Source organism: Suncus etruscus, chromosome 15 (genome assembly GCF_024139225.1).
Source record: "Suncus etruscus isolate mSunEtr1 chromosome 15, mSunEtr1.pri.cur, whole genome shotgun sequence".
Taxonomy (NCBI): domain Eukaryota; kingdom Metazoa; phylum Chordata; class Mammalia; order Eulipotyphla; family Soricidae; genus Suncus; species Suncus etruscus.
In genome coordinates, this window is record NC_064862.1 from 67052045 (window position 1) to 67196223 (window position 144179).

The 144179-nt window shown below is 42.3% G+C and overlaps 2 protein-coding genes, 1 non-coding gene and 1 pseudogene across 4 annotated transcripts; 1 reads left to right on the top strand and 3 right to left on the bottom strand.

Annotated features, from left to right (window-relative positions):
* Positions 1-9276: 9276 nt before the first annotated feature.
* Positions 9277-82988, top strand: VKORC1L1 (vitamin K epoxide reductase complex subunit 1 like 1). The gene is made up of 3 exons (XM_049789575.1): positions 9277-9493; positions 74941-75050; positions 81526-82988. The coding sequence occupies exons 1-3, from the start codon at positions 9300-9302 to the stop codon at positions 81750-81752; spliced, it is 531 nt and encodes a 176-aa protein (XP_049645532.1). The 5' UTR covers positions 9277-9299; the 3' UTR covers positions 81753-82988.
* A 5438-nt stretch (positions 82989-88426) lies between these two features.
* On the bottom strand, positions 88427-88536 carry LOC126031783 (U6 spliceosomal RNA). Its single transcript, XR_007503611.1, has one exon. It is a non-coding gene; the product is annotated as a U6 spliceosomal RNA (small nuclear RNA).
* A 9591-nt stretch (positions 88537-98127) lies between these two features.
* On the bottom strand, positions 98128-118621 carry GUSB (glucuronidase beta). Of its 2 annotated transcripts, XM_049789511.1 has the most exons (12): positions 118380-118621; positions 116549-116734; positions 116138-116319; positions 115870-116012; positions 114988-115175; positions 114322-114474; positions 113610-113788; positions 113381-113527; positions 110639-110723; positions 107762-107938; positions 100231-100366; positions 98128-98558 (listed from the first exon to the last, which is right to left on the bottom strand). In XM_049789511.1, the coding sequence occupies exons 1-12, from the start codon at positions 118587-118589 to the stop codon at positions 98395-98397; spliced, it is 1950 nt and encodes a 649-aa protein (XP_049645468.1). In that variant the 5' UTR covers positions 118590-118621; the 3' UTR covers positions 98128-98394. The 2 variants fall into 2 exon arrangements, with proteins under 2 accessions (XP_049645468.1, XP_049645469.1); XM_049789512.1 differs by lacking the exons at positions 115870-116012; positions 116138-116319; positions 118380-118621 and having other exon boundaries at positions 116549-116718.
* A 7652-nt stretch (positions 118622-126273) lies between these two features.
* On the bottom strand, positions 126274-126418 carry LOC126031533 (uncharacterized; annotated as a pseudogene).
* Between the last annotated feature and the right edge of the window lie 17761 nt (positions 126419-144179).

Here is a 144179-nt window from a genome sequence, read left to right on the forward strand (position 1 = left end):
TTCAATGGTGTTCTCCCCAATCTTCCACCCACTACCATAGCTTGCCTGCCCCCTTGCAGGCACAAACAAATTCCTTTCTTTTCTTTTTTTTTTTTGGGGGGGGGGTTCACACCTGGCAGTGCTCAGGGGTCACTCCTGGCTCTACGCTCAGAAATCACTCCTGGCAGGCTTGGGGGACCATAAGGGATGCCGGGATTTGAACCACTGACCTTCTGCATGAGAGGCAAATGCTTTACCTCCATGCTATCTCTCTGGCCCCACAAATTTATTTCTTATTGTTTGTTATAACACCAAAGCAAGTGGAATTACCAAAACTTAGCTTAAGAAGAGTCAATTTGAGATAATTGTTCTATCTCTCCAGGGTGTTACTAATGTCAGTGTCTATGGATTTCCTGGACTGTTGGCACTAGTTGAGTCTTTTGTGTTACTGTTTAGACTCACTAAGCTTATTAAATTATGAAGTAATTTTCCCCATCAGATTTCCTGTGATACTAGTGCACTGACACTACTACAAAAATTTGAAGTCCTGGATGTATAGATCTGAAACAAATTTGGTCTTTTTTGGGGGGAGAGGGGGTTCCACACCTGGCTTCGCTCTGGCTCTGCGCTCAGAAATCGCTCCTGGGGCCCGGAGAGATAGCACAGCAGCGTTTGCCTTGCAAGCAGCCGATCCAGGACCAAAGGTGGTTGGTTCGAATCCCGGTGTCCCATATGGTCCCCCGTGCCTGCCAGGAGCTATTTCTGAGCAGACAGCCAGGAGTAACCCCTGAGCAACGCCGGGTGTGACCCCCCCCCAAAAAAAAAGAAATTACTCCTGGCAGGCTTGGGGGACCATATGGGATGCCGGGAAGTGAACCCAGGTCAGTGACCATTATTTTCTTTTCTAAATTTTATTCTTATTTATTAATTTTAAAGTTAAAATAATTTCCCAATTATTTTTGTTATAGTTTATGTAATATGGTCACATATTCAATCTGGCCTGATACCTCTGTGGCAGTCTCAGAACAAAGTTAGGGGGCAAATTTTTCTTCCTGCATGAACTACAGCAGCCTAATATCATACCCTACACCCTCCAACAGAAACGGCCCAGCTCTGCAACTTAAGAGACCAATTTTGGGGTCAAAGAGATAGCACAGTGCTAGGGTGTTAGCCTTGCACATGCCCGACCCAGGTGCTTGCCTTTACAAAATTACTGTTGACACCAAAATGCGCAGGACTCTCCACCACTGTCCCTATGTTACCTCTGGTCTGAGCTTTATTTCCCCTTTTCCCTACTGTTGAAAGTTTTATGAATCAAAGCAAAGAGTTTGTCTTTTGAACATACTTTTGTCTGCTTGATTTTGGGGTTTAGGCAACTCAGGGTTTACTCCTGACTTGTGCTCAGGAATGACTTCTGGTGGGACTCTAAGTAGCAAGAGATTGAGCCTGGATTGACTTCCTGTCGGAAAGCACCTTAACCCCTGTACTAACTATCTGGTCCCTGAACACATTTTTTTTTTTTTTTTTTGGTTTTTGGGCCACACCCAGTAACGCTCAGGGGTTACTGCACTCAGAAGTTGCTCCTGGCTTGGGGGACCATATGGGACACCGGGGGATCGAACCGCGGTCCGTCCAAGGCTAGCGCAATCAAGGCAGGCACCTTACCTTTAGCGCCACCGCCCGGCCCCTGAACACATTTTTAAAAATAACAATTTTATCAAAATACAATTCACATCCAATAAAAATTTAGTTTTTTATTTAAAACATTTTTATAGGAGCCACATGCAATGATCCAATAGTGCTTAAGTGACAGTACTAAAGTCCATCTATGTCTCCCCTGTGGCACTGGGAGGGCATATTGTGTCATAGATTAAATTTAGGGCCTGTAAATATAGGCCGGTACTCTACTACATGAACTATCTTCCTGACCCCAAAAATTCACCCTTAAGTGGTTTTAATATATTCATAAAACTGTGCACTAATAATCACTATCTCATTAAAGAGTATTAGATAACTCCTAAAAAAATCTGTACTGTCTTGTATTTTCCCTCACCTGGTGCCAGATAACTGCTAATTTATTTTCCTCTCTAGGGATCTAACTAATCTGGATATTTTATTTTAAAGGAATTGTATAATATGTAGTCTTCAACTCTCTCTTCTTTTACTTAGCATATTTCTTTCTCCCTCCTTCTCTCTTCTTTCTTTCTTTCTTTCTTTCTTTCTTTCTTTCTTTCTTTCTTTCTTTCTTTCTTTCTTTCTTTCTTTCTTTCTTTCTTTCTTTCTTTCTTTCTTTCTTTCTTTCTTTCTGTCTTTCTTTCTTTCTTTCTTTTCTTTCTTTCTTTTTCTTTCTTTCTTTTTCTTTCTTTCTTTCTCTTTCTTTCTTTCTCTCTCCTTCCTTCCTTCCTTCTCTTCTTTTCTTTTCTTCTTTCTTTTCTTTCTTTCTTTTCTTCTCTTTCTTTCTTTTCTTTCTTTCTTTCTTTCTTTCTTCTTTCTTTCTTTCTATCTTTTTCTCTTTCTCTCTTTCTTTCTTTCTTTCTTTCTTTCTTTCTTTCTTTCTTTCTTTCTTTCTTTCTTTCTTTCTTTCTTTCTTTCTTTCTTTCTTTCTTTCTTTCTTTCTTTCTCTCTCCTTCCTTCCTTCCTTCCTTCTTTCTTTCTCTCTCTCTTCCTTCCTTCTTTCTTTATCTTTCTTTCTTTCTTTCTTTCTTTCTTTCTTTCTTTCTTTCTTTCTTTCTTTCTTTCTTTCTTTCTTTCTTTCTTTCTTTCTTTCTTTCTTTCTTTCTTTCTTTCTTTCTTTCTTTCTTTCTTTCTTTCTTTCTTTCTTTCTTCTTTCTTTCTCTCTCTTTCTTTCTTTTCTTCCTTCCTTCCTTCCTTCTTCCCTTCTTTCTTTCTTTTTCTTTCTTTCTCTCTCCTTCCTTCCTTCCTTCTTTCTCTCTCTCTTCCTTCCTTTCTTCCTTCCTTCCTTCCTTCCTTCCTTCCTTCCTTCCTTCCTTCCTTCCTTTCTTTCTTTCTTTCTTTCTTTCTTTCTTTCTTTCTTTCTTTCTTTCTTTCTTTCTTTCTTTCTTTCTTTCTTTCTTTCTCTCTTTCTTTCTTTTCTTCCTTCCTTCCTTCTTCCCTTCTTTCTTTCTTTTTCTTTCTTTCTCTTTCCTTCCTTCCTTCCTTCCTTCCTTCCTTCCTTCCTTCCTTCCTTCCTTCCTTCCTTCTTTCTTTCTTTCTCTCTCTTTCTTCCTTCCTTCCTTTCTTCCTTCCTTTCTTCCTTCCTTCCTTCCTTCCTTCCTTCCTTCCTTCCTTCCTTCCTTCCTTCCTTCCTTCCTTCCTTCCTTCCTTCCTTTCTTTCTTTCTTTCTTTCTTTCTTTCTTTCTCTACTCTTTCTTTCTCTACTCATCTCTTTCTTTTTTATTGTTTTTTTGTTTGTTTGTTTGTTTTTGGTTTTGGTTTTTGGGTCACACCTGGCGGTGCTCAGGGGTTACTCCTGGCTGTCTGCTCAGAAATAGCTCCTGGCAGGCACGGGGAACCATATGGGACACCGGCATTCGAACCAACCACCTTAGGTTCTGGATCGGCTGTTTGCAAGGCAAGCACCTCTGTGCTATCTCTCCGGGCCCATCTTCTCTTTCTTATTTCTTTCTTTCATTATTTCTTTTTCTTTCTTTTTACATCTAGCTGTACATAGGACTTACTCCTGCTTTTGTGCTCAGATCACTCCTGGTAGTGTGGGGGACCATATGTAGTGCCAAAATTGAATGCATATGCAAGGCAAACACCTTTTTACTTTAATACCTTTCTGAGTCATCAGCTTAAAAATTTTAAGTCAGGAGGGGCCAGAGCAATAGTACAGTGGGAAGAACATTTGCCTTGCATGCGACTGACCCAGGTTCTGTCCCTGGCATCCCATTTGGTAACCCATATCTGCCAGGAGTGGTTTCTGAGCTCAGAGCTAGGAGAAATCCCTGAGCATTGCTAGGAGTGGCCCCCAAATAAACAAAAATTTAAGTCTAACCATGTTGCATTACATATATTTATTTCCTTTTATGATTGAATATCAATATTTCATGATCTATATATGCTACCTTTCAGGTATACATTGATTATGGATATTTTTAGCTAATATGAACACATGTACAAGTGTTTGGTGGACACAGGTTTCCAGTTAGCTTGGATAGGAGTGGAGTTGCTGGGTCATATGGTAACTCAATGTTTAATATTTGGATGGAAAAATTACATGAACTATACTATTTTTCAAGTAGTGTATAAAGAATTATCTTTGTGAGCCAATTTTGAAATGAATATATATATGCATATATATTTGTATTTTGGGTCACACTTGGTAGTGTTTACTCTTATTCCTGGCTTTGCACTTAAGAATCTCTCCTGGAGGTGCTAAGAGGACCACACGTGGTTTCTAGCATTGAACTCAGCTCAGCCAAGTACAATCAAGGCAAGTGCTTATTTGTACTATCTCTCTGACCTCTGAAGGTTATTTTTTTGAATTATGCAAACCAGCTCTTTAGAGCTGTGTTCCATTGAACACAAAGGCTGAGTGAGGAGCCTGCCTGGAAACAGACACTATTTTTGATCACACCGGGCTGTGGGGGGTGCTCAGGGGTATTTCTGGCTATGCGTTTAGAAATCGCTCCTGACGTGGGGTACCATATGGAACACCGGGGATCGAAACATAGTAAGGCAAACGCCCTACCGCTGCACCTCCGCTCTGGCTCCACACTTCTTTTTTGTGGGGGGGGTGGGGGCATTAAACACCCAGAGGCGCTCAGGGCTTTGCACTCAGAAATTGCTCCTGGCAGGCTCAGGGGACATATGGGATGCCGGGATTCGAACCACCATCCGTCCAGAATCGTCTGTGTGCAAGGCAAATGCCCTACCACTGTGCTATCTCTCTGGTCCTGGAAGCAGACACTTGATGCAGTTACAAGGGTTCTTTTCTCGGCTCCCAACAAGGACAGCCTCATTCAGTTTTCTCAGAAGAACTTGAAAATGAAGGCTGTCGACCATTTCCTCCAGGGCCCCAGTACAATTGGGTCTGGCACATGGTAAATAGTTATAACATTTGTGAAATACATGAAAGCAATAACCTGGATTTTTTTCCCCAGCCTAAGTATGTCTTTCTGTTTATGGGAACAGAACTTTCTAGTTCATTGGGAGAACTTTTTTTTTTACACACACACACACATACACACACACACACACACACACACACACATATATATATATACATATATATATATTTATTTTAGACATCGTGGTTTACAGAGTTGATTATGGTACAGTTACTTCTGGCATTCAATATTTTAATACTAATCTCACTACCATCAGTCCCTCCACACTTGTCACCAGTTTTCCAGCCTCCCTGAAGCCTGCTTCTGGCAGGTATAAACAATTTACTTAATATTGCTTGGAATAACTCAATGATTATGAAACATTGAAAAAAAAACTTAGTTTAAATAAAATTTGTGAAAATTGTCATATTCTGAAATGGGGTCATTTTGTCATTGTCAGTTTATTGCTAGTTGAACATGCTGTTGGTTTTATTAGCTCATGTGGCTTCTATGATAATATTTCACAATCTAATTTGGTATATTGCTGTAATAAAGTCAATATGAAAATTATTGGGGTATCATGAGTCTACAGAAGCAGCTGAAGGATCCAGGAATATAAGGATCTGTGGAGCTGGGCCAATGGACTCATATGGTTATGTGTTAGTACATGGACTTGACTGCCAGGACTTCTGGAAGTATAGAAGTGGGTAGAGGGTGCGCAGGAGGCCCGCCTTGGCTCCCCCAAAAACCCCTGGAGATGTCAGCCACAAAACCAGCATACTGGGAGTTTTTGGTGGCTAGGAATCTCTGCAGAGATAATTAGAAAAGAGAAGATGGGCCATTGGTATGGCAGCAGTTGTCAATGGGCAGCGGCCAGGGCTTTTAGTAGGGCACCGTTTCTTGAGGTGCCTCAGACTGATCTGCTGTAAGGCTGATATGCCCATGAGTTTTTACTGCTATTTGTACCTCTTTTTCAATAACTAAATAAGTCTATAGTGCTGGTGGCTTGAGCAGGCCAGTTGATGGTGGCGGGATATGGGTGTGACTGCTGGTTTTTCTGGAAGACTAGAGTTTTAGTTCCAAAATCAGCATACCTGAAGTTTTTGTTGGTTTGTTTGGTGTTTCTGCGTGCATCTGTTTTGGGAGGGTGGCACACTCAGTGGCACTCAGGAGTTAGTTACTCCTGGCTCTATGCTCAGAAATCACTCCTGGCAGGCTTGGGGGACCATATGCTATGTGGGATGTAAGGCCAGTGTCTTCTTCACTGTGCTATTATTGTATTGCTTCAGCCTCCCAGTTTGCATGGTTTTTTTGTGTTTGTTTTGTTTTGATTTTTGGTTTTTGGGTCACACCTGGCGGCACTTAGGGGTTACTCCTGACTCTGCACTCAGAAGTCACTCCTGGCAGGCTCAGGGGATCATACTGGATGTCAGGATTCGAACTGGGGTCAAAGTGCAAAGCAAAAGCCTTACTGCAGTACTATCACTCTGGCCTCCAGTTTGCATGTTATGACCAACACCTTTTTACCCCGTCCCCAGCTCCTGCCTAATATAGGAACTAACCTGCCTTCTTCTGCTTCTCTGTTCTCCTTTCAGATTTGACATACAGCCATGATTATACAGCATTTGTTTTTGTTTGACTTACTTCATAGCATAGTGTCTTCAAATTTCATCCCTATTGTTGCATACATATGGTAAATTTTTTGAGGGAGGGGCACCCATAGCTATACTTAGGGCTTACTCTAGGCTCTATGCTTAGCAAACACTTCTTGTTATGCTTTGGGGACCATGTGTGGTAACAGGGATCAAACCAAGGTTTCACCATAACCTCTGCCTCCCCTTTTAATGCAGAAATTATACTTTCTTTTTATTTCTCTTCTCTCTCTCTCTCTCTCTCTCTCTCTCTCTCTCTCTCTCTCTCTCTCTCTCTCTCTCTCTCCCCCCCTCTGTCCTTCTCTCCCTCTCCCCCACCTCTGTTTGCAGGTCACAACTGTGCTACTCAGGGTTTATTCCTGGCTCTATGCTCAGGGGTCACTCCTGTCTTGTGTTCAGGGGACTAGATTCTGTATTGGATCTCAAAAACTGACCAACTGTTTATAAATCAAGCACCTTAATCCCTTATTTCTGTAGTATCTCTTCAGCCCCAAAAGCCATATTTTCTTTGTCCATTCATTAATTGAATATTAGTTTTAAAGTAATTTTTTTTTTACTTAAAAAATGAGGCTTTCGGGGCCCGAGAGATAGCACAGTGGCATTTGCCTTGCAAGCAGCCGATCCAGGTCCTAAGATGGTTAGTTCGAATCCCAGTGTCCCATATGGTCCCCCGTGCCTGCCAGGAGCTATTTCTGAGCAGATAGCCAGGAGTAACCCCTGAGCACCGCCGAGTGTGGCCCAGAAATCAAAACAAACAAAAAACAAACAAAAAATGAGGCTTTCTCCCTGCCCTAAAATTAGGATATAACCTCCTCCACAAAACAAAGTCTCTGATTTCATTTCTCCTTTTTATCTTTAGCTCCAAGGGAACCTAGCAAATTCTTATGGAGAGGTGCTAGTAGCAAAGAACTGATGGATCCAGCCAACAGCCAGAGAAGAGCTGAGGCCTGCCAACATCATGTGAGTGACCTTGTCAGACCAGAGGACTGACAGTCTTGATCCTTCCTGCAGTCTTATAAAAGATCTAAGGCCCAGCAAAATGGCTCCCAGGTTTTTGATCCACAGAAACTGGATAAAAATAAATTTTGATTTTTTTAAAAAAAGTGGATTTTTGTTGTTTAAGATGCTAAACTTGGGGTCCTTGCTATCCAAGCAGATTTAACTAGTACAAGGACATTGCTCATTCCTCAAAATCACCAGTGAAGTTCCTAGAAATCTCTTTGAAAGCTGCTATCAGTAAAATGCTGGTAATAGTCATTGAGTGTGTTTCTTTACTGAGACATAAATTCATGCTTTCCTATTAGTTTTGGCTGCCTGGGAGTTCAGAGCTACAATCATGGCTTGCCTTTAATATTTATGCCAACTGTACGGCATGCTTATCTGTGTTCTCTTCTTATCTTTCATCATGACACACCTTTTTCTTCATTCTGATTTTTTAGTTCATTCAAAACTATTTTTCTACCTATAGTACATACATTGTGTTAAGTCATGTCGAGTTGAGTTGACAAAGAAACAGTATTCGCGGTCAATTTTTCGGAAAAGTTAAGTTGGTCCTGAGGTGTCGCTAGATCAGGTAATTTAAACCGAATTGGATTGAAAAAAAAAAAAAAAAAGGAGACTGTCCCCAAAAATAGGAGGAAGGAAGGGACCAAGGGGTCACAATTTGTAAATTTTGGAATATTTTTGTTAAAGCCTGACATTTTTCTATAATTAATAAATCTTTAAGCACCATGATTACAAGCATGTTTGCAGTTGAGTTTCAGTCATAGAATACCCGCCCTTCACCAGTGCAACGCGGGCACCCTTGCCCTAAGGACCTCGAGCGCCCTCGCCCTCCTCCTCCTCCTCCTTCTCCTCCTCCTCCCCACCCTGCGCGCCTGGCAGCCCCGCCCCGGCCTGCCAGCCTCGCCTCGCCTCGCCTCGCCCTTAGGCCCCACCCCTGGAGCGCAGCCCCGCCTCGCCTGCCAGCCTCGCCCTTAGGCTCCGCCCCTTCTGCCAGCTTCGCCTCGCCTCGCTCTTAGGCCCCGCCCCCGGAGCGCGGCCCCGCCCCTGCCAGCTTCGCCTCGCCTCACCCGTAGGCCCCGCCCCGGAGCGCGGCCCCGCCCCTACCCGCTCCGCCTCGCCTCGCCCGTAGGCCCCGCCCCCTCACGTAGCCCGTCCCTGCCTGCCAGCCTCACCCGTAGGCCCCGCCCCTGCCTGCCAGCCTCGCCTCGCCCTTAGGCCCCGCCCCTGGAGCGCGGCCCTGCCCCTGCCTGCCAGCTTCGCCTCACCTAGCCCTTTAGGCCCCGGCCCCGGAGTGAGGCCCCGCCCCTGTCCTCCTCGGACCCCGCCCCTCGTCGTTGCGCGCCCCGCCCCTCCCGCCTGGCCCGCGCGCGCCGTCCCGCCCCGAGGCGCGGCGGGGTCGGGGCGGTTGGGCCGCGCGCCTGAGGGGCGGGGCGCGGGGGAGGCGCCGGGGCCAATGGGGCGCGGCGGCGGCGCTGGCGGCGGCGACGGAGGCGGCAGCGGCGGCGGCGGCGGCGGCGGCGGCGGCTGGGTCGGGCCCCGACGGGCGGCGGCGGCTGAGGTGGAGGCGGAGGGCGGCGGCGGCGGCGAAGGCGGCGGCGGCGGCGGGGGGAAGATGGCGGCGCCCGTGCTGCTGCGAGTGTCGGTGCCGCGGTGGGAGCGGGCGGCCCGGTACGCGGTGTGCGCCGCCGGGATCCTGCTGTCCATCTACGCCTACCACGTGGAGCGGGCGAAGGCGCGCGACCCCGAGCACCGGGCCCTGTGCGACCTGGGGCCCTGGGTCAAGTGCTCCGCCGCGCTCGCCTCCAGGTAGCGGCCGGCCGGGCGGGCGGCGGGGCGGGGCGGGCCGGGCCGGGAGCTCGGGCCTGAGCGGCCGGAGAGCGGGCCGCGCGCTCGGGGATCCCCAGGCAGGGCGGGCGCAGCGGGCGGCGAGGGCTGAGGTGGCAGCCGGCGGCCGGCGGAGGGGAGGCCGGAGCGCACTGGGCCGGGCCGGGCCGGGCCGGGCCGGGCTGCACTGCACTGGACGTGGCCGGCTGGACGCGGGCCGGGCGCTCGCCGGGTCCCCGGCCCCGCCGCCTTCCCGCTGCCGGGACAGGTGTTTCCGCGTCGGGCCTCTCTTTGTACTCCCGGGAGGGAACCCGCACTCGGGCCCCCCCCCCCCCCGCGAGGCCGCCCGCGGTGACACGCCTTTGGCTGCCGGACCCTCCTTGGGAAGGGAAGGAAGGGAAGGAAGGGAAGACCCCTCCAGACTTGGCGGACTTGGCTGGCTTCTGGGGTTCCCCCTCGTGTCTCCTCGCAGCCTTTGGGGCGACTGTCAAGCCCCGTTGGAGTCCAGCGAGAGGAATGTCATGGGTTTTAGATGCTAAAGGTGACTTGACACGTCGTTATTGCGCTCTGAGGGGCTACCAGAAACGATGGTTAACGTGATTTTTTATTCATTCATTTATTATTATTATTATTTTTTTAGCCACAGACGAATTGGATACAGGAGTCGCCCAACTGGAGAGTTTGGTAGATTTTTCTTTTTTTCTTTTCTTTTTTTTTTTTACTACTCATATCACCTTTTTAAAAAAATGTTGTCCTTGGTTTGGCTGTTTTAGCTTCTGCATTGTAGAATTCGTGAGCAAAAAAAATGACTTTGGAAGAGGGATTATACTTTAGTTTTGCGTTCTTTTTTTTTTTTTTAATGGGGAAGGTTCTTTGGAAAAAAGTAGCAAGTGTTTAGGAATTGATAGGTTTACAGTATGAAGAGAGAATTCTGTGGCTTTATGTTTTGAATGTAAGCACTTGCTTTTACTCTCCTGTTGATTTGTAAATTGCTAGGTAGATAGTAATATAGAGTTTACTAGTATTTTCCCCCCCCCCCCCCCCCCCCCCCCCGCTTTTTGGATTTTTTTGGCCACGCCCGGTGGTGCTCAGGGGTTACTCCTGGCTCTCTGCACTCTGAAATTGCTCAGGGGACCACGTGGGATGCTGTGGGTCGAACCCAGGTCGTGCAAGGCAAATGCCCTCTCGCCGTGCTGTAGGTCAGGCTCTGCTTACTCGTTTTGAGCTTTGTGTTGAACAAGTTAACATTGGAGTTTGTCTTGTTACTATTTAAAAGCATTAGACTGTCATCTTTTTTATTTATCCATTTTATTTGAATCATGTTTTCTATTTCACTTGTTCATAAATTAAAATCCTATAACTTTTTAGTGGGAAATACATGTTGTTCCCAGATTAAACCTAATGAGTTTAAAACGATAGATATATTTGTCTTTAATATTTGTCAGTGTGACAAAAAGGAGTGGATAGCTACTATTCTTGGAGAACTATAGAATATGTTTTATGCAAGCACTTTAATGTTATTTTCATTTCTATTTAAAAGGACTTATTTTTTTTTTGTGGGGGAGGGAATGTTGGGGCCACATCCAGTGATGCTCAGTGATTACTCCTGGCTCTGCATCATTCAAGAATTACTCCTGGGGGCCCGAGTGATAGCACAGTGGATAGGGCTTTTGCCTTGCATGCAGCAGGCCAGCATTTGATCCCTGGCATCCCATATGATCCCTGGATACTGCCAGGAGTAATCTCTGAGCACCACCTACTGTGACCTATAAATAAACACACAAACAAAAATCACTGCTGGTTGGTTCTGGGAACCCTATGGGATACCAGGGATTTAACCTGGGGACAGCAGCAAGCCAGGCAAGCACCTTACCCAGTGTACTAGCCCTTCAACCCCTACCAAAGACTTTTATACTTAAAAGTGCTTTGCACTCGAAGTTAAAGAATAAGTTATGAAAAAATTATCAGCAGTGCATTTTAACTTTTTTTTTTTGTTATACCCAGTGGCACTCGGGTCATTTTAACTATTTTAAAAAGAAGAAATAAAAATAGATATAGAATTTAGGCAGAATTATAAGCAGTTTTACATAGGAAACATTGTAATTTGTGATCAGTTTAACTGGGCCTTTTTAACCTTTGACTATGGAAAGCTTTTTAACCTTTGGATACAGAAAGTGCTTTAGGTTATTTAAACTATGATTCATTTCTTAAATTATCTTTAAAAGGGAGTGTTTTTGAACCAGGCGTGATTTTATAAATATTTCCTATTGTGTAGTTTTTTGCTGCTTTTCCTTTTTTTTTTTTTTTTTTTTTTAATTTTTTTGGTTTTTGGGCCACACTGTTGACGCTCAGGGGTTACTCCTGGCTATGCACTCAGAAATTGCTCCTAGTTTGGGGGATGAAGCTGCTGTCTGTCCTAGGTTAGCACCTGCAGGGCAGAGACGACTTACCCCCTAGTGCCACCGATCTGCCCCCTCAGGATTTACTCTTGACTCTACACTCAGGAATTAATTCTGGCACAACTGAGGGACCATATGGGGTCAAACCTGGGTTGGCCTAATGCAAGGCAAGCATCCTACGTGCTGTACTATCTCTCCAACCCCAACTTTATTTTCTTTTTTCTTTTTTTTTCATAGATGGCAAAGACAATTCTATTTTCACTCTATTCAGTCTAGACAGTGTTTTTGTTCTTGTTGCTGTTGTTGTCTTTGTTTTATTTTTGGGCCACTTGATGGTGCTCAGATGTTACTCCTGGTTCTGTATACAGGAATTACTCCTCGTAGTGCTCAGGGGACCATATAGGATACCAGGGATTGAACCCAGGTCATTGGCATGCAAGGCAAGCAACCTACCTGCTGTACTCAACCCTGATCCCTGCTTTCCTTCAAAAGACAGCATAACACTAGGTAGTATGTTGTATGTATACTAAAATATACACGACTGAAATAAAACTAGATGTCTTTATAGTTTTAAATGTTGATTTTAGTATGTTGTGACTGAATTCATGTTTAATGTGTAAGCCCTGAGCTTGCCAGTTCTGGCCCAACTTCAGCACCCCACCCCAAAGAATTATGTGCTCTAAAGGGCAAGTTTATTCTCTAGTGATATAATAAATTATTTTTCTATTTTTTTGGTTTTTGGACCACACCTGGTGGTGCCACACACAGGGCTTATTCTGCACTCACACCTGGCAGTACACAGGGTGTATAGTGTATAGCATGTTGGGGCTCAAATCTGTGTCAGCCTTGTAGTGCCTTGTACCTGCTGTACTATATTGCTCTGGCCCTTATACATGACAATTATTTTTTTTGACAATTATTTTTAAGACATATATTTAGTTTGGTTAGCCTGTTTATAAAATACTTGCAAATCTTAAAATTTTAATGGCAGTGTCGAAATTTGGAAACTAAAGTGGCCTGAGACTGATTTATGGATTAACATATTACTTCTTTTAAAAGTAGCTATAATAAAAGTATCAATGGCATTTGTCAAAGGAAAGGCTTTAAATAAAAGATTATTGACATCTTCTAGGTATTTTTATTTAACTATTGATAGCCAGGGATCAGTTTTAAAATCTGTTGGGGAGCAGGGGATATAAGTGGTAGTGGACTTGCTCTGCATGTGTTTTGAGGCCCTGAGAAAAAGAAAAAGTTTGTATAAGTTTGAGAGAGGTTTAAAGAAATAAGAAAAGTTACTATGAGAAGGATCCTGAAGACAGGTTTTTGCCAGAAATAGGCTTCAGTTCACATGAGTTTAGATTCCTTTTATTTTTTTATTTTTTATGGGATGCCAGGATTCGAACCACCGTCTTTCGTGTGTGTGTGTGTGTGTGTGTGTGTGTGTGTGTGTGTGTGTGTGTGTGTGAATTATTTGAATGTTTTGGAAGGGTGTATCTGGGTGTGTGTGTTGGGGAAAGTTCCTTAAGTGTTTTGGGAGGAAGTATCTAAGGAAATATATGCCACTAAATTGGGATACTGTAGTTGCCTTGTCAGTAGTTCTGCTAGATGTAGTTGCTAACAGTAACAGTAACTTATACTATTGTACACTGTCCCCTTTACAGCATTTAAAGAAGGGTTATTTTTCTCTAGTAAATATGGAATCAAAGCAAAACAAAGTAACACAAATCTTAGGTTTTGACAATGAAAGTAGTGGTTACAAATAAAGGAAGGGAGGAAATGGGTTAAGAGGTCAGTTTCTTTCTTTCTTTTCTCTTTCTCTCTTTCTCTCTCTCTCTCCTTTCTTTCTTTCTTTCTTTCTTTCTTTCTTTCTTTCTTTCTTTCTTTCTTTCTTTCTTTCTTTCTTTCTTTCTTTCTTTCTTTCTTTCTTTCTTTCTTCCTTCCTTCCTTCCTTCCTTCCTTCCTTCCTTCCTTCCTTCCTTCCTTCCTTCCTTCCTTCCTTCCTTCCTTCCTTCCTTCCTTCCTCTCTCTCTCTCCTTCCCTCCCTCCCTCCCTTCCTTCCTTCCTTCTCTCCTTCCTCCCTCCCTCCCTCCTTCCCTTCTTTACTTCCCTCCTTCCTTCCCTCCCTCCCTCCCTCCCTCCCTCCCTCCCTCCCTCCTTCCTTCCTTCCTTCCTTCCTTCCTTCCTTCCTTCCTTCCTTCCTTCCTTCCTTCCTTCCTTCCTTCCTTCCTTCCTTCCTTCCTTCCTTCCTTCCCCTCTCCCTCCCTTCCCTCCCTCCCTCCCTCCCTCCCTCTTTCCTGCTCAGGGATTAATTCTGCCAGGCGCAGGGCACCAAAATGGAGTGCCAGAGATCAGACAGAGTTGGCCTTACACAAGGCATTAGTGGCCTATCCGCTCTGACCCCTAGGGGCTCAGTTTGGTGGTGGAAAATGGTACAAGAATGTTGGTGGGGCCCGAGCGATAGCACGGCAGAAAGGCGTTTGCCTTGCGTGTAGACAACCTGGGACAGACCTGGGTTCAATTCCAGGTATCCCATATGGTCCCCTGAGCCTGCCAGGAGTGATTCCTAGTGCAGAGCCAGGAGTAACCCCTGAGTGCAGCTGCATGTGGCCCAAAAAGCAAAAAATAAAATAAAATAAAATGTTGGTGATGGGTGCAGTATGATTTGTATATTTTGGAAATAAGATACTAGTAAAACTTAAAGAGTTTTCACTATCAATGGTAAACCTATAAAAAGAATATACATAACTTTCATTCATGGGTATTTTATTTTAACCCGTTTTAGAAATTACAGAATCTTAGAATAAAAGATACTTAAATTGGATCAATTAGCTTCATTCCACCCCTACCCCGACCCCAATGCTGGATATTGAACCTAGGACCTTACATTTAAAAAGCTCTGCTATGGGGCCGGAGTGATAGCAGAGTGTCAGGGCGTTTGCCTTGCATGCAGCTGACCCAGGATGGACCTTGGTTCGATCCCAGGCGTCCCATATGGTCCCCCAAGCCAGGAGCAATTTCTGAGCCAGGAGCAGCCCCTGAGCATCACCAGGTGTGGCCCAAAGACCAAAAAAAAAAAAAAAACCAAACAACACGATAAAGCTCTGCTGGTGAGTTACATACCCTATTTTCCCTCAATCATTTAGCTCTTGATATGAATTCTTTTCCTTTTTCTTTTTTTTAATATAAATGAATGAAAACTCATATGTAAACCTGTACCAGCTTGCCACTCAGCTTAAGAAACCTCTGGTGTGCTGATCTTAGATTTAAAGAATTTTGGGGGTGGGGTGTTCCCAAGCTCTGCTATTTACTAGACTGGGCATTATTACGGTGGTTATCTTTGTGGATCCTCAGTTTCTTTTCATGTTAAAGATATTAAAAATCCATATTACCAGATGGATTAAAGCTGTAACATGCAATAAATTCATGAGCAATATGTAGAATAAAGTATGTGCCCAATTAGAACTTACTCATGAGTGGCATGAATATTTTCTGAGTTTCTGAAACCAGAGTGAAAGCATTGTGATAAGATGCTTGCCTTGCTAGAGGCTGATCCGGGTTCAATCCTGGATTCTCTTTCTGGCATCCCATATTGTTCCCCAAACCCATCAGGAGTGATTCCTGAGTGCACAGCCAGGAATAACCACTGAGTATCATGGGTGTGGCCCAACACTCCCCCACACAAAAAATAGGGGAAGTGTTTGCTTGGGTCTGGTTATTTACATATTTTTTTATATGAATAGCTTTACTGTACTCCTAATTCTATGGCTTATTCTAGTGAAGGCCATATTTAAAAATGGCCAAACGTTATAGCTATTTCCTGGAAGTTTTCCTTAAATCCCTTTAAAAACTTTTTTGTTTGTTTCTGTTTTCAGATCATTGTTGTTCAAGGGTTAGGGTTATGGGATGTTGGAGATCAAACCCAGATCAGCCATGTGCAAGGCAAATGTCCTGCCCACTGTGTACTGTCTCACTCCAGCCTCCTTTTAGAAGAAATTCTATGCAAAAATAGCATAAATGGTAATGAAATATTAATAAGGAAGACACTTCTCCAGATTTTAAATGATAAAAATAGTATTTGAAGTTCATTAAGTCCTCAGAAAGTTACCTTGTTTTGTAAAATGTTGAACTGGTATCTCTGTCTGTCTTAGAAAAAGTACCTTTACTCACCCTCATGTTGAAAATCATACACTTTCAGAATTAGAATCCAGGAATCTTTGCCTCTCTTTTATTCCATTGAAATGACTTGCACAAGATAACAGTGGCAAATTGGCCGTAGAAATCTAGCTTGCAAAGTATGTTTTGAGTTTCTGTCAATCTCATTTTTTTTTTTTTGTTTTGTTTTGTTTTTGGGTACACCCGGTGATGCTCAGGTTACTCCTGGCTATGTGCTCAGAAATCGCTCCTGGCTTGGGGGACCATATAGGATCAAACCGAGGTCTACCCTGGGTCAGCCATGTGCAAGGCAAACACCCTACTGCTGTGCTACTGCTCCGGCCCCCTGTCAGTCCCATTTTTCAGCTTTTGTTTTGGGCCCATAACTGGCAGGTCTATATTATGGCTCGATGACTGCTAAAGAGACCAAATTCTGCATGCAGATCATATGTTTCACCCCTTGAGTCTTCTTCACAGCTCTCAACTAAATTTTTTATTTTTTTTGAAGCCATACCTGGTGATGTTCAAGGCATATTCCTGGCTGTGCACTCAAGAATCTGAGTGGATCTGGGGACCATTTTGGTTGACAGGGATTAAACCTGGATTGGCTGAGGCAAGTGCCCTATCCTCTATCCAGGGGTCTCAAACTCGCGGCCCGCGGGCTGTTTGCGGCCCTCCGTACAACATTTTGTGGCCCTGCCATAGAGGAATCTTCTTTTGTTTTGTTTTGTTTTAGTTGTTTGGGTCACACCCCCCAATGTTCAAGGCTTACTACTGACTTTGCACTCAAGGATCACCCCGACTTTGCCTCCTGCGGCCCACATGTAAATTGAGTTTGAGATCCCTGCTACTGTTGCTCCAGGTTACTTCCTGGCTCTGCTCTCAGAAATCACTGCTGGCATGCTCAGGGGACCATATGGGACATCAGGGATTGAACCTAGGTCTGCCATGTGCAAGACAAACACCCTACCCACTGTGCTATCGTTTTGTCCCTCTCACCGTATTTTAAAATTCAGATTGAATAATTTTGTTTCATAAAATGAATTTAATTGAAAATAATGTTTAGATAAAATGGTTATAACAGTGTTAATTTGCATATTGACACTACTTTAAACTTCATTTATATCTAATATCTAATATATCTAATATCTGTAGAAGTATCTTGTTGAAGTATTTGATTTATTGTTTTATTTTTATTTTGAGGCTATTCCCGGTTCAGTGTATGGGAGTAGTAGGTATGTCTTGTGTATATAACTCTTTTTTTTTGGTTTTGGTTTTTGGGCCCCACCCGGCGGTGCTCAGGGTTTACTCCTGGCTATCTACTCAGAAATAGCTCCTGGCAGGCACGGGGGACCATTTGGGATGCCGGGATTCGAACCAACCACCTTTGGTCCTGGATCGGCTGCTTGCAAGGCAAACGCTGCTGTGCTATCTTTCTGGCCCCGTGTATATAACTCTTGATAGAACCATGGAGTACTAAAACCTGGGCCTCCCAAATACAAAGTATGTGCTGCATGGACTTTGTTCATTAAACCATCTTTCAGCTTGTGCTTGTGTATTAAATGTGAAAAGGGAGGAAAGATAAAGAGCATGTAGGCATCTGTAGGGGGAGGGAAAGAGGTCCTTTTAAATTTGTAATTTTTTCTGAAGTGGAGTGACCCTTTCTGAGAGATGTTGAGTCATAAGGCTTTTACAGCACATAAATTTGGCAAGTAAATTGAGTGTAGGGGTTTTAAAGGGATTCACTTCTTCATGATTCAGAATTCTCGGGAACAGTTTTAAGTAATGCAGAAAACAGTGACCATTTGAGTCGAATGCTAAGTGGTTATGTTTGAATGGAACATAAACCCACCTGGGATGGGAAAGGATAGTAATTTTGAGCTTGGCTAGAAAATACAAAACCAGGCATTGTTGGAAAAAAATATGTTCTGCTAAGCATACTTAAGACCTATATGAACCATAGGTTTCTCATCTACAGTGTTTGTACAAGATTTATTTGTACTAGAGTATACATTTTCAGAATTTATTCCCTGAATTCAAATTCTGTGGTGTAACAGAAATTTCCATGGCATTTGACTTTAACTTTTGTTTTTGGTGTTTTTCTTGTTTGTTTGGGTTTTGTTTTAGTTGTTTTTGGGCCACACCAGGTGACACTCAGGGGTTACTCCTGGCTATGCAGAAATCGCTCCTGACTCGGGTGAGCATACAGGACGCTGGGGAATCGAACTGTGGTAGTCCCAGGTCAGCCACGTGCAAGGCAAACGCCCTACTGCTGTGCCACTGCTCTGGCCCCTGACTTTAACTTTTTTTTTTTTTTTTTGTTTTTTTGGGCCACACCCAGCGTTGCTCAGGGTTTACTCCTGGCTGTCTGTTCAGAAATAGCTCCTGGCAGGCACGGGGGACCATATGGGACACCGGGATTCCAACCAACCACCTTTGGTCCTGGATCGGCTGCTTGCAAGGCAAACACCGCTGTGCTATCTCTCCGGGCCCTGACTTTAACTTTTGTTGGGTGATAAATTAGCAGTACTCAGGAGTTATGCCCAGTGTGCTGGGAGTCACTCCCTGCAATATTGGGCCAACATTGAAGGGACTGGAATGACACCTGCAAGGGATAAGTCCAGTATGTAAAAATTTTCAAGCCATCTCCCTGGCCCTTGGTTGTAACATTTTAAACTTTCAAACACTATAAATACAACATTTTGTATATACCCAAATGTGTATAATGATCATTTTTCCGTTGATTTTTTTATTTTGGGGGCTAAGGGGGGGAATTGGTTTTGGGCTATGCCTATGTTTCAATATGCAACATTTTCCCCTTTTTAGTATGCCTTTGCAAGAAGAAATGGTGGTATATTATATTGCTGGTGCATTTAGGGGTGAGAGTATCAGGCTCCATCATCTCTGTGTCCTGGTTGACCTGAGCTAATATTCTCAGCAAGACTTTTTTCTTGTGGGTTTTTGTATCAAGCAGAACCAAAACAGGTGAAGTTAAGGAAGAAGAGAAAACAGAAACGAGACTATATATATATATATATATATATATATATATATATATATATACACTCACATATTTATAAGGGAAAAATAAAAATAAAATAAATAAATAAATAAAATAAAAAATAAAAATAAGTTTAAAAAATATTAAGGGAACAAAGTGATGCAGAAGACTACCTTACATTTGGGGATAAACAGAATAAGAGGCACTGTTAAATAGGTCTTAAACTTATAAAGGAAATATAGGCTTCCCCATTGTCTTTTGAGATTTTCTTGTGGGGGGTGGAATCCAGAGTACATTTTCATCACACACCCTGGCCTTGTTGAGGTTGAGAAACGATTTGCGACAGAAAGGGCTCGGGTTAGAGTTCTTGCACTAGGTAACCTTTTGGAGCTGAGTTCGGTATCAAACAAGTCCACATTGGGAGGGGGGTGAGGAGGGCCACAGAGCATGAGTCAGCAGAGATGTTGGTTGTAGATTCTTGCTGGGGGACAAGATGTGGGGCTGGGTGGGTGTCCATTCGCTTGGGAGCTGGGTGATGGCTTATTGGGGCAGGAGGTTGGTCTTGATACCTAATGGGTTAAGAACTGAGGGTAAAAAGCATTAATAAGGTGGGATATCAGATTGGAAATGTGGGGTGAGGGGATAGCAGGATTTTCTGAAGGTGAGGAGGAGGGATAGTGTATAGGAGGGGCTGTATACATTATAGGCATGGGTTGTTTACAATTTAGATTTGGCTCTCATAGAGGAGTCCTCTCTCTGTACTCATACCTACATAAAAACATACAATACTGATCTGTTCTTAAGCTGTTGTAAGAGGTCTGACCCTAATAGGATGGGTCTGAGCTCTTAGGACTGGTTGAATAAAGATACATAATTAGCTTAGGTATAGCTTAAGAAAAAGAGAAAGAGCAAAAGATGAGAGGAGAACAGGAAAATAGGTAAATATAGTAAAAATAAGGCTAAAAAATTAATAAATCAAGATGATGATGAGGAAGAAGAGGTAGAAGAAAGGGGAGAAAGGAAATGTTAATTTGCCCAAACATGTTTGATGAGTAGTAGGTACTGTTATATAAGTCTGTGGTTCACAGTTGATTGTTTCAGTGGTCTGGATGGTCACAAGCTTTAGGTTTTAATAGAGGCTATAAACCAGAGAAAAAGGGTATATTGGAGTGTTTTATCTAGATATTTTCATAATGTAACTGAATATGTTATCTAGAGTGACTGAGCACCGAGGTATCAAATTAGGGTATCCACCCTTTGTATCCAAGAACCCCTATGAACAGAGAAGCTGAGAGGTTATTTTAAATCTAGTGATATTAAGACATTAAAACACATTGTTATGAAAAGCAGATGAGTGGATCATGAAGATGTGGTATTTATACACAATGGAATACTACATAGCAGTTAGAAATGATACAATTGGGGCCGGAGAGATAGCATGGAGGCCTGCCAGGAGCGATTTCTGAGCATAGAGCCAGGAGTAATGCCTGAGCGCTGCCAGGTGTGACCCAAAAACCAAAAAAAAAAAAAAAAAAAAAAAAAGAAATGTTACAATCATAGACTTTGCAGCAATGTGATGGGTCTACAAAATATTATGTTAAATGAAGTAAGTCAGAAGATGAAGGATAAACACAAAATGATAGCACTTTTCTGAGGTACTTAGAATATACACCATATGTACATGTAATACTCCAGGAACAAATACAACTGTCTTATAGGATAGAAACTCCAAGTGAGCGAGCAGGTATGTAATCAGCATTTTTACTGCAAAGGCCTATAATAATGTCTTAGGGCTCTTATACAGGGTTACAGGTGAAGAATATGATTGGAAGCCAGAGACTCCAGCGGAAGCTTTTCATAACAATTGGCTATGCCTATGTTCAAGTTGTATTCTTTGGTCTGTGCTCAGGGATCACACCCTGCATTGTTTTGCTGTGGCTCAAACCAGGGTTGACAAGTGCTATCAGGGGTCCTCAAACTTTATAATCAGGGGGCCAGTTCACTATCCTTCAGACTGTTGGAGGGCCAGATTATAGTAAAAACAAAAATTATGAACAAATTTCTATGCACACTGCATATATCTTATTTAGAAGTGAAGAAACAAAATGGGAATAAATACAATATGTGGCTCACGGGCTGTAGTTTGAGGACCATTGTTAGGTAAACATCTTGCTCCTGTGCTGTTTCTTCAGCCTCCAAATTTTACTTCTTTTGTATATTTATTTTGGGGTCCATACTCAGTAGTGCTTAGAGGACCAGACCACACAGTGTTGAGAAGCAAACTGGGGCCACCAGCATGCAGAGCATGTACTCAGGCATGTAGTAAAATTTAACTGCCCTTTATTTCTAAGTTACTTTAGGTGAAAATACGGCCAATTACATGTTTGTGGCCACATCCAGTGATGCTCAGGGACTTTTGACTTGGTGCTCCGGATTCACTCCTGGTGCTGCCCCAGGACTATGTATATGTGGTGCTAGGATTTGAATAGTGCCCTGGCCACAAGTGCCTTAACGTGTGTACTATCTCTCTGGTGCCTATTTTATTTTTGGAGACTGCTCAGCAGTGACCCCAGCTGTGCTTCAGGGATTGTTTTCAGTGCTGAGGGATCGAAGCAGTATTTTTTTTTAAACTCCTATACTATCTTGTGTCACCTAAAAAGTCAGTTTTGAAATATATATTGAATATAATCTACATCATATTAATATACTATATATTTGAAATATATATTGAATTTATATAGCATTACTGAAATTAGATCATAGAGCTTGAGAACATATGAATGGTTGCCAGGAGTTAGGAATTGGGAAAGCCTTGGTGGTGTGGTGAAAGGAATACAATGTGAAGGAGACTTGCGTACCAGCTCTCTGTCTCAGTTGTAGTTACACTAAGCTGCAAGTGTAAGTTTAACTAGAACTACAAACTCTCTCCCCCCCCCCCGCCCCCAATTCTCACTACAGTGTGTATATCACACTGGTGAAATCTGAATAAGTGCTGTGAATTGTACCTAGGTAAATCTTCCTCCTGCTTGTGATATGTGCTAGAGCTAATATAGGATGCTGCTGGGGAGATAAAGTGAAGTATGTTTGGGACCTTTCTTGCAATTTTCTGTGTGTGTGTGTGTGTGTGTGCAAATCACCGATATATATATATACACACACACACACACACACACACACACACACACACATATATACATATATACATGTATATATATGGTCTCCTGGCTCGGGTAACCATATGGGATGCTGGGGATCCTCGTCCATCCTGGGTCAGCCGCGTAAAAGGCAAATGCCCTACTGTTGTGCTACCACTCCAGCCTCTGTAATTTATAATTTAAAATTATCCAAAATATATTTGAGAAAAATGAGCAAACCCCCAAAATTTTGAAAGTACTATTTTTCAGTGACTTTTTCCTACTTGGGAGAAGCCCATGATGTTCTTTCTCAGAATAAAGGGGAGGTGGTGGCCAGAGCTGTAGCACAGTGGTAAGGCGTTTGCCTTGCACGTAGCCAACGCAGGATGGACCCTGGGTTGAATCCCTGCATCCCATATGGTCCCCCGAGTCAGGAGTAGTCGACTTCTTAGTGCAGAGGCAGGAGTAATCCCTGAGCACTGCCGGTGTGACCCTCCCCCCAAAAAGCCTGTGTACTTTCTTTTTGTTTTTGTTTTGTTTTGTTTTGTTTTGTTTTGTTTTGTTTTGTTTTTTTTGGGTCACCCAGCAGTGCTCAGGGTTACTCCTGGCTCTACGCTCAGACATCGCTCCTGCCAGGCTCTGGGAACATATGGGATGCTGGGATTCAATGCCATCCTTCTGTATGCAAGGCAAAATGCCCTACCTCCATGCTATCTCTCTGCCCCCCTGTGTACTTTCTTGAACACGTATTTCCTCATTTTCTCCTTGGACATTCTTTTTTTTTTTTTGGTTTTTGGGCCACACCCGGTGACACTCAGGGGTTACTCCTGGCTATGCGCTCAGAAGTCGCTCCTGGCTTGGGGGACCATATGGGACGCCGGGGGATCGAACCGCGGTCCGTCTCCTAGGCTAGCGCAGGTAAGGCAGGCACCTTACCTCGAGCGCCACCGCCCGGCCCCTCTCCTTGGACATTCTAACTTTTCTTCAATAAAGAACCAAAAAACTAACTAGCTTCAGTTTAAAAAAAATACTTATCTTTCAGCATAACAATCCTGAGTTTCTTGTTATATTTGTACTTATACTTGATTTTTCAAAATTGATTATAAAGATTATAATCTAAATTTTTTATTAACTTGTTAATTAAATTTAATTTTAGACACTGGTTTACAGAGTGGTTTATAATGCAGTTATTTTAGACGTCCAATATATATTTTGGGGGGGGCAGAGGTTTTTAGGCCACACCCAGTGGCATTCAGGGCTTGCTCCTAACTCTTCTCAGAAATTATTTCTGACAGGCCCTGGGGAACCACATAGGATGTTGGGGATCAAACTGGCGTCAGCTGCATTAAGGCAAATGCTCTCCCACTGTGCTATCATTTTGGCCCCACATTCAGGGTTTTTGGTTTTTGGGTCACAATTGACCGTGCTCAGGGGTTACTCCTGGTTTCTGTATTCAGAAATGGCTCCTGGTAGATTCAGGGGACCGTATAGTATGCCAGGGATCGAATCCGGGTCCATCCCAAGTCAGCTGCGTGCAAACACCCTACCGCTGTGCTATCACTCTGGCCCCTCACATTCATTATTATTAATATCAGTCACATCACCATGTAACATTCTCTTCACCTTTGTCATTTGTTTCCCAACCTCTGCAAAGTCTCCCCCTTGGCAGGTAGGAATATTTTACTTAATCTTGCTTGGTACAGCTAAATAGAGTTACCAAAAAAAAATTAAAAGCAAAATTGTGGGCCAGGAGTGATAACACAGCATTTATAAGGGGTTTGCCTTACATGCAGCCAACCTGGGACCAATCCGAGTTCAATCCCCGGCAACCCATATGGTCCCTCAAGCCTTCCATGAGTGATTTTTGAGTGCAGAGCCAGGAATAACCCCTGAACACCATCAGGTGTGGCCCAAAAACCAAAAGAAAAAGTAAAAAAGAGAATTGACTTATCTTACAGTGGAATCATACATAAGCTGTATGTTGTTAGTTGAGCATTATATTATTAAGCTTACGTGGCTTTTCTGAACATTTCACATCTAATTTGGTGTATTACTACTGGGAAATAAGTGTTAAAATTAAGGGGGTGTCGAGCAGCTCTTAAGTGGCTGTGTGGTCCACATCTTTGGAGATCTGTGGAGCTGGACTGATGAGTCAGCTCATATGGTGACAGCTTATAGGGATCCTCCTGACGGTCCCAGTGCAGACTAGCTGCCTACTAGTATGTCCATGAGTTTTTGCTGCTGATTGTGCCTCTTGGGAAAGTTAAATGAATAGATGGCATTGGCTGCATGCGCAGAAGGCATAGGGTAGTGGATGTGACTGCTGGACTGCTGGAAGTACAGAGGTGTGTGTCCTCGGGGATGGGGGTGGCGTGGGGACTGCCCGTCTTGACTGCAATACGTGTCCGGAGATGTCAGCCACAAGACTAGCATACGTGGAATAATACATGTAGCAGCACATGTATTACCTTATGCCTAATAACCTAATTTCATGATTAGCTGTACTTGAAGATTTGTTTTTTATTTTTCATTTTATTTGTTAATTAATAATTTCTTAAAATTATTATTTACTTATTTTGGTTTTGGGGCCACACCAAATGTGCTCATGGCTTACTCTACTCCTTGCATTGTATTGATGGGTCTCCTGGTGGTGCTTGAGGGACCACATATGTTGTAAGGGTGGTTATTTACTTTTACTTGTTTTCGTTGTTGTTATTTTTTTGGACAACCCCTGGCTGGTGGTGCTCAGGGAACCGACCATATGGGATACCAGGGATTGAACCTATGTTGGCCATGTGCAAGACAAGTCCCCTATTTGCTATACTATTCAGCCCCTTGTGGATCTTTGGGGGGCAGAAAGCCTGCTAGACTAGACAAACTCTAAAAGTCTAAAACACTACTTGGTGTTTTGTTGTTGTTGTTGTTTTTGGCCACACCCGGCGGTGCTCAGGGGTTACTCTTAGCTCTGTCCTGGCTCTGGGCTCAGAAATTCCTCTTGGCAGGCTCGGGACCATATGGGATGCGGGGAATCGAACCCAGGTCTGTCCTGGGTCGGCCGAGTGCAAGGCAAATACCCTACCACTGTGCTATCGCTCCAGCCCCACTTTGTTATTATTATTATTTTTTTTCTTTTTTGGTTTTTGGGTTACACCTGACTGCGCTCAGAAATCGCCCCTTGCAGGCATGGGGGACCATATGGGATGCCGGGATTTGAACCACTGTTCTTCTGCATGAAAGGCAAACGCCTTACCTCCATGCTGTCTCTCCGGCCCCTGTTATTTTTTTTTTTTTTTTTTTTTTTTTTGGTTTTTGGGCCACACCCGGTAACGCTCAGGGGTTACTCCTGGCTATGCGCTCAGAAGTCGCTCCTGGCTTGGGGGACCATATGGGACGCCGGGGGATCGAACCGCAGTCCATCTCCTAGGCTAGCGCAGGTAAGGCAGGCACCTTACCTCCAGCGCCACCGCCCGGCCCCCCCTGTTATTTTTTTAACTTAAAATTTTTTTCAGGAGCCAGAGCACTAGCGCAGAGGTAAGACATTTACCTTGCACGCAGTTGACCCAGGACGGACCTGGGTTCAATCCTCAGCGTCCTATATGGTCCCCCAAAGCCAAGAACGATTTCTGAGCACATAGCCAGGAGTAACCCCAGAGTGTCACTGGGTGTGGGCCAAAAGCCAAAAAATAATTTTCTTTTTCAGTTATAGGCCACATGGTAATGCTTGGGGAACTGTCAAAGGCTGAGAATAGAATTTAGGGCTCCTGCATTTTCTCCAAACCCTTTTAACTTATCTAGCCTTGAATTTTAATATTTTTCCATATTATTTGTGATTAACAAGTACTTACATCTTTAATATTATTAAAGTTTATCTTAGAAATATTCTACTTAGTGGCCAGAGTGAAATATTCCAGCAGGTAGGGCCCTTGCCTTCGATGCTGACAACCCAGATTCGATCTTTGGCGTTCCATGTTGTTCGAGCACAGCTAGGAGTAGAGTGTAGAGGCAGGGAGAATTCCTGAGCATTGTTGGATGTGGCTCAAAAACCAGCAACAACAAAAATGAATTTTACCTAGAATTTAGCACAGGTATAGGGTTGCAGTTTGATCATTTACATATTAAGTTAAAAATACCCAATAGCTGTTTTTCCCCCTTCCCTTCATTATTGCACAGAGTAGGGGTTTCATGCAGTAGGCTATGGTGCTTGCACATCTGGTTGTGGTGCTTACACACTTGGCATTAGCATGATCAGGGGGTTATGTACCTTAGTTGTATTTGTTCATGTGTTTCCCAGGTGGGGCCACACTCAAGAGTTATGTTACTACTTTCTCAAGTGGGGGGTACACTCCTGGTTAGAGTGTTCAGGTGTCTTTAGTTGTGGTGCTTGCCAGGGGCCACACATAGTCTAGTTATGGTGTGTGCACACACCTGACTGCACTAGAGATTACATACTTTGTGGTGCTGGGGAGGGGAGGTGTCCAGAAAGCAGAGTTGTGCTTGGCACATGTGGACAATGCTAGAGCCTTAGTGCTTATAACATAGAACCTTATAGTGCTTTAAGGTGTTTCTAGCTGCTGGATCCATTTCCAGTGATAATTTATGTATTTTATGAAATTATTACTGCAGTATCTTTAGTTATTTTCATAAGATAGAAACAAGGAAAAGAAGGGCCAGAGTGATGGCGCTAGTGGTAAGACATCTTGCACACCTTGCGTGCGCTAGCTTAGGATGGACCATGATTTGATCTCCCAGTGTCCCATTTGGTCCGTCAAGCCCGGGGCGATTTCTGAGCACATAGCCAGGAGTAACCCCTGCGTGTCACCAGATGGGATGTGACCAAAACCCCTTCCCCCAAAAAGGGGAAAATAAATGTTTTCTTCTTGTGATGAGAACTTTTAAGTTCTGCTCTTCTTAGTACATATCAACTTTCCCATATAGTTAACTATACTAACTATATATAATATATATTAACTATATATGTTACCATTCTTAGTTATAACTGGAAACCTGTAATTTTGACCATTTTCTTTCAGTTCTGCCCTCTGGTAACACATAGGTGATCTTTTTCTATGACTGTAGCTTTGTTTGTTTGTATATTTTTGTTTGGGGGCCACACAACACTCCCCAGTGATCCTCAGGGCTTAACTGCTCAAGGTTCTCAGATTTCCATGTGCAGGCATTTATGCTTTATCTTAAATTTTTTTAGTGTGTACCACTGGAGAGATTACAATGAGTACTGTGCTTGCCTTGCACAGGGATGATTTGACTTCTGTCCTGGCATTCCATATGATCCTCCCTTCCTACCAGGAGTGGTTCCTGGGTGTAGAACCAGGAGTAACCCCGAACACCACTAGGTATAGCCCAAAACAAACCAAAGAAACTCCAACAATTAAAAATGCATTTTACTTGATGTTGGTGGGCAACACGTGACTGTTCTCAGGGTTTACTTCTTAGTGGTACTTTGCGGGGGACCATATCTGGTACTGGAGATTGAACTGGGGTTGATGACATGCAAGGCAAGCACCTTACCTACTATAATGTTTGTCCCTCATATTTAAAATATTTTTCTCTTTGAGTTTGTTGCAGTTAAGTGGACTGGGGGAGAGGTGTGTGTCATACTCATTTCGTGCCCTGCTGCACACACACTTGGCCCCGGTGCTGGCCTATTTCTTGCCTTCCAGGGTGCTTATACCTATGCTTGCAGGGATCTTGCTCTTCAGTTGTGCTTGTGCACATCCTGGCTGTAGTACTTACTGTTGGTCACTGTGGTGCTTAAATGTTTTTTTATATTTTTATTATTTTAGTTTTTGCAAAACCCACATAGCTTATTTTTTTATTGTATTTGAAGCATTGTGAGTTACAGTACTGACAATAATAGGGTTTCTTTAACATTTTAATCCCAGGTGCTCTACTGGATTGTCCACTTTCCTCCACGATTATCTCTGGTTTCCCTCCCGTCTATTCCCTCCACACTCATCCTTTGCTCAGTTCTGTAGACCAGTTCTCAAGTTCTGTTGCCTATGGCCATTTATTACTCCCTTACTATATGTTTTATTTTTATTCCACATATGAGATAGTTCAATCTGTATTTTTTGCTCTCCTCACCAACTTTATTTATTTTTGGTTTTGAGGCCAAACCCGGCAGTGCTCAGGGGTTACTCCTGTCTCTGTACTCAGAAGTCGCACCTGGCAGGCTAGGGAACCATATGGGATGCTGGGGATTGAACTCCGGTCTGTCCCAGGTTTTGCAAGGCAAACGCCCTACTGTTCTGGCTCCACTTCACCAACTTTATTCTGCTTGATATCCTCTAGTTCAATCCTAATAGTAGTGAATTGCAATTTCACCTTTATGATAATTGAGTAGTATTCCATTGTGTATCATTACCACTGTTTCTTTATCTCCATCTTTTTTTTTAGACACTTGGGTTGTTACCAGTTTTTGGATATTGTAAACAGTATTACATTGAACATAGGGCAAATGTCTTTTTGAATTAAACATCTTTTTTAATTGCATTGCTCACACACGACTAGTGTCATTAGTCAGATTAGTCACACTAATGCCTGCAAATGAGAGCTGTGCTGAATCATTGACAGCATAGCTGAAATGGTAGAGTTGCCAGGATTGTGTTTAGTACATGAGGTACCCTTGCTGTGCAAGTATTGTGAGCCACTGAGCTTTGCCCTGGACTCTGATTTTGTAATTTATTTTTCATCCTTTACATACCACCCCCTTCCTTTTGTTCATAGCATTTTAGTTACAGTGTTGGCACATAAGCTTACTGGGACTCATACTCAGTTAAGATGCATAAGTTATGACTTGCTACGCATTGGGCAGCACACTTTTTGGGGTCATGGTTATACACTCAACAGTGCAGCCAGAAATCACTTATGACCCCAGGGATTGCAGACAACAGAGCTGCCAGGCCAAACTGGGCTGCTGAATTTGTGTTCTATGTATATAGAACACTGGGAATTTGAGCTCATGACTCTAAGTACTTTTGTGGGGATATTGGGGGTACTTTGAGCCATATCTGGCTCTGCTCAATGATTACTCTCAGCAGTGTTTGGGGACTCATCCTCTGCCGGAGATTAAACTGGGTCAGCAGCATGCAAGGCAAGTGCCTTTAACCCTTATACTAGCTCTCCAGCCCATGTAATATCTTCATAGAAACATAAAAAGTATCATTTGCAATTCTAATGTCTTTGTATCAGGTTTTTCTTGATACTATGCTATTAAACAGAATGGATTTGTTAAGACTATCTCAGATACCTAATTTAAATTTGTATTATTGAGTAACATTTAAATGCCATAAATTTGAGCTTTTACTATACTATTAAATAAAATATTGCCATAATCTTTTCATATTGTAGTTACATAAAATTCCATTTAGTGAAATATTTTACTAAATTTTCTTTTAAGACATTGGACTGATCTACAAAGATTCTTTTGTTATTAGAATCCATCATTTAGGAGAAATTAAAGAACTCATTGCTGTGTATGATTATTGAACTTTTAAAAAAAACATATATCTTAAGTCAAAGGGTGAAAGTTCATGACAAAAATAAGGGAATTAAAATACATTTCACCCTGTTTTAAGAGTTGACTTTATTTCCTCCTTCCACTGGGTTAATAGTCAAGATCACAGACTTTAGTACAGGAGTATGTGGGTGGAAATCTTGATTCTGAAATTTGATCTCTTTCCTCCATAAAGTGAGTATAGTAATTTCTAGCTCATTAATACTGTATGAATAATGTGTGTGTACTCTGGCATTAGTATATCATAGTCTTTATTTGGAGGGGGCTACATCCTGCAATGCTCAGGGCTTACTTCTGGTTCTGTACTCAGGAATCACTCCTAAATGGACTTGGGGGTTATATAGGTCCTGGGATCACACTCTAGTCAGTTGCTTGCAAGGCAAGCAGCCTATCTGTTGTACTGTTTCTCCAGCTCTACTTGTCTGTATTTGAAATGACAAAAGAATTACTCTGGGGGCCGGGCGGTGGCGCTAAAGGTAAGGTGCCTGCCTTGCCTGCGCTAGCCTTGGACGGACCACGGTTCGATCCCCCGGTGTCCCATATGGTCCCCCAAGCCAGGAGCAACTTCTGAGCACATAGCCAGGAGTAACCCCTGAGCGTTACTGGGTGTGGCCCAAAAACCAAAAAAAAAAAAAAAAAAAGAATTACCCTGTACATATTCTTGCAGTATTCTCAATGGTATTTGTTTTAAATTTCCACACAGTTCACATAGCATGGTTTCCTCTTTATTTTATATAAGTTTGATAACTTAGGCTTGTTATAGAGCCAATAACTTCTTCCTATAAAATTTTTTTGTCCTGCATATTTACTATTTCAGTGGATTTTAGAATTTACCTTACTTAGTTTCTAAAAAATATTTTTTTTTTTAGATTGCTTTGGATTTATAGCTAAATTGGGGAAGGAATCAACTTTCATTTGAATCTTCCCAGCATGGAACAAATATATTGTAGTTTTTTATTCTAAATCTGTTAATCCAATACCATTTTAACCTACATAATGATAGTGGTTTGATTTGTATATGGTTTGGTTTTTGTGCTGCTAAAAATGGAGAATATTAGAATTTTCTCTAGTCTATAGCCACTCTTTTCAAGTCTATAGTTCCTGAGGGACAGATTGGTAGTAAATATTTGCACTGGCATATAAAACTAAAATAGCATACATTTTATTTTATTTGTCCCAGAGATTGAATTGAGAGATTCCTGTAACTAGGCATCAGTTTACCATTGAGCCACATTCACATCCTCCAGTGCTCTTGGGCTACTACTCCTGGTGCTGTGCTCAAGGGGACCATATGTAGTACTGAGAATCGAAGTGGAATCAACTAAGTGCAAGGAAGGCAAACTCTTACCCTTGTCCTATCTAGCCTCTGAATTTTAATTCTTTTTTCGGGGGGGGGGGAGGGGACATGACAGAATCATGATACTGTGCTCAGAGGTTCCTCATGACATTGCTCAGGGGACTGAACAATAAATATGATGCTGGGGATTGAACCAGGTTTTACCACATGCAAGGCACACAGCCTACCTACCCACTTTGCTACCTTACTTGGTGACTCCAGTCCCTGCATGTTATATTTTCTTTTGGGGGAAACAAATACATTTTTTTCCTGTTTCTGAGCCACACCCAGCAGTGCTCATGGGTTACTCCTGGTTCTGCACTCAGAAATCACTCCTGGCAGGCTCAAGGGAATCCAACCGAGGTTGGCCACACCCCCTACCCACTGTGCTGTTGCTCTAGCTCCCGTGAAGCAAATATTTTTTGTTGAAAGAAAGTTACTTAAATGGGGGGCGGGGGGGAAGAGCCATACATGTATGTTCAAGAGAGAAGATAGATTTCTTCAGAGTGGAAGAAATAGCCTTTCATTCACAACTAAAAAAAAAAAAAGAAAAGAAAACCTGAGAAGAAACCAAGTGGTATGAGGAAAATAAAGAACATGTCATGAATCATTAAGTGAAGAGAATGTCTCATGAGTAATAAGTCAGTGCATAGTTAAGAAAGGATATATGGGTTATGCGTAATACTCAGCAAGCCAGTTTTTACCCCACCTCTTTCTGGTTCACATGAGACAAGCAAAACCCAAGAGAAAACCAATGAATCTGACAATGGTTAAAAGCTTTTGTGTAATCTTTACAAGTGAGGAATGGCTTCTTTCTCTCTTTTTTCTCTTGACTTAGAAAGGAAAAGAAGATTTGAAAGCATTGAGTAGGTCTGTGTGCTGTTGGACAGAATCACCAGCAAAAATGTCAAAACATAAATGTAGACTCATTTTTCCGCTTCTCTATGTGACTGAAGTGGTGTTATGAGAAACCTTCAGGAGAGTTCTCAATTGCCAGACCCAGGTCCTAGCCTACTATTTAGGCAGAAAAGGCCTGAGGCAGATGGCCAAGTGCAAATTAGCAATAAGCCAGAGCAAAGGGTTCTCTCCTTAATTTAGAGCCCCAGGAGCTGACAAATATTTTAGAACAGTGAAAGATCTAGCCATGTCTGAGAAGTTGGGGAGAGTGAGGAGGAGACCATACCTGGAAGCACTCAGTGGTTCCTCCTGGCTCTGTACTCAGAAAATACTCCTAACAGGTTCAAGGAACCACCTGGGATGCTAGGGTTTGAATAATTTCTAATCATTTAATTTCTAAATCTAAACATTTCTAATTCCTCATCCTTTTTTCCTCTTTTTTCCCCTACTTCCCTAGGTCTTGTCTTGGATCTGACCCAGGGCCTCATATATAAAAAACGCCAGTGCTTTAGTGCTTTACTCAGAGACATCAGTTTCTTTTTTTTTTTTTTTTTTGTTTTTGGGCCACACTCAGTAACGCTCAGGGGTTACTCCTGGCTATGTGCTCAGAAGTTGCTCCTGGCTTGGGGGACCATATGGGACACCGGGGGATCGAACCGCGGTCCGTCCAAGGCTAGTGCAGGCAAGGCAGGCACCTTACCTTTAGCGCCACCGCCCGGCCCCGACATCAGTTTCTTAAGGGCTCCTCTCAGCCCTCTTCTTCCCTGCTCCCTTGCCATCTAAATTCAGTTTTATAGAAAAGAATACCCAGTTCTGATGACTTTGACCATTTGTTGTTTCCTTACTATGTTTCTTTATTTAATTCCACATACAGGCGAGTTCTTTTTAAAACAAATTGGAGGTGTCTGGGGGCCTGAGCAGTAGTACAGTAGATAGGGTGCTTGTCTTGCATGTGGCTGACCCAGGTTCAATCTTCAATCTCCAGCATTTTATATAGTCCTCTGGTTATTTATTTATGGCCATACTTTTTTTTTTTGTTTTGTTTTGTTTTTGGGTTGCACCCGGCAGTGCTCAGGGGCCACTCCTGGCTCTACGCTCAGAAACCGTTCCAGGCAGGCTGGGGGTGGGGGGAACGGACCATATGGGATGCCGGGAGTCACACCACCTTCCTTCTGCATGCAAGGCAAACCCCCTACCTCCATGCTATCTCTCCGGCTCATTTGGGCCATACTTAATGGCGCCCAAGGCCTCCTGGTTCTGCCCTTAGGGATCATTTCTGGCAGGCTGGGGGAACCATATGGGATGCCCTGATTGGCCTCATGTAAAACAAATGCCCTTCCTGCCGTACTGTAGCTCCCTCCCTTCAAAGGAATACAGCCTGGTCCACAGGCTGCCTCAAAGTAGGAAACTCCACATACCAAGCGGGGAGATAAGGCGACATGTGCTTGAATACTGTGTACCCAGGCAGTGTGTGTGAGCCTGTTCTTCTTGATGTGCCAGTCTCTGGTGTGAGATGATTTTTAATTGTTGTTTTGATTTTACCTCCTTGTTGATTAATGATATGGAACATTTTCCCATGTGCCTTTTGGTTTTCTGTATTTCTTCTTTGATGAAGTTTCTGTTTATCTCTTCCACTCCCCCCTTTTTTGTTTTTCTTTTATTTGGGCCACACCCAGTGGTGCTCAGGGGTTATTCCTGGCTCTGCATTCAGGGTCCGATCCTGGCTCTGCTCAAACTCAAGTTGTCTGCAAGGCAAATGCCTTACCCGGTGTGCTATCACTTCAGCCCCCTTCCCAGTTTTAATGAGGTTGGGTGTCTTGTTCAGCTCTACCAGTGCCTTATATAAGATCTTAGATATTGATCTCTTATCAGGTGGGTTTCTCCTAATCCATGGGCAGTCTTTATAACCTAGTCACCATTTCCTTTGAAATGCCATAGAGTTCTGTCTGTCTGTTTACCTCTAAGTACCTTACAGTTTCAGGCCTGATATCTAATTCATTTTGATTAGACTTTTCTGCATAGCCTTAAAAAGAGGTGTGAACTGGGCCAGCGAGATAGCATGGAGGTAAGGCCTTTGCCTTGCACGTAGAAGGATGGAGGTTCAAATCCTGGCATCCCATATGGTCCCCTGAACCTGCCAGGAGTGGCCCCCGAGCACTACCGGGTGTGACCCAAAAAACAAAAATAAATAGATAAAAAAGAAGTCTGAATTAATTTTGCATGTAGTTGACTAGTTTTCCCATTTATTAGTTTTCCAACATCACTTGTTGAAGAGGCTTTCATTGCTCCCCTTTTTGTTCCTTTATCGGAGATTAACTGATCAGATAACTGAGGATCTGTCTCTGGACATTCCGTTTTATTCCACTGAATTAAGGGTGTATTTTCATTTCAATACCATGCTGTCTTATTAATTACCACTTTGAAGTAGTGTTTGAAGTTGGGGAAAGTGATGCCTCTCAATCTTTTTCCCCCTCAAGGATTGCTTTTACTTATTTGTGGAGGTTTATTGTTTCTTAGAGAATTTCAGGTGTGGGGCCAGAGAGATAGCATGGAGGTAAGGCTTTTGCCTTTCATGCAGAAGGACAGTGGTTCGAGTCCCGGCTTCCCATATGGTCCCCTGTGCCTGCCAGGGGCGATTTCTGAGTGTGGGGCCAGGAGTAAACCCTGAGCAATGCCGGGTATGACCCAAAAACAAAACAAAACAAAGAATTTCAGGTGTGTTTGATCTAGTTCTAGGAAAAACCTTCATGGAACTGCATTGAATTATTTGGGGTGTTTTGCTATTTTAATGATGTTAATCCTCCCATTCTATGAGCAGGACATGTGTTTCTATTGTCTGTATTCTCCCTTATGCCTTGCAGTGTTTTATAGTTTTCTTTGTATAGGTCTTTCACCTCTTAAATTGATTCTGAGGTACTTGATTTTCTGAGACAGAGTTGTGAATGGAATTGTTTCTTTTTAAATATCTCTTTCATTATTTGTATATAGAAAAACCACAGACTTTTGTATTCTGTTTGTAATACAAAATTTTGTATTAATTTTGTAGTCTGTCACTATTACACAAATCTATTTCTAGAAGCTTTTTGTAGTCTTTAGGATTTTCTAAATATAGGATCATATAATCTGGTATTTAATTAAATACATAGTGAAAAGGTGTTAGTGTGTCTTATGGAGCTCAATGTTTTGGCAGGAAGATAACTTAGTACCATAGTGCATTTAGAACATTTCATTTCATTCCCCAATAAAAATGGAGACTCACCAAGTCTCCCTCTTATTCAGTAACTTATTTTCATCTTATGCTCATCAAATTTTGGCTCCTTGGGCCCGGAGAGATAGCATAGCTGCGTTTGCCTTGCAAGCAGCCGATCCAGGACCAAAGGTGGTTGGTTCGAATCCCGGTGTCCCATATGGTCCCCCGTGCCTGCCAGGAGCTATTTCTGAGCAGACAGCCAGAAGTAACCCCTGAGCACCGCCGGGTGTGACCCAAAAACCAAAAACAAAACAAAATAAAACAAAAAAAAATTTTTGGCTCCTTTTAAAATCTACCTGTTTATCCAGACACAGTCTGGTTCTGTGTCAAAGGCATTTTAACTGCACTTCAGATTTCTATTTTTCCACTGATATGGTGAAAATAATTTTTCATTCTGAAAGTATTTTTTTTTTTTTTTTTTTTTTTGGTTTTTGGGCCACACCCAGTAATGCTCAGGGGTTACTCCTGGCTATGTGCTCAGAAGTTGCTCCTGGCTTGGGGGACCATATGGGACACCGGGGATCGAACCGTGGTCCGTCCAAAGTTAGCGCAGGCAAGGCAGGCACCTTACCTTTAGCGCCACCGCCCGGCCCCCTGAAAGTATTTTATTGTTGCTTGAGATTAGTCCAGAGCTTTTTGCTTAATATAACTGCTTTCCATAAATTTTTATTTATTTAGTTTTTTGGACCACACTCGCCGGTGCTCAGGAGTTACTTCTGGCTCTGTGCTCAGAAGTTGCTCCTGGCATGCTTGGTACCATATGGGATGCCAGGGATCGAACCCGGGTCCGTCTCAGGTCTGCCGTGTGCAAGGCAAACAAATGCCTTGCTGTGCTATCACTCTGGCCCCTTTCTATAAATTTAAGGTCATTGTCTCCATTAGCGTTGTTGATTGGATATGGGAACAGAAAAGTGAATTGAGATGGTTTTGAAGACAATCTCTAGGATGAAGATATGTGACTTTTTTTTTTTTTTTTTTTTTGAAAATACTGAACTGAGGGGCCAGAGCGATAACACAGTGGTAGGGCATTTGCTTTGCAAGTAGCTGCCCAGGTTTGATCCCGGTGTCCTATATGGTCCCTGGAGCCAGGAGTGATTTCTGAGTGCATAGCCAGGAGTAACCCCTGAGCAGCACCAAGTGTGGCTCAAGTCCACCCCTCCCCCACAAAAAAGAAAATACTGATCTACTGTGCTATTACTCTGGCCCAAATTTTTGTTTTACTTTCTTTTGTTTGTTTGTTTTTGGGCCACATCTGGTGACATATGGTTACTCCTGGCTATATGCTCAGAAATCACTCCTGGCTCAGGGGACCATATGGGTTGCCGGGAATTGAGCCCAGGTTCATCCTGGGTCAGCCACTTGCAAGGCAAACACTATACCACTGCACAACCACTTCAGCCCCATGTGTTGTTTTTTTTTTTAAGTAGCGTTCCTGGATGAAGACTTAAAACAGAGACTTTAGATAGAAAATGATGAGATACTTTAGGTAGAAAATTGATTTATGTGATCTTAAATTTTAAAAACAGTTCTTTTTTTTTTGGTTTTTGGGCCACACCCGGCGGTGCTCAGGGGTTACTCCTGGCTGTCTGCTCAGAAATAGCTCCTGGCAGGCACAGGGGACCATATGGGACACCGGGATTCGAACCAACCACCTTTGGTCCTGGATCGGCTGCTTGCAAGGCAAACGCCACTGTGCTATCTCTCCGGGCCCTTAAAAACAGTTCTATATATTTTTTTTTATTACGTTCCATTTACTGGTTAAAAGAAAAATATGTAAATTCAATTCTAACTTTAAACATGTGGGTTATTTTGTTATGAAAAAAGTTTAATTCGAGGCCGGAGAGATAGTATGGAGGTAACAGCAGCATAAAGGATGGGAGGGAGATGGAAGTGAACTTACATTACACAGTAATATCTACTATAGAATAACAATAAATTAGGGGGCCGGAGAGATAGCATGGAGGTAAGGCGTTTGCCTTTCATGCAGGAGGTCATCGGTTCGAATCCCGGCGCCCCATATGGTCCCCCCGTGCCTGCCAGGAGCAATTTCTGAGCCTGGAGCCAGGAATAACCCCTGAGCACTGCCAGGTGTGACCCAAAAACCAAAAAAAAAAAAAAAAAAAAAAAAAAAGAATAACAATAAATTAAAGTTATTTAAAAATAGAGCAGAAAAAAGGGGGGGCTGGAGCGGTGGCACAAGAGATAAGGCATTTGCCTTGCACATGCTAACCTGGACGAACCATGGTTCGATCGTCTGGTATCCCATATTGTCCCACAAGCCAGGAGCGATTTCTGAGTGCATAGTCAGGGGTAACCCCTGAGTATCACCGGGGGTGGCCCAAAAAGGAAAAACAAAAGGAATCAGGAAAGAGAAAAAAATTATAGTTGGGACAAATAGAAAGTATAGAAAGTAGCAACAAAGTAATTTTGTGTGTGTGTGTGTGTGTGTGTGTGTGTGTGTGTGTGTGTGTGTGTGGTTTTTGGGTCACACCCGGCAATGCTCAGGGGTTATTCCTGGCTCCAGGCTCAGAAATTGCTCCTGGCAGGCACGGGGGACCATATGGGACGCCGGGATTCGAACCGATGACCTCCTGCATGAAAGGCAAACGCCTGACCTCCTGCATGAAAAGCAAACGCCTTACCTCCATGCTATCTCTCCGGCCCCGCAACAAAGTAATTTAAACACAGTACTAGTTTGTCATTACATTAAATAGGAATGATCTTTTATTACTCTGTGTTTTAGACCAGCGTTTTTCAACCACTGTGCCACGGCACAATAGGGTGCCGTGAGATATTGTCTTGTGTGCCGTGGAAAAAATTCCAATTTCATCCATAACATGCGGCTTCAGCTCACAAATAGACCAATCATTAGATTTCATAATAAAATCATTATAGGGGCCGGCGAGGTGGTGCTAGAGGTAAGGTGCCTGCCTTGCAAGCGCTAGCCAAGGAATGGACCGCGATTCGATCCCCCGGCATCCCATATGGTCCCCCCAAGCCAGGGGCGATTTCTCAGCGCGTAGCCAGGAGTAATCCCTGAGCATCAAACGGGTATGGCCCCCCCAAAAAAACCCAAAAAAATCATTATAAAATAATTTATTTGTGTTTATTTGATTCCTATTCAAGAAATTGCTTTATATATAGTCAGTATAGACACAGAGTTAAATTATTTTTAACATTTTCTAATGGTGGTGTGCCTCGTGATTTTTTTTTTTTTTATGAAAAAAGTGTGCCTTTGCACAAAAAAGTTGAAAAACACTTTTAAACCACTCTAGAAGGTGCTCGGGCTACTTCCTGCTCATTTTTCAGGACTGTCTCCATCACTCAAATTTTAATGTCTTCTTTTGGTTTTGTTTTTGAACCACTGGCAGTAATGGTTCAGGGTTCACTCCCAGCAAATCTTGGGTAACCATATGGGGTGCCACATGGGACTGAACCTGGGTTCCTCAAATGGAAGACAAATGCCCTAATCACTCTACTGTTATTCTGGTCCCTTGGGAAAGAATTTTTTAAAAAGGGTATTCATTTATTAGTTTTGTCATCATTCCCATTTATTAGCCACTTCAACACTATTAGAGTTTGGTATCACAGAATTTTTGGTAATAGAAACTATGACGCAAAAAATTTTTTTGGTGGGGCCAGCGACGTGGCGCTAGAGGTAAGGTGCCTGCCTTGCAAGCACTAGCCAAGGAAAGATCGCGACCGCGGTTCAATCCCCAGGCGTCCCAAAATGTCCCCCCAAGCCAGGGGTGATTTCTGAGCGCTTAGCCAGGAGTAATCCCTGAGCATCAAATGGGTGTGGCCCGAAAAAAAAAAAAAATTTTTTTTTTTGGTAAATATAAAAAGAATAAAAATGTTTTTATTTACAAAGATTGCCATGTTGGAATAGTCTGTTATTCCTTGAGCTATTTCTTTTTGTTTGTTTTTGTTTTGAGGTCACACCTGGCAGCGCTCAGACATTATTCCTGGCTCTGCACTTAGAAATTACTCCTAGTAAGCTCAAGAACCAGATGGGATGCTGGGGATTGAATCTGCTCAGCTGTATGCAAGGCAAATGCCCTACCTGTTGTGCTATCCTCCAACCCACTGGGAACTGTTGTTTTAGAACTGGATCAAAGAAAATTATTTTGTTGTTACAATTCCACAACTATACAATCTGCTAAAGCTAGGAAGCTTATAAAACAAGCATTCATGGGTAAAAAAAAAAAAAAAAAAACCTCTTAATCTGCTTTTTAAATTTTTTATTTTATTTCTTGGGGGGGCACATCTAATGATGGTTTGACTCAGTTCCTGTGTTCACTTCCAGCTGTGCTGCGAACACAGCTTCCTAGTGCAAATAATATACCGTGTCCCTCTCTGCTCCTCTTCTCTCCCCTCCCAACCTTTCCTTTCCACTCCCATCTCTTTCTCTTTGCCCCCCCATGTCCCTCTTAGCCTCTCCCCTCCTCTTTCCTCCTCTTCTTTTCCTTCCTCTCCCCTTCTCTCTTCCCTTTTCCTCTTTTCCTTCTGAAGCTTTTCCTTCCTCTCCTCGCTTCTCCCCTCCCTTCCACTCCCATCCCCTCTTCTTCCATCTTTTCCTTTTCTTTTATCTCTCTTCCTTTCCCATCTCTCCCTCCTCTCCTCTCACCTCTTCTTTCCTCCTCTCCTTTCTTTTTTCCTCCCCCTCTTATCCCCTCCCCTCCTCTCCCTTTCCTCTCCCCTCTTTCTACTCCCTTCCCTCCCCATTTCTCCTCTCCCCTCTCCTTTCTTCTCCTCTCCCCTGTTCCCTCTTCACTTTCTTCTCTCTCCTCCCTCCCTTCCCTTTTTAGGGCTACATCTTGTACTCCTGGTACTTTCTGCTCTGTACTTCGGGGGTCTTAACTCTTCCTCCTTCCCTCTCCATCTCTTTTCTTCCTCTTCCCTTTCTCCTTCCCACTCTTGCTCTCATTTTCTTTTCTTTCTCTCCTTTAGGATTTTGGGTCATACCTGTTGTGACTACTTTGCTACTTCCTGTTTTGTACTCAGGCATCACTTGATGAACCCAGATCTCCTGAATGCAAAGCATGTAATTAGTATGTTGCACTGAAGATCTCTCAGGCCTTAAAGAGATAATAACAAAAATTTTTTACAATATGCTTTTAATTTTTTCAGATATGAATATTGTTGATATCTAGGTATCTTTGCTTTTAAAGCTGATTTATTCTTTTCAATGATATTTCAGATCTGAAATAGACCAGAATTATTCTTAAATATTTGCCAAGTATGAATTTGCAAATATACCATGAATAATGGCACTGTATTGCTGCTTTTCCAAGAAACCATCAAGAACTAAGAATTATATAGTAGAATTGGATTACTTTCAAAATTACAGTTCTTATAGCTCATTCATTTCAGTGTACATATATTTCCATGTTTTGAACTGATAAATCACTGGAAATAATATTTCATTGTGAAAAATTGAACTGTACAGGGAGGTTTGCTTATTTTGGGGACCACATCTGTTGTACTGAGAGTTTACTCTGAGCTTACTATAAACTCAGGCCTTACAGTCACAACTATCAGGATATAATGCTAAGATTGCCTCCTGGGACATTGAACAGATTTAAGCAGAGTTGTGGGTGTACTTAACTGGTGGATGAGGATGGATTAGTATTGACATCTAGTGAGTTGTTGAGTGACAATTCTGTTGATGCAGAGTTTGCCATATATTAGGAAGTTTCTTCATGCCTGTTGCCAGTCTTCTAGTGTGAACTTCCCACTCTTTTTTTTTTTTTTTTTTGGTTTTTGGGCCACACCCGTTTGACGCTCAGGGGTTACTCCTGCCTATGAGCTCAGAAATCGCCCCTGGCTTGGGGAGACCATATGGGATGCCGGGGGATCGAACCTCGGTACGCTAGCGCTTGTAAGGCAGACACCTTACCTCTAGCGCCACCTTCCCGGCCCCGAACTTCCCACTCTTGCTTCTCATTTGTGTGATATTTTTTCCATTATAGTTTCTATCAATTTTAGTTTTGCTTATTCTCTCTGATTATATAAATGGGATCAAGCATTAGATACACTTCAAGGGAATTTTGCCCACAAATAAAACATTGCCCTGTAATTCTTCAGGAACAGCAAAACTTTTTTTGTTTTGTTTTTTTGGGCCACACCCGTTTGATGCTCAGGGGTTACTCCTGGCTAAGCGCTCAGAAATTGCCCCTGCCTTGGGGAGGCCATATGGGACGCCGGGGGATCGAACCACGGTCCTTTCTTGGCTAGCACTTGCAAGGCGCCACCTCTCCGGCCCCAGGAACAGCAAAACTTTTGCCATGTATTGTTAATCTCATAGAGTTTCAAGTAAAAGACTGGTGCTGGCAGAATTTTAGTACAGAGGGTAAGGGTTAGACCTCCTGCACTATGTAAGGTTCCTTGAGCCCTATCTAGAGTGATCTCTGAGCACAGAGCCATGAATAACCCTGAGAACTACCTGGTGTGGTCCCAAACAAATAATATTGATTTTAAGCAACATTCTTATAACAGACAAAGCAAATGAGTTATATATAACTTAAGTTTCTAATGGAAATAGTATAACATTTCAAATGGTTTTACATAGGAAAAATCATTCAACCTGATAGGCAAGATTGGTTTCAAATTAAAATTCGTAGACATGAGCGAGGTCTCACCCCACCCTGAAACCATGCACAGCCATAAGCCTGCAAGTCTAGGGATTCCATCCTTCTTTTTTTTTTTTTTGGTTTTTGGTTTTTGGGCCACATCCGGCGGTGCTCAGGGGTTACTCCTGGCTGTCTGCTCAGAAATAGCTCTTGGATGGGGCCGGGCGGTGGCGCTGGAGGTAAGGTGCCTGCCTTACCTGCGCTAGCCTAGGAGACGGACCGCGGTTCGATCCCCCGGCGTCCCATATGGTCCCCCAAGCCAGGAGTGACTTCTGAGCGCATAGCCAGGAGTAACCCCTGAGCGTTACCGGGTGTGGCCCAAAAACCAAAAAAAAAAAAAAAAAAAAAAGAAATAGCTCTTGGCAGGCACGGGGGACCATATGGGACACGGGACACCGGGATTCGAACCAACCACTTTTGGTCCTGGATCGGCTGCTTGCAAGGAAAACGCCGCTGTGCTATCTCTCCGGGCCCGGATTCCATCCTTCTATGTGATTGGATCCTGCCCTCAGGCCAGAGATTGTACCAAGGTAGTGCTTCCATGTCCTAGTTTGTGTTTAGAAGATAAAAAATCTTTCAGAGCATCAGAAATTCTCCAGGGGTCCTCAAACTTTTTAAACAGGGGGCCAGTTCACTGTCCCTCAGACCATTGGAGGGTCTGACTATAGTAAAAACAAAACTTATGAATGAATTCTTATTCACACTGCATATATCTTACTTTGCAATGAAGAAACAAAACAGATACAAATACAATATGTGGCCCGCGGGCCATAGTTTGAGGACCACTGTGACAAATGGAGCTAAGAGCACACTAGCAAGCCCTCTTAGCAGAATCCCACAAGGGAGAATGGTACAGACAAACTTGAAGAAAAAAAAATACAATTCAGTATTGATAAGAAAGTCAAAAAGGAAGAGAATGGGGCTGAGCATAGTGATAGGGTGTCTTACACACGGCTGACCCAGGACGGACCTGGGTTCGATCCCCAGCATCCAATATGTGCCCCCCCCCTCCAGCCAAGAGCAATTTCTGAGCACATAGCCAGGAGTAAGCCCTGAGTGTCACTGGATGTGCCCCCCCCCCAAAAAAAAAAAAGAAAAAGGAGAAATAAAAGAATGGAAGAAAAGCTAACATTTAATAAAAACAAGACAAATAACCCCTGAATTAGAGGAATCATAGAGATAATAGCTGAGAATTTCCACACTCTTGGGAAGAGGCAAGCTGTACAAATGCAAGTGGTCAAATAGAATACCAAATAAAATATATTCAATATACAGAACCAGACACATAGTATCAAAATGGCAAGAACCAAAGAGAGACCATTAGATTGGAGTGAGGTGGGGCCACAACCAGAGGAGCACAAGTTTTACTCCTGTTTCTGGAGTAGGGGTTACTCCTGGAATAATTACTCTCAAGTAAGCTCTGGAGACCATAAGGGACACTGGGATCGATCCTAGATCAGCTACCTGTACAAGGCAAATGCCTTACCTTCTGTACTATTGCTCTGGCCCCAAGAGACATATCTTAAAATATAGAGAAGAGAAATTTGAAATATAGAGAAATATCAGGATTACAACAAATGGCTCATAGGAAATGGTTCAGGTGAGAAAAGAGTGGATGGGGCCAGAGCCGTGGCACAAGTGGTCGGGCTTTTTGCCTTGCACGCACTAACCTAGGACGGACCCCGGTTCGATCCTCTGGCACCCCATATGGTCCCCAAGCCAGATGCGATTTCTGAGTGCGTAGCCAGGAGTAACCCCTGAGCATCACAGGGTGTGGCCCAAAAAGAAAAAAAAAGATTGAAAAAAAAAAGAGAAGAGTGGAACGACAATTTCAGATTATTGAATGGTAACAATAATTTCAACCTAGAGTCCATTATATCCTGTAAAGCTCTCATTTAGATGGGAGAGGATAAAAAACATTCTCAAACAAGAGCTGGTGACATATGTGATAACCAAACTAGCCCTTTATTTGCTGAAAGGTCACTTACATAAACCAAATAGCCAATTGTAGAATCAACAACTGTACACTGTAAATTGTAAAATGTCAGAACAGACCTTTACATCAATAATATTTCAGAATGGCAATGAATTAAACTCTCCCATCAAAAGGCGCAGCATGGCATGATGAATCAGAAAACTCATTTTTTGCTAATAGGAAACACATCTAAGTCACAGGATAGACATAGGCTCAGAACAAAGGATAAGAAAACAATTAATAAACCAATGGGAAACAAAAAGAAGCTGGTACGGCCATATTTATATCAAAACAAATTGCATTCATCTAAAGGAATTTGAGACAGATGGATACTTTATCAAAGGAAGAATAGACCAAGTACTAACATTAATTTACACACATCAAATGTTGGGTCAGCAAAGTTTGTACGGCTTTTGTTCACAAACCTAGAGAAATACATGGGTGGAAGTATAATTGTAGTGGGAGACTTTAGCATATCACTTCACTATTGGAGAGATGCATTGGGCAGAATATTGGTAAAGACACAAGAGCCCTAAATGAGGAACTATATTAGCTGGGAATAATGGATTTATATAGGGCTTCTCAACCTTAAAATGCTAAGTACACATTCTCTAGTGCACATGGTATATTCACCAGGGTAAATCACATTTTAGGACATAGGTCTAATACATAAATTCACAAACAAAAAGATAATACCAAGCATCTTATCAGACTACAATGCCACAGAGATAGAATTTAACCATAAAAAGATGTGGAAAAACTCCTTTGAAGGAGTGGTCCTCCTGAGGTGATATAGGCTGCTCCCCTTTAAACCATTGTATTCCTTCAGGCAGTTATCCTAAATACTACATATATATAACTTCTAGTTTCATCCACGTTGCAGCAAATTGCATGGTTGCTCTGTGTGTGTGTGTGTGTGTGTGTGTGTGTTTTCATCTGTCATTGGACACCTAGCTAGATTCCAAGTTCTAGCTATTGAATGCTGCAGTGAATAATGGTGCATACTTTTGAAAGTGGTTTTTTTTTTTTTTCCTATCCTGAATAGATAACCTAGAAATGAAATTGCTTGGTCATATGGCAGCTCATTTCTGAAGTTTACTGAAATCTTTCATCCTGTTTTCCATAAGGGAACCAGACAACATTTCCACTATCAGTGGATAAAAGTTCCTTTTTTTACCACATCCCTTCCAAAATAGTTTGTTCCTGTATTTTGATGTCATTCTTTTTTTTTTTTTTTTTTGGTTTTTGGGCCACACCCATTTGATGCTCAGGGGTTACTCCTGGCTATGCGCTCAGAAGTCGCTCCTGGCTTGGGGGGGCCATATGGGACGCCGGGGGATTGAACCGCGGTCCGTCCTACGCTAGCGCTTGCAAGGCAGACACCTTACCTCTAGCGCCACCTTCCCGGCCCCTTGATGTCATTCTTACTGGTGTAAGATGACCTCATTATCTTGATTTGGGTTTTTCCTAATGATAAGTAAACATTTTTTTATGTACCATTGGACATCTCTTGGTCTTCTTGGAGAAGTGTCACTTCATTTCTTTTCCCTGATTTATTTGTTTGTTTGTTTTTTGGGCCACACCCTGTGATTCTCAGGGGTTACTCCTGGCTATGCGCTCAGAAATCACTCCTGGCTTGGGGAACCATATGGGACACTGGGGGATCGAACTGAGGTCTGTCCTAAATTCGAGGGGATAAGGCAGATGTCCTACTGCTTGCGCCACTGTGCCGGCCCCCTTTTCCCCGTTTTTTTGATGGGGTATTTAGGTCCCACCCACCCTGCTAATCTTTATGAGTTACTTTGTACATCCTGGATATCAACCCTTTATCTGATCTGTTGAGGTTTTTTTCCCCACTGTCTTGTATTTGTAGCTTATATTTCTTTTGTGTTGGCACACATCCAACACATGGACACTACACATCCAACACATGGACACTACGGGCTTGGGATGAGCTGGCCGCTAAGCAAGACAATCAGTGGTGGCAAAAAATCACCTGGTGAGTTGGATATATGCCCTTGGCTGGCTGCATGTGATCCTTAGGCCATAGTGTGGGAACCCCTACCTTAGAGCCATAACTTATAGTGCTTTGAAGCCCATATAGTGATGGGGATCAAACTCAGGTCCTTGTGCATGCAAAGAATATACCCCTAACCTTGACTCATTTCCCTGTCCCCCCTCTTTTAATCATACTCTGTGGTTGGGGCTGCTTCCAGGCACTTGGGAACTAGTACTTGGGATCCCCTGCCACTGGTCTCCAGTACTGAGGAGAGACTATATGTGCCAGGATTGAAACTGGGCGCCCATAGGCACTCCAACTCTTTAGCCATATACCCAATATTAGATGACCATTAACTTCCATTATTGCATTTGGAAAGTTACCCATTGTCCACTTCCTTGTGAATCAGTAGAGTAAAGGAACGGATATCTGAGTTGTAGTTACTAAGAAGGTAATCAGTGGTTCATTTATGTAACGCTGAAGTCTCAAAAAGATGGACTTAGGGAGGAGAAAAGACTATGAACCAGGAGTTAAATGTTTCCTTGAAGGGGGCTGGAGAGATAGCACAGAGGTAGGGCATTTGCCTTGCACACGGACGGATGGTGGTTCGAATTCCAGCCTCCCATATGGTTCCCCGAGCCTGCCAGGAGCGATTTCTGAGACAGAGCCAGGAGTAACCCCTGAGCATTGCCAGATGTGACCCCCCTCCCCCAATTTTTTTTTTCCTTGAATGAAAGAAATGGTGTTATAATGTGACTGCTAAGTGTGACTGTGAGGTTAAAAGGCATTTGAGGCATGTGTAATTGTTTTGACACTTTCTGGGAAACCAGAGGGAAAGAGGATCAGTATCAAAGCCCTGAGAGCAAAAGTGAGAAGGAAGAATGTTTTCTGGCTCTGACAAATGAGGATTATGAGATCAAAATATCTCCCATTTGAATGGGCTACAAGGGAAATTGTGTGGTCAGGGAAGAGCTAAAGAAGGTAGAAAAGTCTTTTTTTTTTTTTTTTTTTTTTTTTTTTAAAGTTAGAGCTTATTGATTAGTAAGAAGGAATTTCAGGGTTGGAAAGAACACAGCGCTAGGGCATTTGCCTTGCATGTGGCCGACCTGGGTTCAATCCCCCGTACCCCAAATGGTCCCTCCCTTGAGCCTGCCAGGGGCAATTTCTGAGCGCAGAATCAGGAGTAACCCCTGAGCACCAAGTGTGGTCCCCAAACCAAAATAAATAAATAAATAAATAAATAAATAAATAAATAAATAAATAAAAATTCTTCAAAAAATAAAAGGAGGAATTTCAGAGCATATAACATATTTAGGGATAGGAGAGAGGAATGAGAAATACTATTTTACTTTCTGGAAAGTACAGAACTGTGAGATTTCATGACTAAAACATAGGTAGTCACATAGGTAATTGACCTGTTTTGACAATTTAAAGGAATGATATGAGGCATACAAAGATAACACTGATAATTTCTGAGCTAGAAATGGGCAATTGCATTAGAAACAAAATAGAAGGGAGTACAAGGGAATTTTGAGAAGTAAAATAGTTAGAAGGAAAAATTACCTGTATTGTACAATTTTTATTTTAAAAAATTTGTAATTTAGGGGCTGGAGAGATAGCATGGAGGTAAGGCGTTTGCCTTTCATGCAGAAGAACGGTGGTTCAAATCCCGGCATCCCATATGGTCTCCCGAGCCTGCCAGGAGCAATTTCTGAGCTTAGAGCCAGGAGTAACCCCTGAGTGCTGCCGGGTGTGACCCAAAAACCAAAAAAAAAATTGTAATTTATTTTATTTAAAGAGTATGTATCACATAATTGACATAATTGATCATAGCTTATTTGTTTCCAGATAAGTAGGAGCAAAATTATTTTTAAAAGACAAAAAAGAAGAGAAGAAAAAGAAGTAAAGCGACAAGCATATTTGTGTAAATTATTGTATTTCCAATGAGATCATCAAGCCATGGTTAGAAGGTTAAGTCAGTTCTTGTTGCTAGTTGACCTTTCTATGCATAATGTTTCTGAACATTAGGTGAAGTCAGCTACACATTGGTATCTAAAGTGGTATGTTCGTATGGGGATGACAGTATTAAACAAAAACAAGTTGTCAGGTAGCTGCATATATTGGCTGAATGGTCCAGGAATTTCAAAACTATTGCTGATATCGCAGTTTTTATGGGGTATTTTTTTGGCTACCAGGTTTTTCGAAAGTACTAGAAGGTTAGGGGAGACTAGCTGCACTTACTCCAAAAAAGTCCTGGTGATAGCAGCTCAACCCCCTGCATACTTGGAGTTTTAGTCAGATTGATATCTCTGCAAAGAGTAATAGAGGAGTGCATGATTATATGCAAAGTGGCATTTGTGGGAGATAGGTGTAGTAAGTGTAATTTTGGCATGGCCAGGACTTGGTTCATCCTCTCCTGAGATGTCCAGCTTTCTTTTAGCTTTGTGGTTGATGTACCCATGATTTTTCACAGGTTGACTTGGAGCTGCCTAGGTACACACATAGTGACTATGTTTGTCTGAGTGATTTTTGTTTTGTTTTGTTTTGTTTTGGTCACACCCAGCAGCACTTAGGGGTTCCTCCTGGCTCTATTGCTTCTGGCAGGCTTAGGATCCATGTGGGATACCGGAATTCGAACCACCATCCTTCGGAATGCAAGGCAAACACCCTATCTCCATTCTATCTCTCTGGCCCCTGTCTGAAAGATTTTTATCTAGTATGTGTGCAAGTAGTATAAGGATATGAAACTATGATCAGGCAAAAACAATGTATTGTTTATATAAATTATTGTTTTGTAGTTTTAAAACAAAATGATGTGCTGTTGGATTCTGCCTGCTAAGATTTTCTCGAAGACTGCACGATTTTGCAACGATGTTTATCAAAGAGATTGATCTAATTTTTTAGGGGGTGGGGTTAGTATCTCTCAGCTTTGGGTATAGATGTATTTAATTTTGTAGAAAGTCCTAGGAAGGATTCCTCTTCAATATTTTGGAAGGGATTAAGGATCAGAAAGAGGACGAGATCATTAATAAGACTTCTCTAAAGTTTTGATAAAGTGCACCCAGAAGCCCATCTGGTCAGGATTTTTTTGGAGGGATGGAAGATTGTCACGTGAATTTCCCTGCTTGTAATTGGCCTGTTCAGACTTATTTCCTCCTCATTCCATTTCAGGTTTGAGAGATTCCATATTTCTAGAAATGTTTCCATTTCTTCTTGTTTCTCCAGCTTAACAGAGTAGAGTTGATTGTAATGAGCTCTCATGGTGCCTTAGATTTCTGTGGGTTCAGTTATAATTTCTCTCCTTTTGTTTCTGATCTGATTTATCTGTGAGCCTTTTTTTCTCTTGTGAGTCTAGCCAGTGGTTTCTCTATCTTTTATACTTTCAAAGAAGCAGCTTCTGGTTGTACTGATTCTATGTATTGTTTTCTTGGTTTATGCGCTGGTTTATATTTCTACTTTTTTGTTTGTTTGTTTTTGGGCCACATTCGGTGATACTCAGGGGTTACACCTGGCTATGCGCTCAGACATCACTCCTGGCTTGGGGGACCATATGGGACACCGGGGGATCAAACTGCGATTTGATCTGTCTTAGGCTAGCATGGACAAGGCAAATATTTGCCTTATCGCTGCGCCACCGCTCCAGCCCCACAGTTTCTTTTCTTCTAGTAGTCTTTGGATTAATTTGTTGTTGGTTCTCCAGACACTTAAGGTGTGCATTGAGGTTGTTGATTTTATTTTCTTTGCTTATGTAAGTTTGTATTTATATTGAATTTCCCCTTAAATATTGCTTTTGCTGTGTTCCATAGATTTTGGTAACTCATTTCTTAATTTCCTTTAATCTCAAGGAATCTTTTAATTTCTTTCTTGATTTCCTCTTAGACCTACCTGTTATTTAGCAATATATTGTAAAGTCTCCAGATGTTAAGAATTTCTCCACAGCTTCTTTTTATGGTTAATTTCTACCTTCAGGTTTGTCTTCAAGTTCACCCCCTGTTGGATTCTGCTACAAAGGCTTGCTAGTATGTATGCTCTTCAGCTCTTTCAGTTTCATTTGCATGGATTCTCTGATCTCTGAAACAGTTCTCTTTGAGCTGGTTAAGTTTCACATTCAGCGATTGCTTCATTTTGCTGTCAAGTACTTGCTTAATTTTTATTGTCAGCACAGTGAGTATTTGATTTTAAGGCCTCCTTGACCAGGCTCAAGCATTTTGATGGATTTAGGGATTTGCTTGGGTTTCTTTTCCTATCTTCAAATGTAGCTGAGCTTCCTTTTCCCCCATTGTTCTTTGAGTTTTGTGGGTGTTAATGGTAGAGGTTTAGATTCCCAATTACTTGAGAACTAATCTGTTGTTACTTATACTAGATGGTTACTAATAATACATCTGCTATTCAGATTATTTTCCTTACCAGGCAGTGTTGGGTATTGCCAGGGAATTGTCAACTAGTTAATCTGTTAAGTTTTAAGATTTAAGGGTGTATGCTGTCTGAGAAATAGAAGTGCTGGGGGCTGAAGAGATACTACAGCAGGTAAGGCCCTTATCTTGCAAAGGCACAACATGGGTTCTTTCATTGGCATCTCATATGGTCCCAGGAGCACAGCTCAAAGTAATTTCTGTGTACAGAGCCAGGAGTAACCTCTGCGCATTGTTGAATGTGACCCCAAAATGGGGAAAGTAACCCTACAAACCTCATTTTTGGGGTTGCAGAACAATAGTACAGCAGACAGGGCACTTGGCTTGCATTTGATCAACCCAGGTTCAATCCCCAGCATCCATATGGTGTCCCAAGCATCTCCAGGAATAATTCCAGAGTGCAGAGCCAGGAGTAACCCCTTAGTATTGCTGGATGTGGCTCCAAAACAAATAAAAATTAAAAAAAGAAATAGGAGTGCCATATCCCACCTACCCCCAATATGTAGTGATATTTTCCTACAAATATGCTAATTGTGTTCATGTAGTTTTGGGTTTAGAGGATGAAGCATGAGCTAGCCAATCCCTGTCTGGCCTAAGGACTGGATTTACATCCAGGACAGAAGGATGGATTCCCAGGCTTGAAGGCATTTATTTGGCTGCTAAGGGTTTCAGGAGGGATGCAAATTTTTGTATGAGCATAAGTTTTTAGTTCTCTTCAGTAAACAGGTGTTTGTTTTCCAAGATGGCTGTACAATTTGTATACATACAATTTGTATGTATAATTTCAGTTGCTGTCCTTAGACATTCTTCCTCAGTGTATCTTCTGAGGTTGCTTCCAGTAGGACCATGTGGACCATGTGCTTCCAGTGAGATCATGCTGTGATTGAACCAGGAATTCCTGCTATGCAAAGCAAATGGTTAGCCCATTGTAGAATCTCTTATCTTTGATACTTTGAATTTTAATTTGCATTTCTTTATAATGATTGGTGATTTTCAGCATTTTGAAATTGGCTTTTTTTGGTAGATCCTGTATTATGTACACTCACCCACTTATTTTAGGGACTTTTGGTGTGTGTGTGTGTGGGGGGGACACCTAGCAGTGCTCAGAATTTTGTCCTGACTCTTTGCTCAGGGATTACTCTTGGCAGGAATTGGGTCACCAAATATGTGGTGTTTGGGATCAAATCTGGGTCAGCTGTATGCAAGGCAAGTGCTATATTTTCAGTCCATGGCCCTTTTTTTTTTTTTAAGCTTACTTCTATGAAAATAAATGACCACTCAATGAATGAATTGATGCATTTGCCATCTTTACTTATATTTGTCATAACCTCAAAAAGAATCTAAAAAGAGAATATAAAACTTTATAATGGAAGGCTGAAATGATAATTGTCTCAGTACATATTACTTCATGCTAGTACATGCATGATGTTCAGTTTGATCTCCAGCGTTGCATGGTCCCCTAAGCACCAATGGGAATAGGAAAACTTCAGGCTCTTCTAATTAGAATTTGTTGTCCTGAGAAGATTGAAAGATGGTCTGATTACAAGTAGAACATCTTCTGTGTTAGGGAGCATATTTGGTTCTTTCGGTTGTTCCTAACCTGGGTGAAGGAGCAAAAGTTAGGAAAGTTAACAGTTTTTGGTCAGAATGGCCGTTTAGAATCAGTTGCCATAGAACTTGTGGTTTCTGGGCTGATAGCTGCAGTTTGTGTGTCAAAGTTGCATTTGGGGGTGTCTTTCAGTTGGCACTCAAGAGATTCTCCACCTGAGGCCTGTGGATTCAGACTGTGGATGTGATGCTGCCAGGAACTATTTCTGAGCAGACAGCCAGGAGTAACCCCTGAGCACCGCTGGGTGTGGCCCAACCCCCAATATTTTCTTGGGGCTGGAGAGGTAGCATGGAGGTAGGGCATTTGCCTTGTATGCAGAAGGATGGAGGTTCGAATCCCGGCATCCCATATGGTCCTCGAGCCTACCAGGAGCAATTTCTGAGCGTAGAGCCAGGGTAACCCCTGAGTGCTGCCCGGTGTGACCCAAAAAACAAAATATATTTTTTTCTTAATTTTTTTAGAGTTTATGTTGGTGTTTGGAATTTGGGGGGGCTCAAGGAAAATCTTGCAATGCTTAGGAGGACCTAATGCCCCAACAGTGATTCTTGGTCATCTGAGCCATCAGTTTAATGCAACGATACTTCCAAAGATAGCCTGGTGGTTGGCTCTTGCAGTGCTGGGTGTTCCTGGGCTATCAGAGGTACTAGGGAATTGAACCTGGGTAGGGACGTGCTAGGCATGTGCTTTAATTGCAATATTATGCTATCTTCTGGTCTTGGTTTGTGAAGAAATGTATTTTTGTTTTTGTGCTGTACCTGGTGGTATTCTGAAACTACTTCTAGATCAGTACTTGGGTTTTTTTTTCCCAGGGTTACTGGGGATTAAACTAGGTCTCTGGTATGCACAGCTCTTGGTACTTGTATCATTGGGGATTGAACTTATTGCCTCATGTTTACAAAGCATTCTATTCCCAGGCCCTGTTTTTGAGAAATTTCTTTTGAGAAATTTATGATGCATCTGGGTTCTTTGATGATGTTCTTATCAGCTGTTTCAACTGCAATGAGATTTTAAATCTTGTAAATGTTTTTGTGTGGTTATGTTTGAGGAAGATTTTTTTTTAATCTGTTCCTTCTGGAACTTTAAGAGATTGTTAGACCTTTGGTACAGTCTAAAAACTTACTGTATTTATGTTTAAATGTTATTTTTCTTATTCTTTAATAAGGACAAAATATTTTCCATTAATTTCCTAGCTCGCTGAATCTAACCATTGCCATTTCTGTCTGCTGTTGATGTCACCTATTGAATTTTTAATTGCAGATATAGATACTATATTTCTATTATTCCCATTAGGTTTCTTTTTTTTTTTTTCTTTAATAGTTACTCTGCTGAAGACGCCTTTTTCCCAATATCTTTACCATGTTTATTATAGATAAAATTTTAAACCTTGTATCTGTGTTTTCCATTGAGTATTAGTCATATTTTCTTGGTGGTTTGTATTTTCATGTATTTTTGAAGTAAGTCAGGCTTGGTTCATTTTTTTTTTAATTTTTATTTTTAATTATGAGAACAAAGATGCAAAGAAAGAGGACAAGGTAAAGTTATAGTGGAAGGAAGACTTGGTTCATTTTAAATATTCTTGAGAATGTTCACTTTTGTTAATGGCATCCAATATGATTAGATTGAGTTCTTTCCTTTTGAGGGAAGTGGTTTCATGTCACTTTCTCCAAGTCTGTCATCCTATTAGTTTGCCTCCATGTGCTCAATTCAGTCTGCAGCTTGAATTGTGGCTTATTTTGTGGTTTGGATCTCCAGAACTGTGGTATTGTCTTTGTGTTTGTTCCATGCATTTGCTGCTAAGGGGTGAGTTTAGGGGTGAGTTTAGGACTTATAGCTCTTATACAGAACTGGGACCTCTTCTTCGTCTTTCTCCTTACTGAGATTTTCTTTCCAGTCTCAGACTCTCAGCTGCCCTTTATCCAGTTTCTGTTGCTAAAAAGGTTTCTCATGAGTTATACCCCCCCATGGCTGATTCATTCTCAGGGTAATATGAGAGAAAAGGGCAGTAAAACTACATAGTTTAAATCACAGAGGTCTCTTCTTATTTTCTTTTATATAGTAATGACTCTAGAGAATTTCTAATACCTGGACTGTTATTTCTAAGATGCATCAGATTTTTTAAGGACACATGGACTCTGGAAGCAAGATTGTAATGTAAAAGTTCTGAGGGAAATTGCTTTATTCACCCAAAGTATCAATGATGGCGAAAGACATTTATCTGTCTAATTATCTATTTTTGGTACAGTGATATACGATATTGCTAATGTTAGAATTTCATGCATGCAATGTTCCAATACCACACCCACCCCTAGAGTGCCTCCTCCTCTTTCTACCCCACCCACTGTAAGCCCAATTCTGGTTGGCAGACATATTTTATATTTTAGACTTAATATCTTAGAGATTTTGCATCTAGTACATATTTTCTCCAGGGAGCTGTTAGAAGAATGTTTTACCAAAATAAGTGAGTAACATGGGAAAAGGAAGATGCCAAATTTTAGAAATGCAAGATTCATCCTAGGTAAAAGATAAGAAGTCTTAGAATAAGTTGTGCAGCAAACCTCAGGAGCAGCCAGTTTGAAATCAGGTTATCCAGAGAGAAGCAGGGAGGTTGATGGCAAGATGTCTCCAGGAAAGATATCTCCAGGAAAATTACAATTTATGGATTTCCTAAGGGGTTATTTCCTTGTAAATACTATTCAAAGATTTTCAGAAAATGATGGTGTCTTAGAAAAGAAAAATTAAACAATTCGTGAACTGTTAGCATCAAGAAAGGTAGTTTGTACTTAGAAAGGAATTAATCATAGTTTTATCACAAACATCTCTAATATGTAGCATTCCAGGAAAAATTCTTTTTCTCTGAAATTTAGTCTTACAATATGGGCTAGTAACATACGCGAAAACATAACTTACCATGTCATATTTTTAAAGAATAGCAGTGGAGACACGATTTTAACTGGGATCTAGGGATTCTCACTTGTGATTATTTCAGATAGAAACTATCTCAGAGATAAAATTGGGATAGTTTATGCTTTGAGAGAGAGAAGTATTTAATTAAGTTGAAGCACATCAAGGAGCTAGCAGAGTTCTACTATTTAATCCATATCATTTTATATTTGTGTATACCTATTAAAGCTACTTTAAATTATAATTTGATTTGATACTGTTTTTTTTTTAAAAAGATATCAAATCGTGTTTTTTGCATGGGAAGATGAATTGTAAAGGGAACTTGATAGTACTTCTGAGGTGCTGCTGTTCCTTATTTCTTTTTGTTAATCTCCCCAAGAGACTTTCCTTATCTTGTTCCCTTTGTCATTTCTGTGAGAACCAGAAATGACACCAGCTTGATTGTGGCTGTCAGGGGCTCTGCACTGTAGTTGTTATTGTACACATTTTGGTTACTTTGCATTTTAGGGATTGCACACTTGATTGTGATGCTTACTTGCACACACTTGTTTGTGTTTTGTCCGAGATCACACACTTTGTTTGGCACTGGATGGTTCCAAACAGAAGTATTGGAATTGTACTCAAACAAGGGAATCAAACTCACTCTTCCGAGCCTTAGCTCATAATGTAAGCAGTCTACCAGGAAGCCAACCTCGCTCTATTTCTTGATATTGGTGCCACTGCAGAAGTATGTTCAAGTCATCTAAGTTCACTGAGTTTTATACACTTAGGTGTAGGTTTCTATGAGTAGATTATATTCAACTGTTTTATTTGGTGTCATTCTCATACAACTTTTTATTGTGTTGATATTACTCTTCTGTTTATTTTTTCTTTCCTTCTCTTCTGTTATTACAGTGGCCCACTTGGTTGCAGTATTTCCAAGTGTAGTGGAGGTATTTGTTGGAGATTGCACACTGTGGCAATGCTGGGGGTGCCTAGTGGCAGTGCTACCATATTTGTAGTCAGCGTGTGAAGCAATGCTTGGCATTACACTTGTGGCTTCATGCCTGGAAGGTGTTTGCTGTACCACTGAGTCACACTCCTAGGCCCTCATCTGTTAATCAATTGAGGCTTGATTCAGAAAATTGTGTTGGACTACATTAGTACTATGGCAGTGTTCTACACAATGATAACATGTTTTTAAAATGCTTTTTTTTTTTTTTTTTTTTTTTTGGTTTTTGGGCCACACCCAGTGACGCTCAGGGGTTACTCCTGGCTATGCGCTCAGAAGTCGCTCCTGGCTTGGGGGACCATATGGGACGCCGGGGGATCGAACCGTGGTCCGTCCAAGGCAAGGCAGGCACCTTACCTCTTGCGCCACCGCCCGGCCCCTTAAAATGCTTTTAACCACAAATTTTATTACCAAAAGTGGATATATTTGGGTTGGGAATTGGGGGAAGAGAAAAGTAAGAGAGTATTATATATATCCAGTAAGTAGATAAAAAACACCTTTGTAAAAATAAATGTGTAGACATATATACATATGTATAGAAACATAAAGTATTTACACTAAAATAAATCACTGGGACTGGAGCTATAGCACAGCGGTAGCTTGTTTGCCTTGCACATGCCAAGACAGGAAAGACCCCAGTTTGATTCCAGCATCTCATACTGTCTCCCGAGCCTGCCAGGAGTGATTTCTGAGTGCAGAGCAAGGAGTAACCCCTGAGCATTGCTGGGTGTGACCCAAAACCCAAAAATACAAAAACACTAAAATGAGTTGAAAATGCTTTTTAATAAGGATAGTGACTTAGAGAATGGCTATTGTTTATCCTATTTTTTAGCATTTGATTTTAAAACACTATGTATGATTTTATTTTATTAAAAAGAATTTACATGAAAATAAAATAAACCAGGGCCGGAGCAGTGGTGTGGAGAGCGGTAAGGCATCTGCCTTGCCAGTGCTAGCCTAGGATGGACTGCGGTTTGATCCCCCAGCATCCCATATGGTCCCCCAAGCCAGGAGCGATTTCTGAGTGCATTGCCAGGAGTAACCCCTGACTGTCACCAGGTGTGTCCCCCACCCCCCCCCCAAAAAGAGGAAAAAATAAAATAAAATAAACCTATTAAGCCTCTCAAATTTTATAATAGTAACCACAGTATTTATGGACATAGTAGTGACCTAAACCAAATAACTTTTATAATCCCACTTTTCTTAGTCTAATACATATGTTATCTTACTTTTATACTACAGGATCCATTCATTTCTTTTAGTGGCTGTGATTCTTGTAAGATAACTTGGGAAAAATTGACCTTTTGACTTAAAAAATTAAAATTAAATTCAACATATAGTGCCCACTTTGTTCTTGGAATGAAACCATTTTTTGGCACAGACTGTTTTTTTTTTTGTTTGTTTGTTTTTTTTAATCTCTCAAGTGGAGTTTAAAGGGCTCTGGATATCATCCAGTCACCACTGGGGTCCCAGCAATCTGTTGTCAGGAGCATTTTACACCCCCCTCCCTCTCTCTCTCTCTCTCTCCCTCCCTCCCTCCTTTCTTCCTTCCCTTTCTTGTGGTATCAGGAGCATTTTACTTTTTTCTCTTTCCCTCTCCTGTTAATGAAGGGCTGCCATGCATCCAGTTCTTGTCCAGAGGGATCAATTCCAACTATTGCTTTCATACTCTAACTGCCTCCACTCTATGTGACAGGCTTCCTACCATGGACTGGTCATCTTAATCCTCATTTCTACTGTCTCTGGATATCATCCCCACACTGTCTTTTATTTTCCTTATATCTCACAGATGAGTCAGATCCTTTTATGTTTATCCCTTTCCCTCTGGCTCATTTCACTCAGCACCATAATTTCCATGTCCATCTACATATAAGCATATTTCATAACCTCATTTTTCCTAATGGCTGCATAGTATTCCATTGTGTAGATGTACCTTGTTTTCTATAGTCACTCATCTATTGGACAACTGAATTGCTTCCAGACACTAGCTATTATTATAAATGGTGCTGTGATGAACATAGGAATACAGATGGCTTTTCTATATTGTTCCTAGGGTATATCCCAAGGGGATTATTGGTGGATCATAGGAAGCTCAATTTCCAGTTTTTTGAGGAATCTCTATATTTTCCAGAAAGGCTGGACTAGACAGCATTCCCACCAGTAGTGAATGAGAGTCCCTTTTCCCCTGCATCCACGTCAGCACTGGTTGCTCTTGTTCTTTGTGATGTGTGCCATTTCCTGTGGTATAAGATGACCTCATTGTTCTTTTGAAATGTATCTTCCTGATGATTAGTGATGTGAAGCATTTTTCTATGTGCCTTTTGGCCATCTGTATTTTTTTCTTTGAGGAAATGTCTGTTCATTTCTCCCCATTTTTAGATGGGGTTAGAAGCTTTTTTCTTGTTGAATTCTGCCAGTACCTCATATATCTTAGATATTAACCCTTTATCAGATGGGTATTGGGTGACTAGTTTCTCCCACTTAGTGGATAGCCTTTGTATCCTAGTCATTGTTTCCTTGGAAGTGCAGAAGCTTCTTGATTTAATGTACCATATTTTCCAGCATATAAGATGACTTTTTCAGCCAAGAAAAACTTCTTCAAAGTCAGGGGTCATCTTATAGCCGGTATACAGCATGCTGAAACTTATTCCAGTTTCAGGGACGAGTGATTCCACCCCACCCCCCCTTACTGCCGCATCCCATCCAGCTGCCAGGAATCATTACTCAGTCCTCTGCTTGTCTTGATTAATCTTTCTGGGCACACAGAGAAGCTGAGTTACTGAGCGCTGCATCCCATCCAGCCGCTGGGTATCATCGCTGGTATTGTAAGCTGGTATTGCAGCTTACAGGTGCTCAGTCCTCTGCTTGCCCTCATTCATCTCAGGGCATACAGAGGAGCTGAGTTACCTAGTGCTGCATCCCATCTAGCCACCGGGTGTCATCGCTGGTATGCAGCTTTCCGGTGCTCAGTCCTCTGTTTAGCCTTTCTGGGACACAGAGGAAGCACTCTGTCTCCCTCTAGCTGTCCTATTAATCACTGCACCCCAGCCAACTGCTCTTGGAGGATCCCCCTTTACCTGTTTTCAGTGTAGATCACAATTATAAAATCACAGTCACTCAATACAAATGACAAATGTAAAGTGATTGTTGGCACTCCAAAGTCTAGCTTTATTAAACATATACTGTTAACCTTTGAGGGTTCTACTCTTTTTCTCTTACATTTTTTAATTTCCATTTGGTGTGCATTAAAAGAGAGGAAGTCTTATACAGCAAATATAGTCCAAACCTTATATTTTAACAGGAAAAGTACTTAGATGCTTATATGGTCGTCTCATATGCTGGAAAATACGTAGTCCCTTTTGTTTATCATTGATTCTACTTGCTTGGACAGTGGTGATTCCTCCTTGAAGATGCCCTTAATCTCAATGTCATAGAGTGTTTTGCTTACGTTTTCCTCTATGTACCTTATGGTTTCAGGTCTGATATCAAGGTTTTTTAGTTCATTTTGATTTGACCTTTGTTTATGATATTAAAGAGAGGTCTGAGTTCACTTTTTTTTGCACATAGTTGACCAATTTTCCCAACACCACTTGTTGAAGAGGCTTTCCTTGCTCCACCTTGTTTTTTTTTTTGTCCTTTTATCAGTGATTAATTGATTGTATATTGGGGGCTGGAGGAAAAGTACAGCAGGTATGGAGGGCATTTGCCTTGCACCTAGCCGACCTGGGTTCGATCTCTGGCATCCCATATGGTCCCTCGAATCTGCCCAGAGTGATTTCTGAGCACAGAGCTGTCAGATGTGGCCCCAAAACAAACCAACAAACAGAAAATTGGGTGTCAGTCTCAGAATACTCAAGTCTATTCCGCTGATCTGAGGGTCTGTCTTTGTTCCAATACCATGCTGCTTTAATTATTGTTGCTTTATAGTACAATTTAAAGTTGGGGAAAGTGGTGCCTTCTGTCTTCTTTTTCCCAAGGATTGCATTAGCTGTTCATGGGCACTTATTATTACAAGAATTTCAGGATTGTTTGACCCACTTCTTTGAAAAATGTCAGAAATATTCTTAAGGATTTCTAGCTCGGTCTTACTGTCCATTGTTGCTTAACTTTATCTGTTAGATCAATATGAGTTTATGGGCTTTGTCTCTGAAAATAATTTAGAATAAAAAATGAAAATTTTTTTTTTTTTTTGCTTTTGGGTCACACCCGGCAGCGCTCAGGGTTTACTCCTGGCTCTACGCTCAGAAATCGCTCCTGGCAGGCTCGGGGGACCATATGGGATGCCGGGATCCGAATCACCGACCTTCTACATGAAGGGCAAACGCCTTACCTCCATGCTATCTCTCCGGCCCCCAAAAATGAATTCTTTTTCATCTATCACATTCCTCCTATGAATCAGGTAACCTTCACAACAAAATGATAGGAAGGGATCTTGTTCTAACTCTGTCACAATGACCCAGTCTCCTTTTGATTTGCCTCAATATTGGTTTTTACCTGAGCCTTTAATTCTCAAGCTAGGGAAGTATGTAAAAATTATAATAAAAGTTACAGATGGTTGATGCACAATGAAAAAGTATATATAGATCTCAAAGTTTGTATAACAAGATGTGTGAGCTGCTCGATGTCTGTAAATTGATAAATGAATAAATAAACCATAGTATGTCCAGCAAATAGATTATTATTCATCTTTTAGGAGGAAGGAAATCTTGTCACATGCAGCCACATGTATGAACCTGGAGGGCTAAGTGAAACAGGCCACTCATAGGAAACTAAGTAGTATATGATTATATTTAATTTGAGGTTAAATGTCTAAAGATCTCTATAGTCATTTTTATCAACTTGACAATGAAAAAGTAGTTAGTTACGAGGGGATGGGGAGGAATAGGGTTAGTTGTTAATGGTGTGGAATTTCAGTTTTGCAATGCAGGAAAGTTCTGAAGTTCTGTTTTATAACAGTGTGAACATATTTAACATTCCTGGGACAAGGAGATATAGTTCAAAGGGTTAGAGACTATTCTGCAATCTGGTGGCATGTGTTCAATTCTGGTAACCAACTACATGGTCTTCCAAGCACCACCCAAAAACAAAAACATATTTGACATTCCTGACTATGTGTGGAAATGGTTAAGATAGTAAATTTTTTGTTGTTGTTGGGGTCACTTCTGGGGTCTGTATGGGCTATCAGATTGAACCTGCATGCAGCTGTTTGCAAGCTAGCCCATAACCCTTAACCAGTGGTCCTCAAACTATGGCCCGTGGGCCACATATTGTATTTGTTCCCATTTTGTTTCTCCACTTCAAAATAAGATATATGCAGTATGCATAGGAATTTGTTCTTAGTTTTTGTTTTTCTTATAGTCTGGCCCTCCAACTGTCTGAGGGACAGTGAACTGGCCCCCTGTTTAAAAAGTTTGAGGACCACTTTGAGTCTCTGGCCATTTCATGTTTTATATCACAGTTTTTGAAAAGTTTAATTCACAGTGTAGCTTTGTTCAGATAGATCCCCCAAACAGAATACCAAAGGTTATAATACACAGATGCACAATTCCTTCTATTTAAATGACTGCGTAAAGTTTTTGCTACTGGTGTCAAACTGTAAATAAATTAAGAGATAGAACAAGAGATAAGATATATTGATGTTTACAGCTCAAATGGAGATGTATCTCCTTGCACAAAAATACATTTCTTAGGTGGGTATGTTCTCCAGAACATGCACTGGTATGTGAGTGTCGAAGGATTATTTATTATAAATCTAAATGGTATAGGCCTGTTATTTTTAAATTGTGGATCTCAGTCCATTTGGAAACATTGAATGGTTGGTTTCTGAATGTGCAATGTCCAAAAATTAAATCAGGATAAATTGTAACAATTCCAGGTGTTTTTTGCTAGTGCTTATTAGTGTTGGATTTCTCAGCCAAAAAGGGGTCCTATCTGAGCTGAGCCATGTTTTTCTGTTGCTTTGTTTTAAGATTTTTATGTAGTTACCTAAAAATACAAAGATTCATATTAGGTTTCAGACATACAATGTTTCAATGACCAACCCCTTCCTCAATGTCTGTTTCCCTCTACCAACACCTCCACCTCATCCTCATTTGCCTCCCACAAGTCTACTTCTACATTACAAGAAACACTTTATTTTTTTTTAATATAAAATTTTGCACTGTAGCATACAATACTGTTGCTGATAAGGTTGTATATAACATTTTCCCACCATTCAGTGCTATTTTTCAGTGCTACCTCTTCCTCCTGTTTGAACGCTTTCCACCCCTATTTATTTCCTATCCTCCAGTTCCCTCAGGTGGTGTGTTTACTGCTAAATACACTGCTGCTCTCTATTCTTTGTTTTCATTGTCTTTGGGCATTTATTTTTCCATCTTTAAGTTTCTTTATATCCCAAATATGAGAGGGATCATTCTGTGTCAGTCTCTCTTTCTCTAGCTAACTTTACTAATCATACTTGCCAGGTCCCTTCATTTAGCATTAATTTTTTTTATTGATTACCACATATTAACATGTACCATATTTTCCTTATCAAGAAAGTGGTTTTTATGGTGGGAGGATGGCCCACACCCAATGGTGTTCATAAATTTCCTTGTTCTGCACTCAGAAATCTCTCCTGGCAGGCTCAGGGGACAATATGGGAGACTGGGGATTGAATCTGGGTTGGTCCTGGGTTGGCCATATACAAGGCAAACACTCTACCAGCTGTGCTATTGCTCTAGCCTAAGAAAGAGTTTTTTTTTTGTTTTTTAAATCAAGAAGTAAAAGTACCGGGGCCTGGGGCCGGAGAGATAGCATGGAGGTAAGGCGTTTGCCTTTCATGCAGAAGGTCATTGGTTCAAATCCCGGTGTCCCATATGGTCCCCCGTGCCTGCCAGGAGCAATTTCTGAGCATGAAACCAGGAGTAACCCCTGAGCACTGCCGGGTGTGACCCAAAAACCACAAAAAAAAAAAAAAAAAAGTACCGGGGCCAGAGCAGTGGCACAAGCTGTAGTGCATTTGCCTTGCACACGCTAACCAAGGATGGACCGCGGTTCTATTCCCCAGCGTCCCATATGGTCCCCCCAAGCCAGGAGTGATTTCTGAGCTTAGAGCCATGAGTAACTCCTGAGTGTCACCAGGTGTGGCCCCAAAACCAAACCCAACCCCCCCCAAGAAAAAAGAAAAAAAAGGAAGTAACTATGTACCATAGTTTCTTTATCAAGTCATCTATTTTTGTACACTTGAGTCGTTTCCAGATTTTGCTATTGTGGATAGTACTGCAAGAAATATAGGGATGAAAATATCTTTCTCCATTTCATTTTTGGTCATTTTTGGGTCAAGTGAAATTGCTGGGGTCAACTGGGAGCTTAATTCCTGAGGCTTTTAGGAATGTCCATATTGTTTTCTAGAAAAGCTGAACCAGTTGATACTTCCACCAGCACTGAATGAGAATCCCTCTCCACATCCAAGCAAGCACTAGTTATTCTTGCACTTTTTTTGTATGTTTGTTTGTTTGTTATTTTGGGGTCATACCCTGTGGTGCTAAGGGGTCACTCCTGGCTCTGTGCTCAAAAATGGCTCCAGGCAGGCACAGGGGACCATATGGGGTGCTGAGATTCAAACCACCATTTGTCCTGGATTGGCTGCATTCAAGGCAAATGCCCTACCGCTGTGCTATCTCTCTGGCCTGATTCTTGTACTTTTTAATGTGTGCCAATTTCTTTTTCTTTTTCTTTTTTTTTGGGGGGGGGGTTGGGTCACACCTGGCAGCGCTTAGGGGTTACTCCTGGCTCTACGCTCAGAAATCACTTCTGGGGCTGGAGAGATGGCATTCCATTCATTAATTTCTGCTCTAAGTTTTCTAATTTCCTTCTTCCTGCCACTTTGAGCCTCCTTTTGCTGGTGATTTTCTGGTTTCTTAAAAGCTGTGTTATCAAGTCATCTACGTTGTCTTTTTGTTCCTGCCTGATGAATGCTGGCAGTTCTTCCTAACATTTTTACTGGATCATACTAGGTCATGTCCTCATTCTCATTTGTTTCCAGGAATTTTATTTTCTCTTTGATATTCTCTCAGACCTCTGATTTTTCTATAATGGGCTATTTAGTTCCCATATGTTTGAGTTGTTCCTCCATTTCTGTTTGTTACTAACTCCTATTTTTATTGCATCATCATCTGAGAAGATAGTATGATCCCCTTGACTTGTGGAGGTATATTTTGTGTCCCAATATCTGGTTTATCTTGGAGAATGTTCCATGTACAATGGAGAAGAATGTGTTTTTGGACTTTTGAGATTGCTGAAAATTTTCTAAGCACTCTTAATTCTCCCTACAGTCACCTCCTAATTTGCTCTTTTGCTAGAAACATCCATCTTAAAACCAATAATTTTTTTCCAACTCAGATCTCCTAACACCTGCTAAATCTAACACGTGATTACTTAAGTGTATAGGGGAGTTTCTTAAATGCTGTATGCATGAGGTGTTAAATACATCAAATTAGGAGCTGATATGAAAATTTAAAAGGTCATTAAGAGGTATCAACCAAGAAAAACAATGTAGGACTCCTCGGCTACATACCTAGAAACACATATGGTCTCCTGGGCACAGAGCTAGGAGTAAACCCTGTAAATTGACAGGTGTTCTTACACAAAGGAAACCAAACAAAACCATTTTCACTACTTCGTGTGTACGTTTGCAAAGTTAGTTTTATAAAAACATTTTAATGTTTATTTTTAAATGAATATATAATTTCCCAGTTTTAATTCCTGATATAGTAACTATTAAAGATCAAAACTCAGGGGCCGGGAAGGTGGCGCTAGAGGTAAGGTGTCTGTCTTGCAAGCGTACGGACCGAGGTTCGATCCCCCGGTGTCCCATATGGTCCCCCCCAGCCAGGGGCAATTTCTGAGCGCATAGCCAGGAGTAACCCCTGAGCGTCAAACGGGTGTGGCCCAAAAACCAAAAAATAAAAAATAAAAAGATCAAAACTCAGAGGCCAGAGCGATAGCACAGTAGGGCTTTTCCCTTGCACGTGGCAAACCCAAGATGGACCTGGGTTCAATTCCTGGCATCTCATATGGTTCCCCAAAGCCAGGAGCAATTTCTGAGCACATAGCCAGGAGTGACCCCTGAGTGTCATCAGGTGTGGCCCAAAAACAAAATAAAAATTCACATATGTTGTAGCTTTTGGGAGTTTTCAATAAAAGTATAAAGGTGTTCTGAATGGAAACAACGTGGAAAAAATCATAATTTCCAACCAATTTCTCCCTCAGAAATATACATATGTATGCATGTATGTATGCATGTGTGTATGTATATATGTAAAAGATGTTTTTGTTTTGTTTTGGCCACATTCAGAAGTGCTTAGGGATTACTCTGGCTCTGCTCAGAAATCGCTCCTGGCAGGCTCAGCAGGACCATATGAAATGCCAGGGATGGAGCCCAGATTGTTGCATGCAAAGCAAATAAATGCCCTACCCCCTGTGCTATTGCTCCAGTTCCTCCTTCAGAAAAAAATTTTAAAACAAGTTTTAATTTAAAAAGTTAGATAAGGTAAAGTTCCTCAAAGCCAGGAGCAATTTCTTTCTTTTTTTTTTGTTTTTTTGTTTTGGCTTTTGGGCCACACCCGGCGGTGTTCAGGGGTTACTCCTGGCTGTCTGCTCAGAAATAGCTCCTGGCAGGCACGGGGGACCATATGGGACACGGGATTCAAACCAACCACCTTTGGTCCTGGATCGGCTGCTTGCAAGGCAAACGCCGCTGTGCTATCTCTCCGGGCCCCGCCAGGAGCAATTTCTTTTTTTTATTTTGGTTTGGTTTGGTTTTTGGGCTACACCCAGTAATGCCCAGGGGTTGCTCCTGGCTTGGTGAACCATATGGGATGCTGGGGATCAAACTGAGTTCCTTCCTAGGTCAGCCACATGCAAGGCAATAGGCACCACCACTTCTGCCCCAACCCAGGAGCAATTTCTGAGCGCATAGCCAGAAGTAACCCCTGAGCTTCACCAGGTATGACCCCCCCCCAAAAAAAAAGATAAGATAAATAAAGGGAAAATCTTTCTAATCAGTTGATTTGTGTTATAATAAATTAAACTCTGAAAATTCCATGTTGGGCCAGATATTGTATATGTGGCCTTGGCATGAAGTAGATACAGGTTCAATCCCAACACTCCATATGGTACCCTGAGCCCGCCAAAAGTAACTTAACAGAGAGTGAGGAGTAAACCCTGAGCAATGGTTGATGCTTCAGGAGAATGACATTGATTTTATATCCTTCCTTCCCCCTATACAATATATATTAAAAAAACTTAATGTTTGTGTTAAGATAGCCAAACTGCTTTTTATTAAAACAATGTTCTCTTTTGAATGTGTATCTCTTTCTCTTTCTCCTTAATTTTTTTAAATTTCTTTAAAATTATTAACTTTACGTAAAAGATAACTGTGCTTTAATAATCAAAAATCAGACAATTTGTCTTTTGCATATAATTACTTCATTGATTTATTAATAAATAAAAGTGGGCCTGGAGTGATAGCACAGCAGGTAGGGCTTTTGCGTTGCATGCAGCCAACTCTGGACCGACCTGGTTTGGTCGCCGGCACCGCATATGGTCCCCTGAGCCTGCCAGAGAGATTCCTGAGTGCAGAGCCAGGAGTAAACTTCTGAGCATCACTGCTGAGTGTGGCCCCAAAACCAATAAACAAACAAACAAATGGAACATTTGTATTATCCAAAAACATATCTTTTTGCTCAATAGTTTACTTTCCCATATTGTACCACAGATTACTTGGAGGCATTTTTGTATAGAAATAGTATAGTAGTATTTTAAATATAGATGGGCTTAAGAGAAATTAATTAGAAATGAAAATAAATTGAGACGTAAAATAAGAACATGAGGGGCCAGAGCAATAGCACAGATAACACATGGGCACATTTGCATTGAATGTGGCTGACCTATGTTTGATCTCTGGCATTTCATATTGTCCTTGTGCCTGCCAGGAGTGATTCTTGAGCTCAGAGCCTTGAGTAACTCCTCAAAACTAGTAGGTATGGCCAAAAACAAAAACAAACAAAGAGGAACATTAGATTCATTCCATTTATTTTGTATAATGTTTAGAAGTGAGAGGCAAACTACCATCTTTTTTTTTTTTAAACTACAGTCTTTTAAAATCTAACATGAAAGGTTTTTTTTTTTGTTTGTTTTTTTTTTTTTTTTGTGGTTTTTGGGTCACACCCGGCAGTGCTCAGGAGTTATTCCTGGCTCCAGGCTCAGAAATTGCTCCTGGCAGGCACGGGGGACCATATGGGGCGCCGGGATTCGAACTGATGACCTCCTGCATGAAAGGCAAACGCCTTATCTCCATGCTATCTCTCCGGCCCATGAAAGGTTTTTTATCTATTTATTTTGGATTTGGGACCCTCTTGTCAGTGCTCAGGATTTGTACATGGGCCTTCTTCATGTAAAGTATTATATTTTCATTCATCTCTTTGCCCTTAGTATTGTGATACTGGAGATTTGAACCCTAATGCCTGTCATGCAAGACATACAATCTGTTATTGATCCATAAACTATTGTATTTTCTGGTATATAAGACAACTTTTTTTTTTTTTGTTTTTTTGTTTGTTTTTGGGCCACACCCGGCGGTGCTCAGGGGTTACTCCTGGCTGTCTGCTCAGAAATAGCTCCTGGCAGGCACTGGGGACCATATGGGACACAGGGATTTCAACTGCTGGATCGGCTGCTTGCAAGGCAAACGCCGTTGTGCTATCTCTCCGGGCCCGATAAGACAACTTTTTAATTCATGAAAAGCTTCTTAAAAGTTGGGGGTCGGGGCCGGGCGGTGGCGCTTGAGGTAAGGTGCCTGCCTTACCTGCGCTAGCCTAGGAGACGGACCGCGGTTCGATCCCCCGGCGTCCCATATGGTCCCCCAAGCCAGGAGCGACTTCTGAGCGCATAGCCAGGAGTAACCCCTGAGCGTCACCGGGTGTGGCCCAAAAACCAAAAAAAAAAAAAAAAAAAAAAAAAAAAAGTTGGGGGTCATGGGCCAGAGAGATAGCATGGAGATAGGGAGTTTGCCTTGCATGCAGAAGGATGGTGGTTCTAATCCCGACATCCCATATGGTCCCCCGTGCCTGCCAGGGCCAATTTCTGAGCGTAGAGCCAGGAGTAACCCCAGAGAGCTGCTGGGTGTGACCCCAAACCCTTCCCCCCAATAAAAACGAAAAACAAACAAGCAAAAGTTGGGGGTCATAGGGGCCGGAGAGATAGCATGGAGGTAGGACATAGCATGTAGAAGGCTGGTGGTTCAAAACCCAGCATCCCATAAAAAAAAAAGTTAATAAGGGTTGTCTTATATGCCATGCTGAAACTTACTCCAGCTTCAGGGACGAGTGATCCAGCCGCATTCCATCCAGCTGCCAGGTGTCATCACTCGGTCCTCTGCTTGTCCTGATTAATCTTTCAGGGCACACGGAGGAGCTGAGTTACCGAGCACTGCATCCCATCCAGCCACCAGGTGTCATCGCTGGTATGCAGCTTTCCGGTGGTCAGTCCTCTGTTCAGCTTTTCTGGGACACAGAGGAAGCGCTCTGTCTCCCTCTAGCTGTCCTATTAATCACTGCACCCCAGCCAACTGCTCTTGGAGGATCCCCCTTTACCTGTTCTCAGTGTAGATCACAATTAAAAAATCAGTCACTCACTACAAATGACAAATGTAAAGTGATTGTTGGCACTCCAAAGTCTAGCTTTATTAAACATATACTGTTAACCTTTGAGGGTTCTACTCTTTTTCTCTTACATTTTTTAATTTCCATTTGGTGTGCGTTAAAAGAGAGGAAGTCTTATATGGCAAATATAGCCCAAACCCTACATCTTAACAGGAAAAGTAGGGGGTCGTCTTATGTGCCCAGTCATCTTATATGCCAGAAAATGTGGTATTCATAATAAAAATTATTTTTAAAATGTAGTTTCTTGAGGCCAGAGAGATAGTATAGCGGTAGGGTATTTGCCTTACATGCAGCCAATCCAAGACAGACAGTGGTTCAAATCCAGGCATCCCATATGGTCCCTGTGACTGCCAGGATCGATTTCTGAGCACAGAGCCTGGAGTAACTCCTGAGCACCGCCAGGCATGACTCAAACCCACCACCACCAAAAAAAAAAAAAAAAGTAGTGTTCTTAGGGCTGGAAGGGTACCTCAGCAAGTTGCCTACAGCAGGTAGGGTGCTTGCCTTTTATGCAGCCATTTATTCTGGGTTCAAATCCTAATGTCCCAAGCCTGTCATAAGTTACCTTGAGTGCAGAGCCAAAAGTAACCCCTGAACATAACTAGATAGTGCCCCAAAATAAAAAAATAAGAAGAGAGAGAGAGTAGCTTTTTGGGGGTGTGTTTTTTTGGTTTTGCTTTGTTTTTTGTTGTTGTTGTTGTTTTGTTTGTTTGTTTTGGGGCCACACTCTGACACTCAGGGGTTACTCCTGGCTATGAACTCAGAAATTGCTCCCGGCTTGGGGGACCATATGGGATTCTGGGGATCAAACGTAGGTCCGTCCTGGGTCAGCCGCATGCAAGGCAAACCCCCTACCACTGTGCTGTCACTCCAGCCCCAAGAATAGCTTTTTTATTTGTCATTAGAAACTTGAAATATATTTTTAATTTATAAATCAAGAACTAGCCATTTAAGAATATTGTTTGGAAGCATGGATAAAATAAAAGGGATTGTCAGTTAATCTATCCAAGTAGCTGCTTCTCTGAATCAGAGATCAGAGCAGAGAGGAACAGAATTAGGGAATGTTGTTTATTCATTAGAGTATTAAGCATTATAAGATGATGTAGCTTTCTATAACATAGCATTCCCCTCTCCAAGGAAAATATCCAGGTGATCATATGTGATTAATTACTATAGAATATATAAAAATTTTGTTTTTGTGTAGTAATTTTTCAGTGTGTCCTGTTATTTTCATTGCTAGAGATGGTGATTTACAGTTAAGTTGCTATATCCCAGATAGAGCTAAGAACTCTTGTTTGTTTTTGAGCCACACATGTAACCAGGGATTACTCCTGCCTCTGAATTCAGAAATTACCCTTGGCAGGATCAGGGGATAATGGGATGCCAGGGATTGAAATTGGTTTGGCCTAGTGCAAGGCAAATGCCCTCTCCACTGTGCTCTCACTCTGGCCCCAGAACTTTTTTTAATTGAATTACCTTGACATACAAAGTTACAAAGTTGTTAATGATTGAGTTTCAGTCATAAAATAGGACTTTGTTTTTTAGGTAAAATAGTTGTATTTTGAAAATATGAGAGAAGAGAGACCCGTGATGGAAGAAAAATTACATACAGTTGGAATGCAGAATCTGCAGAATAGCAATTTGCATGTAGTTTCTTATCTGTAATCTTGCTTTCCTTGGACAGTTATTATTTACTACTTTTAAAATAGGCAATTAGTCAGTAATTATTTATTATCACAAATAATCATTACTCCCGTATTAAAATGCCACCCAAAATTAAGGTAGAAAAACAAAACAAAACAAAAAATAAACATCAAATGGCTTCCAGTTGTCATTGGAATAAAACACAATCTTTCTCATCAGTGGCCTACAGACAAGGCCATAGTAATGATAATAATTGGATGTGTCTCATGTTCTCTTGCTACTCTCATGGTTATTGTGTTAACGTTGGTGGCCTTGTTTGCACACTCACTTCTCATTCTAGCCTCTTAAGTGTTTTTGTTCTTAACATTTCTCATGAGATAGACTGCTTTTCTCATTGTTCAGGATTTGATTCATAATTTAATTTCTAAAACAAGCTTTCCCTGACTATAGCTCCTGCTGAGACATTGTCTCTGTTCAAGTGTGGCCTCAGACAAGAAACATGGGCATTACCTGAGAATGTTGTTATTTATTTTGTTTGAAAATGTGATCTTAAGCCTGACCTGATCTGTAAAAATAAAACCTGCATTTTACCAAGATGCCACACTTTTTATTTTTATTTTTTTTTGGCTACACACAGTGACACTCAGGGGTTACTCCTGGCTATGCGCTTAGAAATCGCTCCTGACTCGGGGGATCATTTGGGTCACCAGGGATCAAACCACGGTCTGTCCTAGGTCAGCTACATGGAAGGCAAACGCCATACCGCTGCGCCACCACTCCGGCCCCTATGCCACACTTCTGAATGCTCTTTTTGGGTTTGTTTTTTTGTTTTTGCATATAGTCACTTCTGGAGGTGTTCAGTGGGGTGGGGGGTTGCCTGTGCATGGGGGGAGTGGGAGACAGGACAGAATTGGATCATGCCTTGCTGGAAATTGAATCTAGACCTTTCTGCATGCAAAGCATGCATTACCAGCCCTTTGGGTGGTCTCTCTCACTCTGAATGTACTTTTAAACTCCTAGAAACTTAGCACGGTAGACTGCGGGTTCCTGTGAGCCCCCCGGAGGGGCCCGGCCAGCAGGGAAGTGGCTGGGAGGCTCTTGGACGTCCGCACCTTTATTTTGCTGGGTTAAAAGAACAACCACACCTGTAAAAAATCTGAGAGAGGTTAGTAATAATGACCTCAGGCGAATAACCGGTCAGAGGCAAAATTTATTGGTCCAGCATCTCTTATATAGAGGAGGAGAAATGGGCAGGTAAAAAAGACATGTCAATCATACTTTTTGGCGCGAAGGCTATGGAACAAAGGCAGTAAATCATTCCAGAGGGAAGGGAGAAGGATTGACATTTTTACAATCATTCCCAAGTCAGCAGCTTTCAAAGGATTGCCTTATGTTTCTAAAGTGGGGTCTGCAGCTCGCTTATCTGGAGCTAACAGCAGTCTGTGAAGGGGCAAGTTTTTGAAGCGTAGCCATTAACTCCGGAAAGAAGCTAAAGGGAGTAGCCTAAATCTGGAACTGGCATTGGGGTGTTTACTTTTCTCTTTGGCTTCAAAGAAAATCTCCTTCAGCTGTGAAATACCTTTCCTGTTAGCTCAAGGAGCACGGCCGAAACTGCAGCAGGCCGCATAAAGACAGAAGACAGAAAATTGATCTCTGACAGGACACTGTCTCCAACAGTAGACTCCCTCTTCAATTTACCTGTGTATCTGATTGATTTTTTCTTTAAATTTTCTTTATTTGGGGCCGGAGTGATAACACAGTGGCAGGGTGTTTGCCTTGCACAAAGCAGATCCAGGAAGGACAGTGGTTCGAATCCCGACATCCCATATATTCCCTTGTGCCTGCCAGGAATGATTTCTGAGCGCAGAGCCAGGAGTAACACTTGAGTGCCACCAGGTGTGACCCAAAAACAAAAAAAAAATTTTTCTTTATTTGAACATCATCATTTACAAAAGTTCCTCATAATAAATTGTTTCTGGCACTCGATGTTTCCACACCAATCCTAACACTTGTATAAGAACATTCCTTTCACCAGATTCCCACACTCTCCAAGCCTGTTATCTTGGGTAGGTATAAATAGTTCACTTAATGTTGCTTATTACAACCAGATCAAACTAGAATCATTGAATAAAAACTTCACTAAAAGAAAAAATTTGAAAATTGTCATCTCACAATGGATTCATTAGGTCATCTGAAGGTTTACTAAGCTGTTTGTTGCTAGTTGAGCATTATGTATTGTTTTGTTGAGTATAGGTGGCTTCTATGATAATTTCACATCAAATTTGCTGTGTTTCTACTGAGATGTCAATATTGAAAGATTTGGAAGTGCTGTGCAGTCTATGTGGTTGGTCAATTCAGGAATTTCAGGATTTGTGGAGCTGGGCGCACATGGCAGTTATAGGTTTAGCTGCCAGAGCTTCTAGAAATTTGGAAGCACGGTGTGTATGTGGGGGGGAGTGGGGTGTAGAACTGCCAGGGCTTCCAGAAGTTTCTAAGCAATGTGTGTGTGGGGTTGGGGGTGAGGCCTGCCAGATCACTGTGGGAATGGGTGGGTGTTGGGTGGGTGTGTGCTCGTGAATGCACAGGTTCTCAGTCTCCAAATAGCATACCTGGAATTTATATCTGTTAAATGTATCTGCAGAGATCAGTTTAAAAGTTGTGAGTTTGGGCCACTGGCATGGCAGAGGTCATAGAATGTGTGGCAGGCCAGATTTGCCTCGCCACACCCCCCTTCCTCCAGAGCTATGCAAGAGCAGTGTACCATGAGTTTTTGCTGCTTGGTTGGCCTTCCTAAGTGTAAAATGAGTCAAGGGAGCTGGCTGATAAACTGACACGGTGGTGGCTGTGGGTCATAGGTGTGACTGCTGGGATTTTCAGAAGTATGGAAGGTGTGAGTAGGGCAGAGTGTCTTCCCCAGGCCAATCCTGCTGAAGAGAAGTTAGTTACTTGTTTACCTGTTTATTCACTTACCTAAATGGACTCGGTTCTGCAAGATTTATTTTTTTCTTATTTAGTTCTGGACCGTAAAACCTGCCTCACTTTTGATCTAGGACATGTTCAATAAGCACCTGATGTGTGAAAAACATTATTTTGTTTGCCTTAAAATGTATACTTGTATAGTAAAAATACTGCTTGTAGAATTGGGATTATGTCCCAGCATCTTCATTTTAAAAGCTACTCATTTCTTCAACAATACTGTTGTCATGTTGATGCCAGGTATGCCACTGGTGGTTCACAGTTAGATGAGCCTTAAATTAAAATTATTGCTATGTTGGTTTAATGTATTAAGGTGGTGTGACTAAATGAATACAGTGGGTAGTGTGTTCTTGCCTTGCATGTAGATGACCTAGGTTTGATGCCTGACACCATATAGGGTCCTCTGAGCACTGCCTTGAGTACAGAATCAGGAATAAACTCTGTGCAGATGTCCATTATGGCCTTCCCCTTTTCTCTACCTCCTCCACCCCCAAAATCAGTTCTTGTTTTTATTTTTTCTGAACTATGCATGTTTTATTTTTATTTATTGACTTTAATTGTAGGGTTCAAATCATAATTGGGGTTTTCTTTTTGGATCTTGAAGGTGCTGAGTGAGTTTCTTTTTTTTTTTTTTTTTTTTTTGGTTTTTGGGCCACACCCAGTAACGCTCAGGGGTTACTCCTGGCTACGCGCTCAGAAGTTGCTCCTGGCTTGGGGGACCATATGGGACACCAGGGGATCGAACCGCGGTCCGTCCAAGGCTAGCGCAGGCAAGGCAGGCACCTTACCTTTAGCGCCACCGCCCGGCCCCAGTGAGTTTCTTAAATTCAGTATGTGTGGGGGCCGGAGAGATAGCATGGAGGTGTAAGGCGTTTGACTTGCATGCAGAAGGTCAACGGTTTGAATCCGGCATCCCATATGGTCCCCTGAGTGCTGCCGGGTGTGACCCAAAAAAAAACAACGAAAAACAAACAAAATTTAGTATGTGTACATCACATTTTATTAAATCATAATTTGTAAAAAGTGTTTTGTAAACATTAGATCATGTGTATTATTTTGTTTTGAGGGAGAGGGTTGGGTCACGTCTGCAATACTGAGAACCAGATGATTCTGTTATCAATAGTGTGCTAGCAAGCACCTTAATCCCTGGACTTCCTCCAGCTCTCAAATGCAAATTTTGAAGTTAAAAGCTGGTATGTTGTATCAGTTTTACTTTTTTGTTTTGTTCTTTGACCCACATAAGACAGTGCTAAGGGCACTATGTTGGGTGACCATCTGGTGCCAGGAATCCAACCTAAGGTTCCTGCATGCAAATTATGTGCTCAGCTCATTGAGCTTGCTCTCTGGCCCTCAGTTTTGTATTCTTGAGATATGTTTCCAAAAATGAACTATAGTTTGTGATACTGTATGCATAGGATACATGCATAGATACATAGGATATGCATATTAGAATGAGTCAAAGCTTTATAACAGTGGCTTACACCTGCAGTGATTTTGCCCTCAGGGACAATTTCTTAATGTCTGTTGGATCTCAACTTTGTGGGAGTTGCAAGGGGGAGCACTGATACTTGCATTTGCTGGGTTGAAGCCTTGCTGGACCCCTATAATGCTCTCAACAGTCCCCTGCCCCACCACAAATCATTCTTTAGACCAAATGTCAGTGGTGCTGCTGTTAAAGAGAAGCTGGCTAACATGAGAGCATTTTCCTCTACAAATACTGGTGCCATCAGAAAAAGCATTTATTTAAGTCTTAAACCTTTGGAAAATAAAAATTGATAAATTAGAGATTTGGATGGGTATATTGACATGACAAAGAAATCATTTTACAATTTTTAAAATAGGAAAACTCAAATATAGGTTTACTGATTTTCCTTATTTTACAGATGGGGTCGAGGATTTGGTCTTTTGGGTTCCATTTTTGGAAAGGATGGTGTATTAAACCAGCCAAACAGTGTCTTTGGACTTATATTTTATATACTACAGTTATTACTTGGTAAGTATTTATATAGCAATATCAAAAGATAGGTTTTCCTTATTTCATTCCACTTACTACTTTGTCTACATAGTGTCTTGAAACTTAATAAAAGTTTATGTTAATGATAGAACCACTAGTTCATAGTACATTTTTTTTTTTTTAGAACTGCTGCATTTGGGGAGAGGGAGGGGGATATCATGCCCATAAATGCTTAGGACTTATTCTTGGCTCTGCATTTAGAAATTATTCTGAGCAGTGCTTGGGGAACCATATGGGATGCTAGGGATCAAACCCTGGATGCCACATGTAAGTCAAATAAATGCCTACCTGTCATAGAACTTTTTTATGTTTGTGAAAGCTTGATTCACTGAGCTTTTGATGATGCTAACAGCTCTAGCAATAAAACAAGATGCACAGGAAAACCATTCTCATGGGAGGGGAGAAATTGTTACTCCAGTCTTCCCTGAAAATATTTTCCCTTATTTTGTGTACTCTGTAGCTATTTAAAAAATAGTATGTATGGACTGGAGAGATAGGTAGGGCATTTGTCTTGCATGCAGAAGGACGGTGGGTTGAATCCCGGCATCCCATATGGTCCCCCAAGTCTGCCAGCAGTGATTTCTGAATGTAGAGCCAGGAGTAACCCCTGAGTGCTGCCAGGTGTGACCCCAAAACAAAAAATAGTATGTATGCATCAAGAAAATTTTAATAATAGAATCCTATAACTTTCACATATCTGCCTACTGTTTCTATGGTTGGTTGTGTCACCTGATCTTATATTTCTTTTGTGTTTTCTGTTCTCTTAACTGTTTTATTATTGTTGACATTAGAGTTTCATTTGTTTGTTCCTTTGTTTTTTGGGGGCAGGACATCCAACATTGCTAGGAGAACCATTAGTACTTGGGTTCCTGCACATAAAGTATACCCTCTTAACCCTTTGAACTAACTGTCTGGCCCAATTGTTTTTTCTCCCCTGTCCTAAATAAAACTGTGTCCAACTTCGTCTTAAATTCATCTCATAAAATATCCTGATATGTTCAGAATGAGTTAAGAAACAGGTAGAGGCCAGAGAGCTAGTGCTCTTGCCTTGTCATGTGGCCTACCATGGTTCAGTCCCTGTCATTTCTTGGTCTCCTGAGCATGACTAGTAACCGCTGAGCATAAAGACAATAGCCTCTGATTACCACTGAGTGAGGCTCCCAAACCAAAGAAACAAACAAACAAAAAAAACCCATATAGGACCTGGGGTGTGCTTACTTTGCATAGATGAGTTGTGGCCCTGACTCAGCCCACAGAACCATACATTGGTTTTGGTTGTTTTTTGTTTTATTTACCAAAATTGCTTTTCCATTGCTTTGAGGTTATGGGGGTGGGGGTGGGGTTTGTGTCATTTACAGCAGTTCTCAGGGATTGCTCCTGGCTCTGCAGTCAGGATCATTCCTGGCGGGCTCAGGGGATGCTGTGGGATGCTGGGAATCGAACCTAGGTCGGCTGCATGTCGTCCTCTTAAGTGTTTTTTTATTGTTGACATTAGAGTTTCATTTGTTTTTAGGGGGTGACATCCAACATTGCTAGGAGAACCATTAGTGCTTGGGTTCCTGCATATAATAAAGCATATCCTCTGGGCCGGGCGGTGGCGCTCAAGGTAAGGTGCCTGCCTTACCTGCGCTAGCCTAGGAGACGGACCGCGGTTCGATCCCCCGGCGTCCCATATGGTCCCCCAAGCCAGGAGCGACTTCTGAGCGCATAGCCAGGAGTAACCCCTGAGCGTCACCGGGTGTGGCCCAAAAACCAAAAAAAAAAAAAAAAAAAAAAAAAGCATATCCTCTTAACCCTTTGATTTTTTTCTCCTGTTTTTTTTTTTTTTTGTTTTGTTTTTTGTTTTTCTGTTGTGCTGATGCTCTGGTACTTTTCTCTTTCTTGTCTTTTTTTTTGGGGGGGGGTGTTGGGTTTTGGGCCACACCCACCAGAGTTACTCCTGGCTCTGCCTTTAGAAGTTGCTCTCGGCAGGCATGGAGGACCATATGAGATGCCATGATTCAAACCACCATCAGTCCTGAATCAGCTATGTGCAAGGCAAATGTCCTACTGCTGTGCTATCTCTCCAGCCCCCTGCTCTGGACCTTTTCTGAAGTTTTATCATCTTCATTTTTAAACTTTTAAAAACATTTTTGTAATGTAATAGTTACATAATGATAGCCATCATTTTATTTTTATTTCCTTTAATCTTAGTTATGTGAATTTTGATTGAACAGAAGTTTTTATACTTTACGAATTAATACCTCCCCCTTTTAAAGTCTTTACATCTCCATTGTTATGTCAGCTTTTCTGGCCTTAAGAGCCTTGGGAAAGAAACTCCCAAGCAGTATTTGGGAGGTCTAGGGACCCCATCATCTAATTTTGGCCACCAGACTAAGTGGTTCAGTGCAACAATCAAAGAATACAGTGCTGCTTGGGCCCTCTGCTGCCAGGGAAACTTGGGCCACACCTGAAAGTGCTCAGGGGACCACATGGTTTCTGGAATTGAATCCAGGCCCTAACTGCTGCATTGTCTCTGTGTCCTGCCTGATGTTAACATTTTACAAGACAAATTGTAAAGCATCATTTTTCTCAAGTTTTAAGTTTGCCCAAGTTCATATCTCTGTATTTATTAAGAATATTGAAGATTACTTAATTTATGCTTTATTAAAAGCTTAAAACAGCAAAATATTGGAAGTACTTAGCAAAATGTCATAGTCGAATAAACTTAGGTTCATCCATACCAGAAAATGCTCTGTAGCCACCAAAGGAAAAGACAGGTCTACCTAGCTTAGTAAAGAAAGAAAAAAGAAAGCATGGTGTGGCATCACAATAATGGGATATGTGTGTATCTGTGTATGTCTTTACATATGTGTGTCTATACACACAAACACATAGAAAGGGGTCTGGTGACTGAACCATTAGTACTTGCGTAAGGATTTTTTTTTTTTTTTTTTTTTTTTTTTTGGTTTTTGGGCCACACCTGGCAGGCACGGGGGACCATATGGGACACCGGGATTCGAACCAACCACCTTAGATACTGGGTCGGCTGCTTGCAAGGCAAACACCGTTGTGCTATCTCTTTGGCCCAAGTTTTTTACTTTTTATTTTATTTTTTTAATGTGGATCTTTAACAAATTAAGTTGATTTTGGGGTTGTAGCCATTAGTAAAGTAGATTTATCGTGTATGTATGATACTCTGAGTTTGAACCCTCACAACACAAAATAAAATTAGAATAAAGATTTTGACTTTGTTAATTTATGGAAAGAAATGAGTCATTTTACTTTAAGATGATTTTTATTTCATTTTTGAACCATGCCTGGAAATGCTCATAGGCTACTCCTTATACAGTGCTTGGGGGGGGTCACTCCTGGAAGTTTTGGGGGTGCCTTATGCTGGTAGTTGACCCAGGCCTCCAGAAGATGCACTCTAGCCTTTGAGATATCTCTCAAGTCCTGTATACACTTTGAATGTGTAGCATGTACTTATTTATATTTTATGTATTCACATTCATTTTAAATATTAGTGTCTTTATAAAGATGCATTTGAACTCTTCAAAATTTTCTAGTATATTTTATTTTTACTACCTTCTAATGTTTGAAAATATAGCAGTTTGAATTTTTTTTCCCACAAAAGCAAATTTTGTTTTTGTCTTGGAGCCACACCCAGCAGCAGCACTCAGGGGTTACTCCTAGCTCTACACTCAGAAATCACTCCTGGCAGACTTGGGAGGTCCATATGGGATGCCGGGGATAAAACCCAGGTATGTCCTGGGTTAGCCACATGCAAGGCAAACACCCTATCCACTCTATTACTGCGGCCCCTACAAAAGTAAATTTTATTTAAAAAGCTTTACTCTGCCCAACTTTATTCCAGAAATCTTCTACAAGAACTACTACTTTAAAAAAAAAAAACTGAGGTGCAGGTCAGAGGGAAAATGTGGAGGGGATGAAGGGGGGGAGAAGAGAGGGAGAAGAGAGAGAGGTGGAAGAGGAGCAGGAAGGGCAGGAGGAAGAGAAGGAGAGGAAGAAGGGAAGGAGGGACAGGAGGAGGAAGAGAGAGGAAGAGAAGAACTACTTCTTATAGAAGGGTTTTTAAACTGTACAAGAGAATACAAATTTTACTACTCTTAATTTGTTATCTTAATTTTTATTTTGGGGTTTGGCAGAACTGAAAACTTAGTCCTGTCTCTGTGCCCAGAAGTCACTCCTGGTGAGACTCAGGTGGCCATATGGGAAGACTAGGGATAGTACTTACGTTAGCCTTAGACCTAGTTCTCCTTTTTTAGTGTAAACATATTCATTATTGTAAACTTATTTTTATTTTCCTTGGCCATCTTTCTATAACAATAGCCCATTTATGTTTGTGCCATTTATTTATTTATTTAGAGCTTTATTGCAGTTTAAATTCTGTTGAGATTTTTAAAAAAATTGTTATGGGGGGGCAATACCTTATGATGCTGGCTGGATCTGAGGAATACCTCTGAGGTGGGGGCAGGGTGAAACCGAAGCCTTGGTACGTGGTCTTCTCCTCAGGACACTTCCTCAGCCATTTCATGGAGGTTTTTATTCTAGGCTACCAGCTGTACTATATCAGGAACGGTATTTATTAGATAAAGAATACTTATTTAAGAGCTGGTATTGAACCAGGGAGATGACTCAAAAAGTCAGAGCACATTCTTGCTTGCATGTGGGAGCATGCCATGTTTCCCAAGCATCACACCACTGCCAGGTGTGGCCCAGAAAACCAAAACAAAAATGTCTTTATGGAACAATTGGTTGCTTTATACCTATTAGAATATTTAATAAATCTAATAGACTTAGGGGGAAATCTTTATCCCTTAAGGAAAGGAGTTAGAAATTGTAAATAACTTTCCAATATAATTTTGAAACTATTTTAGATAAGGTAACAGCATTAATGTTTTAAATTTTTTGGTGCTCGGTGTTAAATCAGCCAACTGTTTTTAGTGAAGGGCCCAATAGAAAATAACTTTGCTGGCTGTGGCAATTTCGACTCTGCTGTTCTGGTGTGACATTATATGAATATAATATATTATACATAATATATATTAATGTCTATAACATATATAGACATTATATGAATATGTAATGAGTATGTGAGTGTGGCTGGGGTCCATGAAATTTTTCATTTATAAACAGCATTTGGTTAGTCAGATTGCCAGCTTCTGGCACAAGTAATTTAAATGGCACTTTAGTCGTATTAAAGAGTTTTGTTAAAGCATCAGACACTAGTACTAACTGATCTGCTAAGCAAGTTGAGTCTGTGGTGAGGCAGCAGCCATAGGTGGCTACTTCTCATTCAATAGGCTGCAGTAATTTCACTCATTGACCACTTCAAATCCACCATCAAATGTTACTATTTTTTCTTTTTCCTGTGATCCTTATCCATTAGTTGCTGGGTAGAAGAAAATAAATGTGCATGTTCCCAATACTATCAGCATTGGAAATTACAAAGCAATACACATTGAAGATGCCAGATGGAATTTAAGAATTCCAGCTGGTTTTTTTTTTCTTCTTCTTTCTCTTGAAAGCTCTGGTTTGGCACCCACAAATGTCTCTTCCTACTGCATGAGACCAACTGATCAGTGTGGTTCCACTCATCATGGTAAACTTTTTCTGAAATATTTATTGCAGGTATTTTTATTTTTCTATGTGTTATATTAATCTCCCATTGCTAATTTTTGATCAGTTTGATTTGATACGAGAAACAAATTTTACTTCTGCAGACAGGCCAGGAAAAAGTCTCATCAAATATGTGCTGCCCTAGAAAAGGTGGGCTGTTAAGTTTTATAAACCAGCTTCACTACCTCAAGTGATTGCATTATTTTCTTTGTGTGCCTTAACAATTCCTTGAATTTTGACAAATTAGAAACATTGCGGTTCTAAAACTGGTTAACTATATACAATCAGCATAATTTTAACAAAACAGACCTATACTTTTATTCTTGTTCTGCTATTTTTTTGGGGGGAAGATTGATGGTGTGGGAGGATGGGGGCCACACTGAGGCTTATTCCTTCCTTCTTGGGTCTGTGATCATACGTCACTTCTGGCAGTAGTGCGGGAACCATATATAGTGACATGGATTGAACTAGGTTAGCCGCATGGAAGTAAAGTAATCCCTTAACTCCTCTGCAAATTCCCCCTGACCTGCAGTTTTGTTGGTTGTTTGGGGGCCACACCCAGTGGTGTTTAGGGATCACTCTTGAAAGGACTTAGGGACAATATGGAGTGCCTGGGATTGAACCCAGGTCGATTACGTGCAAGGCTAGCGTCTGACCTGCTGTACATTCCAACCCCTGACATGCAGGTTTTTTTAAATCAAATTTCAGTATTTTTCCATAAGATCAGTATTCCAAAGCTGCAACAAATCACAAAAAAATAGTTTGTTTTTTAACTCAAGCAATCTGTGCAGTGTCAAGATTTGATTGAGCCAGGTGTCTCCTTGTCTTGCAGGCATGACAGCAAGTGCAGTTGCAGCTTTAATCCTCATGACCTCCTCCATCGTGTCTGTGGTAGGCTCTTTGTACCTGGCCTACATTCTGTACTTTGTACTGAAGGAATTTTGCATCATCTGCGTCATCACATACGTGCTGAACTTCATACTTCTTATCATCAACTACAAACGACTAGTTTACTTGAATGAGGCCTGGAAACGGCAACTGCAGCCCAAGCAGGACTGACACCCCGAAGAACTCTTTAACTGACAGTCTCAAGTCCCCTTTTCCATTAAGTTTATTTTACAGCGTTTTTTAAATTCTTCACAACAGAGACTCTCCCTCAGAATCTCAAACTGACCTTTTTTAAAATCCTGTGAATTGGAAGGGGCTCTAGCTGTCGTCTGTGTCAATCTTCATTGGAAATCTGGATACGCCACGCCAATCAGAGACAACCTTTAACTTTACTTTGAGGATGTTTTTGAATAATAAAATGTAATCCTAGCCCCTGCCCTCAATTGTGAAGTAAGCAACCATTACTAGTAATTCTCTAATGTGTACAAATTAAATTTCAGGTATAACAAATGTGATCATGACATGAAAACATTTTAGAATAGATACTGTATTAAGTATTGCCATGTTTACAATATGTAATATGTTTTTAGCCAATGGATTTAAACATGTAGATTCGACTAGAATTCACTTATGTGATATTTGTAAATAAAGATAGAAATATTGGATCCATCCCCGTAGAACTTACTGTACAGCTTAGCTGAAGTGTAGCAATGAAGCCTTGTCAGCTTAAAGCTGACTGAAGAAATAGTAGAGATAGCAAGTCCACACAGAGCATCCTGTGAAAAGTACTAATAGCTGTGGGTCCAGTATTGCTAACAGAAAAGAGGGTGGTTCCCTTTCATCTCCATCCTCTCAAAGAAACTATAAATGGAGATTCAAGTCAAGTTTGCACATAGTCATAAAACTGGATCAATCATAATCTTACAGAATGAGGCAGGTGAATTAGACCTTTAATTCCAAGGCCTTAAGAACACTAAAGATGGGGAAGATATTTCTTGGGAGAAAGCTGGAAATATGATCTTTTTCAGTAAAGTCTCTTAAAACAACTCAGTTTTCATGCTGACACTTTTGCTTGATACTGGTGCCACTCAGCCACACAGTATTACAACCTTGAAATAACCAGTATAAGCCTAGTTGCTCCAGAGTAGGATTGCTCTTGGGTGGCTCTGTAATGTAATGGTTTCTCTGTTTCTTTCTGCAGTAACCAGTCTTATGTCTAGTGTTTCAGAGTCTTTGGATTTCTAAACTTCAGGGCTGACACACTGCTCAGTTTGCTTAACCAGGAAGAATACTATAGGTAGAAATCGTGAAGGTGAACTACAGTAATGTTGTCGCTACTCTTTGTAATAACTACGCAAATGCAGAATTTTAGAAAGGCATTTGAATAAATCCAGATGAAATTGTGAACGTGTGTCTTTACAGTTAACATCTTATATCAGAATGTTAAAAGTGCCTTCTGTCTTAAATATCAAACCAAATATTTTGTGTGTTGAACTTGGGCAGAAGTGTCCTTCTTTCCTTTCTTACTGCAAAGTTGAAAACTTGCATTCTGCAGAAAAGTTCCTTATGATCCTATTTTTCCCTTAGATTGAGAAGTAGTAATGTTTTGCTTCCAAGTCTATTAATCATTGTTAAAAACAGACCGGTACTTTTGAGTGCTTTATTTACCTTCTTTTTGAAGGAAAAGGACAGGCTCTACTCTGTAAACCATAATGTGTCAAGTCAGCAACTAACTGATCAGCAGTTTCCAACTGTCATTATTGATGCAACACTCTTCTGGCCCAAAGCAGGTATAAAATATGAATTGTAATCAATTTTGAACTAGTTTTAACAATTTTGTAAAGATAAGTTAATTCAGATTTCATCAAAGCTTATGTTGTCCCATGAATGTGAATATTTCGGTGCCTGTTTTATTATGTATTGTATTGTTCTTATTTCTGTAGTTAAAGAAGTCTAGAAAGCAGTGGGATAGATGTCTTGGTGTCTATGGAGAAACAGTGAGGCCATCTTGTTATGGTGCTTCTAGTTCTACTAAGCAGTTTGCTGCTTTTCTTAGAGTGGAAATGGCTTAACAGTTAAGACTTCTGTGTAACACTAGTTGTGCTAAATAAGTTCCTTGTGTCCCAAATTAAAATAGTTTTTCATCACATTTTGTGTAACTCAGCAGAGTATAGTTAAAGCTTGTCTTGATGTTGCTATCCTACAAATGTCTTCAACTTTTAATGTGAAAAAGAAATATAAAAGAAGCTTTGGGCTTTTCCATTGCTTTCTTATTTAAGCATTGGTGAAAATACAAGTTTCTGTTATTGAAAAAAAATTTTGCCACATTCCTATGACCCCAGCAGAATTATTAATATCTCTACCTTTCTTGCTGAGCAATGAACATATGCTGCCTGAAACAACAGCATTATTGTGCCAATAACTCAATAAATAGAGCCTTCCGTGGATATTATATGGCTTCCCTCTACATTCTTCACCATCTCAGAAGAGGGAGAAACACTATGATATAAAATGTCTGGATTGTGATTATGGAGTCGGGGCTTGAATAACACTCAGCAATTGCTTAGGGGTTATCCCTGACAATGAGCTTAAGGATCACACCAGGCTGTGCTTGGTGGACCATATGTGGTGCTGGGTCTTAACCCTGGGCCAGCTGTTTGCAATGCAAGCACCTTAACCCCTGTTCTATCTATTTGGCTCAGGATTATGATTATTTTAGTATGATGATCTAAGCATTACTAGCCACCAATGTTGAAAAGCAGATTAGGGAGAAATGAAAAAATTCTCTCCTCCCCTTGAGTGCCCCCATTTCCCAACATAATTCTATCCTTGTTTTTGAAATGTCTCTGGACTCATATTTGAAGAAATAAAAATAATAGGTCAGATGGTAAATTCTAGGGAATCTACATAGTTTAAAGGATTTAATTTTCATTGTTTTTATTATTTATTATTATTTTCATGCAGCTAGTTGGCAGTGAGGGTGAACTTTTGGTACACTAAATCAGGTTTAATTAGCTGTCTGCCAGAAATTACTTTTACTTGATATAGGTAGTCTCTATTTTAAATGCATTACATTTAAAGACTTGAAAATATTGACTTTTCATGTAGACAAAGATCTAAAGTTTGGTTCAAGAGATCTTTGAACATACTAAGTATGATACAGGACCAAGAATACAGTGAAATTAAAACTATTAAGTTGATAAGTTTGCTTATATTTCATCTATATTTGTTAGAACAGCAAAAGTGCAGTTATTTAATCAGTTTTTTATAATTAAGATTGGTACTAGTGTTTGCAGCCCCTGAATACTGACAGGACTTCTGTTGAAAATCAGTATTAGGTAACTGCCGACTTACTATCATTTTTGGCCAGCATTATCTATAATGTGCAACCTTCTTCCTCTTGTATTTGACCCCAAACTCAAGAATTGGTGGAACATTTCTATTCAGACATCGAGGCAGCACTTAAGTGGCTTTTAACTTGTGAGAATGACCCTTCAGTAGAATAGAAGGGACTCAGTGAGAGTCCTGGCTTTTTTGTTTGTTTTTTTGTTTTATTTTTTGTTTTGGGTCACACCCAGCAGTGCTCATGGGTTACTCCTGTGCTCAGAAATCGGGCTTGGGGGTGGGGGTGGGGACAATATGGGATGCTGGGGATTGAACCCGGCTGGGCTGAGTACAAGGCAAATACCCTACCCGCTGTGCTATCACTCAGGCCCCTACTCCAGGCATTTTTTTTTTGACAAATTGGCCCAGAATATGAAATGTTTTATTATAAAATTTTAAGCATGGCCTAAGTATTAGGTGTATGATCCTGTATAATATGTTCCATCAAAAATATTTATTACTAGTGCTTTAAGCTCCAGAGTAAATTCATTTCAAATGGAGTTTACTGGGCAGATTTTCCCTTTAATATAGATAGAAATATTCTTTATCAGAGATTTAGGACACAGTTTTGCTAACTGATAAAAAAATGTAAATATGTAAGAATGTTTATTTGTTGCACATAACTTTTTTGGTATAAAATAAATGTAGAAGTTACCCTGTGGAAGTTGTGCTTCTATCATTCTTATACTGCATTATACATTTGAAAAAAATAAACTAAAATTATTTAAAATGGTTTTCTCAAAAGCCAGTGATATTCAACCTTTTTATACATCTGAACCATCTCTGGTCCATAGCACAGGAGTTGAAGACCACTGTTATAAAATTTCCTCTGACCTCACTATACAGGTAAACTTCATTCTTTTTCACTTACATTATATATATGTATCTTCCAGAAGATACAAGCAGCGATCTTAGAGATTATTGTTCTTGGAATTGCTGTGGGTTTGTGTGGTTGACAGTTGATGAAAACATATTGCTGCTTAAGATTGTGTAAATAAGGGCCCGGAGAGATAGCACAGCGGCGTTTGCCTTGCAAGCAGCCGATCCAGGACCAAAGGTGGTTGGTTCGAATCCCGGTGTCCCATATGGTCCCCCGTGCCTGCCAGGAGCTATTTCTGAGCAGACAGCCAGGAGTAACCCCTGAGCACCGCCGGGTGTGGCCCAAAAACCAAAAAAAAAAAAAAATGTGGAATGCTGCTTAAAACAATCATTAAAGATAAAGTTATAATTTAAAATGCTTGTTTAGGGCCTGGAGAGATAGCACAGCCACGTTTGCCTTGCAAGCAGCCGATCCAGGACCAAAGGTGGTTGGTTGGAATCCCGGTGTCCCATATGGTCCCCCGTGCCTGCCAGGAGCTATTTCTGAGCAGACAGCCAGGAGTAACCCCTGAGCATAGCTGGGTGTGACCCAAAAACCAAAAAAAAAAAACCAAGATTGTGTAAGTAAATAGTATATAATCATAAGCTATTTTTCTGCTGCTTTAAGTAGAGTCACCTTAAATGTTCCAGTGACTTCTAAAAAGGTAACACCTACAGGAAGAATGATTTCATCTGAAATAGTTTGGCCATTTTTTTTTCTTAAAATGTAAGGAACCATGATTTTTAAAAGACTGATAATTGAGATTTAGTCATACATTTTTTTTTTTTTTTTGGTATTTGGTTTTTAGTTTTTGGTTCACACCTGACAGTGCTCAGGGGTAACTCTACACTGGCTCTACACTCAGAAATCGCTCCTGGCAGGCTCGGGGGACCATATGGGTTGTAGGGATTCGAACCACAGTCCTTCTGCATGTGAGGCAAATGCCCTACCTCCATGCTATCCATCTGACCCTAGTCATACAATATATTGACACCACTCCCACCACCAGTGTCAGCTCCCTCCACAAATGTTCCCATGCTCCCTCCGGTCCCCTCTTCCCCAGGCACATTTCAAGGTCCTGTGGTTATGATTTATATCTCATATTTTCATTATGACTGAATCTGTCTGTGCTTTGGATATAGACCTATACCACTCTTCCCACATCCCCAGTATAATAAATATCACTGACCCTTTCCCCCTATTACTTCCTTTTCTTGTCTTCTCTCCGTACCTCCAATTTACTTCCTCTGTTCTTCTCCTGTACTCTGGAGTTGAGGCTGATCTAGGCCTCTCCTCTTTACTACATTGTGTACTTCATCCACTTATTCTATTCTGTATATAATTGATACCCTGTTCTAGTTCCAACCAAGTTATGTAGCAAATTGCATTATTTCATTGTTCCTTGCAGCTGTATAGTATTCCATTATGTGCATACACCAGGCTTTCATAATCCATTCATCTGTCCCATTTTTTAGCTATTGTACAAAGTGCTACAATGAATAATGATGTGTGTGAATATCCTTCTGAATGAATGTTTTTCTGTCTCAGAATAGATTCCCAGTTGCCGGGTCCTATGGCAGCTCACTTCTAAGTTCACTGAGAACTCGCCATACTGTTTTCCAGAGGGATTGAAGGAGACAACATTCCCACCAGCAGTGGATGAAAAACACCTTTTCAGCACTTCCCAGTCAGCACAGATTTTTCCCATTATTTTTGATATGCCATGCTCATTGTTGTGGAATGATGTGTCATTGTTTAGATCTGGATTTTCCAATAAATGATGTTGAGCACCTTTTCATGTACCTATCCAACTATCTCCCTCTGAGTAAATAATGTCTGTTCATGTCTCCCCCCACCCTTTTTTTTTTATGAGGGGTTTTGAGTTTTTTGTTGATTTTTGTGAGCACTTATATATCCTATCATGATGTGTTTGAGAATATTTTTTCTTACTCAGCTGTATTTTGATTTTAGCTCATAAAACTGACTGAAACTCTTTAATTTGATAGTCCCACTTATTTTTCTTCCTTTTTTTATTTTTAAAATATATTTATTTAAGCACCATGATTACAAACATGTTTGTAGTTGGGTTTTATCTATAAAAAAGAACACCCCCCCTTCACCAGTGCAACATTCCCACAACCAAAGCCCCCTAACTCCTTCCTTCCCCACCCCTGCCTGTATTCGAGAGAGGCATTCTATTTCTCTCACTACCATTGTCATGATAGGTGTCAGTGTAGTTATTTCTCTAACTGGACTCAATACTCTTTGTGGCAAGCTTGTGGGCCAGTCCTTCTAGCCCTCATCTCTATTATCTCAGTGTATTATTACAATAATGGTTTTATTTTTCTTAAGTTTCACAGATGAGTGAGACTTCTCTATCTCTCTCTCTGACTTATTTGACTCAGCATAATAGTTTCCAGGTCCATCCATGTATAGGAAAATTTCATGACTTCATTTTTTCCCCCCTGACAGCTGCATAGCATTCCATTGTGTATATGTACCACAGTTTCTTTAGACACACATCTGCATTGAATATAGGTGTGCAGAAGGCATTTTGTGTTGTGTTTTTGTGTTCCTAGGGTATATCCCTAGGAGTGATATAAAAAATAAGGAAAGCTTCACAAATTTGCATGTCATTCCTTGTGCAGAGTCCATGCCAATCTTCTCTGTATTGTTCCAATTTTAGTATATATATACTGCCAAAGCAAGCACTTCCTTTTTCTCCTACTGTATAAGTACCGCAGTTTAAAAAGTTGTTCATAATATAGTTGTTCTAGGCATTTCATGTTTCAGAACCAATCCCATGAGCATTGTGACCTGATTCCCATCATTGTCCCTGTTTTCCAACTACACTCTCTCCAAACCTATTCCCTTGGCAGGCACAAAATAATTTATTTTATATTGCTTGTTTCAACAAAATGTTAATTAGAATTATTGTAAAATCGTTTACTAAAAGAACACTTGTTAAAAAATTGTAAAAATTGTTGTTCTTCGTGATCTTTAAAGTCATTGAGTATTTACTGGGGGCGGAGCTGTGGCGCAAGCAATAGGGCGTTTGCCTTGCGTGCTCTAACCTAGGACGGACTGCGGTTCAATCCAGTGTCCCAGATGGTCTCCCAAGCCAGGAGTGATTTCTGAGCGCACAGCCAGGAGTAATCCATGATCATCACCAGGTGTGCCCTCCCCCCCCAAAAAAAGGCATTGAGGATTTACTGAGCTCTGTTTGTTGCTAGCTAAGCCTTCTGTGTTGTTGCTGTTTTTACTTAATGGGCTTAGTGGGCTTCTTGGCTACTTTCCTATCTAATTTGCTATGCTCCTACTGGAACTGTAGAATTGGGATAATTCGGGCCAGAAAAATGATATGGAGGTAGGGCATTTGCCTTGCATGCAGAAGGTCAGTGGTTTGAATCCCGGCATCCCATATGGTCCCCTGAGACTGCCGGGAGCAGTTTCTGAACGTAGAACCAACAGTAACCCCTGAGTGCTGCCGGGTATGACCCCCCCCCAAAAAAATTTGAGATGATTCTTCTTTTTGGGGGGGGCACACCCATTTGACGCTCAGGGGATACTCCTGGCTATATGCACAGAAGTCACACCTGGCTTGGGGGACCATATGAGACGCCGGGGGATCGAACTGCAGTCCGTCCTACTCTAGTGTTTCAAAGCAGATACCTTACCTCTAGCACCACCGCTCCGGCCCCTGGGATGATTCTTGGCCAACCCTCCTCCTGAGGACCCCTAGTATCTTTAACCGAAAGGCCAGTATACCTGTGAATTTCATCAGCTTGGTGTTTCTAACAAGATTAGTCATGAAGCTGTGCCATTTACATGATGAAGTCTGTGATGTGGGTTTATTTGCAAACTATTTCTGTGCATTGATTTTATAGCTTTCTACTTTGCTGTTTATTACATCTAGAAACTTTTTTCTTAGAAACTCTGGTTTTTTGTGTTAACTGGAAACAGTGATAATTTGTTTGCTCTTCAAATTTGGATCCATTGACTTCTTTTTCTTGCCTGATTGTTGTTGCTAGGACTTCTAAGACTATACTGAATGAAAGTGGAGACAGTAGATATACTTGCCCCTTACCAGTAATGCTTTCAGTTTTTCACCATTAAGAATGATGCTGGCTGTGTGTTTGTTATAGCTAGTTATTCCTACCTTTTTTTTTTGTTTGTTTTTTGGGCCACACCCAGCGTTGTTCAGGGGTTACTCCTGGCTGTCTGCTCAGAAATAGCTCCTGGCAGGCACGGGGGACCATATGGGACACCAGGATTCGAACCAACCACCTTTGGTCCTGGATCGGCTGCTTGCAAGGCAAATGCCACTGTGCTATCTCTCCGGGCCCAGTTATTCCTATCTTTTTTTTTTTTTTTTTTTTTTTGGTTTTTGGGCCACACCCTGTGATGCTCAGGGGTTACTCCTGGCTATGCGCTCAGAAGTTGCTCCTGGCTTCTTGGGGGACCATATGGGACGCCGGGGGATCGAACCGTGGTCTGTCCTAGGCTAGCGCAGGCACCTTACCTCCAGCGCCACCGCCCGGCCCCCCAGTTATTCCTATCTTGAGGAAAATTTCTTTCCCCCATTTTGTGGGGTTTTCTTTTGTTTTGTTTTGTTTTTTCTGGTTTTGGGGCCACACCCAGCGACGTTCAGGGGACCATATTGTATGCCGGGGATCAAACCTGCATCTGTTTCAGATCCATTGCATGCAGGGCAAACACCCTACCACTGTGCTTTCACTCTAGGCCCCCCAATTTTATTTTTTTTATCATAAGTGGGTGTTATATCTTGCTTTATCAACTGGTAATATCATGATTTTTGTCTTCTGTTGATATAATAATGTATTATTGATTTGTATATGTTGAGCATCCTTGTATCCCTGGGATGAAACCTACTTGGTCATGTTGCATGATTCTTTTTATGTATTGTTGTATTTGGTTTGCTAAGATTTTGTTGAGGATTTTTGCGTTGATGTTCATCAGGGAAATTTGTCTGAAAAAATTCAATATTCTGGTTTACAGAATTGCCATAATACAATTACATATATTTCAGCATAATAAATTATATGTAATACAGCAGTCTCAGCATTTCAGCACCCAGTCATACCACCAGTGTAACATTCCGTTCGCCATTGTCACCAGTTTTCCAACCTCCCTAAAGCCCGCCTGTTGGCAGGTATGAATGATTTACTTAATATTACTTGGTACAGTGGCTGGAGCAGTGTGGCACAAGCGGTAAGGATTCTGCCTTGCTCGTGCTAGTCTAGGACGGACCTCAGTTCGATCCCCCGCCCCCCCCCCCCCGGAGTCACATTTGGTCCCCCAAGCCAGGAGCAATTTCTGAGCGCATAGCCAGGAGTAACTCCTGAGCGTCATCAGGTGTGGTCAAAAAAAAAATTTTTACTTTGCACAACTAAATGGTAATGGAAAAAACTTCATCAAAAGAAAACTTGTGAAAATTGTATCTTGGTATGGGGTCATTGTCTAAAGCAGGGGTCTTCAAACTTTTTAAAGTGGGGGCCGGATTACGGTCCCTTAGAGAGCTGGAGGGCCGGACCATATGAGCTACTAATTCCTGTTCACACTGCACATATCTTATATAAATAAAATGAAAACCATTTCTAAATAAACAGATCACGCGCCAGTATTTCGATGGGAACTGTGGGCCTGCTTTTGGCTAATGAGATGGTCAATGTCCGGTTCCATATTTGTCACTGCCAGCCGTAACAAGTGATGCAAGTGGGCATCAGTTAATCTTGATCAGGTTGGATATTTCAGATGTTTCATTCTTGAAAAAGTCTGTTCACAGGCATAAGTGCTACCAAAGATGGTTACCATTTTGAGTGCATGGTTCCTGATATTTGGATATACACTGAGTGTATATGCTGGCAGGTATCTTGGCAACCAAACAGCGCTCACTGCTGGCGGGCCGGATCAGACTCCTCTGCGGGCCGCATGTGGCTCGTGAGCCGTAGTTTGAAGACCCCTAGTCTAAAGGTATACTAAACTGTTATTACTAGTTAAGCATTTCATTGGTTTTTTGTTGTTGTTGGGCTTATGTGGATTCTATGATATTTTCACATTTAACTTGTGTATTCCTACTGGGAAGTCATTAAGATTACGGAGTTGTCTTGCCCATTCAGAACTTGGATGTGTGCAGTTGGGCCGATGAGCTCATATGGTGATGGCAATGGTTCATGGGTGTGATTGGCAGGACTTCTGGAAGTACAGAGGTGCTGGAGGATGCAGCCAGCCCTAACCCCAATGAGTCTGTAGAGATATCACCCACAAAACCTGCTTACCTAGAATTTTTGGTGGTTAGGAGTCTGCAGAGATTAGTGGAAAAGTGGAGAAGCTGGGCCATTGGTGATAGCACTTATAGGGCAAGTCTCTGTGTGCAGCCCCATGGGCTTCAGCAGGGTTCAGGGAGCTCGGCAATTTGCCCCTCCAATCTCCCAAGGCACCCCAGTGTGATCGGCTGCAAGACCAACATATCATGAGTCTTTGCTGCTAGTTTTGCCTCTTCAGTTATGGTACTGTCTATGGTACTGGCCTTATGGGCAAACATAATGGTCGGCTCTGGTTATTTATCACGTACCAAGACAGTTTTATTGATTATGCAGTATTTTCAACAAGTTATGCTGAGATCGTAGATCATGGGTATGGCTGCTGGAAAATATGAAGTCGGGGGGGGGGGAGTATTGGAGGATGGCCCACCCTAGTCTAAAGTTTTTGTTCCTAGAAGTATTTATCTGCTTTGGGTATTAGTGTGATGTTTTTAGCTTCATAGAAGCTGTTAGGAAGGATTCCTGTTTCTGCCATCTTGTGAGGAGGGAGTTTCAGCGGTAAGTCTTCTCTGAAGGTTTGATAAAAACTCATCTCGCACACCTATCTGGACCAGAACTTTTGTTTTTGGAGAGAGTCTTACTATTTAAATTTCTTCGCTTGTGATTGGTCTATTCAGGCTTTCTACTTCCTCTTCATTACATCTTTCCCAAATTGTGTCCATTTCTTCTAGGTTCTTCAGCTTAACTGAGTAGAATTATTTGTATTATAATATCTTGAATTGCTGGGGGGTTCTGTTGTAACTTCTTCCTTTCATTTTTGATCTAATGAGCACTTTTTTTTTTTTTCTCATGAATCTAGCCAGCAGTTGGTCTCTCTTCTTCTTTTAAAGAACCAGCTCCTGGTTTCATTGTTTATGTGTCTGTTTTCTTGGTTTGCTGTGATTTTTATTTATTTTCTTCTACTAATCTTTGGATTCAGTTGTTGTAGCTTCCCAGACATTTAAGGTGTTTGTTTTATCTTCTTGGCTTATGTAAGCTTGTATTGTTACGTACTTCCTCCTAAATACTGCTTTTGCTGCATCCCATAGATTTTGATAACTTGTCTTCTCAGTATCATTAATCTCACCAATGTTTTTATTTCTTCCTTGATTTTTTTTTAGTTTTGTTTTTGCAAACTATTTTTTTATTTGGGTTTCAGGTGTACAAAGTTTCAACACCAATCCCTTCACCACTGTCCACTTCCCTCCACCAATTCCTCCCTTACCATTTGCTTCTCAAAGTCCATTTCTACAAGAGGTGATATATAACTTTTTTTTTTTTTTTGGTTTTTGGGCCACACCTAATGACACTCAGGGGTTACTCCTGGCTATGTGCTCAGAAATTGCTCCTGACTTGGGGGGCCATATGGGACACCAGGGGATCGAAACGCGGTTCGTCTTAGGTTAGCGCATGCAAGACAAATGCCCTACCACTTGCACCACCACTCCGGCCCCAGATATATAACTTTTTGCACTATAGATTATAGGACTGTTGCTGATAGGACTTCATGCATAACTCTTTACTACCTTTCAGTAGTACTACCTGACTGATGGCTTCCCTCCTCCCTGCCCTATACCCCAGGCTCCTCAAGTGGCATATTTCTTGAATACCAGTTCTCATGTTCTTTCTTTCCATTGACTTTGGGAATGTGGTTATTCTGCCATTATGTTTCTTGATATCCTGCATATAGGAGAAATCATTCTATGGCTTGGTTTCCTCTTTGATTCAGTTATTTAGCAGTGATTTAATTCCAACTGAGAGCTTTCCCCTTCTTTTTATGAATGATTTCTATTTTCATGGTACTGTGATTTGAGAATGTGCTTCATATTATTTCTATATTGTAAATTTATATATGTATGAGTCATGCCTTAGTTAATGTGATCTATCTTGGAGAATGTTCCATGTGTACTAGAGGAGAATGTATACTTTGGCTTTTGAGAGTTTGTATATGCCCTGTACATGTTCATTAATCCTAGAGCATCAAACTGCACATTTGGAGCTCTTACATCTTGCTGATCTATCTAGTGGTGAAAGTGTAGTGTTGTGGTCTCCCACTACAGTTGTGTCTATCAGTGTGTTTTGTAGATCCTTGAGCAAAAGCTTTGTAATGTTTGTTTGCCTGTCATTTGGTACATAGATTTGATAGTTAATACTTCTTGGTCTATCATTCCCTTAAAAATTAGTGCCCATCTCTGTCTCTCCTTTTTTTTTAAATAAATTATTTGGGGGTTTCCTAAGTGGCTTTTCACTTAGGAATTACTCCTGAAAGAGCTTGGGGGCCAAATGGGATACCAGGGATCAAACCCAGGTCATCCATGCAAGGCAAATGCCTTTGCTGTGCTATTGCTCCAACCCCTCTATCTACTTTCTTTAGGTTGAATGCTATTTGGTTTGGCTTTCTCAACTTCTTTTCTGTCTACAATTGGCTCATATGATTGGTTTCTTTTTTTGTTTTATTTTGTTTTTTTGTTTTTTGGGGCCACACCCGTTTGATGCTCAGGGGTTACTCCTGTCTAAGTGCTCAGAAATCGCCCCTGGCTTGGGGGGACCATATGGGACACCGGGGGATCGAACCGCGGTCCTTCCTTGGCTAGTGCTTGCAAGGCAGATACCTTGCCTCTAGCGCCACCTTGCCGGCCCTATGATTGGTTTCTAATCTGTGAGTTTAAGTATGTTTCCTGTGGGGCCGGGAAGGTGGCGCTAGAGATAAGGTGTCTGCCTTGTAAGCTCTACCAAGGAACGGACCGCGGTTCGATCCCCCGGCGTCCCATATGGTCCCCCCAAGCCAGGGGCGATTTCTGAGCACATGGCCAGGAGTAAACCCTGAGCGTCAAACTGGTGTGGCCCAAAAACCAAAAAAAAAAAAAAAAAGTATGTTTCCTGTAAGCAGCAAATATATGGATTTTCCTTCCTGATCCATCTGTCTGCTCAATACCTTTTTGATAGGAGAGTTTAGTCCATTGATGTCCAGAGAAATTATAGATACAAATATATAATTTCTTGCCATTTTTGTTGTGTGTTTTATTTTTACAAATGTCTATTTGCCTTTTATAGGCAGTTTAGTCAATGCAGTATTAGTTTAGATGTTGTAAATTTTGCCAGCTTATTATTGTCTGAAAAGGTTTTTATCCCTCCCTCAAATAAAAAACAAGAGCTTTGCAGGGCAGTATATTCTAGGTTGAAAGTTTCATTCATTACTTTGAATATGCCATTCCAACTCTCCTTGTTTGTATATTATATGGGCAATCTGTAGTGATAATTATATCCCTTGTAGTTGGAAAACCAGTCTCTGTCTTTTGTTTTTACAATTTGATAACTAAATGTGTTGTTTGGTACTCTTAAGTTCTTGGATCTATGCAGAAGCTTCCCTGCAAAAACTGGCAAAGTTCTCAGTTATTAGTTCTCCCTTTCTTTTACCTCTTTTTTTTTTTTTTTGGGGGGGGCCACACCCGGCGGTGCTCAGGGGTTACTCCTGGCTGTCTGCTCAGAAATAGCTCCTGGCAGGCACGGGGGACCATATGGGACACCGGGATTCGAACCAACCACCTTTGGTCCTGGATCGGCTGCTTGCAAGGCAAACGCCGCTGTGCTATCTCTCCGGGCCCTTTTTTTTTTTCTTTTTTAATTTATTTGGGGGGGGGGGGGTGTTGGGTCACACCCAGCATTGCTCAGGGGTTCAATGCTCAGAAATCACTCCTGGCAGGCTCGGGGAACCATATGAGATGCTTGGACTCGAACCACCGTCCTTCTGCATGCAAGGCAGGTAAACGCCTTACCTCCATGCTATCTCTTCGGCCCCTTTTTTCTAGTATTCTTATAATCTGGAGATTATTCCTTATTCATCAAGAATTTTACCTTAGAGCCAAAGCAACACTACAAAGCGGAGGGTATCTGCCCTGCACATAGTTGACTGGGTTTGATCCCTGGCACTCCAAGTGCAGAGCCAGGAGTAATCCCCAAGCATTGCAGGTTGTGACCCAAAAACCAAATAAAAAATTTTTTTTACCTTCTCTATCTGTCTTCCTTTTCTCTTACTACTTGTTATTGGCCAGTATCTTGTTTTCAGTACCACTGATGCAGTTCTCTGCTTGAATTCTGTTGCTGTGGCTTAACAAGTATTCCTTAACTCGTTCAGTTCCATTTGTATGGACTCTGATATTTCGAATCAGTTCTTCCTAGAGCTTACTTGATTTCTATTGCCATTGCATGGAGTGTTGAAATCCTTCTTTATAAGACTCAAGATTCCAGATGAGGTTAAGAATTTTTCTGGACATCTGTCTTTGTCTGCCACTGCAGGTAAATTCCTGTCTACACATTGTCCTTAGATTTGGGGAAGGGGGGCTGCTGTCAGTTTAGTTTTATGTGCCCAGTATCTTGAGTGTTGGTTATTTTATTCTGATCTGGTTTGTTGTCTGGAGGATTTACTGTTTCTTAATTCCTTTTTCTTTTTCTAACGAATTCCGTGGCCCTGAGATGGTAAGAATGGAGATAGGTTCAGGCTATGACATGTACAGTAGGATGGTGTCAAGGGGACTTTTTTTTTTCACCATACTGGTATTCAAGAAGATTACTCCTGGCTCAGGGGACCATGTGTGATGCTGCTAGCTGCAAAGTAAGTACCTTACCTACTGTACTATTTCTCTGGTCCCAAATAGATGTTTTTATGACATTAACTTGACATTAAACTTTATTTTAACAGACCCTTAGGAATCTCATCCTCTGGGAAGAGAGCAATGATGTGGCTTAAAGGCCTGGAATGTTTAGCTACTAGCCTACTTTAAAGAGTGGAGACATGGGGCCAGAGAAATAGCACAGTGATAGGGCGTTTGCCTTCCATGCAGCCAATAAAAAAAAAAGAAAAAGAGTGGAGACAGCTGTGATGGAGCCAGTAGCTCATTGTTCATTTCTTTTTTTTTTGTTTCTTTGTTTTGGAGTCACACCCGGCAGTGCTCAGGGTTTACTCCTGGCTCTGCGCTCAGAAATCGCCCCTGGCAGGCACGGAGGACCATATGGGATGCCAGAATTCAAACCACCATCCTTCTGCATGCAAGGCAAATGCCCTACCTCCACGCTATCTCTCCGGCCCCCTCATTTGTTCATTTCTATTAAGATTAGTTTATATCAGAGATTGGAACTAAGTCCTAGAAGAATAAGCAGTCTGTGAGCTTCCTTCCAGTTAGACATTTCCTTCTTATCCTTATTTATAAACTTAATTCTTTAGAAACCAGTTCAGTTCTTCTTTGAAGAACATGGGTTCTTCAAGCCCATGTTCTCCCTTTAACAGATAACCTCTTACTTGCCTGTCTATGTGTTTCTTTCTTATTTCCACTCTGGAGAAGCTTATTTTCACTCAGACACTTATTTTTATCTTTCTCTCCTCTCACATCTAAGTAAACTATCTTCCTTCACCAAAAGAAAAATAAACAACAAACTGGTAGAAAAGCCCTGCTTATTATTCCAGCATGGTACCATCTTGGAGGTGTGGGGGTGGGAGAAACTGGAGGTGCTCAGGACCTTCATAAAGTATATGCTCAACCTTTTAAACTATCTCTAAGAGCCAGAGCGATAGTACATGGGTTAAGGATGCTTACCTTGCAGAAAACTGGCCCGGGTTTAATCCCTGGTACCCAATCTGATTCCCCAAGCCATGTCAGTTGTGATCCCTGCATACAGAGCCAGGAGTAACCCTAAGCACTGCAAAGTGCTGCCCCCTAACAACTCCCCCAAATTAAAACTAAAAAGTAAACTATTGCTCAAGCCCACCATCACTTACTCAGCATTGGTAAGGGTTTTGGCTCGTCGCGGGACTTTAACAGCAGTTGTGCTTTACTCTCAGCCCAGGTTGTCCACTTTGCACATGAATGTAACATTGGATCTAACCTGTGGAAGCACAGCCTGTAAGCAGCAACTTCCTGTGTGAGTGTTGAGGATCGCACAAGAGTCCAGACACAAATAAATGATGGTCCATCTCACACAAAAATTAATTTCAGTTGCTCTCAGCACAGATATTTTAATTTATAGATGGTCACCTTTAACACAACTCTTTCCCTGCTATATATATGCTTTTTGTTTATTTGAGGTTGGTTTGTTTGTTTTTGCTTCTCATTTTCAACACTCACTCTAGCATTAATACAAAACCCCAACCAGCCTAATAGTCGAGAAAGCACCTGCTCTGCTGTGCTATCAGTTGTCCCTTACTTGGAGAGAAGGTACTACACAGCCAGCAGCGAAAGAGGTAGCTCTTGCTTTAAAAAGTAGATGGGTCCAAACACTGAGACTTCATATCTGACTGGTGGAACCTGGTTTCATTGGCAAGTTTCCAGTATCTTTCTCGCAGAAGGAATGCAGCACTTTTCGGTTGTCTTTGACGAGTGAAGATTCCCTTCTTATTCCCCATCACTCTTAATGTTGCTAAATAAAACAAGACAAGTGTCAGATAACTTCTGGTAAGCCAAACTGGAGCCAAACACGGAACCCAGAGGGACACTAATAACGGTGTCTTGTATAATTTAGGGTATGTGGTCTGAAGTGGCCTCTAATGGATTTAAGTTCTAAATATTACCAACTTCCAAAATATTTCAGCTTCCTGGTGAGTTAATTCGTCATTTGGAAGAGAAAGAAACCCAAAATCAGCTCTACTTGGAAAGCCTTTCTCAAGAGCATTCCCACGGGAGTTCTAATCAGTCAGGACAACTAAGAGGGATTAGCTAATAGATTTCATGATTCACCTAGGCTGACTCCAACTAGGTCCTTAAATTGCTTGTGGCTGGTTTACAAGAGCTGAAGCTGGGATGAGAAAAGTACTGATAAGAAAAAGGGCAGCTCTCAGCATTGCTTCTCTTGACTACCTAGTGAAAATGCAACTTCTAAAGGGAAGGAAGTCTGTGACCAAGAAGGCAAGATCAGGTTATCTACCACAATAAGCAAAAGACCAGGCATTGCATAAGCATTTCACTTAGTCCCTATGCTACCCCACTTTAAGACTTAGGAAAAGAAAGCACCAAATGACTTGCCTAAGATCACATTGCTAATTCTTATATACAGAATTTTTCTAGAAGCCATTAAGAGAGGTTTCTGTTCTGATTTTATTTTTACTTTTTTCCATTCCAATTTTCTTTGAGAATGTAACCTTCCAAAAGGCCTGTCTTCGCTGTAATTTTCACAAATATCAAATCCTTTCCTACTATCCCCCGCCCCCCAAAAAATAATGATATTCCAAGAAACTAGTATTGTGGTATAATTAATAAAGAATGAGAAACATTCACCTGGAAACTGAAGTTAGAAATAGGAAACATTCATTTGAAAACCAACTGAAGCAGTCCTCCTTTGTCACACTTGATAAGTGCAGATTATATTCTCTTTGAAAACTTCAAGCACTTCACCTTTTGAAACTTACCTGTACCTGATTAATCTGGTTTTTACAAGTGAATAATAGAAGACTAAAATTCTCAGGATGTGACCCTACTCAGGAGTAATAGGGGCTGGAGAGATAGCACAGCAGTAGGGCATTTGCGTAGCACATGACTGACCTAGGATGGACCTAGACACAATTTCCGGCATGCCATATGGTCCCCTGAGCCTGCCAGGAGTAACCACTGATCGCTGCCGGGTATGAGCACAGAGTCAAGAGTAATCGGAGTGCCATTGGGTGTGGCAAAAAAAAAAAAAAAAAAAAAAAAAAAAAAACCCAAAGAAATAGGGGCCAGGAGAGATAGCGTAGAGGTATAGCATTTGCCTTGCATGCAGAAGGATCACCATCCTTCGAATCCTGGCATCCCATATGTTCTCCTGAGCCTGCCAGGAGTAACCCCTGAGTGCTGCTGGGTATGATCCAAAAACAAAAAACAGGAATAATAAGTAAATCCAATTTAGGGTCCACTTTTTCATCATACTACAGTAAGCCATACTTTTGCCCTAAACTGATAGAAACTTCCATTTGGCTTTTTTTTCACCATCGATTGATTTGGGAATTCTAGGAAATCCTCTTATGTAGATAAGACAGCTTTCCCCATTCTGATTTGCAGGTTCTTTCCAAATGAACAGAAAGCCCAACTTGAAAATAGTACTACAAACTGCCACTTACACTGGTCAGTCATAAAATCAGCAAAGTTCCAGATGAGCTCTCCAACCACATAGTCTTTACGTTTTTGATCCAGAACCATATGATACAGTGCTAGCAGATCTTTCTGGTACTCTTCACTGAACATAAGAGGTGGATCCTAAAATTCAAAACAGAGAATTTGAGTTGGAATTGAATAGAAAACTCTGGATAATATAAAACTCAAGTCTTAAGTAAATGCCAGGGAGCAATCTGAGAAACTGATTCATCCTTTGAGCCCCACCAAGAGGGATCCTTGAGGGGACAATAAGGAGTAAATCTGAGCACTGCCTGGTGTGGCCCAAAAACCAATGTATATTTGCTTTGGCTTCATTTCTAGTGTAAATGTGTAGAGTCTTATTTGTGTCTGTTCCAAGAGACCTGGAGGGCAGGGAAACATGCTCGTCTGCCTTATTTTGTTTTGTTTTTTGTTTTGTTTGTGTGTTTTTGGTTTTTGGGCCACACCCACACGCTCAGGGGTTACTCCTGGCTATGTGCTCAGAAATCGCCCCTGGCTTGGGGGGACCATATGGGACGCCAGGGGATCGAACCGCGGTCCGTTCCTTGGTAGCGCTTGCAAGGCAGACACCTTATCTCTAGCGCCACTTTCCCGGCCCTCTTCTGCCTTATTTTAATGGAATTGATCCTATACTGGTTCCTTCGAGCAACAGAGCTAAACTAAAAGTAGGTCAAGACTTCAGTCAAATTCATACCATGTCAGGTCACAATTAGCATGCAACGAGTAACTACCATTGTAGCCATATACATACTTACTCATTTTATTGGTCCTTATTGTGCTTTGCAGATAATATACGTTTTTACAAATTGAAGATCTATAGCAAATATTCAGGGGATGGTAATCACTATAGCAATAAAATATTTTTAAATCAGGTGTGAACTTTTATTTGTTTTTATTTATTTTGGGTTTGGGACCACACCCAGTAGCACTTAGGGGTTACTCCTGGCTCTGTGCTCAGAAATCTCTCCTGGCAGGCTTGGGGGACCATATGGGATGCTGGGGATCGAACCTGGATCTGTTCTGAGTCAGCCACATGGAAGGCAAACACCCTACCTACCACTGTGCTATCACACCAGCCCCAGATATGTACTTTTAAAAATATAATGCTGTTGTACAATCATAGACTACAGTAAATAAGCAACTCATATACATTGAGAATTTTAATTTTTCACTCACTTTATTGGAATATTCACTTTAGGGACCGTAGCAATCGTACAGCAGGGCACTTGCTTTGCATAAGGCTAACTCAGGTTCAATCCCTGGCATCCTATATGATCCCTCAAGCACTGCCAGGAGGAATTCCTGAGTGCAAAGCCAGGAATAACTCCTGAGCATAGCTGTGTGTACCCCCCCAAAAAATGTATTTTATTGTATTAGAACCAAACTCACAATAACTTGATACGCTGTATCAAGCAAAAGGATCTATCAGACACTGGTGACATAAATTCTTCCAAATAATTTTCTTAAAAATTCAGATTTCTTTTTTGGGGGGGTGAAGCAAGACCGTTTTTATTATAACTTAGAAAGATGTGAGGGGAGAGATTGAGGAAGTACGTGTTCAAGAGAGAACACAGGCTTGAAGAGCTAGCCCAAAGGTTCAGATTTCTTAAAAATTCAGATCTCGGGGCTGGAGAGATAGCATGGAGGTAAGGCATTTGCCTTGCATGCAGAAGTATGGTAGTTCGAATCCCAGCATCCCATATAGTCCCCAGAGCCTGCCAGGGGCGATTTCTGAGCTTAGAGCCAGGAGTAACCCCTGGGCGCTGCCGGGTGAGACCTAAAAACCAAAAAAAAAAAAAAATTTCAGATCTCAGATTTGCTCTTTAAATCTATGTTCTCTCTTGAACATGTACTTTCTCTTTTTCTCCTCAATTCTAAGTAAAAAAAAACCTATAATTCAGTAATTCAGTAAAATTATTCAGTAAATTCAGTAAAAACTATGTTTCACCAAAAAATAAAATCAGAACTCAGCAGACTCACCTGAAAATTGGCCTAGCAACTATAATTTTGGGTATCTACCCCAGGACACAAAAACATTCATTCAAAAGGATGTATACGCACCATTATTCACTACAGCACTTCATACAGTAGCTAAAATATGGAATCAACTTATAAGCCCAACCATAGATAACTAGATCATGAAGATGTGTATATATAGACAAGGAACAATACGCAATTGTAAGGAATAATGAAATTATGCAATTTGCTGTAACATGGATAGAACTGGAAGATAACATGGTAAATGAAATAGGCCAGAAGAGCAAACACAGGATGATCTCTCATGTGTGGTATTTAAAGTAACTAAAGGAAATAAAATGTTTTTTTTTTTGGTTTATTTTTTTGGCTTTTGGGTCACACCCAGCCGCGCTCAGGGTTTATTCCTGGCTCTATGCTCAGAAATCACTCCTGGCAGGCTCGGGGGACCATATGGGATGCTGGGATTCGAACCACCAACCTTCTGCATGCAAGGCAAATGCTTTTACCTCCATGCTATGTCTCCAGCCCCGAAATAAAATGTTTTAAAGGAAGGATACTTAGTTCAATCTTGGCCCCAGAGTATAGGAAGGACAGAAGGAAAGAAATCGAAGGTGTGTGTGGGAAGAAAACAGATGAGGAGCAACAGGGGCAGGGGTCAAAGGGATTTCAGTACATAAGTGTTACTAAGGACAGCTAAAAAGCCATATCACAGAGCCAACACTGAAATCATAAGACTAAAACTCAAAAAGGTGCCTGTCAAGGGGCTGGAGAGAAAGCATGTAGGCAAGGTGTTTGCCTTGCATGCAGAAGGATGGTAGTTTGAATCCTGTCATCCCATATGGTCCCCCGAGCCTGCCAGGAGCGATTTCTGAGCCTAGAATCAGGAGCACTAGCTCCTGAGCACTGACAGGTGTGACCCAAAAACCAGAAAAAAAAAAAAAAAAAGGTGCCTGTCGAGGGCTGGAGCGGTGGCGTAAAGCAGTAACGCCTCTGCCTTGCTTGCACTAGCCTAGGATGGAATGCGGTTCGATCCCCTGGTGTCCCATATGGTCCCCAAGCCAGGAGCGATTTCTGAGCTCATAGGAGTAACCCCTGAGCGTCACTGGGTATGCCCCCCCCAAAAAAAAAAACAAAAAGAAAAAAAAAGGTGCCTGTCATTATGCAGGTTGTGGAGGAGAGAGGGAAGGAATCTGGGAACACTGGTAGAGAGAGTTGGCAGGCGATGATTATCGATGCTGGGGAACACTGTGTCCCAAAATTCAACTATGAATAACTTTGTAAATCATGTATTTTAATAAAAATAAACCCTTAATTATATATAAAAATTTTCCAGAGTTGGAGCTAGAGAGGTACAACTGGTAAGAAGTTTGCTTTTTATTGCTAAGAGCAGATAAGCACACCTGAGCCCCAACCAGCACAGAACTGGGACCATCAAGTTGAGTCCTAAAACAAAACAACAAAAAAAGAGTTTCCCAGAGTTGAAGAACAAGCACCAAGACTGAAGAGGCCCAACAAAAATAATCCAAATAACACATTAGAATCAGAATGTCAAAAGCCAGAGCAAGAGAGGATATTGAAAGCAGCAAGATTGAAAGAAAGAATATAGGGCCGGGCGGTGGCGCTAATGGTAAGGTGCCTGCCTTGCCTGCGCTAGCCTCGGACGGACCGCGGTTCGATCCCCCGGCGTCCCATATGGTCCCCCAAGCCAGGAGCAACTTCTGAGCGCATAGCCAGGAGTAACCCCTGAGCATCACCGGGTGTGGCCCAAAAACCCCAAAAAAAAAAAAAAAAAAAAAAAAAAAAGAAAGAAAGAATATAAAAGAAAAGCTCGGGGCTGGAGCCATATCACAGTGGGGAGTGTTTGCCTTGCATGCGGCCAACCCTGGTTTGATCCCAGGCATCCTATATGGTCCCCCCAAACCAGCCAGGAGTGATTCCTACATGCAAAGCCAGGAGTAACTCCTGAGCATCATCAGGTGTGTCTCCTACCAAAATCAAAAAGCTCATAGAATTCATAGCAGATGTATCAAATGAAATTCTATAAGCCAGAAGAGAATGGTGGGACAGAGTAAAAAAAAAAATCTCAGCGAACTGAACACCTCACCAAGAATCTTCTATCCAAATTATTATTCTGTTTTTGTTTTGGGGCCACACCCGGCGGTGCTCAGGGGTTACTCCTGGCTATCTGCTCAGAAATAGCTCTGGCAGGCACGGGGGACCATATGGGATTCCAGGATTCAAACCAACCACATTAGGTCCTGGGTCGGCTGCTTGCCAGGCAAACGCTGCTGTGCTATCTCTCCGGCCCCATTATCATTCTGTTTTAAAGGAACAATACAGTTTCATGGGCAGGCAACAGCTTAGGAAACCTTGAAAACAGTTTTGCAAAAGGCATTTAAAAAGTTAAACTTGGGGGGCCAAAAAAAAAATTAAACTTGGGGCTGGAGAGATAGCCTAGAGGTAGGGTGTTTGTCTTGCATGCAGAAGGATGGTGGTTCCAATCTCGGCATCCCATATGGTCCCCTGAGCCTGCCAGGCATGATTTCTGAGCGTAGAGCCAGGAGTAACCCCTGAGCGCTGCTGGGTGTGACCCAAAAACCAAAAAAAAAAAAAAAAAGAAAAAGAAAAAGTTGTCAGCTTTTTGCCACTGAGTATGGCATTAATTCATGTCCCTTGTAGTTGCCCTCTATCAGATTAAAGATCTGTTTATTTTTAGCTTGCTAAGGGTTTTATATTTTTTCAGTAATGAATTAACATTTCATATATATTGAATTTGCTATGTCTATTCAGGTGATATTTTTACATCTACAGAAAATTTTTATTATAATTTTATATACCAATGCAAACAACATTTTTGTCACATTCCCTTTAAAGATAAAATACATACTTTATAAGCCTATTCATATTTTTTGGGGTCACACCCGGCTGTGCTCAGGGATTACTCTTGGCTCCTGCTCAGGTATCGCTCCTTGGCAGGCTTGGGGGATCATATGGGATGCTGGGGATCAAATCCGGGTCCATCCCTGGATGACTGTGTGCAAGGCAAAATCCCTACTACTATTCATATTTTTCCTTAAAGTTTTAATTCTACTCTGATTCTTTTTTTTTTTTTTTTTTTTTTTTTTTTTGGTTTTTGGGTCACACCCGGCGGTGCTCAGGGGTTACTCCTGGCTGTCTGCTCAGAAATAGCTCCTGGCAGGCACAGGGGACCATATGGGACACCGGGATTTGAACCAACCACCTTTGGTCCTGGATCTGCTGCTTGCAAGGCAAACACCACTGTGCTATCTCTCCGGGCCCTCTACTCTGATTCTTACTGACTGGTTTATTTAAAATGTACTGGGGCCGGAGAGATAGAAGAGCAATAGGGCCTTGCACACACTGACCTAAGACAGACCATGGTTTGATCCCCTGGCGTTCCATATGGTCCCCTAAGCCAGGAGCGATTTCTGAGTGCATAGCCAGGAGGAGTAACCCCTGAATGTCACCAGGTATGGTCCAAAAAAATAACAAAAAAAGATATTACACCAGCTTGAAGAAGTGTCATTCGAGTAAACAAGGTGGATTTAAAGGTGCAAACAATAATACAGTGGTCTAAAAGATAATTTAGGGGCTTAAAATCATGCCTTTCAGGGCCGAAGCCATAGCATGGCAGTAGGGCATTTGCCTTGAACACAACCAACCCATGACAAACCCAGATTCAATCCCTGGCATCCCATATGGTCCCCCAACCCTGCCAGGAGCAATTTTTGAGCACAGAGCCAGGAGTGACTCTGAGTGCCACAGGGTGTGTCCAAATAAATATTTATGCCTTCTATGCAGCTGGCTTCAGTTCATTCCTTGGTACCACAGAGTACACAAGTCCTACCATGGTGCCCCAGGTAATGTTTGACCTTGTAGCAGTTCTCCATTCTTTTGCATTCTCATAGGCTTTTGCATTGAACTATTGGCACAGTTTACTGAAAAATGAATGGAGGAGCCCATCGGCCTCTTAAACCCTACCTAAGATACCCCAAAAAAACCCAAATTCTACAAATAACTAGAGTAGGGGCTGAAGAGATAGCAGCACATCAGTAGGTTGTTTGCCTTGCACGCAGCCAACCTGGGCTGAACCCGGGTTCGATCTCCGGCATCCCATACGGTCCCCCGAGCGTGCCAGGAGCAATTTCTGAGCACAAAGCCAGGAGTAACTCCTGAGCACCACCAGGTGTAGCCCACCCACCCCCCAAAATACCTAGAGTATTATTATAGACCATTGTGGAAAACTGTTTTACACACCCAAGATAAGCATACTAATATACTGTGTCACTGGGGAACCTGTGTCAAATTTTCTATGTCAAAAGGCAAACAGGAGGTGTCTGGGTGAGGATGAAGGGCTAGTTGTGGTTCAAACACCCACAAAAGGGGTAAAGAGATGGCTCAGTATAACTATAGGCACATTATTTTGCTTTCCATGTCTCTGGCATGCATACATGGTCCTGGCACCTCTGTGATATTCAGTGCCAAGTCATTTTTGGCCATAGTACTGCCAGATGTGTAGAAGAACTATAGCAACTAGAGTGAGCACCACACCAAGAGCATCAACACGCATTTTCACACATCAACAGAGGGAAGAGAAGGGGCAGGGGAATAAAAAGAGAGCTAGGAGGGGCCGGAGCAGTGGTGCAGCAGTAAGGTGTTTGCCTTGCATGAGGCTGACCTAGGACGGATGGCGATCTGATCCCCCAGCATCCCATATGGTCCCCCAAGCCAGGAGCGATTTCTGAGTGCATAGCCAGGAGTAGCCCCTGAGCTTCACCGGATGTGGCCCAAAAATAAAAAGAGAGAGAGAGAGAGAGCTAGGAGTTTTTTAAAATGGAAAAAAAAAAGTCCCGCAAAAACAGCATGTGAAGTAAGGAAATGGACAAAATCATAATAAACAAGCTAGCAATGAAACTCTGCTCCAATATATATCATTCATTTCCCCCACTAATATTCAGCTGCTGTTTGTCAACCCTCCAGAGTGGTGGGAAAGAGCAATAAACAAAACTCAGCCTTTCTCCTGGATCCTTGAATAAGTGGGAAGAGCTAAGGAAGTGTGTGTCCAGTGAGCAAAGCTGAGATGAAGAGTAGAAGGAAGTTCCCTCAGCCTGGGCAAGAGGGAATCACGAACCAGTGACTGTGGGGTTCCAGGTGGAAGGAATGATCCACATGAGGTCAGTGAGCACAGTGAAAAGACCAGTGTCGAGTAAACAAGGCAAAGAAGAGGGATCCAGAAAGGAGCAAAGAGCATGCTAAAGTGATGTCCTAACAACCAGGAGAAGCCAGTGACATGCATGATGTGAATTTGGAGAAAGTTTCCCTAAGGACCACATAAATGAGGAAGGGACCTGAGTTTTGAGCAGCTGTTATGTGTTATGTGCTGTTATGTATAGGGAGCACTGTCATCAGAACAAGTGAGAGATGGGGGAGAAGGGACAAGTCTAGCCTGGGGCAATGAATGGCATCACTAAGAAGAAAACAAAGTTCCACAGCACTTACTTGGTGAATCCCTGCGATGCTATCTGCTCCATACTCGCTCTGAATAATGGGTTTCTGATAGGTCTTATGCCAGTTCTCAAACTGGGTTGCCAGTTGCAGCTGTATCACTTCCAAGTGCCCGGGGTCATGATACCAGGAGTAGTAACTATTCACACATATGACATCCACATAGGGGGCCTGGGACAAAGATATGAGAGTTTGTTCACCAAAGCACTTCATCAGAACATATGTTTATGAATCTTCTGAGAGACTAAGTTAGGGGTGCGAAAATTATTTAGATGCTCATAGGCATAGGAAATAGTCCAGACGTGACTTGAATGGAGCAAATCTGTAATGACAGCTTTTCCTCCCAGTCTGCCTGCAGCTGGGGGCTGAGGGCAGAAAGGTTAACAGTGAAAGTTTAATCTGAATGAAGGCACAGGGATGATCCCAACTGACCTTTGGACTTCTTCCAGCATTACTCCTGTCACTGCTCTTTTCTTACTTTGCCCTGGAAACTGTTCTCAGTTGAGAAATAGTTTTTCTCGTGAAGAAAGAGCTGGCACTATAAGTCATAAAATGCTAGAAAAAAATCCTTTATTCAGAGAGTAGCTGAGATGGGATTGAAACCACCTTGAGTCTAAACAAGTGACTTGCAACCACTTTGCACCAGCAGACAAGCACCCATCAGGATAGGGTGCTGACAAACACTGGTTTAAACAGTATGAGCTCAGATCTGAGCAGCAAAGACTAGACAGCTCGACTGTCTCACGACATGAGAACAAAATGCCTTCTTCAAAACCTGTGCTAGTCTGTATTGGCCCCATCTTTCCTGTGTGAGTCGAGGGCCCTGTGGCATTGGAAAGATGCTAAAAGAAGAGGATGCCCTTTGAAGGGACACACCTTCTGCATCCTACAGGTCAATCTGTAACCTCAGAAAGTCAGACACAGGCCTGAACAGAAAGCCCCTCAAGCTCTGGGCATTTCTTCACTCACTCTGTTGTTTTTTCTTTTTCATCACCAGTTTTCACATTCTGAGAAGCTGGTATTCTTCAGAGATGACACAGTTACAAGTGTTTCCCCATACATGTTAAAATGATGATGTTCACAATATTATATAATGTTTTCTCATTCATTCTTTCTTTAGCTAGTTTCTCTTTCTGTGGCATTTCTCCTTTTAAGTTCTGGCTTTCAGTTCTCTACCAAAAGCACATTTTCTTGCTGCCATGATTTACTACTTGATTCCCTAGTCTGGTTGATGACACAAACACTGACCTCTTACAAATTCAGACTCTCACTAAAGATTAAATGAGTTTCAGAATCCAGAACAATACTTTCAAAAATCATTCCTGAGTGATTCTGATGGCCAGTCAGAGTTGAAAGGCTGGACAGTGAGAACACTAAGCTCCCTTAAAACCTTTGCTATTTCATAAGCATATTAAATAAGCATATTTCATAATAAATATATAAGCATATTAAAATAAGCATATTAAATAAGCATATTGTAAGCATATTAAAATGAAGTATGAAAAATTCGGTAATGATACAAAAAAAGTGGAGATTGTACCTCATATTTCTGTACTTTTTTTGTTTTTTGTTTTAGGGGGGCCACACCTGGTGACACTCAGGGGTTACTCCTGGCTATGCCCTCAAAATTCGCTGGCTAGAGGACCATATGGGACCTGGGGATTGAACCCAGGTTCATCCTGGGTCAGCTGTGTGCAAGACAAATGCCCTACCACTGTGCTATATCTTCCAGCCCCCCTTTCCTGTATTTTTCTACAAAACTGAGGGGAAAAAAAGAAAAATGGGAGCTAGGGGCCAAGTGGTCTCAGGTGCGTTGGACAGAACTAAATATCCAAACCAAAGCCCAAACTATAACAATTAAAACATAAAATGGGGGGCCCGGAGAGATAGCACAGCTGTGTTTGCCTTGCAAGCAGCCGATCATGACCTAAGGTGGTTGGAATCCCGGCGTCCCATATGGTCCCCCGTGCCTGTCAGGAGCTATTTGTGACAGACAGCCAGGAGTAACCCCTGAGCACTGCCGGGTGTGGCCCAAAAACAAAAAAAAAAAAACAAAAAACAAACAAACAAAAAAACATAAAATGGGAGCTGGAGAGATAGCATGGAAGTAAGGAGTTTGCCTTGCATGCAGAAGGACAGTGGTTCGAATCCCAGCATCCCATATGGTTTCCCGAGCCTGCCAGGAGCGATTTTCTGAGCATAAAGCCAGGAGTAATCCCTGAGCGCTGCCAGGCGTGACCTCAAAAAAGAAACAAACAAAAAAAGCATAAAATGGACACTGGCAAGCCAGGGGTTTAAAGGATGAAAGTATAGAACAAACACTGGGAACTTTGGTGGAGGAAGTCAACACTAGTGGTGGGAATAGTTCTAATTCACTATCACTGTATGCCTGAAATCCAACTATGAAGGACTTGTAATTCATGATGGTTTCAATAAAATTTAAAGAACAACAACAAAAAATGCAGTTTGAACAAAAAATGAACTCAGGGGCTGGAGTGATAGCACAGCTGTAGGGCTGCACATGGCCTTGCATATGGCCAACCTGGGATGGACCTGGTTTGATTCCCAGCATCCCATTGGTCCCCCAGCCTGCCAGGAGCAATTTCTGCACAGAGCCAGAAATAACCCTACATGCTGCTAAATGTGCCCCCCCCAAAAAAAAAACCCATAAAACAAAACCACAAAACAAAGAATGAGCTCAATTTTGCTATGTGTAATCCTCCTGGACGCTCAATCACAGTGCCAGGTGAATAAGCAAGCCTTACACTCATGGTTAGCCCATAGTTTTGGCTTTTCCCAAGTAAGTTGAGATTGCTACATGACAAATAGAGGACAGGCAGAAGAGAGAAGTGTGGCGACCCTGAGGCTCACCCCCAAGTCTGTGTCAAACATGCTGTTGGTCACATAGGTCACGGGTCGGGAAGGGTCCAAGGCTTTGGTGTGGGCAATCAGCATCCTGTCCACAGAGGGCAGAAGACATGGGCACTGTCAGTCTGAGAAGGGCTGCTGGATATTTCCTCTCTTCTTCCCAACTTCCCCAGCCAGAACCAAAAAGAAAGAAAACTGCTGTTCTCTTCCCTATCATAGAGAGTTTTAGGCAAACAGTTAATTTCTAGACTTAGATCACTCTCCCTGAAATCAATAAATCTCTCACTCATTCTCTCTCTCTTGCTTGCCTGTTCATTCTCTCTCCTCCCCTCCTCCTCTCTCCAACCCAGGCTCTCAATCTCTTCAAAGCAAACTCTTGCTATTTATAGAAATGGGAAAATAGAAAACTGGGTAGATTAAATGAGATCATGGGGGGGGGGTTTACCTAACAGTGCTCAGGGTCTATGCCTGGCTTTCTACTTAGGAGAGACCCTGGCAATGGTAGGGATCATATGCCGTGCCAGAGACAGAATCAGGTTGGCTAGCACTGCCTCGTGCAAGGCATTGCCTTTCCTCCTGTATTGCCTCTTGCAATATGAACAGGGCACCATTATGAAGTGGGGAACACAAGGTTCTATGGGAGGATAATAGGGACTGGAGAGTCAAAGACAGCCTCTCTGAAGAAATGGCATTAACGCTGAACCCCACAACAGAGGTATAATTAAGCAGTCCTGTGACTGGGCAATCACTTTCACTCATGGTTCATCATGGTAGTTCACTTTCATGTTACATGGTATCCCTATGAGTGCTCTCTCATTCCAATCTTTATACCAGAACTGTGTTCCTTACCCTTCAATCCCAAATTTACAATCAGAAACAGTTTCTGTCAGCTGGAAAGCTAGTCTAACCCATCAGCTCTACCTACTGCTGAGGTAAAAAAAAAAAAAATCTACAATCCTCTCTCATCCAAAATCTCACCTGAATCCTCAGACTCCTATTCCTATTACCCTCACACCCAAAATTCTTTTTTAGCAGCAAATTTCCTCCGGGATGAGTCCCAGACACTAGGGTTTATGTTGCGATTAGCTATTGCACAAGCTTGTCCACACTTGAGAACCTTTCCTCTGTGGCTCAGCTTACAACATTCCATAATCGGGAGAAAGTGACATCTACAGTAAGAAAATAATCCCGCCCCCCCCACCCAGGGTCTGTTCTCCCTCAGAGAACAGGAAAGGAATCTTCTAAGCACCATTACTGCAAAGCCTAGTAGGGAAAAAGAAGGTATCAGCATTTACTGAATGGACTTCACCTGGCCTGATTTTCTCAACAAGGTAACTTGGGAACAGGTAGAATATGAATATTGAATATCCTGTTTATATCATTCCTAGTCAAGTTGGTTATCTTGGTTTCACTTTACAGTTAAAGCCAACTATCACAAAGAACTTTTGATTTTCACACTTTTAACACAGTACATTTCAGGAGTGGAAACAGATTTTGTTTGTCTAAAATTTTATTTAGAGAAGTCAATGCTGCCAGTCATCAGTGCTGAACCGTCCTCCCCTCAGCGCCTGACTGTACTTTCAGGATGCCTCATTTGGGCTTACACTCCTGGCCTTTCACTGGACTTGCAGAGAATTAGGCTTCCCATCTGTATGACACTTTATCAGTGAGTCTCCTTAATAGCTCAGTTATTATTTGTTTTAAAACCCTGACGTCAAGTTCTACAAAAAAGGTTATCTCTCATGGCCAGAGAATAGCACAGTGGGTAGGGTGCTTGCCTCTCACACAGTCAATGTGGGTTTGAGCCCTAGCATACCATTGTCCTGAACCCTCTAGGGGAGTGCAGAGTCAGAAGTAACACGTCTGAGCATGCTGGGTGTGGTGCAAAGGCAAAAACAAAAATGAAAGATTAACATTGGATTTTAGGAGTGAAAGGAAGTACTGGTGCTCACTGAATTAGATTAACAATTTAGGGCTTGGGAGGCGGAGAGATAGCACCTCTTTTTTTTGTTTGTTTGTTTTTTTGTTTTGTTTTTTTTGCCTTGCATGTGGTCTTTTGCCTTGCATGTGGCCCATCTGAGTTCGACATTGCATCCCATATAGTTCTTCAAGCCTACCAGAAGTAATTTCTGAGTGTAGAGCCAGAAGTAACCCCAGAGTGCTGCCGGATGTGGGCCTCCCAAAAAAACATCCACAGCAGTAGGGCATTTGCCTTGCATGCAGCCAACCCAGGAAGGACCCAGGTTTGATCCCCGGCATTCTATATGATCCCCCGAGTCTGCCAGGAGTGATTTCTGTGAGCAGAGCCAGGAGTAACCCCTGAGCACCGGTGGGTGGCCCCCAAACCAAAAATAAACCAAAAAAAACTGAAGGGGCTGGGACCAAAGCCAGTACAGCAGGTAAGGTGCTTGCCCTACACGTAGCCAACCTAGATTCAATCCCCAGTATCCCATTTTAGCACTGCCAGGAGTAATTCCTGAGTGCTAAGCCAGGAATAACCCCTGAGCATCACCAGTTATAGCCCCAAAACAAAACAAACCCCCCTAACAATTAGGGGGTTAGGAATTTGGCCCCCTCAAATGACCAAGTACCTTCAAATCTGGGCTAGAGTAGGCGCTGATTCTTAAAGCACCCCCATTCCTCAACCTCGGCTTTCCCATTGTTGCCAGCCAAGGTTGAGCTGGACACAAGGGCTGAGTCCTCATTCCCAAGATGACCCAGTGTGGGGGAGGTAGGGGCACTCACTTGAAGTAGTAACCAGCAGGCTGCAAGGAAGAAGCAGGCTCATTGGCTACTGACCACATGACCACTGCAGGGTGATTCTTGTCTCTGCGAACCAGTTCCTCCATCACCTCCAGGTGATGCTGCAGAGACTGGTTGCTGTAACTCTCCCTGCAGAACAAGGAGAGAGAAGAATGAGCCAGTTAAGGTCGACTAAGAGAACAAGCTGAGCCGGTGGGCAGGAGGCACTCACTTCAGCACGATGCCCACACCGGGACTCTCATCAATGACCACAATCCCATAGCGGTCACAGAGCTGCATCACCTCCTCAGCATAGGGATAGTGGCTGGTGCGGAAGGAGTTGGCACCAAGCCAGCGGAGCAGGTTGAAGTCCTTCATCAGCAGGGCCCAGTCAAAGCCCTTTCCTCGGATCTAGGGCAGCAGAAAAAAGCAGTTGTTTCTCTCATGTGCTTAATTCTGAGAGTCAGGTCATCAGAAGGAGAGTTGGGTCCAAATAGCCTGCTCAGAGCTGTCAACTGAAAGCATTTCCATAAGACTATTATCTCTGCCTGCTGTCCCACCTTCTACCTTCCAGGTGGGGGCGCTGTTGAGAGCCAAATAAATAGTTTGGGAACGAGGTGCTCGGGGTCTTTTGGTAGAGTTTATTAGCAGGCTCCAGGTGTTTTTTTGGAGCTGGTAGTAGGCTGACAAAGGACTCTACACCCAAATTTTTTACATCTTTACCCTCCTGTCTGTGTGGATTATTTGCTGTGGATAAATATTACCAAGATCTCCTCCCCTACAAGGGAATAGGGGAATGGGAATCAATTTCTCATTCTGAAAGCTCTCTGAGGACCCACATATCACTAATCAAGGTGTAAATGGGACCCAACACTCAACCACTTGAGGGACATATGAAAAGGAATACTAGGCAGTTCCCAAAGGATCCAGAAGCCCCAACTTACATCTGCATCTTCATGCTTGTTCACCCCGTGGAAATAGAAAGGCTTCCTGTTGATGAGAAATTGGTTCTCAGTGACCGCCACAGTTCGAATCCCCACCGGAAGGGTATAGAAGTCAGACACAGGTCCAGCTGCTGTGTGTGCGGTCAGCCTCACCTAAGAGCATCAAGCACAGACAGGAGGCATGCTGGATGGCAACCACTCCACACAGCCCACCCTTCAGCATAAAGCCTCCCCCATAATCCACAGAAGCTCACCCATTGCAAGCTGCAATGCAGAAATAATGTTTTTGGGTGCCACACCTGGTGATGTTCAGGAGTGACTCCCGGCTATGTGCTAAGAAATCACTCCTGGCTTGGGGGACCATATGGGACGCCAGGGGATCGAACCACAGTCCGTCCTAGGCTAGCGTGGGCAAGGCAGACACCTTACCCCTTGTGTCACCACTCCGGCCCCAACAATGCAGAAATAATTTGCGAAGAGGAACACCTCCACCAACAAGGTCACATGCTTCCTTAGTTCTTCAGCAGAGGGTTAAAAAAATCAGGCTGCATTCCATCACCACAACTCATGAAGAAGCTCAGAGGACTATGGCTGCCCACACAGCATGCCTGCACCCCTACTGGGTAGAGGTAGAAGCTATCACATGCCCAGACCTACTGCCCTTACCTCCAGTGAGTAGAGGTAGGCAGGCTCCTCATGCATCAGGTAAGGCCACCAGAGAAAGGCAGAGTCCACCTGCAGCTGGCCCTGACTTCCCTCTCCCTTAGCCACGACTTTGCCTTCCTTATCCATAAGAAACACATCCAGTTGGTAGTGGTCACTGCCTTGGACAGAAATCTGGTAATTCACCAGCCCTGCAAAAAACAAGAGAAATCAGATGAAAAGACAGACATTCAGAACCCAGACCTAGGCCATACTGGGCAGGGCAACCCTGTAGATACCCAGCCAGCAGTTTGCTTATTTATTGAGCTCAATCAGCACCAAGGGGAGATTAAATGACAACACCACGGAGGAAAGGACATGAGAGTCCTCAAATTCTGGGTGAGTCACACATAATTATGTGACTTTTAGCAAACCCTACTTCTCATTGAATTTCTTTCACAATCCTGGTCAAACTAGATGAGTGAACCATCCAAAGCATAGTTCTTTTTTTTTGGTTTTTGGATCACACCCGGTGATGATCAGGGGTTACTCCTGACTGTGAGCTCAGAAATCGCGCCTGGCTTGGGGAACCATATGGGACTCGGGGGATCGATCCTAGGTCCGTCCTAGGCTAGCGCAGGCAAGGCAGGCACCTTACCTCTAGCGCCACCACGCCGCCCCCACCAAAGCATAGTTCTATAGCCAATGCATAGAGACATATTCCAGCCCTTCATAAATTTATGGAAGGATTTATGGAAGGATTCCTAAAGCCTTGCAAGTGGGACTTACTGGATTTTTGTTTCTCAGCTGAACAGAACTATGAAGGTGAAGAAATATAAGAGCCTTTTCCTGGGGCCTGTTCCACACGGGAACCTGACTGGGGTACAGCCAGGTAGCAGTTCTCACCAGTGTCTTGGTCCACCCCCGTGGTGACAGTGATGTCGTCTATGTAGGCAGTAGGTGTGGTGTAGAGAAGCACTGGCCGGTGCAGTCCCGCATAGTTGAAGAAGTCAAAGTGCATGTTCTGGACAAAGTAACCTTTAGGGTACCTAAGGTATGAGTTCAATGACCAACTGGAACCAAGTTCCTGGGTCCTTCACCTCAGAGCACACCCTGGGATCCCTGCCAAGGCCCTGCCCCTAGAGGGAAGCTTGAGATGGGATGGGGTGCTCACTTGGAAGTGTCATGCTCGAAGAGGATGGTCCCCGGCGGCAGGGTGTGGGGGGTGAGTGTGTTGTTGATGGCGATGGTGATGCGGCAGGAGGAGAGGGGCCCACTCTGGACCAGCTTGCTGATGTCTGCCTCGAAGGGGAGATGGCCCCCCTCATGCTCTGTCACATGGATCCCATTCACCCACTGAAGAGAGCAATGAAGAAAGCAATGGCAGCCTGAGTGCTTCTGAGTAGATGGAATATGAGGGCCTGCCAGCTACCAACCCCACCCACCAACTGACAAGCATCAGGCTCCAGGTAAGCAAAGGAAGTACCTGCCAGGATACAGAGCCCAGTAGGGGACATGAGTGTCTATCCCCTCCATGTTGTGGGTACCCCTACGCACCAGGCATGCCCACACCCACTGCACTGACCACAATGGCATAGTAGTGAGCGCTGCCAATCCTCAGCATCACTCTGGTGCCCAGGTCCTGGGTCCATCGCTGGGGCAAAGTCACCTCCTGTTCGTACCACACCCAGCCAATAAAGCTCCTCAGCCGAATATCTTGGCCCACGTCGTTGAAACTGGATGGTACCGGCATGTCCAAGGTGGGACCAGACTGGGGAAGGAGCCAGACCATATGGGGGTCAAGATCAGAACCTACAGGAATCTGGGGCCGGGAGGTGGCGCTGGAGGTAAGGTGCCTGCCTTGCCTGCACTAACCTAGGACGGACCGCGGTTCGATCCCCCGGCGTCCCATATGGTCCCCCAAGAAGCCAGGAGCAACTTCTGAGCGCATAGCCAGGAGTAACCCCTGAGCCTCACAGGGTGTGGCCCAAAAACCAAAAAAAAAAAAAGAACTTACAGGAATCTGAGACCAGCCTGGCTCCCTCTGCCCACTGGAAGAATTGGAACCAGATGACATCCCCTAAACCCTAGGATCTTGGGTCACCCCACCTTCGTTTATATTTGCCAGCAACTGACCTAAGCCCTCAAAAGCTCATTCATGTCTCACAGTCCCACCCAGCAGCCACTCAGTCAACAGGACACCCAGAAAGCTGTGAGCAGACTGTGTGGGACAGAATGCTGATCGGTGGGTAATGGTAATGGCCTCAGAGAACAGGAACTGCCTTCAGGAGCCAGAACCCAAAAGCAGCCAGGACAATCTGGGCAAGAGTTGAGGCAAAGATTTCCAGGAGCCGCAAGATCTGGGCCGGGACAAAGCACTGAGAGGGTGATTTCCCTGGGGGTTCGGCCCAGACACACAGCAGGGCCGTAAGCCACACCCACTGCCTGGAGAAAACAGTTTAGGGTTGTCAGAGAGCCTATGGGCGGCAAGTTCTTTCTCAGGGTGAGTGGCAAGCTCAGGGTACAAGCCTGCCTCACGCTGTTAGGATGTTGCAAGGGCAGCGGGAAATTGGGGCCAGCCAGGGCAGCTCTCCGGGGGCACGGGGTGTGGCATGCCTGGCTCCGGATTCGAACTGTCTTCCCTCCCTGCCCAGAGCAGCGACAAAGATCAGAAAAAGCGGATGTAGGGCCGGAGAGACAGCACGGAGGTAGAGAGTTTGTCTTGCACGCGGACGACCCGGAACGAACATGGGTTCGATTCCCGACGTCCCCTGAGCCTGCCAGGGGTGATTTCTGAGCACAGAGCCAGGAGTAACCCCTGAGGGGTGCCGGGTGTGACCAAAAAAAAAAAAAAAAAGAAAAGAAAAAGTGGGTGTGGGTCGGAGAGATAGCATGGAGGTAGTGCGTTTGCCTTGCATGCAGAAGGACGGAGGTTCGAATCCCGGCATCCCATAGGGTCCCCCGAGCCTGCCAGGAGTGATTTCAGAGCGTAGAGTCAGGAGGAACCCCTGAGCGCTGCCGGGTGGGACCCCAAAATCAAAACAAAAAAAATGTATGTGGGATACGATGTACACAGCCAACACTAGACCCCACCAGCTCTCTTGCAAGGAACTGAACTGGCGGGAAACAGGCCGGCGGCGGGCCAAGCTTAGTCTCGCTGCGCCTTGAATCCAGGTCCTTCCTGCAGATATCTGTGCATGACTTCCCCTTTGCGGCCCGCCCCATGCACCCCCAAACCAGCGGGCACTAGCGGACTAGCTCCCCCATTGCGGCTTGCACCAGCCCATACATACCATGAGGACCCGCCCGTGCTGCAACCGACACCCCACCTATGCATGCCCCTTCATCTCCACCCACGCCCGGGAGGCGGCACATTGCAGCTCGGGTGCTCGGGACTCCCCGCGCCGCGCCCGCACCTCTCGCAGCGGCGCCCGGTACCACTGCTGCTCCAAGCCCTGGCGCCGGTCGTCGGAGAAGTCGGCGCGGAAGCTCCAGAGGCCCGACAGCTCCTTACGCTCCCGAGACGGGCTCTCCCGGGGGTACAGCAGCCCGCCCTGCAGCGCCAGCCCGCAGCCCCACAGCAGCTGCTGCGCGATCACGGCCCACACCGCCCGCCCGCCCAGCATGGTTCCTGCTCGCGGCCGCCCGCTGCACTGGGTCCCGGGCCCGGTCAGCGCCGGAGAGAAGTAGAGGGACCCGGGTCACGTGCCCTGCGGACGATCGGAGCATGCGCCGCCCTTAAACCGCCCCCCTCTAACCCCCAAGCAGCACACGCACACCCCCAAATCTCCGTCACTCTCCTCTCCGGGATCTGCACCGCTGCGGCCCGCGCCTCTGTGGCTGCCTGGTCCTCGCTGCCCCGCCTGGGGTTCCACTTAAGTGACAAGTGGCAAGGCCTGTCCACCCATGGGCCATGATCTGGACCCCCGGCTTGCCTTGCTGAAAAGGGCCTGGGGAAGTTCTGCCTGGAAGGGCCAAGTACCATGGGGGTAAAGTGAAAGCAAAAAGGAAACCCGACCTTTTGAGTTGCTCCCGCAGGGGACCAAGACTGCAGGCCCCCGCTGCGGATGAGGACCGGGATGCAGGCCCCACGTAGCATTGTTAGGACCCGCACTGCAGGCCCGAAGCAGCCTCGGTGGAGGGGCTATGCTGTGCTTGCTGGCCTTACAAGGATTTTGCACTATGTTTACTTGCTGAGGGTGTCCCACCTCTTGCCAGAGGTAGCGGAAAATCTTCAGAGCTGGTTGTGCCAGGAGTAGTCATTGGCATGGAACATTTTCTCTGTAGCCCAAAGCAGCTTCTGTTCATCAAGAACCGGAATTTGGACTCAGGCCATCACGAACGAGTAAAGTCGCAAGGATAGGGAGAAACTATGCAGTAGACAATTATTCAAACAATTACATCCCCCCCCCTTTTTTTACACACACACACCCTTTTTTTTTTTACTTAAAAAGTTTGCAATGTAGAAAAAGAAAAAGAAAAATGTTTGCAATGTGGGAGCCGGAGAGAGAGCATGGAGGTAAGGCGTTTGCCTTGCATGCAGAAGGTCAGTGGTTCGAATCCCGACATCCCATAGGGTTCCCCGAGCCTGTCAGGAGCGATTTCTGAGCGTAGAGCCAGGAGTAACCCCTGAGCGCACCCAGGTGTGATCCAAAAACAAAAACAAAAACAAAAAAAAAGTTTGTAATGTGTTCATCTTCACTCTAAAGCAAACTGATAATGAGACTGAAAATGAGGCCCTAGGGCAATGAAAATAAATATATATCAGGAGCTGGGGTCTAATGATTTCCCCCAAATGTTTATAGTATAAAAAAATAGGAAAGTAGGGTGGAAAATTATAGGCACTCCTATTGCAACATCGTTGGAATTGTGTCGCAGGAGATGCAGATAAACATTTAGTACAAAGTGTTATTATGGAGAATCAGCATTTCTCAGGCTGGTCCATATGGCTTCCGAATACCCCCCGAAGACACTTCAGTGGGCCACAGGTAACAATCATGTAAGTTTGGGGGCCTATGAGGAAGACTAGGAGCCGACTGTAGGGAGGGACAAAGTAAAGAGTCAAGACTGAAGGATCCCCAGAAGGAAAAAGATCAAGAAACACTAGTGTAGATATTTTTCATTTTGTCTTTATGCTTTTTTGGACTGAAATATTCCACAGTGGCACTAAAGACATTATGGGGCTCAAGGCACTTGTCTTCACATAGCTAACCCCAATTCATTCCTTGACACAAAGTCACTGCCAGGTGACCCAGAGCACGGAACCAGGAGTAGCCTTGAGTTCTGCTGGATGTGGACCAAAACAGCAAAGAAAGTTTCTATAATAATTGCATCTTATTTTTTGTAACTAGAATGAAATCAACTGGGGCCAGAGAGATAGCATGGAGGTAAGGCATTTGCCTTTCATGCAGAAGGTCAGTGGTTCAAACCCCGGCATCCCACATGGTCCCCTGAGCCTGCCAGGAGCGATTTCTGAGCATAGAGCCAGGAGTAACCCCCTGAGCACTGCCGGGTGTGACCCAAAAACCAAAAAAAAAAAAAAAATGAAATCAACAAATTATTTTTAAATACTGAAAATTGGAGTCGAAGAGATAGTACAAGCAGGCAGTGCTCCTACCTTGCATGTAACTGAATATGGGTTTTGACCCTAATATCCCATATGGTCCCCTGAGACCTGAGTCAGGAGTAAGCTCTGAGCACTTTACACTATAATCAAAATAAAAAAAAAAATCTGTAAATAGATTGAGGTCTTACGGTGGGGAGATAATTCAAAGCACTGAAGAGCATGCTTTGCACAAACTTTAATAAATACTTTTCTGCAACTTCCTTCTTGTTGAATGCTTACATAGCTATGAACTTTCCTCTTTTTTTTTTCTTTTTTTTTTTTTGGTTTTTGGTTTGGAGGCCACATCAGGCGGTGCTCAAGAGTTACTCCTTGCTCCAGGTCCATCTGGGATTGGCTGCTTGCAAGGCAAATGCCCTACCATTTGCTATCACTCTGGCTCCTGAACTTGCCTCTTAACACCACTTATCTGTGCCCCACGTGTACTGGCAGCTGGTGTCTTCATTCTTGTTTCCTTTTAGGAATCTTTTGATTTCCTCTCTAACCCACTGGTTGTTCAGTTGAGAGCTGTTTAATTTTCAGGTGCTTACATTATTTCTCTTTTTTCTCTATGTGTATAAATTTTATTTTCAGTGATTCATAGACTGAGAAGATAGTTGACCTGATTTTTTTGTTTGTTTGTTATTTTGGGGGATTTTTTGGGTTTTTATTTATTTATTTATTTATTTGGTTTTTGGGTTACACGTGGCAGCGCTCAGGTCAGGGGTTACTCCTGGCATTGCATTCAAAACTCGATCCTGGCAGACACGGGGGGGGGTAAACGGGACGGGGGGACATATGGGATGCCGGGACTCAAACCACTGTCCATCCTGGATCGGCTGCGTACAAGGCAAACGCCCTACCACTGTGCTATCTCTCCAGCCTAGTTGATCTGATTTCTACCCTCTTAACTTTATGGTGGTATGTTTTATGGCCCAGCATGTGATTTATCATGGAAAATATCTCATTTGTACATTGGAGAAGGATACATAATTGGCTTTGAGGGGATAAGAAATCATATATATATCTGCTAACTTCTGCTTTTCCATTTCTTCTTTCAAATCCAGTATTTCCTTGCTGAGATTGAGTCTAGTTGATTTATTAAGAGGTGATACAGCAGTTTTGAAGTTTTCCTACTACTATTATGTTGCTATCAATGTCTTCAATTGTTTTAAATATTTTTCTGGTTTTTCCTTAGGTGCATATATGTTTAGGAATGTGAGTTCTTCCTGATGATTAAGTTTTATCCCTTGGTCATGACACTCTCTGTCTCATTGCCAGAGTCCGCAGGGCCCTGTTGGAAGCTGAGCAGGCAAGACTGATAAGATGCTTTCCTTTATGGGATGCCAGGGGATTGAACCGCAGTTCATCCTAGGTTAGCACGCTCAAGGCAAATGCCCTATCACTTGCACCCCTTTTATGGCTGTGTTACAGAGGTAATACAGTAATGTAGGATAAGATCTCATATAACTTTTTAAAACCTAAAGTTTCTGTTATTTGGTACAAATATGACCACTCCAGCTAGTTTTTTTTATTTGTTTACTTGAAATATTGTCTTCCAAACTTTGACTTTTTTCCTTTTTTTTTTTTGTTTTTTTTTTTGTTTTTTGTTTTTTTTTTTTTGTTTTGTTTTGTTTTTTGGACCACACCCAGCGGTGCTCAGGGGTTACTCCTGGCTGGCTGCTCAGAAATAGCTCCTGGCAGGCATGGGGGACCATATGGGACACCGGGATTCGAACCAACCACCTTTGGTCCTGGATCGGCTGCTTGCAAGGCAAACGCCGCTGTGCTATCTCTCCCGACCCGACTTTTTTCCTAATACCTGTGTGATAATAGTTCTTTATCCACTCATCTATTCTCAGGCAGCTGGGTTGTTTCCAGATTTATGGATATTGTGACTAGTCCTGCAATGAACATAGGATTGAAGATGCCTTTTCTTCATTGTGTTTTTTGGGTCCTTAGGGTATATTCCCAGGAGTGGTGTTTCTGAGTTATATGGGATCTCAATTTATAGTTTTTGAGGAATAGCCATATTTCCAAAAAGGCTGGACCAATTGAGAGTCCCTTTCTCCCAGCATCTGCACCAGCACTAGTTGTTCTTTTTTTTTTTTCTTTTGGTGTGTGACATGTGCCAGTCTCTATGATATGAGACAATATTTCAGTGTTTTGCATTGCCCTGATGATTAATGATGGCCAACTGGGGTTCAATCCCAGCATCCCATATGGTCCCCCAAGCCTATCAGGAGTGATTTCTGAGTCAGAGCCAGAGTAACCCCTGAGTGTCACCAAGTGTGGGTAAAAACCCAAAAACAAACAAACAACAAACAAATAAAATAAAAAGAAGAAACTGGAACAATAGCTCAGCAGCTAGGGCATTTGCCTTGCATGTGGTTGACCAGGCTTCAATCCCTGACATCCCAGATGGTCCCCAGAGCCTGCCAGGAGTTATTTCTGAGCACAAAGCCAGGATTAACCTCTGAGCACCGCCAGGTGTGACTGAAAACCAAATAAATAAATAAATAAATAAATACATAAAATAAAAAGAAGTACAGTGACCAGAAAATTTGTGAAATTTATTGCATCACCAATGAAATCATTAGGCATTGACAGAATACTTAGTAAGCTCTTGTTGCTAACTGACCATTCTGTTACTTAGTTTGTTTCCAGACATGAAGTTACACATCAACATCTAAATTGGTGTGTTCCTATGGAAATGACAGCATCAAACAAATGAAGTTGTATAGGAATTCAAGGCACTAGAACTGAAACTGTGGCTTTTGTGGGGTATAATCTCAGCTGTCAGGTCTCCTGAAAGTAGTAAAATGTGTGTTCTGTATACTCTTTTATTTTTTTAATAATATCTTTATTCAAGCGCCATGATTACAAACATGTTTCTAGTTGGGCTTCAGTCATAAATAAGAATACCCCCTTCACTAGTGCAAACTTCCCACCATCAATGTCCCCTGTAAAAATATTTTAAAACAGAGACCGGAGAGATAGCATGAGGTAAGGCGTTTGCCTTGCATGCAGAAGGTCAGTGGTTCAAATCCCGGTGTCCTATATGGTCCCCTGAGCCTGCCAGGAGTGGTTTCTGAGCATAGAGCCAGGAGTAACCCCTGAGCGCTGCTGGGTGTGACCCAGAAACAACAACAACAAAAATTAAAACAAACAAAAACAAGAAAAAATGTGTCTCTGGGCTATTTGCATCTTCTATGCTGAATGTGTCAACAAACAGAATCAGGTCCTTTGTTCACAATGAACAGGTCCTGGGGGATCTCAGAGCCCGGGGATCTAATGGGAAGCAGTAATACTCAAGCAGTCACCTCGAAACTGTTCCTAGTCTCACTCAGAGACCAATCTGCAAAGGGCATACTGAGCAATTAATGAAACAAAAATGTGCTGGGCTGAAACATATTTTCAAAGGTTACATACAGCAGTGATAAATCACTAACGAAATGTAGTTCCTTTTGGTGACAAAATAAGATATGTGAAGGAGAGTAAATCACATGCGAATGGCAGAAATTCTTGTTCCTTTGCCATTAATCAGGGCCCTGACAGAAGAGGGTCGGAAGACTTGGCTGGACTCCTGGCCCAGGGTGGAAGGTTTTGCAGAAACTCACCTGAACTCTATGTGTCCCTCAGATCCCTCATCCTGCAGCCAACACCCCACCCAATAATCCTACAAGAGGCCCTGATGAACTCTTGTGGTGCTGACAATGTGCTTTTCTCTTCCTTTCATTCATTCCCGACACAGTGGCAGTGAAAGCAACCACAAAAAGGATGCCAGGCAAGGCGGAAGGCGCAGAGGAAGGGTTGGGCAAACCACAGTTGTATGGCAGACTGAAAAAAAATCCAGAAGCACTGACTGTTCTTCCTAAGCAGTGAAAGTGTCTTTTACAGGGCACCCAAATTTTATTAGCAGACTAAGTGGACTGAGTTTATTTTCAAGAACAAAGTTCTTGGGGCCAGCACGAAAGTACAACAAGCTCCGCAGGGGGCTGACCTGTGCATCCTCTGTGGCTCTGCATATGGTCGTCCTTACCTGCCAGGAGTGACCCCTGAGCTCAGAGCCAGGAGCACTACAGGGTCTTTCTATTCTTTTAAAAATAACTTTTCTCTCACTTATCTGGAAACCAATATATTATATATATTATATTATATTATATTATAAAATAACTTAAAATACCTTGATATAAGACATGCAACTGTAGGGTACACAGAGAAAAACTTAGGCAGAACTATCTATGACATTGAAACTAAAGGCACTCCACTAACTTAAAAAAAAAGTTCTGGTAATATCAGCCAAATTTGTCATAATAATTGGAATTGGGTCAAATTGATGTCTATCAGAGAATCATAGAGGAACAGTGAAGTAGGGCCATAGGCAAAGTGGCAGTTACAGGTGGCGAATGTAGCAGGTGTGGCTTTGGCAGGGTGGAGACTTGGCCACCCCTTCATCCCATATTGCCAGATTTCAGCTGCATGACCAGTGTACCAATGATTTTTTTTTTTATAGCTTGGTTTACCTCTCGTTAGAGAAAAGAGTGAGTCTATGAAATGAACCCAGTGTAAACACCACGACTCTCGAAAGGTCTTTATTTCATTTTGATTAGACATTTGTGCATGGCATTAAAAAGAGATCTGAATTCATTTCTCTGCATAGAGCTGACCAGTTTTCCCAACACCACTTGTTGAAAAGGCTTTTCTTGTTTTACTTTGTTGCTTCTTTTTTTTTTTTTTTTTTTTTTTTTTTTTGGTTTTTTGGGCCACACCCTGTGACGCTCAGGGGTTACTCCTGGCTATGCGCTCAGAAGTTGCTCCTGGCTTCTTGGGGGACCATATGGGACGCGGGGGATCGAACCGCGGTCCGTCCTAGGCTAGCGCAGGCAAGGCAGGCACCTTACCTCCAGCGCCACCGCCCGGCCCCATTACTTTGTTGCTTCTAATAACATACCAAAGAGACCTAAGGCTCGCTTTCATGATATTCAAGTCAATTTCACTGAATTGAGGGTCTTTATTTTAACGCCATGCTATTTGAATTACTACCACTTAACTGTGTAGTTTAAAGTTGATGCCTCCCAACTTTTTTCCCCAAGACTACTTTGTTTTTGGAGGTTTATTATTTCATATGAATTTTAGAACTGTTTGATAAATTTCTATGAAAACTGTCATGAATATCCTTATAGGGATTGCATTAAATATATGCAATGTTATGGGAAGTATTGCCATTTTTTTTTTTTTTTTGGTTTTTGGTTTTTGGGTCACACCCGGCAGTGCTCAGGGGTTACTCCTGGCTGTCTGCTCAGAAATAGCTCCTGGCAGGCACGGGGGACCATATGGGACACCGGGGATTCGAACCAACCACCTTTGGTCCTGGATTGGCTGCTTGCAAGGCAAATGCCGCTGTGCTATCTCTCCGGGCCCAAGTATTGCCATTTTAATTAACTTAATCTTCTCAATCCATGAACAGGGGATGTGTTTTCATTTCCTTGTATCCTCTTTCATTTTTTTTTTTTTTTTGACCCCACCTGGTGACACTCAGGGGTTACTCCTGGCTTTGCACTCAGAAATTGCTCCTGGCTTGGGGACCATATGGAATGCCTGGGATTGAACCCAGGGTTAGCCAAATCCTGGGTTAGCAGCATGCAAGGCAAACGCCCTACCACTGTGTTATCGCTCAGGCCTGCCTCTTTCATTTCTTTTTTTTCAGCCTACAGCACCCGGTATTCCCAGGCCCCAGGCGGTCTCCCATCCAAGTACTAACCAGGCCGACTCTGCTTAGCTTCCGAGATCAGACGAGATCGGGTACGTTCAGACGAGATCGGGTACGTTCAGGGTGGTATGGCCGTAGACCTCTTTCATTTCTTAAAGCAGTTTTTTATAGTTTTCCTTGTATAGGTCTTTCTCCTCTTTAGTTAAGCTGAATTTTGAAGTATTTTATTTTCTGAGACACAATTGTGAATGGGATTTTTGTTTTGTTTTGTTTTGTACCCGGTGATGCTCAGGGGTTACTCCTGGCTCAGAAACCGTTCCTGGCTTGGGGGACTATATGAGATGCCAGGGGTCGAACCAAGGTCTGTCTTGGGCCAGCCACTTGCAAGGCAAGCGCCCTACCACTGCACTACTGCTCCAGGCCCCAGAATGGGATATTTTTTAAGTCTTTCTTTTCTTTTTTCTTTTTCTTTTTTCTTTTTTTTTATTTTATTTATTTTTTTTGGGTCACATCCGGCCGTGCTCAGCTCCTGGCTGTCTGCTCAGAAATAGCTCCTGGCAGGCACGGGGGACCATATGGGACACCGGGATTTGAACCAACCACCTTTGGTCCTGCATCGGCTGCTTGCAAGGCAAATGCCGCTGTGCTATCTCTCCGGGCCCTTCTTTTCTTTTTTATTATTTCACAGAGTGATGATTTATTTTTCTTAATCATGCTCCTTCATCAAAATTACCTTCTTGGGTCTCTGGAACCCTGATGGTTGTTATATTGCTCTCTTTGGATTTATTCTAGGGTTCTTCTGTCTCCAGTCATTTATTTGAGTTTTTCCCCTAACACCACCTTATACTTGTCTGGAAGTTTTCTGTATCTCATCTTGTAGCTTGCTGATTCTGTCCTTTGCTAGTCTTACTTTGTTGCTAGGGCCTTGCAGATACTTTTTCATTTCACCTATCCAGTTTTTTAATCCTGTGATTTCTGCTCTCATATCCTCTTGTGTTTTTTTTTTATTGGTTTCTTGTTTCATTGTTTGTTTGAGCTCATTAAGCATCCTCCACATTTTTTTCTATAAAGTGTTTGTTTGAAAGGTTTTATATCTGATTATAGTACTGATAGTACGTGAGAGCTACTATATTATGTATTTGCTCACTATGCCTGGTGAGATTTGCATGCTGGCCCCTTCTGCCAGTTGCAGACTGGAAATGAATCTCTCCAGTTTACTACTTGACCCCCTCCACTGCCTGGAAGCTCTGTGGGTGATTCAGCTGTTTGGTGCTCTCTTCATTCCTTGTCAAAGCTCTCCATTGTAATGTGTTATTATTTGTTTTGAGTTTTTTGTGCTGGTCTCAATAAATGCTATATTCCATGTGAGATATATATACCTATATATATCTATATATGGTGTAATTTTATGGCTGCATTAGTGGGCAGGCTGCATGGTTTGGGTGAATGCCTACTTGGATTTCCTACTGAGGCTGCTTGTGTCCTTGGCTCTGTGTGTGCTCAGAAATAAACTGAGTTTCAACTATCTAATGAGATGTAGAGGGATTAAATGACTAAAACTTTCTAAAGTTTCTGGACTATGAACCTTTGAATTAGGTAGTGACTGGTAAAACAAGTTTCCTTCTACTAATTTTGCTTTGTACAAATGTATTAATCTGTAGATGTAGAACAGCTTTATATGTAGAATCCATGTAAATATCAGCCCTGAAATTCCCTTGCATTTAGGCACTGCAAAGAGAATAGAGCAGGAGAATAGAGCAGGTCCTCTTTTGTTTGAGGGGTGATTCAAGCTCAGGATGTTTGTCATGATCATGTGCTCTGTGGCCCTATGCCTGTTTTCGCCTTGCCTGGAAATCCCTCCACCCTAGCAAGTTAACTCTTTCTGTTCATTCTCATTTATCACTACTCAGTTCACAAAATTTTGTCTTCATGTCTCTTGGCTTCTTGGATCCTCTTCCTGTAAGCAAACAAGCATCAGGAACTCCATGATGTTACTTACAAATGGGTTTATTAATTTGCTTATCAATTTATTAATCTGCTTATTGATTTACAAATGTACACCTTTATTTACAAACTTGTTTACCCTATAGTTATTTCAGGTCATCAATTTCCAAAACCAATCTCATTTTCCATCCACCAATGTTCCCTGTTTCCACCCTACCTCCCATAAGCCTTACTTCAAAATTGTTGCTTGCTACAACAGTTTTTAGGTCATTTCCAATCCCTCACCAGAACTGTGTTTTCTGTCATTTTTCTCATTATGAATGTTGGGATCAAAGTGATATCCCTGATCCTATTTCCTGATGCTGGTCTGAATATTTTGTGATTGAACCTTTGCATTTCATTTCATGTCTAGAGACTAAATGCCCCAGAAAGGATTGCTCCCCTTAGCTTAAAGGTGGGTTGGGTCCTCTTGAAGCCAGTCTTGGATACTTCAGATTGGGAGTTGCAGTGCTTCCAGAATTATGGAAATAGGAGGTGTCGGGGACACAGGCCTTGCTACTACACCTCTTGTTACTATGATTCCCCCATGCCTTCATCATGTGTTCTACAATCTCACACTGGGGGGTTTCTCTTGAGTGCATGATGTACCACTTTGCCTCAGGCTTCCTAAGTGAAATCTATCCCTCCAAGGACCCTGTACATCCTTTGTGAGTGAGCTGGAGTGGCTCCCTTTTTAAGTGGGATGGGCAGAAGGGACACCTTTGACCCATGCATACTTAGATTGTTGGGACCTGGGTTCTGAACAAGGAGGGATGCCATTTTGTAAAGGCCGCATGGCAGGCTTCTCGGGTTCTGAGGAGGGAGAGGTGCCATTTTGTAAGAACCACATGATGCAAATCACATGCTAGGTCTTCATACACCTATTTCCATTAATGCAGCCCCAAGCTACCTGGCCATACCAGGGCAGGACAAGGGAGCAGTAGGAAGGTACCCCTAGAAAATAGCCAATCATTGTAAAGATCATCAGAATCCCTCTATATCACTTCCCTATATAATATTCCTCATGACCTTGGGCAGGGCTTCATTTCCTTCAGGAGTCTTTTTTGTAGATGGATTAAAGTATTAAACTTTATTCCAATTGAGTGGTCTCGTTTTTGGACACTGGGTTCTAGCAAGGTGAGTTTGAAAGATCATAGAGGCCTCTCTGATCAGTTTCCTTACATCAAGCAACTGGTACTTTATAGCAGGACTAAAAGGGGCTGCAGAAGTCCATCAATCTCTCTATAACCACTGAGGGCACCCAGGGTATTATTGGAGTAACTGCAGAAAGTTTCTTAGATATACACCCCCTTTGATCCAGATACTCTGGAAAATGTTTAGCCCTTAACTTGGCTTTTTTTTTTTTTTTTTTTTTTTTGGTTTTTGGGCCACACCCGGGGTGCTCAGGGGTTACTCCTGGCTATCTGCTCAGGAATAGCTCCTGGCAAGCACGGAGGACCATATGGGATGCCGGGATTTGAACCAACCACCTTTGGTCCTGGGATGGCTGCTTGCAAGGCAAATGCCGCTGTGCTGTCTCTCTGGCCCCCCTTAACTTGGCTTTATGTCACAAGTGGCACCCAGTTTTTAGAAGAAACTGCCACAGTTAAAAGATTAGCAGGAATGAATACCTCCCAGCTACTGGTCTAAAAGATCTATTACTATGGAGACAGTGATATCAATAAGGCTGAACAGCAACAAACTAGGGTATTAGTGGCAGCCATACAAGAAACACAAGGAATTTGTACCCCTTATACCAAAAAACTAGCAGGAGCAGGATAGGTGTCATCTTATAACACTAAAGGATCAGTGTCTTAACTAAATAATTCAGCCATTAAAGAAAGAACTTCCCCAAGCTTAACAAAACTGAAGCTACATATCAAAACCTCTTCTCCCATTCTCTCCCTAAAATCACTTGAGTAATATTATGAATTCTGAGGGTCAGGCCAGAAATTAAAGAAAGAAATGTCCAAAGCTTAAAAAAAAAAAAAAAACAGAAGCTGGGGCCGGAGAGATAGCATGGAGGTAAGGCATTTGCATTGCATGCAGAAGGACAGTGGTTCGAATCCCGGCATTCCATATGGTCCCCCGAGCCTGCCAGAAACAATTTCTGAGCATAGAGCCAGGAGTAACCCCTGAGCACTGACTGGGTGTGACACCCCCCCCCAAAAAAAACACAGAAGCCACCTATCAAAGCCTCTTCCCCTCTTCTCTTCCTAAGATCACCTCCGTGAAAGAGAAGTTTAGGACTTCTTGCAAAAGTTGCAAGAGTGGAGCATTATTAAGATGTCAGTGAAAAGGAGTAGCTATGTGGAAAATTTTTCACCAGCTTGATCTAGGTATTTCTGAGGGACAAAGAAAATGATCTGTTTCCAATATAAAAGCACTTCTACTCCAAAGACAAAGATGCAGGTAAGAGGATTTTTTTTTAATGTCTGGCTGTTGCCATTTGAGGATCCCTCCTTTGAAATTGTGACTCCTCCATTTGAGGCTACCACAGAAGTACCGTAGATCAGCTGATTTGCATAAAAAGGGAGGAAAAAGTCTTACAGACTCAAAATGGCCTTAGTTCTCCCAGATGTCATGTCTCCCAGATTGTCACCTTTTTGTAGGTGAAGAAATTGGAATGACCAGAAGAATCTATTTTTGGGGGGGCGGGGCACACCGAGTGACACTCAGAGGTTACTCCTGGATATGAGCTCAGAAATCGATCCTGGCTTGGGGGACCATATGGGATGTCAGGGATCAAACCCAGTTCTGTGCTGGGTCAGCCAAACCCCATACCTGGCAAGAGCTGGCCTCCAGAGCCAGAGGTGATTTCTGAGCACAGAGTTAGGAGTAACCCCTGAGTGCAGCTGCCGGTAGTGATAAGATAAAAAGAAAAAAAAAGGTTTTGGGAATAACTTGGAACTTGCACCAGTCCCAGAGTTCAGGTCAAGTAGAATGGATGAGCCAGATTCTAAAAGATGTTTTGAGCAAATTTACATGAGAAAATGGTCCTAAATGGCCAAAGCTCCTCCCTTTAGTGCTGCTGTGGGCTCATTGTATCCTGTACTGAGCTTCTTTCTTTATCCTCCTTGGAAACCATATTTGCCAGGCCTTGTTCACTATCTTCCATGGTGGGGGGATCCTATTGGCAGAAATTTCCCAGGGCTTCTTTGTGGAATACCATAATTGCTGTCAGCAGACTCAGCACCAGGCCCTCCATTATCTGCTGGAATGTGGGCCCAAGAGTTGCCTCCTAATTTACACACCTTCAAGTTTCAGGACTGGGATTATAACAAGAAGTTCCAGAAGGAACAGCTTTCACCTTCTTGGAAATTACACTGTGATCCTGACTATTTTGCAGTTGGAAAAATGTTATATATCACAATGGTTTTACTAAAGTCGGAGGATGTGCTAGTTGAGCCTTCTGTGTTATTGGTTTTTACCTATTGAACTTAGTGGGCTTCTAGTCTACTTTCCCCCATCTAATTTGTTGTGTTCCCTACTGTCTGTGAGTATTGTGGAATTTGGAGCTTTAGAATTTGTAGCACTGCGACAATTCTCAGCCCAGTCCCCTCCCTACAGGGCCCTATTCTATAGGCCAAAGATACCTAGGAGTTACATTAGTTGGCATGACATCTGTTTTAAGATTAGTTATAAAGCTGTTTATATGTGTCAGTTGTAGGGTGTGGGTGTGGTTGCTGGGGTTTTGGCAAGGCAGGGATTGAAGCAAGGCAGAGATTGCCCCCTCCTGAGCAAGCCTCAAAGTTTTCAGTCCAAAGAGTCTCAGTACCTGAGAGTTTTATCAGTTGTCATGGCTCTTCCAAGATTATTAGTCTTGAAGCTGTGAAGCTGGTGTGTTTACATGATTGCATTGTGGAATGTTGCTAAAATGTCTTTTTATTATGTTAAAAAAAAAACTCTCAGGGGCCTGCTCATGTTTCTTGGGTACTTGGTACCCAAGCATATGCCACCTGCATCTCCCTTCTTGAAATATGAAATTTTTATATTTTAATGCTGGGCTGGGATATTTACTGGGGTTCTATCTCTGCCTTTGGAGAAGTGCCCATTCTCCCTTGAGTACATTACTCTTGTCCTCCTCTTTCTCAGAAGTTCTAAATAAAACCATTTTTTACTTAAAAAAAATTTCAGGGGCTGGAGTGATAGCACAGTGGTAGGGTGTTTGTCTTGCATGTGGCCGACCCAGGACAGACCTGGGTTCTATTCTCTGCATCACATATGGTCCCCAAGCCTACCAGGAGCAATTTCTAAGTGCAGAGCCAGGAGTAACCCCTGAGGGTTGCCAGGTGTGACCCAAAAACCAAAAAAGAAAAAAAAAAAAAAGAACAAACAATAACCATCCCTTCAGTAATATTTTATAATTTTCATGGGAAATTTTTAGGGGTTATGTAAATTAATTGTATTTACAAAAAATAGCACAGAGATAAATTCAACAGTCAGTGCACATAAACATTTAATCACCTCTTTGGTCTACCTAATGCTATCTAAGTAAATAAAAAAATATTTGCCTCAATAGCAACTATTAGGCACTAGTTTATAAATTACACCAGAAGTACAAATAATTAAGATAAGTTACAAAAATACACAATGTGAACATTGGCGCCCAGGTGGCAAAAGCCAGTTGAATCCCCAGGCTTGAGGCCAGTTGAGGCCTGAAGTCTTACTCAGAACACCACCCCATATGCCTGAATGTAATGTCAACAGCTCTGCTGCTGTTTGTGATCTTTAGGTCACACCCGGCAGCACTTAGGGGTTACTCCTGGCTCTACTCTCAGAAATCACTCCTGGCAGACTTGGGGGACCATATGGGATGCTGAGATTTGAACCACCATCCTTCTGCATGCAAGGCAAACGCCTTACTTCCATTCTATCTCTCCAGTTCACCGAACCCTGTTTGTAATCTTTGTACCAGATCTCACTGTACCAAAGTGAACAATCTAGGCCAGAGTGATAGCACAGTGAGTAGGGTACTTGCCTTGCATGCGTCCAACCCAGGTTTGATCCCAACATTCTTTATGGTTCCCAGATCCACTAGGAGTAATTCTTGAGTGCAGAGCCAGGAATAACTGCTCAGCACAACTGGGGATGGCCCCCAAACCAAAACCAAAATGGGGGAAAACATTTAAAGGAGGAACCAACACCAAATAGAGCAATCTTCAGTGCATTTCAACCAAGTGCAAGCATTGCAATCAAGTGAGTAACCTTTGGCAAGCAAAAGTGTGCAAGTAAAGTGAGCAATCTTTGATGAGCATTGCAGACAAAATGTACCTGAGCATCACTGCTATAGTTTGTTACTCCTGGTGAGCACCACACCCAATGTGTATGAACTCTAAATCATTACAAAAATTAACAGAGAAAGGAAAGATTAAAGGTGTAAAATCTTGGGGCCGGAGAGATAGCGTGGAAATAAGGCTTCTGCCTTTCATGCAGAAGGACGGTGGCTCAAATCCCGGCATCCCATATAGTCCCCTGTGCCTGCCGGGGGTGATTTCTGAGCGGAGAGTCAGGAATAACCTCTGAGCGCTGCCAGGTGTGACCCAAAAAAACCCAAAACAAACAAACAAACAAACAAAAAAGGTGTAAAATCTTGCTTGCTACTTGTTGGAGCCATTAAGAGGTAATGGGGCCAGAGAGATAGCACAGCGGTAAGGCGTTTGCCTTGCACACAGCCAAACCGGGACAGATTTAGATTCAATTCTCAACATCCCAAATGGTCCCCTGAGTCTGCCAGGAGCAATTTCTGAGTGCAGAGCCAGGAGTAAACCCTGAGCACCATGAGATGTGGTTCAAAATTAAAAAAAAAAAAAGAGGTTACTACACAAACATTTTATAACAAAATATCTTATGTCCTAAGTGCTCTGTAAAACTAACAAAAAACACATTTCTTTACTAGCCCACATGGCCATGACTGCTGCACTGTGGGTATATTAAAGGAAATTAAGAAACTAAATAGTGATGTATTAAGAGAAATAACAACTTGAGAGTCATTCAGATAATTTATTTGAGTCAGTCAGCTTGTTAGCAATGACCTGTGGCTTCCACTGGAAACATTTGTGTGGATTGGAAATGTGGAAGCCATGACCTCTGTCTTATCTGAGTCTTAGCAGAAAATATCTTATTTTCCATCTATGCTTCAGAATCAAACTTTTTTCCCCTTTCTACAATACTTTTCTTAAGAAATACAATTCTCTTGGAGCCGGAGAGATAGCATGGAGGTAAGGCGTTTGCCTTTCATGCAGAAGGACGATGGTTCAAATCCCGGCATCCCGTATATGGTCCCCTGTGCCTGCCAGGAGCAATTTCTGAGCATAGAGCCAGGAGTAACCCCTGAAAGCTGCAGGGTGTGACCCCCCCAAAAAGAAAGAAAGAAAGAAAGAAAGAAAGAAAGAAAGAAAGAAAGAAAGAAAGAAAGAAAGAAAGAAAGAAAGAAAGAAAGAAAGAAAGAAAGAAAGAAAGAAAGAAAGAAAGAAAGAAAGAAAGGAAGGAAGGAAGGAAGGAAGGAAGGAAGGAAGGAAGGAAGGAAGGAAGGAAGGAAGAAGGAAGGAAAGAAAGAAAGAAAGAAAGAAAGAAAGAAAGAAAGAAAGAAAGAAAGAAAGAAAGAAAGAAAGAAAGAAAGAAAGAAAGAAAGAAAGAAAGAAAGAAAGAAAGAAAGAGAAAGAAAGAAAGAAAGAAAGAAAGAAAGAAAGAAAGAAAGAAAGAAAGAAAGAAAAAGAAAGAAAGGAAGAAAGAAAGGAAGAAAGAAAGGAAGAAAGAAAGGAAGGAAAGAAAGAAATACAATTCTCAGGGCCAAAGAGATAGCATGGAGTTAGGGCATTTGCCTTGCTGGGCATGACCCAAAAACCAAAACAAACAAACAAACAAACAAACAAAAAAGAAATACAATTCTCCTCAAGATCCCCTTGATTCCAGAGTATAAGAAGAAGGGGGAAGGAAAGAAATCAAAAGGGAAGTAAGAGGTTGAGGAAGGGAAGTAACTGAGGAAGTAGGGGTTCAAGTCTCAGGTACATGGGTAATGTGGGCAAATGATATGGCTATGTATCCAAACCACAGCATCAATAAGACTGAAAACATGAGCTCTATGATCACCATAACTATAACCACACTAAAAGGTGCCAGTTAAGATGGCAGATGGGATGTGTGAAGAAACTTGGAAACACTGGTGGAGGGAAGTTAAAAATGGTGGTGGGATTGGTTCTAGAACATAATGTGCCTAAGAACTCAACTATTGGGGCTGGAGAGATAGCATGGAGGTAAAGAATTTGCCTTGCGGGGCCGGGCGGTGGCGCTAAAAGGTAAGGTGCCTGCCTTGCCTGCACTAGCCTTGGACGGACCGCGGTTCGATCCCCCGGTGTCCCATATGGTCCCCCAAGCCAGGAGCAACTTCTGAGCGCATAGCCAGGAGTAACCCCTGAGCGTTACCGGGTGTAACCCAAAAACCAAAAAAAAAAAAAAAAAAAAGAATTTGCCTTGCATGCAGAAGGATGGTGGTTCGCATCCCATATAATTCCGAGTCTGCCAGGAGCAATTTCTGAGCATAGAGCCAGGAGTAACCCCTGAGCACTGCCGGGTGTGATCCAAAAACAAAAAATAAAAAAACAAACAAACAAAAAAAGAACTCAACTATTTATAACTTTGTAAATCACAGTTCTTTAATAAAATTTAAAATAAAAAGAGGGGGCTGGAGAGATAGCATGGAGGTAAGGTGTTTGCCTTTCATGCAGAAGGACAGTAGTTCAAATCCCAGCATCCCATATGGTCCCCTGTGCCTGCCAGGGGCAATTTCTGAGCATAGAGCCAGGAGTTACCTCTGAGCGCTGCTGAGTGTGACCCAAAAACAAACAAACAAACAAAAAAGAAATTTACCCTCCAATTGGCAATATGGTGCTTTGAAATTACTTTTGTCAGGTTTCTCTGGGTTTGTCACTTTGTTGTTTCTTTCTGTGCCTCTGCAGTGCCTACATCAGGAACTTCTGCAGATAGAGTTGACTTACTATCTTGCATCTTAGTCCTGTCTTCTGTTAGAGTTAGAGAAGCCTTCAGGTTGCCCATCACCCCAAAACCCAGAGAGACAGAGACTGCTAATTGGTGATGCCAATACCACCAGGATTTTATTATGCTAATTATGTTTTTTAAATTGCAGCATTCTTTGATTTGATTTTTTTTTTAGAAAAAAAAAACTCCTAAAGTTCAGTAGCATATAGGACTGGAGCAATAGTGCAGAGGGCAGGGCATTTTCCTTGCATGTGACTGACCTGGATTCAATCCCAAAGTATCCCATATGGTCCCCCAAGCCTACCAAGTATGAATCCTGAATACACAACCAGGAGAGGCTCCTGAGCACCACTGTGCCCCCCCCAAAAAAATTTCAGTAGTGTGTCAGAAACTCAGAGAGGTATAGAGTAAGGAATGAAGGGAATTTAGTTATCAAGAAGATTTTGTGATAGCAGGGAAGATAATACAATAATACAGCAATTAGGATGTGTGCCTAACATGAACATGATCAATTCCTGGCATCACATATGCCCCATTAGTAGCACCAGGAATGGCACTGCACTTGGTCTTAGCCAAAAGGCCAAGAAGCGAATAACAGGAGTAGTTCTGGAGGCCAGAACACTACTGGGGTGGCCTGAGTATTCTCAGCACCCTAGCAATTATATCTTAGCAGCAATTATATCCATTGAACTGGAATAATGGCCTGGTTGGCTGAAAACTGCAGGTGGAGTACTGCTTTGTAGCCTCCCCACCCTCTCTCCACACAATTTTTTTAATTCAACCTATGCATGAATGTTCTTAGCAGTATTATTCACGAAGTTCCTAAATGGAAACAATCCAACTCATAAAAACTTAAATGAAACCTGTTAATACAATATACTGGATAATTAATTCAGAGGGAACAAAGTTACAGTATAATGAAACATGAAAACGTAACACTAAGTGAAAGAATTAGAATTGGAAGGGCGGAGCCACTGAACTTCGCTGGATCTCAGATGCCAGCACCCTTCTGCCTCTCTACTCTGTTGTCCTGCATTTTCGGTCTGATTTCACCCTTGGTGCGGCTCATCAGCCAGCCTGCTTTCCTGTGAGCTTTCCGGGGAGTCTGCCTTCCCGTGAGCCTTCCGTGGAGGTGAGCCGACACGCCCAGAAAGGGAGGAGCCACCGAACTCTGCTGGATCTCAGATGCCAGCACCCTTCTGCCTCTCTACTCTGCTGTCCTGCATTTTCGGCCTGATTTCACCCTTGGTGCGGCTCATCAGCCAGCCTGCCTTCCTGTGAACTTTCCGAGGAGTCTGCCTTCCCGTGAGCCTTCCGTGGAGGTGAGTCGACACGCCCAGAAAGGGAGGAGCCACTGAACTTCGCTGGATCTCAGATGCCAGCACCCTTCTGCCTCTCTACTCTGCTGTCCTGCATTTTTGGCCTGATTTCTCCCTGGGTGCGGCCCATCTGCCAGCCTGCCTTCCTGTGAGCCTTCCGTGGAGGTGAGTCGACACGCCCAGAAAGGGAGAAGCCAGAGGAGCACGGTTGCTCCGCTCCCCTTCGCGACGGTGCACAGCATTTAGCCAATGAATACAATCACAACACGTAGAAAAACACGCAGTACTAGTGTGACAATGGGGAAACAACATGGGCCAGTGCCAGACATAGAGAATGAAGATGGCAACTCTGATGACTTGAACATGATCAACCACCTAGTCAGTCTCTCAGATAAGGAGTTTAGAGTTGCAATATGGAACATGTTCAAAGAACTCAAACAAAGTATAGAAGAGAAAACTAAAAAGAATCAGGAGAATATGAAGATAGAAATGAGAAAACTCCAAACGGAAATTTCAGATCAAATAACAGGTCTGAGAAACTCAGTAGATGAATTGAAGAAAAACATGTTTGAGATTTCCCACAGGTTAACAGCAGCTGAGGATAGAATCAGTACACTGGAAGATGAGATACATAACAATTACATACAGCAGAAGAAATTGGAAAAAAGCCTCAAAGCAAATGATCAAACAATGGAAAAATTACTCAAAGAATGGGAACAGATGAAAATAGAAGTCTATGATAAGCTCAACAGAAACAACTTAAGAATCATTGGAGTCCCAGAGACTCAGGAAGAAAATCTCCGGGAAGAATCAACAGTCAAGAACATCATTAAAGAGAAACTACCAGAGATAATGAATACATGTGATCAAATCCTGTATGCCCGAAGAGTGCCAACTAAAAGAGACCCCAGAAAAAACACCCCAAGACACATCCTAGTCACAATGACGAATCCCATAGATAGAGACAGAATTCTGAAAGCAGCAAGATCGAAAAGAGAAATTACATTTAAGGGAACATCCTTGAGATTTACTGCAGACCTGTCACCAGAAACACTCAAGGCCAGAAGGCAGTGGTGGGACATAGTGACAAAACTCAATGAAATAAATGCTTCGCCTAGAATACTGCACCCAGCAAAACTCACTTTCAGGTTTGAAGGAACAATACATAGTTTCACAGACAAACAACAGCTCAAAAACTTCACAGACTCAAAACCATTCTTAAAAGAAAAACTGAATGGCATACTTTAAGACAAGGCTTACCAACAGACACACCAAACTTTAATATAAAGATGGCAAGAAATCCCAGGACAATTCTTTCTCTCAATGTCAATGGACTAAATGCACCAGTTAAGAGACACAGAGTGGCTAAATGGATCAAAAAACTCAATCCAACCTTCTGCTGCCTACAAGAAACGCACCTGAATAGTCAGAACAAACATAGACTCAAAATAAAAGGCTGGAGGAAAATCATCCAAGCAAACAACACCCAAAAAAAAGCTGGAGTGGCCATATTAATATCAGATGATGCAAACTTTATACTTAGGAAAGTTGTAAGGGACAAAGATGGACATTTTGTATTAATCAAGGGATATGTACAGCAGGAAGAAATCACCCTCCTAAACATATATGCACCGAATGAGGGGCCAGCAAAATATTTAATACAACTGTTGACAAATCTGAAAAATAATATCAATAACAACACAATAATTGTGGGAGACCTCAACACGGCATTGTCAACACTAGACAGGTCAACCAGACTGAAACCCAACAAGAATATACTAGACCTGAGGAGAGAAATGGAAGTAAGAGGCCTAGTAGATATATACAGGACACTCCACCCCCAGAAGCCTGGATACACATTTTTCTCTAATGTACATGGGACATTCTCTAGGATAGACTACATGTTAGCACACAAAACATATCTCCATAATATCAAGAGGATAGAAATTTTGCAGGCTGCCTTTGCTGACCACAAAGCCCTGAAATTATATATAAACTACAAAGGGACACAGAAGAAAAATTTTAACACCTGGAAGTTAAATAGCCTCATACTGAATAATCAGTGGGTCTGAGATGAAATTAAAGAGGAAATCAAAACCTTCCTGAAAACAAATGATAATGGAGACACAAATTATCAGAACCTATGGGACACAGCAAAAGCAGTACTGAGAGGAAAATTTATAGCTTTGCAAGCACACATCAGGAAAGAAGAAGGGGGCATACCTGAATAGCTTAATGACGCAGCTCATAGAATTAGAAAGTGCTCAACAAAAGGATCCAAAAATAGGGAGGCAGAAGGAAATAACAAAGCTGAGAGCAGAAATCAATGAAGTGGAAACCAGAAAAACCATCCAAAAGATCAACGAAAGCAGAAGTTGGTTCTTTGAAAAAATAAACAAGATTGATAGACCACTGGCAAAACTAACAAAGAAAGAAAGAGAGAGAAACTTGATAACTCGTATTAGGAATGAAAAAGGAGAGATCACTACTGATATGGTAGAGATTCAAAGGGTAATCAGAAACTACTTTGAGAAACTCTATGCCACTAAAAATGAAAACCTGGAAGAAATGGATAAATTTTTGGAATCTTATAATCTTCCACGATTGAATGAAGAGGATGTAGCATATCTAAACACACCCATTACTATTGAGGAAATTAAGAAAGTAATCAAATGTCTGCCCAAAAACAAAAGCCCAGGCCCAGATGGATTTACTAATGAATTCTTTCAAACCTTTCAAGAGGAACTACTACCAATCCTGGCAAGACTCTTTCATGAAATTGAAAAAACAGGAAAACTTCCAAATAGCTTTTATGAAGCCAACATTACCTTGATACCTAAACCAGACAGAGATGCTACAAAAAAAGAAAATTACAGACCAATATCGCTGATGAATGCAGATGCAAAGATCTTCAACAAAATCCTGGCAAATAGGATTCAATGCCTCATTAAGAAGATCATCCACTACGATCAAGTAGGTTTCATTCCAGGAATGCAAGGCTGGTTTAACATCCGTAAATCTATCAACATAATACACAACATCAACAGCAAGAAAAATAAAAATCACATGATCATATCAATCGACGCAGAGAAAGCATTTGACAAGGTCCAACACCCATTCTTGATCAAAACTCTCAGCAAGATGGGAATGGAGGGAACCTTTCTCAATATAGTTAAGGCCATCTACCACAAGCCAGAGGCAAATATTGTCCTCAATGGAGAAAAACCGAAAGCCTTTCCTCTAAATTCTGGCACAAGACAAGGCTGTCCTCTCTCACCACTCCTATTCAACATAGCACTGGAAGTACTTGCTATAGCGATTAGGCAAGAAAAAGATATCAAGGGAATCCAGATAGGAAAGGAAGAAGTCAAGCTCTCACTGTTTGCAGATGACATGATGCTCTACTTAGAAAACCCTAAAGACTCTACCAAAAAGCTTCTAGAAACAATAGACTCATATAGCAAGGTAGCAGGCTACAAAATTAACACACAAAAATCAATGGCCTTTCTATACAACAATAGTAATAAGGAAGAAATAGACATTAAGAAAACAACCCCATTCACAATAGTGCCACACAAACTCAAATATCTTGGAATCAACTTGACTAAAAATGTGAAAGACCTATACAAAGAAAACTATAAAACTCTGCTCCAAGAAATAAGAGAGGACACGCGGAAATGGAAACACATACCCTGCTCATGGATTGGCAGGATTAACATCATCAAAATGGCGATAGTCCCCAAGGCGTTATACAGATTCAATGCTATCCCTCTAAAGATACCTATGACATTCTTCAAAGAGGTAGATCAGGCACTTTTGAAATTTGTTTGGAACAATAAACACCCTCGAATAGCTAAAGCAATCATTGGGAAAAAGAATATGGGAGGAATTACTTTCCCCAACTTTAAACTTTACTACAAAGCAATAGTTATCAAAACAGCATGGTATTGGAATAAAGACAGGCCCTCAGATCAGTGGAATAAGCTTGAATACTCAGAGAATGTTTCCCAGACATACAATCATCTAATTTTTGATAAAGGAGCAAAAAATCCTAAATGGAACAAAGAAAGCCTCTTCAACAAGTGGTGTTGGCAAAACTGGGTAGCCACTTGCAAAAAATTGAACTTAGACCCCCAGCTAACATCATGTACGAAGGTAAAATCCAAATGGATTAAAGACCTCGATATCAGCCCCAAAACCATAAGATATATAGAACAATACGTAGGTAAAACACTCCAGGACATTGAGGCTAAAGGCATCTTCAAGGAAGAAACTGCACTCTCCAAGCAAGTGAAAGCAGAAATTAACAGATGGGAATATATTAAGCTGAGAAGCTTCTGCACCTCAAAGGAAATAGTGCCCAAGATACAAGAGCCACCCACTGAGTGGGAGAAACTATTCACCCAATACCCATCAGATAAGGGGCTAATCTCCAAAATATACAAGGCACTGACAGAACTTTACAAGAAAAAAACATCTAATCCCATCAAAAAATGGGGAGAAGAAATGAACAGACACTTTGACAAAGAAGAAATACAGATGGCCAAAAGACACATGAAAAAGTGCTCCACATCACTAATCATCAGGGAGATGCAAATCAAAACAACAATGAGATACCACCTCACACCACAGAGAATGGCACACATCACAAAGAATGAGAATAAACAGTGTTGGCGGGGATGTGGGGAGAAAGGAACTCTTATCCACTGCTGGTGGGAATGCCGTCTAGTTCAACCTTTATGGAAAGCGATATGGAGATTCCTCCAAAAACTGGAAATCGAGCTCCCATACGATCCAGCTATACCACTCCTAGGAATATACCCTAGGAACACAAAAAAACAATACAAAAACCCCTTCCTTACACCTATATTCATTGCAGCACTATTTACCATAGCAAGACTCTGGAAACAACCAAGATGCCCTTCAACAGACGAATGGCTAAAGAAACTGTGGTACATATACACAATGGAATATTATGCAGCTGTCAGGAGAGATGAAGTCATGAAATTTTCCTATACATGGATGTACACGGAATCTATTATGCTGAGTGAAATAAGTCAGAGAGAGAGAGAAAAACGCAGAATGGTCTCACACATTTATGGGTTTTAAGAAAAATGAAAGACATTCTTGCAATAATAACTTTCAGACACAAAAGAGAAAAGAGCTGGAAGTTCATCACAAAGAGTGATGAGTTTAGTTGGATAAATAACTACATTTTGAACTGTCCTAATAATGAGAATGTATGAGGGAAATTGAGAACCTGTTTAGAGTACAGGCGGGGGTCGGGTGGGGAGGAGGGAGACTTGGGACATTGGTGATGGGAATGTTGCACTGGTGATGGGTGTAAAAAAGAAAAAAAAAAAAGAATTGGAAGGGCACAGGTTCTACAATCCCATGTATATGAAACGTTGAATAGAAAAAGAGACAGAGACGGGGCCGAAGAGATAGCATAGAGGTAAGGCATTTGCCTTGCGTGCAGCAGGTCGGTGGTTCGAATCCCAGGATCCCATATGGTCCCCCGAGCCTGCCAGGAGCAACTTCTGAGCATAGAGCCAGGAGTAACCCCTGAGAGCTGCAGGGTATGACCCAAAAACAAAACAAAACCAAAAGTAAAAGAGACAGAGACAGAGGCAGAAAATAGAACAGAGGCTGAAGAGAGAGCTCAATAGGCTTGTAAATGTTTTGTACACTGTAGCAGGTCAGCCCCTGAAGAGGTTGACTGATGGAGGGATGAAGAATGAGGCCCTTTTCTTCCAGCTCGGAGCACGCGTCTGCCACCCTGTCTAGCCCACGGTTCTGAGGTGAAACGGCGGGTAAACAGCTCGCAGACAATCAGGCTCGTGGAAATATTTGCTTTATTCGGATGGACAAAACTGAAGTCCAAAGACTCAGATTCAGTTCCAGCCAGCAAAAAGCTCTCGCCTTCCACAGACCCTTGCTCTTATAGTCCAGAGTCAGGTCCCACCCAATGGTGGGATCAGATACCAACCAATGGTGGAAGCAGAATCAGGTCCTACCCTAGGGTGGGGGCAGAATGCCAGGTCACACCCTAGGGTAGGGCACAATCACCTAATCAGATTAGGGTGAGCAACATAGTAATCCCCCAAAATATTTACATACACAACAATTCCCCCTTTTGTTTTTAGTAAACAAACAATATTGTCTACAATTATTAAAAGAAAAATTAGTCACTAATAAAAGAGCGGCTGTTTGCATAAGCGCATCACAGGAAAATGTAAAGAAAAACTTCTAACCTAAGCACAGGGTGTCTAAAACTAGAAACATGTATCAAGGAATCAACTACAAGCTCCTGACAAGATAAATCTAAGATGTACATAGATCTTTCGAAGAGACACCAGAAAGGTTGTGTAGCAGGCAAGGAGAAGCACCTTTTCTTTATTTGTTGTTGTTGTTGTTGGTTTTTGGGTCACACCTGGCAGTGCTCAGGAGTTACTCCTGACTCCACGTTCAGAAATCGCTCCTGGCAGATACCGGCATTTGAACCAATGACCTTCTGCATGAAAGGCCAACGCCTCACCTCCATGCTATATCTCCAGCTCCATTTTCATTCAAGTTCAGGTAGACCAGAAAGCCCATCTTT

Bases quoted from the DNA above. Each gene is read 5' to 3' on its own strand.
- VKORC1L1 (XM_049789575.1), top strand. From the start codon at position 9,300: ATGGCGGCGCCCGTGCTGCTGCGAGTGTCGGTGCCGCGGTGGGAGCGG. The intron at 9,494-74,940 runs GTAGCGGCCGGC...CTTATTTTACAG, and splicing joins TCCGCCGCGCTCGCCTCCAG to ATGGGGTCGAGGATTTGGTC. The intron at 75,051-81,525 runs GTAAGTATTTAT...CTTGTCTTGCAG, and splicing joins TATACTACAGTTATTACTTG to GCATGACAGCAAGTGCAGTT.
- GUSB (XM_049789511.1), bottom strand. From the start codon at position 118,589: ATGCTGGGCGGGCGGGCGGTGTGGGCCGTGATCGCGCAGCAGCTGCTG. The intron at 115,176-115,869 runs GTGAGAACTGCT...TGTTTTTTGCAG, and splicing joins GGGGGTGGACCAAGACACTG to GGCTGGTGAATTACCAGATT. The intron at 98,559-100,230 runs GTAAGTGGCAGT...TGTTTTATTTAG, and splicing joins TGATTTTATGACTGACCAGT to CAACATTAAGAGTGATGGGG.